We start from the raw sequence: 116,888 nt of genomic DNA, 5'->3' as shown, positions 1-116,888 counted from the left end.
AGGACAGTTTTGACAAAGAGAGAAGGACACAATTGAAGATAGAAGAAAAGACTTGAATATAAAGAATCTCTCCGGCTTGCTGTTTCAGTGACAAAAGTTGTCTAGGAGAGTATCTAAATCAAGAGTGCCATCTTGTGGCCGCTGGGATCCATTATAACAAGGCATTCGAGTTTTAATGTCTTCCTGGAGGCCAAGAGATCGGCCAGGAGACAGCCCAAGGGTATAGAACGTTTGGATCATGAGGATTCCATTTAGAGGGTGAGAAAGGGAACGGGCAGTCCTGGTAGAAGAAGAGTGCCAACAAAGAGTGTCCTCTTTGTTGTCTACCTTCTTTTTGAGAGAAAAGCCACAACCAGCTAATGAAGCATCCTCCAATAGCTAGGGGACATGAGAGGAGTTCCCCCAGCCAGGCACCTGGGCTTTGAGAACAAGAGAGAGTGTGAGTCAGCGGAAACCAAGGCAAGAGAAGACTGACCCACTGACTCACCCTGAATTGAGGCCAATGTTGGATTCATTGGTCTGAAACAGCAAAAGGAGAGAGTCCTGGAGGTACCCGATTCAGCAGGTCTAGGAAGGGTGGCCAAGGGCCAATCAACCCAGGTGGGGATTGTCCAACAACATCGGCCAAAACCCTTCCCAGGTTTCACCATCATAATGAAAGAAAGTGAGCCAAGATGCCGGGTACCGTTCAAGCTTTATTAAAGGAAAAGAACCTGCCAGGCTGTGCTCAAAGTGGAGGGCAGCCCCAGATGTCGGGGTGAGAGAGCTTATATGGGGTGCCAAGTGCTGGCTGATACCATCAAGGAGGGGCATTATGCTAATACTGAAGCTATGTGACCAGGGTGGAGAACTGTGCCCTTGCAGAAGCAAAAGGGTTTCTGTTTTGCAGAAGTCATGAGGCTTCTTGTAAAGGGAAGAGCGGAGGGGCTTGGTGCTGAAGTGGAAGACAAGGCCAGTGGCTATTTTGTGCTTATTTTGTGCACAATGGCACCAGTCATGTCCAAGATCCATCAAGTACAAATGAGAATGACTCAGGGCCCTGAACTTATGATATCTGGAATACTGTTTGAAATGAAAGACATAATTCATCATAAGGCTTTGTGTTGACACCCAAAGCACAGCAACAAAAGCAAAAATAAATAAGTGGGACTATGTCAGACTGAAATGCTTCTGCACAGCAAAGGAAACAAGAAACAAAATAAAAAGGCAACCTGTGGAACCTATTTACAGATCATATATCTGATAAGAGGTTAATATCCAAAATATATACAACTTAATAGCAAAAAAACAAAAAACAAGTAATCAGATTTATAAATGGGTAAAGGATCAGAATAAACATTTCTTTGAAGAACACATTCGAATGGCCAGCAGACACTTGAAAAGGTGCTCATGTTCACTAATCATCAGGGAAATGCAAATTAAAGTCACAAGAGATAGCACCTCACATCCCTTAAAATGTCTATTATCCAAAAGATGAGATTAATAGTGTTGGCCAAGATGTGGAGAAAAGGAAACTTCTGTACACTGTTGGTGAGAATGTAAATTACTATAGAAAACAGTACAGTGGTTCCTCAAAAATTAAAAATAGCTACATATGATCAAGTAATCCCACTTCTGGGCACATATAGGAATGAAATGAAACCAGTATGTCAAGAAGACATGTGCTCTCCCATATTCATGGCAGCATTATTCACAGTAAAAAGACAGGAAACAACCCAAGGGTATGTTAGTAGAAAACTGGAGATAAACGTATATATATAATGAAATATTATTCAGCCATAAATGAGAAGGATATCCTGCCATTTGCAATAACACGTATGAACACTGAGGGCATTATGCTAAGTGAAATAAGTCAGACAGGGAAAGATAAATACTGTGTGATCACACATATGTGAAATAATAAAAAAAAAAAATACCAGAGAAATGGAGAGTAGAAATAGAATGGTGGTTGCCAGGGGCTAGGGAGGAGCAAATTTGAAAACAAAACAAAACCCATAGCAGAACCTGAATGGTTGAATAAGTCCGTGGCTGAAATTCTATTCACCATCTCGCAATGTTTGCCAACTTCTGATTACATTCAAGAAAACCAAGATGATCGTTTCTTTAGCCTGCATTCTAAATATAAAGTCCTTCTTACTTCTCTCAGGGGAGAGAGCCAAACGTCCTCAATCACACGCAGTGTTGGCATGGAGTTGGACTCAGGCAAGACTTACTGAATTAAAAAATTACTCCATTCCCTGGACTTTGCTTTCTCACATCTGCCTTCTGTATAAATTTAAGAAGTAAAAATAAATTCTTTTAAGATTGAACTCACTTTTTTATTAGTAGGTTCTCTTCTGTTCTCCAGCTGCTTCCATGGACAGCTCAGTTCTGGAGTGAAATCCATGAACAAAGGGCTTTTATTGGAGGGGATTTCCCTATTACCTTACTGAAATCTTGCCTCTCTCCTTTAATCCAGTCAGATTTCGACTTAATTCTGGCACAAGTGAGATTATTACTGTGGGCCTGGAATGGTTACCGCAAACAGAGGAGATGATTGTAATTGAGAGTGTTATTTTTAAAATTAATATGGACAAAATATTGCCATGTTATCCTTCTAGAGTCTTGAATATTGTGCCTGTTGATAATATCTGAAATTAGCATTGACTGAATTTTTTTAAAAATTGGACATTATTAATCCTTCTAAAATGTGTAGGGCTATTTTGAATAGTTTTTGATCATGAAAGTAAAGTCTCCTCACATTTTGATCAAGGATATTAGTTCAGCCTACACGGAAACCTTTCTGAAAATCACACTCCCTAGACCACAGTCACATCTTCACAAGGGTATTTTCTCCAAAATGTGAAGATTCTCATTCAGAAGTTTGATAAAGAAATCCCAAACTGTCCTCTGACAATCAGTTAGCCAGTAAAGGTCCTGTTTTTTGTTAGTTATAGTATCCAAAATAAAAGATGAGAATCTTGTTTCATATATAAATCAAATACACAACACATATACACGTATTTCCTTTTTTAAAAAGTTGTTCAAAGAATGTTCCTCATTGTGTAAAATGAGTCATAGCTGATCAGGGTTTGAAGGGTAAGAATGAAAAATTGATAAATTGGAGGTAAAGGTAGAAGGGGGGTTCGATTACGTTTAGGTGATTAAGTTAAATTCTTACATTTAATCATTTTCACAGTACAGGAATCATCCGCTGGTGTCTGCTGAATAATCTCATTTCATATCCAAAGCCAAGGCACATGGCCAGCTTTCAATTTGTTTTGTCTCTTGAAGGCAAATTAAAAAGCACACAACTATAAATAGTAATCCATATTTTATTCCAAATCCCTTTCACATTGCATTTCTCTACTGGGAGCTGTAACAGTCTGTTGTATATGTATGTATACATGCACATGTACACACACACACACACACACACGTAAACACACATATATATGAAATATTTATTTTATCTTATTTTGCAAATCTTTTTAGAATGCCCTCACAATTGGGGGAGTAGTTTTTCTCGTTTTTGTAGTTTCATTGTCTGTTGCTCACATAGGATTGATCCCTAATTTGTTTTCCATTTATTCATTTTGATCCTATCACGAGAAGGGTTTGTGTTCTCTTTGGGATCAGGAACTGCTCCTGGTTGTGGAAAAGGCAAACTCCTGTGGTTTCATTTTCCTGTAATAGGTTCTCCTAAACTATCCTTCAGCCTGAAATCACATTCATGTTAATTTGCGGGGGGCGGGGAGGGACTGTGAATCTTCTATTAAGGATTAGATTACGGCAAATAAGGTTTCCCAGAACATGCACAGGGTTGACTTTGAATGTTAGTTACTAACAATATTTTTTCCAGTTGGAACTTTGGAAAGAGAGGAGCTGCCTGCCTTCCGCTGGGACAGTGGTGAAGCTCTCTTCATCCTCTCATTGGCAGTTTAGACTTTAAGAGTCTCCTGTGTTTGAGAGACCCTGTGTTTTAACATCACATATAACAGGAGACAAATTCTTCTATCTTCCGTGCCTGCAGACATATCATGGAATCCAAGGATCTGACGGCTGTAGCTGATATTCACTGACCTCTAGGCCCTTTCAGGGTCATGATAGCACTAGATTGCAAAGTTAATGCTCAACATTCAGCCCCATCAACATTCAGACACCATGTCTTTCTAACTTTACTGAAATTGCATCTTTAAATAGTTTAATATATATCATGGGTCTTGAGTAGTTTTATGGTTTTTTTTTTTTTTTTTTTGGCACCTGGCTGGTATGGGGATCTGAATCCTTGGCCTTGGTCTTATAATGCTGTGCTATAACCGACTGAGATAACTGGCCAGCCCTAGTTTTACACGACTATGTAAAGCAGGGCCCACATTGATGCTGGAACCAGGAGTCTCAAATCTCTACTTAAAAATAGGAATCTACGTTTTAAAAAATCTTGAGTTTTCTCAAAACTCTGAAGCTCTAATGAACATCAGATCTGAAGACAACTTTAAGTTCGCTCTATTGTGATGCAAGGTCATAGTTTGAAAAATGAGAATCAATAAATCACCCAAAAAAAACCTCTCAGAAGTAACCAGCTGTGTGACAAGAAATGTATAGGTGACTGCAGCAATGTGGAAGCTAAGATTGGAGTCTTAGAGGAGGAGGAATGATAACATCAAACGTAAGAACGAGTAGCCTTAAGGCCACTACATGCAATGTCTGCAGCACCTGGAGGGTCATTGTCACCCTCCATGAGCTCATATCCAGCTCCCGTCATTCTTGTCTCTTGCCTTCCACAGTGCGGCACTCATCATATTTTCTACTACAAAGCTGAATTACTCTTGGAGATAGCATTTGGTGTCAGTCACAGATACTCATTATCCAAGTCATTTTCTTTTGCTACAGATATGGTAAATTCAATGTAAAATTTACTCGAAAGTTTTCACGTAAGTTTAAATTCCTAGGAATTCTCGAGCACAGAAAATGCTGGAATTAGGCATTAACTAAGAAGATTCTCAAGGCTTATGGTTCCAGAAAAACTATGGACTGAATCAAGAGAGACCCTGCTGACCACAGTCAGATAAAAATGCTGTATCCTTACGACCTATTCTTAGATGTTCAAAGTGGCCCATTCAGTAGAGATAGGAAAGTGCACAGACACAGAGGAGGGTGAATAAAGTTGGGGCATTTTCTCCCCCAGCTGATGCCATCTTGGTCTTTGGATGAAAGGATGGCAGCACTGAAATGCACCCCCGTTGAAACAACTTTGAAGGCAGAAATCAGTGGATCCTTCAGGATGTAGTCAAATGAAAATGCCAGAGAAATAAAACAAATAGTTTAAAATAATTTTATTTTTCTATGATTGTTGCTAAATGGTAATATTTTAATTCTATTTTTTCTACATTTGCTATTGCAACCACACCCATCTATTTTTTAATCTGCCATTCTGACCGTGTGATCTTGAACTAGTCATAGAAAAGAAATAAAGTCAGCCCTAAATTTTTCATCCAGTGAAAAAGACCCTCAGAAGTCAGGGTAAGGGCTGACCCGTGGCTCACTTGGGAGAGTGCGGTGCTCATAACACCAAGGCCGCAGGTTCAGATCCCTGTATAGGGATGGCTGGTTAGCTCACTTCGGAGAGCGTGGTGCTGACAACACCAAGTCAAGGGTTAATATCCTCTTACCGGTCATCTTTTATGAAAAAAAAAAAAAAAAAGAAGTAAGGGTAACTCTTCAATCTTCCCTTTTTTCTTATTCCCCTCTTTGTCCCTTTCTTATTTCTGTCACTATTTTCAGCATTACAGAGTTGGCGTATTGTCAGAGGCTCTTTGGTAGTATGACTGGAGCACTTTAGTATGCAGGGCAGTAATAAAGCAGATGGGCCAGGAAGATGTGTTAGTTGTGTTTTAGAGAGAAGCCAAGAATGGGAAGGAACAGTAGCAATTAGCCTGGGAGTTCCTGAGTGCCTGGTATTGCTCAGGAGGATGGGAAAACAAAGGCAGAGGAGACGTTATGAGACTGAGACCCTTGAGCATATAAGGAATGGGACCGAGCAAGTAAGTGATATATTGAGATGAATGTAGCCCAGATTTCTCACTGTTGGAGGAAGTATTACAAACAGAGCAAGAGAAGACTAGAATTAACTCTGGAAGATGGTTTTGAATTGGAGGGACTGGGAATGTCTCATGGTTTATATGAGGGCACTTCAAAAAGCTCATGGAAAGGCTTATATTATCTTTCAATTCTATTTTTCCATGAACTTTTTGAAGTACCTTCGTTACGAGATATTTACATAGAGATAAATACAGAAGGATGTAAATGTATGTGTGTGTGTGCATGTAGAAAACCCATACAAGGACAGGCTCTGGTTGCTGAGGGAGCTCAAAGGCAACAACATCCTGGTTGCAATGAGTGCAGCTGATAGCAGAGTCTATTGAAAGGAATCAGCATTCCTTGATGAAATGGCTGACACCAGGGCTGCATTTGGGAGAATATAAGCAGAGCCTAGATCTTCATCTTGTGTAAATTATGAGAACTTAATGGGGTCGCTGCTGAACAAATCTGGGGCAACAGGAACACAAAAATTAATAATTGCTTCAGAATGCAGCCTGTTGAATTACGTAGAAATCCAGGCATCCTTTTGATAAGAGGGGAGGGAGGGGAGAGAGAGAAGAAGCAGAGAAAAGAAAGGAAGAAAGAGTAAATGCATGGAGAAGAAGGATAATTCTTTCCCTAGAGTAAACTACAACTAGCAAATGTTGAGGGCTGATATTAGATAACCAAAGTACTGTTGGTTGATTCAAATGGAAGTTGTGAAAAAAGGCTAAGGCGTGTTAGTGTATGTGTGATGAGGAACAGTTTATTAGGACATTCCCAGTATATTCCCACCATGAAATCCTAATCAACTACAAAGGTCAAGTGATAAACTTAAGGTGGAGAGTCTTGGCAGCTGCCAACCTGACCCAGGCATCAAGGTGAGCATCCCTAATGTTGGGAGAGGTAGACATGGCGTGGACCCTGGTTGGAGGCACTGAGAGGAGCAAAGCATTTTTCAGGGTCTTTGTGACAAGGAAGTTTAGCTCTCCACTAGAGTAGCATCATAAGTTGCTTCACAAACTCTTACTATTGTGGTAACTCCACACTCCTTAAGTTCCTCTATGAATTTGTTTAAGGTCGCATTGGTTGGATTGTGTGCAATAAGAAATCTCATATTCTTGTATGTGACTTCCACGGGAGCTGGGTGCTTCATTCGACCCATGTTAGTTTAGTTAAAAAAACATTCAATAGGGTTATAAAGTAATTTTAAAATTGAATTCAGAAATGATGCAAAGAAACTGAAGTTTCCTTCAATATACTCCGCTTGAAATTCTCAGCGCTTTGAGTAGGAAGTGGGGAGTAATGGTACATAAAATTAGTCTCCTAGCAAATCTTCAATCCAGAAATACCAAAGCAACAAAAGGGAAGTGCACTGAGGTTTTACCCAATCCAGGTCAGAAGTCTTGTAAAATGCTTTGTGGAATTCAATTCAACACTTCTGAGTCCAGATTAACCACTCTTATGAGGGCTTCCTGGTAGAGGAGAAATGAATTTCCACAGTTCACGTGTTTGCACAAGAGATCCTGCCGTGCCTGGCAGTAATCTCCACTGCCATCCAGAAACACTCTAAATGTGGGTCCAGGAACACCACAGAAAGCGCTGTGTTTCCTCACTGAAGATTATCACCTAATCACTCAGCTGGTCCCGAGGTGTCCACCACACAGGCACTGGCAGTGGCAGCAGCTACAGGACGGGGACAGCAGTGGTCCTTGCAGGGCGGCGGGGGACTTCACCAAGCAGTGAGAGAGTCAGAGGAGGAGACTGCATTGCCCAGACGGCCTGCAACAGAAACCAATATGCATGTGAGGCCCCTATTAAAATCAGATCTCTTCTATTTTATGTCATGTGGCTACAAGGAAACCAATTTATACATTTGTGATTGCATACATAGGTCACATTATAACTCTAATATGCATTGCTAGCCTAGATTCAGAGACCCTCCGACACCCTCAACTGTCCAACCTGGATGTGACCAAAAAAACCATAGGAGAACCTCAGAGGTTGAATAAGTCAATGGCAGAAACCACCAAGCTCAGATGTGACTCAGAAAAATGAAGACTCTGTCCCTGACTAGCCTGGATATTGAAAGTCTAAGTTCTGCTTACTCCTGTCATAGTAGAGTCCCAGTGTCCCCAAGAACATATAATGTGCCTGTCACGGGGCTGGCCTCAGACAACACTTGCTGAATTAAGAAATTACTCCATTCCACAGACCTTGATTTCACATATCTTCCCTTTGTAGAAATTTGAGAAGGAAAAACAAATTCAATTAAAATTGAACTCACCTTTTCTGTAGTAGATTCTCCTCTAGTCTCCAGCTGCATGCAGGGACAGCTCAGTTCTGGAGTGACATCCACCTACAAGGGACTTTTATTAGAGAGGATTTCCCCTCCCACCTTACTCATATCCTGCCTCTCCCCTTTAATCCAATCAGATTCTGATTTAATTCCCACACAAGTGTGATTTTTACTGCTGATGTGAGATGGTTACCAAAACAAAGGAGATTAGTTTATCTTGACAGTGTCATTTTAAAAATTCATATTAAAAAATATTGCCATATTATCATTCTAGATTAGATATTAAGTACTATGTTTGTTGATGATAAAATTTGAAATTAGAATTGAAATTTTTAAAACTTGACATTATTATTAATCATTCTAAAATGAATAGGGCTAGTTTTATTAGTTTTCATCATAAAAGTAAAATCTTACATTTCAATCAAGGAAGTCAATGAAACCTATTTTGAATTCCTTAATAAAAACACACGCAATACAACACACTCACCTCTTCAAAAGAGCTTTTTCTCTACAATGTGAAGAATCTCATTTAGATGTTGATGAATAAACCCCAATTGTTCCGTGACAATCAGTCAGCCAGTAAAGGTCCTGTGTTTTTGTTAGCTACAAGTGTCCCCCCTCTTTATTAGAAGTTTTTTTCACATTACACTTTTCCCATTAATTTGTACAACAATATGTGCACATACAGCTACGTACATATATATATATGAAATAATTGTTTCTTATCTGATTATTTTAATAAGTTTAAATTAATTAAATCAAACAGTCATCACACATTGTTATGAACAATTATATGCCAACAAATTGGAAAACCTTGAGGAAATCGATAAATTCTTGGACACGTACAATCTACCAAGATTAAACCAGGAAGATATGGAAAACCTAAACAAACCGATTATGAGTAATGAGATTGAATCAGTAATAAAATTTTCTCATTACAGAAAAGCCCAGGACTGGAAAGCTTCACAGTTGAATTCTACCAAACTTTTTTTTAAAATTTATTTTTTCAGTTGAAATATAAATGTTTATACATATTGACTATCAGTATTTGTGTACAGTATGTGATGATCAAATCAATATTACTAGCATGTTCATCATTAGAAATTATAATTATTCTTTGTGTCTCTGTAGTGGATTAAACTATGTGTCCCCCAAACTCACGGAGGCTTGAATTGTCTTCTAAGTTTTATGTATTAGAAACTTAGCTCCCACTGTGATTGTTAAGAGGGTGGGAAATCCTATTATGGTAATTGAAAGGTGGAGCCTTGAAGAGATGATTGGGTTGTAGGACCCTGCAGTAGTGAATGGATTAAAAATGGTGGTCAAGGGCATGGTTGTGAGGGCTTTAAAAGAAGAGGTGTCTGTCTCTCTGCCCTCTCTGCTTCCACCATCTTGCAATGTGAGACCCCCGAGTCACTGTTGCCACCACCAGATGGACTTTGGACTCCCCAGCCTCAGAAACTGTAAGCAATAATTTTGTTTTCTTTATAAATCACCCAGTTTCAGTTATTTTGTTACAAGCAGCAAAAATGGACTAATACAGAAAATTGGTACCAGAGAAGTGGGGTGTTGCTTATAACAGATACTTGAAAATGTGAAAGTGGCTTTGGAACTGGGTGTTAGGCAAAGGTTAGAGGAGTTTGGAAGACTCAGAAGAAGATAAGATAAGGGAAAGTTTGGAATGCCTTAGAGACTGGTTACGTGGTGGCAAGCAGAATGCTGATAGAAATAGGGACAGTAAAAGCCATTCTGAGAAAGTCACAGATCTAACTGAGAAGAGACTTATTGGAAACTGGGGCAAAGCTCACCCTTGATCTGAACTGGCAAGGGATTTGGCTACATTGTGTCAATGCCCTAGGACTTTGTGGAAGTTGGAACTTAGGAGTTGTGAATCAGAGTATTTGGCAGAAGAAATTTCTAAGCAGCAAAGCATTAAGGAAGCTGCATGGCTACTACTTTTTTTTTTTTTTTAAAGATGACCGGTAAGGGGATCTTAACCCTTGGCTTGGTGTTGTCAACACCACGCTCAACCAGTGAGCGAACCAGCCATCCCTATATAGGACCCGAACCCGTGGCCTTGGTGTTATCAGCACTGTACTCTCCCGAGTGAGCCACGGGCCGGCCCTTGCATAGCTACTTCTAACAGCCTATGCTGAGTTATGGTGGCAAAGGCATAAGAATAAAGCCAGAATTTTAAAGGAAAGCAGAGTGCAACGATTGGAAAATTTGCAACCTGGCCATGTGGTACAGAAGCAGAGAGCATCTTCAGAAGAAAAATCCAGTGATACTAAGAAGATTAAAACAAAAGAAATGGATTATCCAAGAGAAGGGGGAAAAGGCCCTGAAGGCATTGCAGAAGCCTGTGGGACTAACCCTTCCATTTCAGGCCCAAAGGCCTAGGGAGACGGAATGGTCTTGGGGAACAGGCCTGAGGTGCCCTCCACGAGCTCACTGCCCAAGGCCACCGCAGAATGTGCTCCCCACACCAGCACCCCAGCTGCCTTGGCTACTCCAGCCATGGCTAAATCGGCCCCAGGTGTGGCTGGACCCACAGCTTTGGAAAATACAAGCTGGAAGCCTTGGCAACATCCACATGGTGTTAGGTCTGCAGGCTTGCAGAATGCCAGAGCTGGGAAATCTTAGGAGCCTCCACCCCGATTTCAGAGGATGTATGGAAAATTCTAGGGGCCCAGGAAGAGATCTGTCACAGCGGTGGAGTCACCACAGATAATCTTCACTAGAGCAATGCCGAGCAGAAATGTGGGGTCAGAGTTGCAGCAGAGAAACGCCATCAGTGCCATGCCTAGTGGGGCTGCGAGAGTGGGACCACCGTGGAGACCCCAGACCTGTGGAATTACCAGGGTGCAACACCAGCCTGTGAGAGCTAAAGCATCACCTGAGACCAGGAAAGCCATAGGGACGGAGCTGCCTGAGCACTTGTGGACCCAACCCCACACCGGCATGCAGAGAACGTTGAACATGGAGTTGAAGTACCTGATTCACTAGTTTTGAGATTTAATGCCTGCTCGGCTGGGTTTTGGACTTGTTTCAGACTTGTTATACTTTTCTTTTGGCCAACTTCTCACTTTTGGAATGGGAATATGTACCTTATGTTTGTGCCACCATTGTATCTTGGAAGTAGATAACTTGTATTGATTTCACAGATGGAACTTTGAACTTTGGACTTTCGAGTTCGAACAAGTCAAGACTTGGATGAAATGAATGTATTTGCATGTGAAAAGGACATGAGTTTGGGGGGCCAGGTGCAGAATGTAGCAGATTGAATTATGTTCCCCCAAGACTCACTGAGGCTTGAATTGTCTTTTAAGTTTTATGTATTGGAAACTTAGTTCCCACTGTGATTGTTAAGAGGGTGGGAAATCCTGTTATAGTAATTGAAAGGTGGAGCCTTGAAGAGATGATTAGGTTGTAGGACCCTGCAGTAGTGAATGGATTAAAAATGGTGGTCAGGGGTGGGATTCCGAGGGCTTTAAAAGAAGAGGTGTCTGTCTCTCTGCTCTCTCTGCTTCCACCATCTTGCAGTGTGAGACCCGAGTCACTGTTGCCACCACCAGATGGACTTTGGACTTCCCAGCCTCAGAAACTGTAAGCAATAAATTCCATTTTTCTTTATAAATTACCCAGTTCCAAGTATTTTGTTATAAGCAATAAAAATGGACTAATACAGTCCCTTACCCAATAACTCCCTAACGCCCTTCCCCCTCCTCCTTTCCCACCTCTAGTAACTAGAGCTCTGTTTTCTCCTTCTGAAAGATGTTTTATTGCAGTCTTTCTTTTTTTCTTTCTTAGCTTTCACTTACAAGTGAGGACATGTGGTATTTCTCCTTTTGTGCCTGGCTTATTTCACTTAACATAATTTTCTCCAAGCTCATCCACGTTGCTGTGATGGCAGAATTTCATTCTTTTCTATGGCCTGATTAGTATTCCATTGCGTTTATATACCACATTTTCCTTATCCACTCATTTGTTGATGGACATTTATGTTGGTTCCATATCTTGGCTATTGTAAATAGAGCTGCGATGAACATGGGAGTGCAGGTATCCCTTCGACATGATAATTTCCTTTCCTTTGGGTACATACCAAGAAGTGGGATTGCTGGATCCTATGGCAGATCTATCTGTAGTTGAGAGACCTTCATACTGTTTTCCATAATGGCTGTATTAATTTACAGTCCCATCAACAGTGTAAGAGAGTTCCCTTCTCTCCACATTCTCACTGGCATTTGTTGTTCTCAGTCTTTTTGAGAATAGCCGGTCTAACTGGGGTGAGATGATCCCTCAGTGTGGTTTTGTTTTGCATCTCCCTGGTGACTAGTAATGTTGAGCATTTTTTCATGTACCTATTGGCCATTTGTATATCTTCCTTCGGGTAAAGGACAGCCTCTTCTACCAAACATTTAAAGAAGAACTAATACCAATTTTTCTCAAATTCTGCCAAAATTGAAAAGGAGGAAATTCCCCTAAACTTATTTACCAGGCTAGCATTATGCTGATACCAAAGCCAGACAAGGGCACAACGACAACCACCACCACAAAAACTTTACGAAAGTATCTCTGATAAACATACTTGCAAAAATTATCAATGAAATATAGCAAACCCAATCCAGCATAATAAAAAGATTATTCATCATGATCATGTGGGTTTTATCCCAGGAATGCAAGGTTGGTTTAACATAGGAAAATCAATAAACATAATACGTCACATCAACAGAATTAAGAACAGCCACCATATGGGCATCTCAGTTGATGCAGAAAAAGCATTAATAAAATTCAACGTACCTTTATAATAAAAACCCTCAACAAATTAGCCATTGAAGGAATGTACCTAAGCACAATAAAGGCCATATATGGCAAACCCACAGCTAATATCACATTGAACAGGATAAGAACTAAGAACTGGAACAGGACAAGGATGCCCACTCTCACCACTCTTATTCAACATAGTACTGGGAGTCCTAGCCAGAAAAATCAGGCACATGAAAGCAATAAAAAGCATCCAAATTGGCAAAAAGGAAGTTGAATTGTTCATATTTTCAAATGACATGATCTTACATATAGAAAACCCTAAAAACTCTACCAAAACCTTTAAAGGTTAAATTGATAAATTTAGTTAAGTCACAGGATACAAAATTGACATACAAAAACCAATAGTGTTTCTATACACCAATAATGAGCAAGATGAAAAATAAATTTTAAAAAACATCATTCACAATAGCCACAAAAAACCACAATCTAGTAATTAATTTAACCGAGAAGGAGAAAGATCTCTACAGAAAAAAACCATAAAATACTGATGAAAGAGGACATGAAAAAATGAAAAGACATTTCAAGTTCATGGATTGGCACAATTAATATTGTGAAATGATACTGCCAAAAGCAATCTACAGAGTTGATGCAGTCCCTATTAAAATATCAATGATGTTCTTCACAAAAGTATCAAAAAAAATCTTAAAATTTATATAAAACTGGAAAAGACACCAGATAGCTAAAGCAATCATCAAAAGAACAAGAAGAACAAAGCTGGAGATATCACACTACTTGACTTCAAAATGTACTGCAAAGCTATAGCGATCAAAGCAGTATGATACGGGCACAAAAGCAAATACACAGCATAATGGAACAGGAATAAAAAGCCCAGAAACAAGTTCGCATACTTACAGTCAATTGATTTCCAACAAAAGTGCCAAGAACACACAATGGGGAAAGGCATTTTCTTTAGTAAATTGTCTTTGGAAAACTGGATATTCATATGCTGAAGAATCTAATTAGACTTGTATGTCAGACCAGAAACAAAAATCACCTGGAAATCTATTAAGACTTAAGTATAAAACCTGAAACATAAAACTATTAGAAGAAAACATAGGGGAAAAGTTTCATGACATTGTTATGGACAATAATTTTGGGCACATGAACCCCAAAGCACAGACAACAAATGCTAAAATAGACAAATGGGATTACATTGAATTAAAAAGCTTCTGCACAGCCAAAACAATTAAATGAGTGAAGAGACAACCTATAGAATGGTAAAAAATACTTGGGCTCTGCCCTCACAAACAGGATTAGGTGCCCTTATCAGAGGCTTGATGGACGGAGTTTGTTTCTTTGCCCCTTTCATCCCTTCTGCTATGTGAGGACATCCTTTTGAAGGATGCGGCAACCAGGCATTATCTTGGAAGCAGAGATCAGCTTTCACCAGACACCAACTCTGCTGGTGCCTTGATCTTGGAATTCTCAACCTCTAGAACTGTAAAAATATGAATTTCTGTGTTCTATGAATTACCCAGTCTCAAGTATTTTGTTATAAGAGCAGAAACAAACTAAGATAGCTCCCTAGGTGCACACACTGTGCCTGGCATTAAGTTGGCCTCAGACAACGCTTTCTGAAAAATAAATTACTCCATTCCACAGATCTTGTTCTCTCATATTAGGTCTATGTGGAAATTTGAGAAAAGTAGAAAGAAATTTCATATGATTGAACTCAACACTCTTCTAGATTCTCTTTCAAATGGAACAACTATTTCTTCAGCTATTTCTCCAGAACAGCTCAGTTCCGGAGAAACATCCACCTATGTAGTGCTTTTATTGAAGAGCACTTTTCCTCCCATCTTACTCACATCCTACCACTTCTCTTTAATCCTATCAGATTTTAATTTAATTCTGGCATAAGTGAAATTTTTGTAGCTGTCATAGAGATTTCACCTCAAAGAAAAAAGATGATTGTATCTTGAGATCATTATCCTCAAAATTAATATAGACAAAATATTGACATATTATCATGTTAGATTAGATCTTAAATATTAGGTCTGTTCATAATGAGATTAAAATTAGGATTAAAGTTTTTAAAAGATTGGCATCATTATTAATCTTTCTAAAATAAATGGGGCTTGTTTATTTTGTTTTCATTTTACAAACATTTTAATTATAATTTCTGTTTTTAAAAAGATAAATTTGCGTTTTATTATCAGAAGACCTAAATATAGTCAAAAATAGTATGGAAAATATATATTCCATATATAATTAACATTAATTTACTGCATGTTATCAAATGACTAGAAGAGAGGAGATCGAATGTCCTCAGTGTAAAGAAATGATTACATTTTGTGATGTTGAATATGCTAATAATCCTGACTTGATCGTCACACATTGTACACAGGTAATGATATTCAACTCTGTACCCTACAATATGTGTAGTCAATAAGATTTCAATTATAAATTAAAAAATAAAACGGTACAACTAAAAAAGAGAGAAAGAAAATATATATTCCATTTATTTATTTTTAATTAATAGACTTTGTTTCTTAGGGCAGTATTAAGTTTACATAAAATTGAGCAAAAAGTACAGAGAATTTCTAAATACTCTCTCTCCATGTTCCCCCCCATCCATCCTCAGTTTCCCGTATTATTAACATCTTGCATTAGTGTGGTACATTTGTTACAATTGACAAACCGATATTGACACATTATTAACTAAAGTCCATCATTTATTTATTTTTATTTTACAGATATTCATGGGGCAAGAACTGTCATACTTACATACATAGTAAAATGGTTACTATAGTTAAGCAATTTGACATATTCTGTATATCTCAGTTACTTTTTATTGCAAGAGCAACTAATATTACTTATTTGACGAAAATTCCTAATGCAATTTTATTAATTATAGTTTTCATGTTGTATATTAGATCTCTAGACTTCTTTATCCTACATATCTGCTACATTGTATCCTTTGATCTATATGTTTCCATCTCCCCCCCCACACACACACACATAGCTCTGGTAACTACTGTTCTAATCTCTATCTCTGTGTACTTGACTCTTTTTTTTACTAATTTCTTTTTTAGATCCCACATATGAGATCCCACAACATTTTTCTTTCTGCTTCTGGCTTATTTCACATAGCATAATGTCCTCCAGTTTCATTCATGTTGTGGCACATGGCAGGATCTTCATTTTTAAGGCTGAGTAATATTCCATTGTATAAATATACCATATTTTCTTAATCCATTCATTCATTGAAATACAGGTTGTTTCTGTATCTTGGCTATTGTGAATTATGCTGCAATGAACACGGAAGTGCAGATATCTTTATGAGGCAGGACATAAAGAAAAGTTCTTTGACATTGATCTGGTGATGATGTTTTGGATGTCACACTGAAAGCTCAGGCTACAAAAACAAAAATAAAAAAGGTGCTACATAGCGCTAAAATGGGGCTACATAAAACTAAAAGATTCTTCACAGCAAAGGAAACAATAAACAAAATGAAAGGCACCCTACAGACTGAAAAAATGTTTGCTCACCACATATGTAATAAGGGGTTAGTTAATATTTAAAATTTATACAGAACTCTTACAACTCAACAGCAGAAAAACAACCCAATTAAAAATGGTCCAAGGTGCTGACTAGACATTTCTCTAAGAAGATGTAAAAATGGCAAACAAGTATATGAAAAACACCTGTTAGGATGACTCTTGTCCAAAAAAAAAAAAAATGATGAGAATGTGGAGGAAAAGTAACCTTTGTATACTGTGGGTGGGCATGTAGATTGGTCCAGCCATTATGAAAAATAGTATGAAGATTCCAAAAGAAATTTAAAATAAAACTACTATAGGGATCTCTCCTATGGATATATACCCAAAAAAGATAAATGGAGCGAGTTCCAAACATTTTTTTGTCCTAAAAATAAAATCTTATATTTCAATCAAGAAAATTAGTTAAACAAACAAAAATCATTCCCAAGACCACACTCAGCAGAGCACAGTCAGCTCTTCAAAAGGGTATTTCCTCCACAATTGTGAAAATCTTTGTCTAGAAGTTTGATAATTAAACCTCGAGACTCTATCTAGACTGCTAGACAGCCAGTGGGAATTTTGTTTTTTGGGTTTTTTTTCCTTAACTACACAGTCAAAAATAGGGAATATTAACAATACTCTCCACTAAAACAACAATTACATCGGCAAAACCTATCGGAATCAATGCCTTTGCACAGAAAGAGAAATACCACATGTTCTCACTTATTGGTGGGAGCTAAAAATTAATATATAAATTCACACACACTCACACACACACACACACACACACACACACAAAAAAAACCGGGGGGGGGGGAAGAAGATATAACAACCACAATTACTTGAAGTTGATACAACAAGCAAACAGAAAGGGCATTGTTGGGGGGAGGGAGGTTTTGGTAAAGGGCAACAATAATCAACCACAATGTATATTGACAAAATAAAAGTTAAAAAAAAAAAAAAAAGAATCAATGCCTTTGGAAGTCTGGAATCAAAGAAAAAATTTACAATCATTAGGAGAACAGTTGGTAGAGAAAGAAGTGGTTTAATTTCAGTAAGAGAGACTTGTGGTATTTATTCTTAGCATTATTACATGTAGAATATGCTTTCCATTCTTTTACATTTTTTATTAATTCATTGATAGTTGTATGTATTTATGGGGTACAACATGATATTATCATACATGTATATATTATGTAATGATCAAATCAAGATAATTAGCATGTCCATCATCTTAAACATTTAGTGTTTCTTTCAGATCAGAATTTTCAAAAACTTCTAGCTGTTTTGAAATTTACTAAATGGGGTGTTAACTCTAGTAATTCTACTATGCAATTGAACACCAACTCTTATTCTTTCCATGTAACCATGGCTTTGTATCTGTTGACAAATCTCTCACCATTGGTCCCCTTTCCTACCCCTCCTCATCCTCTGGTAACCAGCATTCTACTCTCTACTTCTATGAGAAAAATTTTTTTTAGATTGCACATGAGTGAGATCATGCAGCATTTGTCTTTCTGTGCCTGGCTTATTTGATTTAAAGTAATGTCCTCCAGGTTAATCCATGCTGCTGCAAATGATAGGATTTCATCCTTTCTATGACTGAATAGTATTCTTTTGTTTTATGTACTGCATTTTCTTTATCCACTCATATGTTGATGAACATTTAGGTTGATTTTATATCTAGGCTATTGTGAATACTGCTGTTATGAACATAGATGTGCAGATATCTCTCCCACATACTGATTTCCTTTCCTTTGAATAGATACTGATGGAGTTTGGATGTGTTGTTGCCTCCATAACTCATGTGGAAATTTCATCCCCAATGTGGCAGTGTTGGAAACTGATTGAGTCATGGGGGTGGATCCCTCATGAATGGATTAATGCTCTCCCTGGGGGAGGGGGGAGTAATGAGTGAATTCTCACTCTATTAGTTCCTGCAGAGCTGATTGTTTAAGGCACCTCCTCTCTCTCTCTCTTGCTTCCTCTCACCATGTGATTTGTTTGTACCAGATGGCTGCCTGCAGCTTTCCACCATGAGTAGAAGCAGCCTGAGGCCCATGCCAGATGCAGCTGTCCCAGAATCATAAGCCAAATAAACCTCTGTTCTTTATACATTACCCAGTCTTAGGTGTTTCTGTCATAGCAACACAAAACTGAATAATGCAGAAAATTGGTACCGAGGAGTGGGGTGTTGCTATACAGATACCTGAAAATGTGGATGCAGCTTTGGAACCGGTTAATGAGCAAAGGTTGGAGGAGTTTGGAGGACTTAGAAGAAGACAAAAAGATGAGAGAATGTTTGGAAGATTTTAGAGATTGGTTGTGATCAGAATGCTGATAGAAATGTGGACTGTAAAGACCATGTGGATGATGAGGTCTCAGATAGAAATGAGGAACTTATTGGGAATTGGACAAAAGATAACCCTTGCTACACCATAGCAAGGAACTTTGCTTCATTGTGTCCGTGCCCTTGGACTTTGTGGAAGGTGGGATTTAAGACTTGTGTACCAGAGTATGTGGCAGAAAAAATTTCTGAGCAGCAAAGCATTAAAGAAGCTGCATGTCTACTTGCAACAGCCTTAGCTGAGTTATGGTGGCAAAGGTATGACATAAAGCCAGAATTTGAAAGGGAAGCAGAGTGTAAAGATTTGGAAAATTTGCAGCTTGGACATGTGGTAGAGAAGCAGAGAGCATTTTCAGAAGAAAAATTCAATGGTACTAAGAAGATTTACACCAAAGAACGGAATTATCAAGAGAAGGGGGGAAAGGCCCTGAAGGCATTGCAGAACCTTCTGGGGCCAACCCTTCCATTTCAGGTCCAAAGGCCTAAGGAGACAGAATGGTCTTGGGGAAAAGGTCCAAGGCACCCTCCCAAGGCCACCTCGGGAAGCTGCTTCCAGCACCAGTACCTCAGCTACTTTGGCTACTCCAGCTGTGGCTAAATTGGCCCCAGGTGTGGCTGGACCCACAGCTTTGGAAAATACAAGCTGGAAGCCTTGGCACCATCCACACGGTGTTAAGTCTTTATGCTCACAGAATGCAAGAGCTCTGGAGGCTTGAGCCTCCACCCCAATTTCAAAGGATGTATGGAAAAGTCTGGGAGCCCAGGAAGAGATCTGTCACAGGGGTGGAGTCACTGCATAGAACCTTCACTACAGCAGTGTCAAGTGGAAGCATGGGGTTAGAGTTGCAGCAGAGGAACCCCATCAGTGCCGTGCTTAGTAGAGCCATGAGAGTGGGACCGCCATGGAGACTCAAGACCTGTGGAGCTACCAGAGTGGAACCCCCAGCCTGGGAGAGCTGAAGTGTGGCCTGCAACCAGGAAAGCCATAGAAGTGGAGCTGCACAAGGACTTGGGGATCCAACCCCCACACCAGCATGCAGAGGACATTGAACATGGAGTCAAGTTACAAGATTTGCCAGCTTTGAGATTCAATGCATGTCCTGGTGGGTTTCAGACTTGTTTGGGACCTGTTGCCCCTTGTGTTTGGCCTATTTCTCCCTTTTGGAATGGGAATACATACCCCATATTTGTCCCACCATTGTATCTTGAAAGTAGATAACTTGTATTGATTTCACAGATGGGACTTTGAACTCTGGACTTTTGAATTGAAACAAGTTAAGACTGGGGATAAAATGAATGTATTTGTACGTGAAAAGGACAAGAGTTTTGGGGGGCCAGGGGCAGAATGTAGTAGATTGAATTATGTCCCCTCAAAACTCATTAAAGCTTGAATTGTATCCCTCATATTTTATGTGTTAGAAACTTAGCCCCCACTGTGACTGCTAAGAGGGTGAGAAATCCTAATATGGTAATTGAAAGGTGGAGCCTTGAAGAGGTGATTGGATTGTAGGACCGTGCAGTAGTGAATGGATTAAAAATGGTGGTCAGGGGCGTGGTTCTGAGGGCTTTAAAAGAGGAGAGTCTGTCTTTCTCTCTCTGCTTCCACCATCTTGCAATGTGAGACCGCTGGGTCACTGTCATCACCACCAGGTGGACTTTGGACTTCCCAGCCTCAGAAACTGTAAGCAATAAATTTTGTTTTTCTTTATAAATTACCCAGTTTCAAGCAACAAAAAGGGACTAATACAGATACCTAGTACTAGAATTTCTGCATCATATGGTAATTCTATTTTTAACCTTTGAGTAACCACCATACTGCTTTCTATAATGGCTGTAGAACAGTATTATTATTCTACCTCCCACCAGCATTTGTTTTTTGGTCTTTTTGTTAATAGGCATTCTAACTGGGGTGAGGTGATATCTCATTGTGGTTCTTATTTGCTTTTCCCTGATTATTAGTGACGTTGAACATTTTTTCATATACCTGTTGGGCATTTGTATGTCTTCTTTTGCTAAATGTATACTTGGCTCATGTGCCCACGTTTAATCAAATTATTTGTTTCTTTGCTATTGATTTGTTTAAGTTCCATATATATTCTGAATACTAGCCCTTGTCAGATTCATAGCTTGAAAATATTTTCTTCCATTCTGTAGGTTGTCTCTTCTCCCTACCTTTTCCTTTGCCATACAGAAGCTCTTTAGTTTGAAGTAATCCCATTTGTCTACATTTGTTTTTGTTGCCTGTATTTTTGAAGTCGTATTCAAAATTTTTTTTGCCCAATTTAATGTCATGAAACCTTTCCCCTATATTTTCTTCTACTAGTTTCATAGCTTTGGGTCTTACATTTCAGTCGTTCATCCATTTTGAATTGACTTTTTTTATATGTTGAGAGATAGGGGTCTAGTTTCACTCTTTTGCATGTGCACATGCAGTTTTACCAGCACCATTTATTGAAGAGGCTGTCCTTTTCTTGTACAACTGTGTCAAAAATGAATTGGCTATAGATGTATGGGCTTATTTCTGGGCTTTCTATTCTGTTCACTGATCTTCGCATATGATTCTATGCCAGTGAAATACTGTTTTGGTTACTGTAACTTTGTAGTGTGTTTTGAAGTCAGGTAGTGTAATGCACTCACTTTGTTCTTTTTGCTCAAGATTACTATGGTGATTGGGGTTCTCTTTTGGTTCCAAATGAATGTTAGAATTTTTTTTTTCTGTGAAGAAAGTCACTGGTATAGTGACTGCATTGAATCTTTGCTTTGTAGATCACTTTGAGGAGTATGAACATTTTACTATTTATCCTTCCAACTCATGAACACAGGATATTTTTCAATTTATTTTTGTCATCTTCAATCTTATCAGTGTTCTATAATTTTTACCCTAGAGATCTTTCACCTTCTTGGTTAAATTTATTCCCAGATATTTTATTTTTCTGGCAGCTATTGTAGGAAGAATTGCTTTATTTACTTTTTCAGATAATTGGCTATTGACCTGTAAAATTGCTACTGGTATTTACGTTGATTTTGTATCCTGCAGCATTATTGAATTTGTTTATTAGTTCTAATAGTTTTTTGGTGGAGTTTTTGAAGTTTTCTTTGTATAAGATCATGTTGTCTTCAAAGAGGGAAATCTGATTTCCTCTTTTCCAGTTTGGATGTCCTTTATTTCTTTTTCTTTTGCTTGATTGCTCTTGCTAGGACTTCTGGTAGTATGTTGAACAAAAATGGTAAAAGTGGGCACCTTTATCTTGTTTCAGATCTTAGAAAGAAAGCTTTTTGTTTTTCCCTATTCAGTATAATGTTGGTTGGGGTTTTTTTACATATGGTCTTTATAGTGTTGAGGTATGTTCATTCTATGCCTAATTTTGTTGAGAGTTTTATCATAAAGTGATGCTGGATTTTATCAAATGCTTTTTTTGCATCTATTACAATGATCATATAATTTTTGTCTATCATTCTATTCATGTGATGTATCACATTTATTGATTTCCGTATCTTGACCCATCCTTGCATTCCTGGGGTGAATCTCACCACTTGATCATGGTGAATAATCTTTTCAATGTGCTCTCGGCTTCAGTTAGCTAGTATTTTGTTGAGGATTTGGACATGTATGTTTATCAGGGATATTTTCCTGTAGTTTTCTTTGTGTGTGTCTGTGTCTGTGCCTGGTTTTGGTATCAGAGTAATGCTGGCCTTGTAGAATGAGTTTGGTAAAATTTTCTCCCCTTCAGTTTTTTGGAACAATTTGATAATAATTGATATTAATTCTTCTTAAAAAGTTTGGTAGAATTTAGTGGTGAAGCCATGTGGTTCTGTTTTTTCTTAAGTTGGGAGACTTTTTATTTATTACTAATTCAATCTTGTCAAGTGTATGGCCTTTCCAGATTTTCTATTTCTTCATGATCAAATTTTGGTAAGTTTTAACTGTCCCAGAATTTATATATTTCTTCTAGGTTTTTTGATTTGTTGATGATAGTTGTTCATAACAGTCTCCAATGATCCTTAGTATTTCTGCAGTGTCAGTTATAACTTTTTTGTCTCTGATTTAATTAATTTGGCTCTTCTCTCTCTCTCTCTCTTTGTTAGTCTAGCTAAAGGTTTGTCAATTTTGTGTATTTTTTCAGAAAACCAACTCTTTGTTTTGTTGATTTTTCTATTTTCTTGTTAATCTCGAATTCATTTATTTCTGCTGTAATCTTTATTACTTTATTCCTCCTACTTCTGTTGGTCTTGGTTGTTTTTTTTTTTTTCTACTTCCTTGAACTGTAATATTAAGCATTTTATTTGTGATTTTTCTATTTTTTATGTAGGCCTTAATTTCTATAAACTTCCCTCTGAGTACTCTTTGGCTATATTCAGTAGGATCTGGTATATGGTGTTTTCATTGCCATTTGTCTATAGAAATTAAATTTTTTTTCTTAATTTCTTTCTTGACCCAATAGTTGTCTAGAAGCATGTTGTTTAATTTTCATGTGTTCGTAAAGGTTTCTAAATTCTTCATGTTATTGATTTCTAGTTTTATTGCATTGTGATTAGAAAAGATACTTGATATGTTTTCTATTTTTAAGATTTGTTGAGACTTGTTTGGTGGCCTACCATATGATCTGTCCTGGAGAATGTTCCAAATGCTGTTGAGAAGAATGTGTATCCTGCAGTTGTTAGGTGGAATGATCTGAAGATGTCTGTTAGTCAATTTGGTCTACAATGTGGTTTAACTCTGCCTTTTCTTTGCTAATGTTTCATCTGGAGGATCTGTCCGTTGCTGAAACTTGGGTGTTAGAGGTTTCTATTATTGTATTGAGTCTATTATTTTCTTAAGGTCTAATAATATTTGTTTTGTATATTTAGGCGTGCTGGTGTTGGATGCATACATCTTTACAATTGTTACACTGAATTGACCTCTTTATCGTTATATAATAGTTTCTCTTGTCTCTTCGTGCAGATTTTGATTGAGAGTGTGTTTTATCTGACCTGGGTATAGCTCCTCCTGCTCTCTTTTGGATTCCATTTGCGTGGAATGTTTTTTGTTTCTTGTTTTTTGCCCCTTCACTTTCAGTCTGTGGATGTTTTTACAGGTAAAGTAACTTTGTTGTAGGCAATATATAGTTGGGTCTTGTTTTATTTATTTATTTTTTAAAATCTATCCAGTCACTTTATGTCTATTAACTAAGAATTTAATCCGTTTACATTTTTACATTTATGGTAATTATTGATAAATAATGTCTAACTACTGCCATTTTGTTATTTGTTTTCCAGGGGTTTTGTGGGAGGGGGAAGGGAGTTTTTTCTTCTTTCCTTCCTTTCTTGCTGTCTTCCTTTGTGCTTAGGTAATATTCTCTAGTAGTGTGTTTTTATTTTTTGCTTTTTAATTTTGGGGCCATGTCTATTACAGGTTTTTGCATTGTGATTACCGTGAGTCTTACAAAAAGAGTCTTATTTTAGGCTGATAGCAACTTCACTTTGATTGTAAAGATGGGAAAAATAACAAAAACAATAAATAAAGAAATAACTCTGCACTTTATCTTCATTCTCCTCCTCCCCCCACACTGGACATTTTTGATGTCCAACATTACATTTTTGAAAAATTAGTGTAGTGATTATTATTTTAATCGTTTTTTGTTTTAGTCTTCATACTAAAGGTGTAAGTGGTTTTGCCTCATGTTGACAGTATGAGATAATTCTAAATTTATATAAACTTACTCCTACCAGTGACTTTTATACCTTCAGGGGTCCTCTGGTTGCATGTTAGCACCTCTCTCTCTTGGTCTGAAAAATTCCCCTTAGCATATTTTGTAAGATTGGTGTGTTGCTGTTAAGTTTTCTCAGGTTTTTGTTTGTCTAGAAAAGTCATTATAGCTCCCTTTTTTTCTAAAGAATAGCTTTGCAAGGTACAGTATTCTTGAGTAGCAGTTTATTTTTCAGCACATTTAATATATGAGCCTACTCCCTACTGGCCTGTAAGGTTTCTGCTAAGCTGTGTGCTCCCAGGCAAATTGGGACTCCCACATGTGTTATTTGCTTTTCTTCTCTTGCTTCTTTCAAAATCCTCTCTTTGTGTTTTACTTTTGACAGCTTGGTTATATGACTTGTGGTAGACTATTTGGCTTGAATCTGATTGGTTACCTTTGGCCTTCCTGTATCTGGATATACACGTCATCCTTTAGGTTTGGGGAGTTCTCTGTTATTATCTGTTTCTACTCCTTTGATATTCTCAGTTCCCTCTTATAACCCAGTGACCTGAACCTTTGGTTTTCTGAGGCTGTCCTATAGTTCTTTTTTGGCTTTTTTTGTTTCTTTTTATTTTTCTACTCTGCCCATGTATTTTTAAACAACCTATCTTTATGCTTACTCATTTTTTTAATTCTACTTAATCAATTCTGCGCTGATGCCCTCTATTGCATTTTTTATTTGGTTTAGTGTATTTTTTTTTCAGCTCCAGGTTTTCTGGGGCTTTTTAAATAAATTTATTTCAATATTTTTACTAAGTTTCTCTGATAAATTACTGAATTTCTTCTTTATTTTTCTAAAGTTCATTGAATTTCCATGGAAGGGATATTTTGAATTCTCTTTCTGGAAGTTAACACATCTCCATCACTGTAGGTTCAGTATTTGGTACCTTATTTTGTCTATTTGGTGAGGTCATAATTACCTAAATGTTCTTGATGTGTTTAGGCATGTGATGATGTCTGCACATTGAAGGTATAGGTATTGATTCCAGTCTTTGCAGAGTGGCTTGGTTTGTGCTCATTTTTACATATATTTTAAGCAGGTGGCCCATGTACTCTGAACTTTTGCTTCCTGTCACTGTTTCAGCAACTTAAGCCCAGGTTTGCCACAAGTCTGCAGTTGGTATGTTGCCATGTTTTCAACACTAGAGGGCACTCCAAGCCTAGTTTTGCCTCTTGTTTGCTGTCATTTAGTTCCAGATGAACTAGGGGAGGGCCTAAAGAGGGTAGTCCCTCCTGCAGGTTTATGAGTTTCTGCCTGGGCAAGATACTCATTCCCTAGTCACTGGCCTGGGGGCAAGTGATATCAAGCTCCTCCTGACACTGGGTCTCACAGTAGTGGGCCTCGTCCGTGGCTCCAAGGCAATGTCTAGTTTCTATTTCCCTCTCTTTCTGCAAAGTGGACAATGTCTCTCTGCATTTTACTGCCCTGGGTAAGGAAGGGATGCAGCAGGTTGTCCTGAAGTCATACCAGCTGTCATAATGCTGGGTCATAAAATCTGCAGCCACTGGGACCAGCACAGCAAAAGAGAACACTGAAGGCCCTCGTTCTTATGGCCTGCCTGTCTCTGAGCTTTATTTCTGGTTCAAGGCTGCTGTAGTTAGTGGACAATGATGCAGGCCAGAACACTAGACCATTGCACCAGGGCCACAGGTCTCTGCCTGGTGCTGGAGTAAGACCAGATGCCCTGTCCAGGAGCCTAGCCTGAGGTCGTTGGCTGTAAGGTTCTGCCTGGTACTGGATTTAACTGTGGGGGCTTGGTAGCACTGAGCTCCCTTTAAAATCCAGCACTCACTTCCCTCTCCCTCCCCCAGTGGGGCTTTGTTTCTCTCTACCCTGTGCTGCTTAGAGTTGGGAGAGGGGTGGAGCAGGCAGGCAGTACACTTCTGTTCTTTCTTCCCCCTTCAATGAGTTGCTCCTTATTATTATGCTAAAACCAGGCACTTTTATCTCTTATCTGGTTTCCTTAGCTCTTACAAGGTATTTACCTACATGTTCAAATTTAGTATCTGCGAGGAGACAACCACTGGGATCACTGGAGTGTTCTATTGGGCCATATAACTCCACTACTTTTTCCACCAATAACAATGATGACAGAAATCTGCTGTGTAGTGATTAAGATATTGTCAACTCTTTCAGTCAAGTGGGAGGACTTGACATCATACCAGTACTGACTGCTGCTATCCCTAATCATGGTATATGTCTCCACATATTTATAGCACTTTTTTTTTGAAAGATGACCAGTAAGGGGATCTTAACCCTTGACTTTGTGTCAGCACCACGCTCAGCCAGTGAGCTAGCTGGCCATCCCTATACAGGGATCCGAACTCGTGGCCTTGGTGTTATCAGCACCACACTCTCCCAAGTGAGCCATGGGCCGGCCCCTTTATGGCACTTATGGAAATCAATGAGTTCCGTAAAGTAAAAATACTACAAACAAGCCTCTCTGATCCCAATGCAATAAAACTCGGTCTTTACTCTACGTCTTTACTTAATCTTTTAAATAACAGTAACACATTCATTTCACCTACCCAGGACTCCCATTCTGCCTCATTACCTGTTTTCTAGAATTTTGTCTACCTAGTAGGAGCCCATCCTGACAGTCCTCCCTGCTACCACTCACTCTACTCCTTCTCATTCTGCAGACTGCACTGAAGGCAACCTCCACTATAACAAATGTTTAGGCAATAGAGATGTGGAGCAGCTAACATTGTTTTCAGCATTTTATCTGTCACAGGTATGGATAATAATTGATAGCAGAATGGTAACTGGACTTAACTAGCAGCCCTGTCACATGACATTACACAGCAACCAGCAACAAAGGAGGGTAGTACTGACAATGGTCAATTCCCCAGACCTGGGGGAACCCAGCTCATGAGAGCTACTCTCGGATCCCTATATAGGGATGGGCAGTTAGCTCACTTGGGAGAGCGTGGTGCTGACAACACCAAGTCAAGGGTTAAGATCCCCTTACTGGTCATCTTTTTTTTTTTTTTAAAGAGTTTTTGAGGGGCATTCATACCATGACACCTTTAAAAATTTGTACCTTAAACTCTAATCCCCAACGTGGTAGAATTGGGAGATGTGGCCTTTATGAGGTAATTAAGTCATGAAAGTAGAGCCCTTATGGACAAATTTTATTTTGACAGGTTTTTTTTTAATTGAAACATAATTGATTGCACATATTTGTGGGATACAGATTTGAATACCCACATCTGTGTATAATATGTGATGATTAAATCAGGATAATTAGTATACTCATGTTTACAAAACATAATCAATCTTTGCTACCCTTAATGAATTTCTCGCTAGCCCCCTTCCTCCTCCTTTCCCACCTCTAATAACGACAGTTCTCTTCCCCCTCCCTTTTTTTTTTTTTTTTTGTGACCTGTAAGGGGAACGCAACCCTTGGCTTGGTGTCGTCAGCACCACGCTCAGCCAGTGAGTGCACCGGCCATTCCTATATAGGGTCTGAATCCACAGCGGGAGCGCCGCTGCGCTCCCAGTGCTACACTCTCCTGAGTGAGCCACGGGGTCGGCCCTCTCTTCTCTTTTTTTAAAAATGTACAATGTATTATTGTGATTGTTCTTTCTTTCTTTCTTTCTCTCTTTCTGTTTATTTATTTACTTACTTATTTGTTCCCATTTGTGAGTGAGGACCTACAGTGTTTCTCTTTCTGTGCCTGGCTTTTCGCTTAACATAATTTTCTCTAAGTACATCCATGTTTTGAGAATGGCAGAATCTCATCCTTTTTTATGGCTGAATAGTATTCCACTGAGTATATATAGCACAATTTCCTATCCAGTGATCTGTTGATGGACATGTAGGTTGGTTCCAATTCTTGGTTATATAAATGAAGCTGTGATAAACATGGGAGTGCATGCATCACTTTGACGTGATGATTTCCCTTCCTTTCACTACATACGTCCTAGGGAGATTCCTGGATTGTATGGCAGTTCTATCTGTAGTTGTTTGAGGAACCTCCATACTGTTTTCCATAATGTCTGCACTACTTTCCAGTCCCGCCAACAGTGTAGGAGGGTCCCCTTTCTCCACATCCTCACCAGCATTTGTTATTCTCTTCGCTTTAGTCTTTCTGATAATAGCCAGTCTAACTGGAGTGAGATGATATCTCAATGTGGTTTTGATTTGCATTTCCCTGATGACTAATGATGTTGAATATTTTTTCATGTGCCTGTTGGCCATTTGGATATCTTCCTTTTTCAGCTTCTTAGTCCATTTTTTAATTGGGTTATTTGTTTTCTTACTGTTAAGTTGTTTGAGTTCCTTGTTTATTTTGAATATTAATCCCTTGTCAGATGCATACTTTGCAAATATTTCCTCTCATTCTGTAGGTTGTCCTTTTGCTCTGTTAATTGTTTTCTTTTGCTGTGTGGAAGCTTTTTAGTTTGATATAATCCCATTTGTTTATTTATTTATTTATTTGTTTTGCTGCCTGTGCTTCTGGGGTCATATTCATAAAGTCTTTGCACAGTACTACATCCTGAAGCATTTCCCCTATATTTTCTTTTAGGTGTTTTATAGTTTCAGGTCTTATATTTAAGTCTTTAATCCATTTTGAGTTGATTTTGTTATGTGGGAAAAGGTATGGATCTAGTTATATTCTTCTACATATGGATGTCCAGTTTTCTCAACCCCATTTATTGAAAAGGTGGTCTTTTCTCTAATGTGTGCTCTTGCTGCCTTTATCAGAGATCAGTTGGCTGTAAGTATGTGGGTTGATTTCTGGGTTCTCTGTTCTGTTCCATTGGTCCATGAATCTATTTTTATGACAGTACCATGCTGTTTTGGTTACTACAGCTTTGTAGGATAATTTGAAGCCAGGTAGTGTCATGCTTCCAGCTTTATTTTTGTTGCTCAGGATTGCTGTCACTATTCAGGGTCTTTTGTTGTTCCATATGAATGTTAGGATCATTTTTTTCTATTTCTGTGAAGAATATCATGGGTATTTTGATGAGGGTTGTGTTGAATCTGTAGATAGCTTTGGGTAGTAGGGACATTTTCTTTTTTAGCATATTCATTGTTACAGATCATACTTATTCTTTATATCCCTTATCCAATCTTTCCCCTTTCCTTTCCCCTCCCCCCCCACCCCTCTAATAACTATAGGTTTATTCTCTCCATCAGATAGATTAGCTGTTCCTCTGTTGGTTTGCTGCCTAGATGATCTGTCCAGTACTGAGACAGGTGTGATCAAGGCCTCCCCTATTATCATAAATCAGATGCTTCTTCTATTACTCTGGAGTGTGCTTTGTGGAGAGAGGGGACCTGTTCTCTTTTTTCTTTTTTTGATTTCCACTGGTGCCTCTTTGATGTGTTCATGTATCACAAAGTGTAAGGGGAGAATGAATGAGAAACTTTTTTCTGGATACGAACCATGAATTTAAATAATCAACAATAATTAAAAACAAACTCTACATTGAGTTTTAAAATTTGTTCAAAAGGCTTTATTTGAGACTTTTATTCAATTTTATTTTCTTGATCTCTTTTCTGAACTTTCAGATTAACTTCCAGACTTTTTTATTTAAACTGTTTCTCTTTATGATTTTAAATAATATTTTTATTTATTTAATTAATGTGTTTAAATGATATATTACAGAATCTTCAAACTAAACAAGAATGTGTTGATTTGATCTAATTGATGTTGAGGTTCATCAAAATGTTAGAGCTCTTGCAAAACAGAAAACAAGTTTTACATATCCAACAGAGAAAAGCCTAAAAGCATGGATAAGTTCTGGAATTAGAAAGACAACTTTTAATTATGAAGTGAAAATGTTCCTGACCTTTTTTATTTTATTTTTTTATTATGTATACGTGTGGGGTACAACGTTGATTTTCAATAATTGTGTAGAGTGTGTGGTGGTCAGGTCAGTATAGTTGGCTTATTCATCATTACAATGCGCAATCATTCTTTGTGTCCGTTGACCAGTTCCTCATTAGTCCCTCTCCCTTTCCCCCTCCCCTCCTCTTTTCCACCTCTAGTTTTCTAAAAGTTCAACGTATTACTGTGATTGTTGTTTCTTTCTTTCTTTCTCTCAATTGGACCTGTGCTTACCTAGGTCGACAATGCTTGAGGTGCTATAGACATTAACCTTTCAACCTATGACCATGGTCAGTCCTTCTGTCCACACTTAACAGTCTCTTCTTGACGGCCACAGTTCTGCAAATTGTTTTGATTAAACACGTATGCACAAAGCACACTTAAATCATATCTGCTATCAATAGCATTAAGCAGTGGGTGGAAAGTAGGAGATAAGGCTGAATTTGGAAACACACTCTTGCCTATCTGGACAGCTAAATTATCCTCTTTGCTTTATTGCCAAGAGATATATGTCAGAAAGTTAATGTACTGCCCATTTAAATCAAGTAAAAATAATTGTTTATTAAGAATCTGGAAAGATGTTTTTAGTAGCTATTAAAAGTAATAAAGATGGGTATCTCATAATGATAGCCCATGGTTATACTTATTTACATGTCTTTAGTTACTACTGCCCCAAGTGATATATTTTTCTTTTGTATTCTTAATGTGAATTCTAATCTTAATATGTAGGTTGCTGTATATAATTTAAAGAATGTGAAATATTACATGTAAGGGACGAAACACAAAATTGGTTTCTCTTTGTTGAGAAGTGTCAACATTTGGTTCACAATCCGATTAATGTCCCAGGTGATGGATATTCTACAATAGAGGATAAAGCCATCCTCATAAGGTTGGTACAGTAAAAACTGCTTAAATTCAAATATCAAGCAAAACTCTGCACTTCACAACCCTCATTGGTTCAATGAAAGAATTAAAGGACATTTCTGGGCCAGAACCTTATAATAAAATTAGGATTCATATAAACCAGAAATACGTTGTACTAAATTTGGCTTAGCAGTGGTCTAGTTCAATGTCTCTTCCTTCAGCCTACTCAAGTGAGAACAGTCTTCCAAGTAGCATAAAACAATCTGTGTGAATATTATAGGTAAGTGAGTAGTTCTGTCCACCCAAACACTTGAGTTGCATCCGCCAGCATTATGGGATCAGTCACCTGCACACACACAGGGAACAAGTTTCATTGCGCCCAGTTCATTGTCACCAATCCAAGTCACCGGTTCCTTGGAGCTGGGAGTCACTGGTTCATAGGTGTGTGCCACCCTGTGCCTAGTGCCACCCAGGCCATGGATGCCTCCTGCTGGAATTCCAGGCTTCCAACAGCAACCATCATCTGGGTCCCGCACTTTCCCCAGATGTTTTATTCTGCAGGGACACACCTGTGACCCAGTGTCGCCTCCCCCAGGAGTGAACGCTTCCCCAAATATCCACCGCAGTTTCTATGTAAGAAGCATCTGACGAGGGAAAATAACATTGGTTTGGTTAAGGCACTTAAAAACAGAGCTGAGATGCCACTTCAGCTTCAGGCACATCTTAGCCAGGAACACTTTAATTTTTGCTGAACTTTTACACTCAGCCAAATTTCTTTTGCACTTAATGACATTACTTTTGCACTCAGCCAGTCGTAACAGCCAAGCTGCAACCAATCACAGGCTGCCAAGTGATCACACCAGGTTGTTTCTGTATGTCACTTACTTTTCTCTGGCTGTAAATATAACCGATACATGTGGTGTGGTGAAGCATTCCAAACCCATCTTGGTCTAAACTGTTGACCAATTCTAGAATAACAATACAAGTTCTCAAATAAAGTTTATTCATTTAAATATCAAGCAGGTGGTTGTTTACTTTGGTTGACACATTCACCTCTGATCCTTGGAAAAGCATCAAACCTTAACTTGATCACTACACATCGTGTACATGTATTGAAATATAACTCTGTATACTGTAAATATATACAATCAAGATGTTCCAATTAAATAAAAATAAATAGAAAAGCCCATTGTGTGTGTGTGTAGATTATGTATATAGTAAAATGAGGTCGTATCACCGACCTCATTTCTGTTATCATTACCATCAGCAGCTGGGCAGCTTCATGATCATTATCATCTCTGTTTTATAGAGGAGGAAGATAAAATAAGTTAACATACTCGCTTATGGCCTCACAGTCTAGGTAGAGCCTGGTGTTTCAGCTCAAGTGCTTAACCACTTTTAACCTTCTATGTCAGATCCTGTGTCAATTATCAAAGAAATTTTTTAAAAAGAAATTTAAGACACAACTCTCTAATGTGAGCTATGGCCTACCTAAGGATGGTTTAGACAGTCAGCGTGAGAAGGTCAGATCAGAATTTTCATGGAAGTTGTCTTGGTTAAACAATAATCAAGATTTCAGAGAGAAAAGATTCATTAAGTCTCTTAGCTCAGTCTCACTAGGCAAAACAGCCACACCTGCCCACTGATCCAGCACAAACCTCCCTAAGCCCCACTGGGATTAATGCTTCCTGGGAGGCAGCAGAGTGTAAAATCCAGTCCAGTTAAAAATCTGGACTGACCAAGTAGGAATGATCTAATCTCAGGCCTCCATCCTGATGGCCTCAAGTATCTTTGAAAATGGGAGTCATAATACTACCTACTCCAGAGGGCTGTTAAGAGTAGCAGATGAGTTATTGTATGAAATGCCCTTAGCAGTAGGGCTCTTCCATGATTAGCATTTAATTAATGTCAGAGATTTGGGAGATAATTACAGTCAATGATGGGTGATGGCAATAAGAGAGAAGAGGGGAGAGATCTCACACAGGATTCAGTGATGAGAGTAATGAGGTGTTAATAGACACCTGCAGGTCCTAACTTCTTTTTACACTCAGAGCTAGTTCATAAAAATATTTCATTCTATGTCCTGCTATGAAAGTTGAGATTTTTTATAATTTTAACTGCTCAATATACATTGTAGTTGATTTTCGTGTCCCTTTACCTGTTCCTCTTCCCCCCTCCCTTTCCCCCTCGCCCCATCATATCTGTTCACTTGTCTTAACAAGTTCAAAGAATTGTTGTGATTGTTGTGTCTTCTTCCCCCCTACACCCTTTATTTGTTTGTATATTTATTCATTCATTTATTTATTTATTTATTTATTTTTAGCTCCCACAAATAAGTGAGAACATGTGGTATTTTTCTTTCTGTGCCTGACTTGTTTCACTTAATATTTTCTCTAAGTCCATCCGTTTTGTTGTCAATGGGAGTATTTCATTCTTTTCTATAGCAGAGTAGTATTCCATTGTGTAGATGTACCACAGTTTCCTTATCCTGATGATGGACATTTGGGCTGGTTCCAACTCTTGGCTATTGTAAATAGTGCTGCAATAAACATAGGAGTGCAGGTATCCCTTTGGCATGATGATTTCCATTCCTCTGGGTGTATACCCAGCAGTGGAATGGCTGCGTCATATGGTAGAAGATGCACAGAATAGCTTTGCTTAGGAAGCTTACAGTACAGAGGAAGACAGATATTCAGATTACAAGCAGAGTGGTTCTTATTACCAGTCTCCAAATTAGCCCTCATTTGTAGCTGGGAGGAGATTATTCACAAAAGCCTTGTGATCATATATTATATAGATAGATTATATTAATAGCATGATGGGAATATCCAGTAGTCAGCAGCTCCCAGCAATGCCTGAAGACAGATAATCCACACCTGAGGAGTTAAAGACAAACCTAAACCATTTTATATCATCCTCTGAATCTAGTCGTCAAAAACCACAATAGCCAATGAGAAGAGAGAGATTCTGTAACCAATCAAAGAGCAGGTGCAGCCTTTTATTCGAATTCCACAGATGTACTTTGATGAGTACCAGCCAGAAGGACCGGAGGCCAGATTGGGTGAGGATCTTTCTTTATTTTCCCCTTTCAATGCTAACTAAAGATCTGGAGTGAATAAAAAACAAAAAAGAGGGATACAGGAAATGATCGCTTCTGGCCTCTTTGTGTTTGCAAGGATGCACTCTAGTGAAAAGCGTCTAAATTTGCAGAGACTGTGCATTCAGCACATCCACTTTTTAAACCTCCGTGTTTCCCAACTCTAAAGTAGGTGGAAAAAATGAGACTTTTTCAGGAGGAATTAAGACTCCTTATTTTTTAAAAATTGAATCAGAGACGTACAAAATTGGAAGCTTTGGGTATCAGAGAACTAAGGAGAAATGATGAAAATACTGAAAGTCAGAGTTTCATCTTTTAGACTTGATGGGTCTGTTGGTTCTGAGTATGAAATTCATTAACTTGAGGAGGCAAATGAAAAATGAATCTTCAGCAAAGAGAAATTACAAAGGGCGAAGAAGGCAAATGGAGAGAATTGTTTGAGACCTGTTACTGTGGTGGTTTGACTGACTGACTTCAGAGTAATCTTTGATCATCCAGCAGTTCTAGGATGTCCTCATTTTATGCTAAATTATACAAAAATCACTTTGTTAGTAACGTTTGTTTTGTGTGACCACAGAGGTCGTGTTAGAGTGAGAGTGGGCCAGGTGTTCCCGCTGTGAGGAGTGAGGCAGGTTGCTCCTGGGACCATGGGTGGCTGCAACACGAAATGCCAATGGGAGTGGAGCCTGAAGTCTGCCTGATTAAAATCTGAGGTGTTAGCAAGCGACAGTGAAGATAGCTCCCCGTCATCTGCACCCTGCAGCATGAGGGCTGGGGCTGGTAGGTTTCAGCTAGAGCAGGAAGGAAAAAAAATATGTCTAGAGGACACATGAGGTTTCTTTGTTTAAAATTGTGGCGAAATATACATGATAAAAAAAATTACCTTTTTTTTTTTTTGTCTTTTTCGTGACCAGCACTCAGCCAGTGAGTGCACCGGCCATTCCTATATAGGATCCGAACCCGCGGCGGGAGCATCACTGCGCTCCCAGCGCCGCACTCTACCGAGTGCACCACGGGCTCGGCTCCAAAATTACCATTTTAACCATTTTTAAAAGTACACTTGAGTGGTATTAGGTACATCCACATTGCTGTGTAAGCATCACCACCACTCGTCTTCAGAAATTGTCCATTTCCCTGTCCTGAAACTCTGTACACATTAAAGAAAAATTCCTTTTTATTCCTCTCCCAGCCCCTCTGTCCTCTATTCTACTCTCTCTCTGTATAAATTGTACTGTTCTAGGTACATAAGTGGGGTCATACAATATCTGGGTTTTTGTGTGTCTGCCTTATTTCACTTTACATAATGTTTTCAAGTTTCATCTATGTGAAGCTGTGTCAAAATTTCATTCTCTCTGTGGCTGAATAAGATTTTATCGTATGGATACACCATCTTTTATTTGTTCATTTATTCACGGATAGACATTTGGGTTGCTTCCAACTTTGGGCTATTGTGAATAATTTCTACATAAATATTGGTGGTGTACAATTAAAAACAACTTGTTTTGACACATAGGTTTTTCTTTTGTTTTTTGATTTTTTATTTTAACATTTAATTGTACATATCTCCAAGGAGAGCATGTTCTTTCCATACATGCATATACTTCACAATGATTCACTTAGGGTAGGTAGTATAGCTTTGTAGCCATTAATCACGCACTTTCCCTCTCCCCTGCCTTCCCTCCTCTACCAACCTGTAGTAATCATTATTTTACTCTCTATGAGAATCACTTTTAACTTTTTTAGATTACACATATGAGTGAGATCATGCTGTATTTATATTTGTGTGCCTAGCTTACTCTGCTTAATATAATAGCCTCCAGTTGCACACATGTTGTTGCAAATGAGAAGATCTTTTTTTTTCTTTTTTATGGTTGAGTAATATTTTATTGTGTATATACATCACCTTTAAAAAAAATTTCATTCATCTGTTGCTGGGCATTTCCATCTCTTGGCTAATAGTGTTGCAATGAATATGGGAGTGCAGGTGTCTCTTTGATATATTAATTTCATTTTCTTTGAGTATATACCCACTAATGGGATTGCTGGGTCATTAGGAAGACTATTTTTAGTTTCCTGAGAAAGTTCCATACTGTTTTTAACAATAGCTGTACCAATGTACATTCAATGTAGAAGAGTTGCCTTTTCTCCACGTTCTCACCAGCATTTGTTATTTTCTGCCTTGTTTTAAACTTTTGTTTTAAATTGAAATATAATTGATTGTACATATCTGTGGGGAACTGCGTTGAATATCAATACCTGGGTGCAAGATGGGATGCTCAGATCAGGATAATTAGCATATTCAACATTACACAATGTAATCATATTTTTGTGGCCCTTTACCAATTTCTAGCTAAACTCCTCTCCCCTTTCTTACTTCTGATAACCCAAGTTCTGTTCTCTCCTTTTGAAAGTTCAACATATTACTGTGATTGTTGTATCTTTCTATTTTTTATTTTTATTTTTTTAGCTCCCACTTACTTTTTTTTTTAACTCGTGTCCTTTTTTAAAAACTTTTTAGGCTTATGTACATAGAAATATTCCACTGTGGTTTCAAATTTCACTCTCTTTTTATTAATATCTTAGAACACTTTGTGATTTCAGCATTCTCGATGCCCTCTTTTTCTTTTTCTTTTTTTAAAAATTTTATTTTGTCGATATACATTGTGATTGATTATTGTTTCCCCATCACCAAAACCTCCCTCCCTCCCCACTTCCCCCCAACAATGTCCTTTCTGTTTGCTTTTCGTATCAACTTCAAGTAATTGTGGTTGTTATATCTTCTTCCCCCCTCGCCGGTTTTTTTTTGTGTGTGTGTGTGTGTGTGTGTGTGTGTGAATTTATATATTAATTTTTAGCTCCCACCAATAAGTGAGAACATGTGGTATTTCTCTTTCTGTGCCTGACTTGTTTCACTTAATATAATTCTCTCAAGGTCCATCCATGTTGTTGCAAATGGCAGTATTTCATTCGTTTTTATAGCTGAGTAGTATTCCATTGTGTAGATGTACCACATTTTCCGTATCCACTCATCTGATGATTGACATTTGGGCTGGTTCCAACTCTTGGCTATTGTAAAGAGTGCTGCGATGAACATTGGGGAACAGGTATACTTTCGACTTGATGATTTCCATTCCTCTGGGTATATTCCCAACAGTGGGATAGCTGGGTCGTATGGTAGATCTATCTGCAATTGTTTGAGGAACCTCCATACCATTTTCCATAGAGGCTGCACCATTTTGCAGTCCCACCAACAATGTATGAGAGTTCCTTTTTCTCCGCAACCTCACCAGCATTTATCGTTCAGAGTCTTTTGGATTTTAGCCATCCTAATTGGGGTGAGATGGTATCTCACTGTGGTTTTGATTTGCATTTCCCAGATGCTGAGTGATGTTGAGCATTTTTTCATATGTCTGTAGGCCATTTGTATATCATCCTTAGAGAAATGCCTGCTTAGCTCTTTTGCCCACTTTTTAATTGGGTTGCTTGTTTTTTTCTTGTAAAGTTGTTTGAGTTCCTTATATATTCTGGATATTTATCCTTTGTCAAATGTATATTTTGCAAATATTTTCTCCCACTCTGTTGGTTGTCTTTTAACTCTGTTAATTGTTTCTTTTGCTGTGCAGAAGCTTTTTAGTTTGATATAATCCCATTTGTTTATTTTTCCTTTGGTTGCCTGTTCTTTTGGGGTCGCATTCATGAAGTCTGTGTCCAGTCCTATTTCCTGAAGTGTTTCTCCTATGTTTTCTTTAAGAAGTTTTATTGTTTCAGGGTGTATATTTAAATCCTTAATCCATTTTGAGTTGATTTTAGTATATGGTGAGAGGTATGGATCTAGTTTCATTCTCCTGCATATGGATATCCAGTTATCCCAGCATCATTTGCTGACGAGGCAGTCCCTTCCCCAGTGAATAGGTTTGGTGCCTTTCTCAAAGATCAGATGGAAGTAAGTGTGTGGGTTGATTTCTGGACTCTCTATTCTATTCCATTGATCAGTGTGTCTGTTTTTTTGCCAGTACCATACTGTTTTGGTTATTATAGCTTTGTAGTATAGCTTAAAGTCAGGTAGTGTTATGCCTCCAGCTTTATTTTTTTTGCTCAGCATTGCTTTGGCTATGTGTGGTCTTTTATTATTAAATATAAATGTCTTGATAGTACTTTCCATTTCTGAGAAAAATATCTTTGGAATTTTGATGGGGATTGCATTGAATTTGTATATCACTTTGGGTAGTATGGACATTTTCTCTATGTTGATTCTTCCAATCCAAGAGCATGGGATATCTTTCCATCTTCTTGTATCCTCTCTAATTTCTCTCAGCACTGGTTTGTAGTTCTCATTATAGAGATTTTTCACCTCCTTGGTTAACTCAATTCCTAAGTATTTTATTTTTTTGGTAGCTATTGTAAATGGGCAGGCTTTCTTGATTTCTCGTTCTGCATGTTCACTATTGGAGAAATGAAATGCTACTGATTTTTGTGTGTTGATTTTGTATCCTGCTACTGTGCTGAAATCATTTATCAATTCCAACAGTTTTTTTGTAGAGGTTTTAGGCTGTTCGATATATAGGATCATGTCATATGCAAACAGGGACAGTTTGACTTCATCTTTTCCAATCTGGATGCCCTTTATTTCCTTCTCTTCTCTGATTACTCTGGCTAGTACTTCCAACACTATGTTGAATAGGAGTGGTGAGAGTAGGCATCCTTGTCTAGTTCCTGTTCTTAAAGGGAAAGCTTTCAGCTTTTCCCCATTCAGGATGATATTGGCAGTAGGTTTGGCATATATGGCTTTAATTATGTTGAGATACTTTCCCTCTATACCTAACTTATAGAGGGTCTTTGTCATGAATGAGTGCTGAACTTTATCAAATGCTTTTTCAGCATCTATATAGTTGACCATATGGTCCTTGTGTTTGAATTTATTAATATGGTGTATCACATTTATTGATTTGCATATGTTGAACAAACCTTGCATCCCTGGGATGAATCCCACTTGATCGTGGTGAATAATTTTACGTATGTCTTGCTGTATTCTGTTTGCTAGTATTTTAGTGGGGATTTTTGCATCTATATTCATCAAGGATATCGGCCTGTAGTTTTCTTTTTTGGTTATATCTTTACCTGGTTTTGGTATCAGGATGATGTTTGCTTCATAGAATGAGTTTGGGAGATTTGCGTCTGTTTCAGTCTTTTGGAATAGTTTGTAAGAAATCAGTGTCAATTCCTCTTTGAATGTTTGGTAAAATTCTGCTGTGAATCCATCTGGTCCTGGGCTTTTCTTTGTTGGGAGCCTTCTGATAACAGCTTCAATCTCCTTTATTGTTATTGGTCTGTTCAAATTTTCTATGTCTTCATGGTTCAGTTTTGGGAGCTTGTGTGTGTCCAGAAATTTATCCATGTCCTCCAGATTTTCAAATTTGTTGGCGTATAGTTGTTTATAGTAGTCTCGAATGATTCCTTGTATTTCAGATGAATCAGTTGTAATATCGCCTTTTTCATTCCTAATTTTTGTTATTTGAGTCTTCTCTCTTCTTTTTTTCGTTAGCCATGCTAATGGTTTGTCAATTTTATTTATCTTTTCAAAAAACCAACTTCTTGATTCATTGATCTTTGAATTGATTTTTGGTTTCAATTTCATTCATTTCTGCTCTCATCTTAATTATTTCTTTCTGTCTGCTAACTTTAGGTTTGGATTGTTCTTGTTTTTCTAGTTCTTTTAGGTGAAGTGTTAGGTTGTTCACTTGCCATCTTTTCATTCTTCTGAGGTGAGCATTTAATGCAATAAATTTCCCCCTTAATACTGCTTTTGCAGTATCCCACATGTTTTGGTATGATGTATCATTATTTTCAATAAATTTTTTGATTTCTAGCTTGATTTCTTCTTGGACCCATATGTCATTAAGTAGAATGCTGTTTAATTTCCATGTGTTTGTATAGTTTCCAGAGTTTCATTTGTTATTAATTTCTAGTTTTAATCCATTGTGGTCTGAGAAGATACATGGGATAATTCCAATTTTTTTGAATTTATTGAGACTTGATTTGTGACCTAATATGTGATCTATCCTGGAGAATGATCCATTTGCTGCTGAGAAGAATGAATATTCTGAGGTTGTTGGGTGGAATGTTCTGTAGATATCTGCCAATTCCAATTGGTCTAGAGTCTTGTTTAGATTTTGTGTTTCTCTGCTGATTCTTTGCCTAGATGATCTGTCCAATTTTGACAGTGGGGTGTTCAGGTCCCCTGCTATTATGGTATTAGTGTCTCTTTCCTTCTTTAGGTCTAATAGAGTTTGTTTTATAAATCTGGCTGCTCCGACATTGGGTGCGTACATATTTATGATTGTTATGTCTTCTTGATGGATCAGTCCTTTTATCATTAAGTAGTGTCCCTCATTGTCTCTATTTATGGTTTTTAGTTTAAAGTCTATTTTGTCAGATATAAGAATAGCTACTCCAGCTCGCTTTTCTTTTCTGTTTGCATGGTAAATCTTTTTCCATCCTTTCACTCTTAGTCTGTGTGAATCTTTATGGGTGAGGTGGGTCTCTTGTAGCAGCATATAGTTGGGTCCTCCTTTTTGATCCAGTCAGCCAGTCTGTGTCTCTTGATTGGGGAATTTAAGCCTTTTACATTAAGTGTTGTTATTAAAAGGTATTGATTTATTCCTAGCATTTTATTGGTTGTTTGGTTGTCTTAGGTGTCTTTTGTTCCTTGCTTTCTGATTTACTATTTGGTTTCTGTGTTTGTTGTTTCCTTAGGTTGTCGATAGCATTTTTGTTTGATTGTTTTCTCTTCATGAATGCCATTTTTATTATACTAGTGGGTATTGATTTTTCTTTGGTTTTTATGGCAGTGGTAGTTATTTTTCAGGACCAAACCCAGAACTCCCTTGAGGATTTCTTGTAAGGGTGGTTGTGTCGTAGTGAACTCCTGCAGTTTATGTTTGTCTGAGAAATATACTATTTGCCCTTCATTTCGGAAGGATAGCCTTGCAGGGTAGAGTACTCTTGGCTGGCAATCTTTGTCTTTAGTATTTTGAACATATCATCCCATTCCTTTCTAGCTTTTAGGGTTTGTGATGAAAAGTCTGATGTTAGCCTGATTGTGGCTCCCTTATAGGTGATTTGACGCTTCTCTCTTGCAGCTTTTAAGATTCTCTCTTTGTCTCTGAGTTTTGGCAATTTGACTATAACATGTCTTGGTGAAGACCTTTTTGGGTTGAATACTTTTGGAGATCGTTGAGCTTCCTGGATCTGAAGATCTGTGATTTTTCCTATACCTGGGAAGTTTTCTGCCTCTATTTTGTTGAATAGGTTTTCAATGCAATCTCCTTTTTCCTCCCCTTCTGTAATCCCCATGACTCAGATATTTGAGCGCTTAAGGTTGTCTGATATCTCTCTCAGATTTTCTTCAATGTCTTTGATTCTTTTTTCTTTCTTTTTGTCTGCTTGTGTTACTTCAAACAGCCCATCTTCAAGTTCAGAGGTTCTCTCTTCAACTTCGACAAGGCTGCTGGTTAAACTCTCCGTTGTGTTTTTTATTTCGCTGAATAACTTTTTCAGTTCAGCAAGTTCTGCTACATCTTTGTTCAGGACATTGATTTCCTTGTACATTTCCTCTTTCAGATCCTGTATCCTTTTCCTCATTTCATCATAATGTCTATCTGAGTTTTCTTGTATCTCATTCAGTTTCCTTAGAATTATCACTCGAAATTCCTTGTCAGTCATTTCAAGGGCTTCTTGTTCTATAGGATCTAGAGTTTGAGATTTATTAACTTTTGGTGGTGTACTTTCTTGATTTTTTTTGTATTTCTGGTTTCTTTTTTTTGATGTGTTTTCATTGTGGCAGGGGGTTTCACAGTCCACCGGTCTGAGACTATTGACTAAGATGTTGCTGTGGTTGCCAATTTGGTATGGCTACCTCCGTGACTGCTCAGTTGGCCTCTCATGCCTTGTGTGTATGGTTGCTTCGGGTCTTGGGCCTCTCCGTGGAGCCACCTCTCTGGTCAGCTTGGACTCTGCTGGGCTGCTGGATCACGTACCACAGGGTGTGTGATCACTGCTGAGCTTTTACTTCCCGTGCAGGAATTCTCCCTGTTCCATGTGCTCTGGCCCAGGCTGTTGGATCGTGCAGTGGAGACCCCACAGGGTGTGTGGTTTCTGTCGAGTCTCCGCCTCCCTGGCCGGACTTTTCCCCGCTCTATGCACACTGGGCTGGGCTGGGACGTGTCTTCTGCAGCCCTTGTCTGTCAGCTGGGCCTTCAAGACCCTGCTCAGCACTGCCTCACCCAGGAAGTCTACCAGGTTTCTGCTAGGCACAGATGACCGGTCGCTCTGGGTGCCTTTGTAGCCCTGTGTAGATCTTTCTCGGGACTTATCACCTTCCTCCTGGTATCGTGGTTATTTGTGTACTTGTCTTATCTCCCACACCAGAGCATGAGCTCCTCGGGGAAGGAGCCCACAGCACACTGTTCACCTTTGTATCCCCCCGGCACCCACCGAGTCCGGTGCCCATCTGCAGTCAGCTCTCCGGCAGGTTCAAGCGGACTTGGGACCTCTCCTACCACACTATTCCTAACCAGAAATTGGTTAGGCGTTTTTCCAAACTGGTGGCCACGTGGATGGTATCTGCCTCCCAGTAACAGGAAGTTTACCGGGGGCCGGAGTCCAGAATGTGGTGGAGTGACAGTCGGCCCTGACTGTACTTCCTTGCCCTCCCAATGCTGGCCGGGGATGCCCCATGCCACCAGCCCCGCCAGAGAACCATGGAGGGAGTGGGAGGGGAGGCCAGCCTGCAGGCCCCAGGAAGCCCTGCGCTGGGGCAAGCAAGTGGGAAGGCTCAGTGAGGAGCCGAGCTGGGTGAGGAGGACAGGCTTGGCTGAGCCCCGCCGGAGCTGCCACACCTGAGAAAATGGAGGCAACCCCAGGCCAGTGAGTGGCCTGGTGATGCAGGCGGAAGCCGGGTGGGCGTCAGTCCCCCATGCAGGGCCAGGCCAGGGGTCACTCATAGGGCTGTGCCAGGTCATGCTCTCACTCTCTGCCTCTGGTTTGTCGCCTTCCCCGTTCTCGGTTCCCGCCGCCTCGGGCTGCTTGCTCAGGCCCTCCCAGGAATCTTCTTTTATGCCGGCCTGAAACCTTGAATCATGAATAGGGCAGCTGGCTGCCTTCAGCGCGGCCCCGGCCTCCAGGATCCTGTCTGCATCCACAGCAGCCCTGGCGCCGTGTTCCCTGTTTAGAGACTCGCTTTTGCAGCTAAGAAACAGTTCTTTTCCTGCTCCACACTTCAAAGCTGTTGCCTGTAAATGAGGCAGCCTCTCCTGCCAAGGGCAAAGTGGCAGTCAGCCCCCACAACCGGCCACCAGCAGCGGTCCTCCCTTAAGAGATGGCAAGAGGAAGGTCCACAAGTTTCCCAGCTGCCTAAGGCCCAGTGGCCACCTTTTCCACCTCAGCTACTCCGCGCCAACTGCCGCAGCCACCGCCATCTTGAAAACCACCCTCCTTAGCTCCCACTTATGAGTGAGCACATTTGGTGTTTTTCTTTCTGTGCCTGGCTTATTTCACTTAACATAATTTTCTCTAAGTTCATTCATCCAGTTGTGACTGGCAGAATTTCATTCTTTTTAAAAATTTTTTTTATCTATTTTTTATTTTAACATTTACTTGTATATATTTGTGGGGTACAGTATAGTGTTTCAATACATGCATATGCTGCAAAATTATTCACTTACGGTAGATAGCATAGTTTTAAATAGTATAATTTCTTATGTTATTATTTTCTCCTTTTCTTAGGTTTTCTTTCTTACAGGACATCATATTGAATTTTCATGCTCAATATCTTTTTGTCTTCTTTCTTCCAACTTTATCAAAATCTTAAATTGTTGAACATGCTGAAATTTTCATAACTTAGTTTCATAAACATAATCTTGGTTAGCTATGGATAAGTAGTGAATTTAATATCATAGTGTTTGGCATAGTTGTAATCATGGAATTTTCTTACTGTATTAACATCAGAAAAATGCATTTTAGATAGCTATGTTCTTTATGAACTAAAGCTTCTTTTTAATAAATGTTTAAAGGAGAACTCAGTTGAAAAAATTATTTTTGGTGATATTTTGAATTTGGAACTATGTGTCCCTCACTAATTTCTGTCTTAAAATTAAATTATGGGTGACCTCCAAAATAACCTCTAACAAATTTAGTTTACTTTGTCACATCAAAATTTGTCCTTGGCTTTTAAAATTTCTACTACCTCATTTATTAGGCATAAATCCAAAGTGTGCTTGATTTCTAAGTCCAGAAAGAGATTATGGGCAATAAAATTGGTTTTATAAAAACAATATTGTCCTTTTTGAAATTTAAACATAATTGATTATATCTATTTGTAGGGTAAAGTGTTGACTATCAGTACTTGTGTACAATATGTGATGATCACATCAGGCTCGTTAGCATGTTCATCTTTACAAAACGTACTCATTCTTCGTGTCCACTAATCAATTAATCAATTTCGTCCTAATCCTCCTCCTTTCCCCTCTCTAGTGACCACGGTTCTGTTCTCTTCTTCTGAAAGTTCAACATATTATGGTTTTATGGTTCTCTCTCCCTCCATCCTTCTCTCTCTCTCTCTCTCTCTCTCTCTCTCTCTTCTCACGACCAATTATGAGTGAGGACATGTAGTATTTCTCTTTCTGTGCCTGGCTTATTTCACTTTTTAAATTTAATTTTAATTTTTTTACTGAAACATAGTTGATTGTACATATGTTGAATATCAATACCTGTGTGCAATATAAGATGCTCAAATCAGGATAGTGTATTCAACATTATACAATGTAATTGATTTTTGTGGCCCTTTACCACCCTCCCTTCCCACCTGTGGTAAGCTCACTCCTGCTCCCTCCTTTTGAAAGTTCAGTGTACATTGTGATTGTTGTATCTTTATTTTGTTGTTGTTGTTGTTGTTGTTTATTTATTTTCTTAGCTCTCACTTATGAGTGAAGATACATAGTATTTCTTTCTGTGCCTGGCTTATTTCACTTAACATAATTTTTTCTTGAGTTCATACATGTTGCTGCGAATGGCAGAGTTCCATTTTTTTATGGCAGAGTAGTATTCCACTGAATGTATGCAACACATTTTTCAAATCCAGTCATCTTTAAATAAATATTTAGGCTGGTTCCAACTCTTGGCTATTGTAAATAGAGCTGTAACGAACATGGGAGTGCAGATATCTCTTTGATATGGTGATTTCCATTCGTTTGAGTATACACCCAGCAGTGGAATTGCTGGATTATATGGTAGTTCTATCTGTAGTTTTTTGAGGAAACTCCATACTGTTTTCCATGATGGTTGCATTACTTTACAGTCCCACCAGTGGTGCAGGAGGATTCCCTTTTCTCTGCGTCCTTACCAGCACTTGTTATTCTCTGTCTTTTTGATAACAGCCAATCTACTGGGGTGAGATGATATCTCAATTTGGTTTTGATTTGCATTTCCCTGATGCTTGGTAATGTTGAACATTGTTTCATGTGTCTGTTGGCCATATCTTCCTTGAGAAATGCCTATTCATCTCTTTTGTTCATTTTTTAATTTATTTGTTTTTTTTTTACTGTGAAGTTGTTTGAGTTCCTTGTATATTTGGACATTAATCCCTCGTAGGATGCATAGTTAGCAAATATTTTTTCCATTCTGTAGATTGTCTTTCTGCTCTGTTAATTGTTTCTTTTGTTGTGCAGAAGCTTTTTAGTTTGATATAATCTCATTTTTTAATTTATTCTCTTGTTCTCTCTGTTTTGGGGGTCTTATTCATAAAGTCTTTGCCCTGTCCTACCTCATGAAGTGTTTCCCCTATGTATTCTTTTAGGGACTTTATAGTCTCAGGTATTCTATTTAAATCTTTAATCCATTTTGAATTTATTTGGGCATGTGGTGAGAAGTACTGGTCTAGTTTCATTATTTTACATATGAATGTCCAGTTTACCTAGTATTATTTATTAAAGAGACAATGTTTTCCCCAATGTATGTTCTTGGTGCTTTTGTGAAATATCAGATGATTTCTGTGGGTTGATTTCTGGGGTTCTCTATTCTGTTCCACTGGTTCAAGTGTGTTTTTAGCTAGTAACATGATTTTTTGGTTACTATAGCTTTGTAATATAATTCAAAGTCAGGAAATGTAATGCTCTGGCTTTGTTTGTTTATTTGATCAGGATTGCTTTGGCTATTTGGGGTCTTTTGTTGTTCCATATACTGTTAGAATTGTTCTATCTATTTCTGTGAAGAATGTCATTGGTATTTTGATGGGGTTTGTGTTAAAGCTGTAAATTGCTTTGGGTAGTATGGACATTTTCACAATGTTAATTCTTCCAATCCAAAAGCATGGAATGTCTTACCATCTTTTTGTCCTCTTTGATTTCTTTCCATAATCTCTTGTAGTTCTTATTGTAGAGATCTTTCACCTCCTTGGTTAAATTGATTCCTAGGTATTTAATTCTTTTGGTGACTATTGCAAATGGGCTTGCTTTTTTATTCCTTTTCTACTAGTTCATTGTTGGCGTATAATAATACTACTGATTTTCACGTGTTGATTTTGTATCCTGCAACTTTACTGAAATCGTTTATCAGCTCTAAAAATTTTTTGATAGTCTTTAGGTTTTCTCATATAGGATCATGTCATCTTCAAACAGGGAAAGTTTGACTTCATCTTTTCCAATCTGGATGCCTTTTATTTTTTTCTCTCGCCTGATTGCTCTGGTGAGTAGTCCAATAATATGTTAAATAGGAGTGGTGAGAGTGGGAATCCTTGTCTTGTTCTGGTTCTTAAGGGAAGGGCTTTCAGCTTTTCCCCATTCAGGATCATATTGATAGTGGGCTTGTTGTATATGGCTTCAATTGTGTTGAGATATTTTCCTTTTATACCTAATTTGATGATACCCTTTATCATGAAGGGATGTTGAATTTTGTCAAATGCTTTTTCTGTGTCATTGGGATAATCATATTGTTTTCATTCTTGATTTTGTCAATGTGGTATATTACATTTGTTGCCTGTGTATATCAAACCACCCTTGCATCCCTGGGATGAATCCCACTTGATCGTGACATATAATTTTTTTGATGTTTTGCTGTATTCTGGTTGCTAATAATTTGTTAAGGATTTTTGTGTTTATGTTCATTAGAAATATTGGCCTGTAGTTTTCTTTTTCTGTTGTTTCCTTGTCTGATTGTGGTATCAAGGTGATGCTGACCTGATACTTTTTTGTTGTTGTGTTCTTGTCCAGTTTTGTAATCAGAATGTTGCTGGCATGATAGAATGAGTTTGGGACAACGGCTTTGTTTAATTTTAGAATAATTTTAATAGAATTGATACTAGTTCCCTTTTAAAGGTTTTGTAGAATTCATCAATAAAGTCATCCTTTCCTGGGCTTTTATTTGTTGGGAAACTGCTGATTACTGCTTCAATCTTGTGTGTTATTGGTTTGTCCAGGTTTTCTATGTCTTCTTGGTTCAGTCTTGATAGTTTGTATGTGTCCAAAAATTTATCCATTTCCTCTAGTTTTCAAGTGTGGTGGCATATAGTGGTTCATAATGGTCTCTAATGATTCTTTGTATTTCTGTGGTATCAGTTGTAATGTCTCCTTTTTCACTTATTTTCACTTATTATTATTTCCTTCCATCTGCTAACTTTGGTATTAGATCGTTCTTGATTTTCTAATTCTTTGAGATGTTGCATTAGGTTGTTTGTTTGAAATCATGCTATCTCTTTTTCTTTGTCTTTTTTTCCCCACGTGTTTATATATTTTTTTAATTTTATTTTATTTTGTCAATATACAATGTGGTTGATTATTGTAGCCCATTATCAAAACTTCCCTCCCTCCCAACAACCTCCTTTCTGTTTGCTTGTCGTATCAACTTCAAGGAATTGTAATTGTTGTGTCTTCTTCCCCCTCCCCCCAGGTTATTTGTGTATTTTTAGCTTCCACAAATAAGTGAGAACATGTGATATTTCTATTTCCGTGACTGACTTGTTTCACTTAATATAATTCTCTTTAGGTCCATCCATGTTCTTGCAAATAACAGTGATAAATGCTGGCGAGGTTGCAGAGAGAAAGGAACTCTCATACATTGTTGGTGGGACTGCAAAATGGTGCAGCCTCTATGGAAATGGTATGGAGGTTCCTCAAACAATTGCAGATAGATCTGCCATATGACCCAGCTATCCCACTGCTGGGAATATACCCAGAGGAATGGAAATCATCAAGCCAAAGGTATACCTGTTCTCCAATGTTCATTGCAGCACTCTTTACAATAGCCAAGAGTTGGAACCAGCCCAAATGTCCATCATCAGATGAGTGGATACGGAAAATGTGGTATATCTAAACAATGGACTCTTTGTCTTTTTTAAAAATTGAACTTTTTTATGTTTTACAAAAGAGTCAAAACTGGTCCATCCTCACAGATAATTCCGGAAGCCATGGACTAGATCTTTGAACTCAGTAGGAACTAAGAGGACTAATGACCACCTCTACTTTTTTTACAAGTAGTGGTAATTTTCATGTAAGTGTTTATTGCAATAAACTTCCCTCTTAATACTGCTTTTGCTGTATCCCACTGGTTTTAGTATGTTGGATCTTTATTTGATCAGTTTCGAGACATTTTTTGATATCCTGTTTAATTTTTCTTGGACTCACAGGTTGTTCAGAAGCATGTTGTTTAATTGCCAAGTGTTTTTATAGTTTCCAGAGGTTTTCTCGTTATTGATTTCTAGTTTTAATCCATTGTGGTCCAAAAAGATACAAAAAATAACTTCAATTTATTTTACTTGTTGAGACCTGATTTGTGACCTAACATGTGGTCTATCCTGGAGAATGTTTCATGTGCTGATGAAAAGAATTGTATATTCTGTAGTTGTTGGGTGAAATGATTTGTAAATATCTAACAGGTCCAACTGGTCTGAAGTGTAGTTTAAATCCTGTGTTTCTATGTTGACTTGTTGTTTGGATGATCTGTCTTATTTTGAGAGAGGTGTGTTCATATCCCCAACTATTATTATACTTGGGGTCTTTCTTTAGGTCTAATTGTGTTTGATTTATATGGTTGGGTGTTCCGATGTTGAGTGCATATATATTTATGATTGTTATGTCTTCTTGCTGGATAGATCCCTTTATCTTTATATAATGACTTTTTTGTCTCTTTATGGTTTTGGTTTAAAGTCTATTTTATCTGATATAAGAATAGATTGCTACTCTTGCTCATTTTTGGTTTCTACTTGCTTGGTGTATCTTTTTCCATCCCTTCACTATTAGTCTGTGTTTGTCCTTAAAAGTGATGAGTCTCTTGTAGACAACATATAGTTGGGTCTACATTTTTAATCCAATCAGTGAGTCTTTTTCTTTTGAGTGGAGAGTTTGATCCATTTATATTTGGGCTTGTTATTGAAAGATATTGTCTTACTCCTGACATTTAATTGCTTTTCATATGGTTGATTTAAACATGTTCTGTGATTTTCTTTCCCTTTTATTGTCTTCAATATTTGTTTTTTTGAGTTGCTATGGTATAGTTTCTTTCTCTTTCTCATTTGCATATCTTCTCTAGCAGTGGTTCTCTTGTATTCATGGTGGTAATTGTTGGTTTTGGGGTTCCAGGTACATGACTCCCTTAAGGATTTCTTGCAGAGCTGGTTGTGTGGTGGTAAACTCCCACAGCTTTTGTCTGGGAAATACATTATTTCTCCTTCATTTCTGAAGGATAGCTTTGCTGGGTATAGTATTGTCAGCTGGCAGGTTTTTTTCTTTTAGTGCTTTGAATATATCACCCCACTCTTCTCTGGCCTGTAGGGTTTCTGCTGAGAAATCTGCTGTCATCTAATGGGGACTCCCTTGTAGGTGACTTGACACCTTCTCATACTGTTTTCAGGATTCTCTCTTTGTCTTTGACTTCTGACAGTTTGACTACATTTGTGTCTCAGAGGACCTTTTAAGATTCAATCTGTTCATGGGGATCTTTGAACCTACTGGATCTGCGAGTCCATATCGCTAACAATACCTGGGATGTTTTCCACTATTTTTCATTGAATATGTTTTCAAAGCCCTTTCTTTTCTCCCCCTCTTTTAAGATTTGGATGTTTGTGCACTTAAGATTGTCTGCTTGCTCTCTTAGATTTTCTTCATTTTTAAAATTCTTTTTTCTTGTCTGCTTGGATTATTTCAAAGAGACTGTCTTTGAGATCAGATAACCTACAGAATGAAAATGTTTGCAAACTACAGATCAAATAAGAGGCTAATATCCAGAATATATAAACAACTCAACAGCAGAAAAACAAATAATCCAAATAAAAAATGGGCAAAGAACTTGAACAGACATTTCCCGTAAAAGGACATACAAATGGCCAACAGACACATGAAAAAATGCTCATCACTAACATCAGGGAAATGCAAATTAAAACCACATTGAGATATCATTTCACTCCAGTTAGAATGCCTTTTATGAAAAAGACAGAAAATAGAAGGGCAGAGCAAGATAGAAGACTAGTGGTGCCCAACATGCAATCCTTCCACAGAAAGTGACCACACAGAGGAAAGGACAGATAATATGAGGGAGAACATGAGTGGGAGAGTGTGGGAGGGCAGCAGGAGCCTGGCCAGGACCCTGTGTAGCACAATAAATGAGCGTGGTGGTATATAGGAGAAAGACACACACAGCTGCAGCCAATGCCATGTCTCTGACACCAGGATCAGCCATACTGGAGTTGTGTTCAATGTTATAGTAGTTTCTTTTTTATTGATGCTTTAATTATTCTTTCTTTGTCTTTGGTTCTTGATAATGTGATTACAATGTGTCTTTGGGTGTTCATCTTTGGATTGAAATTGACTAGTGATCTCTGTGCTTTCTGTATCTGTATGTTGTCATCTTTCTTCATAGTTGGGAAATTTTCAGCCATTATTCCTTTAAATATGCCGGCTAGGTCTCTTCCTTTTTTGTCTCCTTCAGGTACTCTAATTTTGAGGAGAAGGAGATTATTTCACTTGAAGGAGTCCCATAAATGCTTCAATTCTGTTTTATTTATTTTCTTTTTCTTGTTTCTTTTTGTTCCTCTGATTGAATAATGTTGTATGTTCTGTCTTCGAGCTTACGGATCCTTTCCTCTGTTTAGTCAAGTCTGCTGTTAGAGTTTTCCATCAAGTTCTTGAGTTCAGATAATATATTCTCTATTCCTCCAATTTTTGAGGGTTTTTTCCTTTAATTTTTTAGTTTCTCATCTGCTTCTGGAAGGTTTTCCGAATATCATTTAATTTGCTATCTATATTTTGTGTGTGTGTGTGTGACTCTCTGAACATCTTTAAGAGGATTATTCTAAGTTCCGTCAAATATTTAATAAACCTTCTGTTATTCTGGGTCCAATGCTGGAACTTTGTTTGTTTCCTTTGGTCTTGTCATATTTCTCTGTTCTTGATCATTGTGTCTTTACATTGGTATCTGTGCATTTTAGGATATGGCTACCTCTTCTAGGTTTTATAGGTGGTTTTTGGTGGTGTTAGACCTTTACTACTCAATATCTGAACTTTGTCTCTGGTCTGTGTTTTATATTCTATCTGTGGTGGGTTAATAGCAACCAACACCACTTTAAAACTGCAGTGTAACTAATTTGCTGTCCTATGGTTAATTCCCAAATTGAGGAAAACTTCCTGTGGGGACTGGAATTTGAACTTTATGCCTGAGCTAAATTGTTGGCTTGCTGTTGTTTCTCAGACTGGGGAAAACTTTTTGTGATGGCTGGATTTTAGTTGTCAGACTTTTAGTCATTTGGGGATATGTTCGTTCTCCACCAATGCAATTGAGCTTGTGGAAATTTTGACATGGGACTGAATCTTTCCTGCAAACAGTGACCCTGCAGTTTTATTGCACTGACTGGTCTCCACTGTGTGGTGGCCATGCTGATTGGAATGCAGATCAGCTGCCAGTGCTGTGCCCCTGTAGATCAGTCCCTTCTCCCGGCACTGCAAATGTTTTCCTTGAGGCAGGCCTTGCACAAGTCCTCCACAAAGAGTCAATGACCTGTGAGTGATTTTTTTCCTCCCATTGGCTGCAGCCCCTTCCTCGTATGTGGGCACATGGAATGCTTGTGAGTAGCTTTGCTGGCCTGGGAAATTGAATGGTGCACTCCAAAGTGATATTTAATTTTTTCTCTGTTGGCCACAGCACCCTTCTTCCCTGTAGACTTCACATAGCTTCCCATAAATGGTGCCATTGCAGCACTGCCTTCTCCAGGTAGCTGCTCTGTGTGCTGTGCCATGCTGGCCCAGGGAGTGGCAGAGATTGGGTCTAATCAGAATGATCCCTCATCCTGCTTGTCATGGCTTACCACATCATCACAAACTCAGTGAGTCTCTCCTCCCTCATTTTCCAAGTTCCAGTGATTTCAGGATGGCAGTGTTAGTGTTTTAATAGTCACAAGTTGATCTCTTGTGGGAAAAGTGGTGCCAGGGATTATCTATTTTGCCATGTTGGTGATGTCTCAGAATATTTCAACAAATAAGGTTTTATTGATGATAGTGGACTATGTTTTCAAGAGGGTGCAATGGAAAGATCTCAGCTGTTGTGTAAAGGGAAGATATAAAAACAAAAACAGAGATGCTGAATGTCACTTGTGAACTAGAATATGCATGTTAAGGAGTGGTTTGAGTCTTGACTATGGTGTCTATGTTATAGACATGGACAAAGTGCACACAGGCACAAGGTGCCATGAGATTAACCCCAGTTAATCAAGTAGCCATAGTAAGACTTTGGGCACTCATATGGAGGGCAAGAGTATCTGATAGATATTCTACTGGAGTATTCAGGGCTTCCTCTTGGTCTCTACTGGAGAAGGGATGGTCTGTCTTCCAGCAGGAAGGACCTCCTGTGGATCCTACTTAATATGGAATCTATTGTCTGTATAACGTTCCATGTGGGTCTGTATAATGGATTGTACCATATAATTGTACCATTATTCAACTGTTCCTTTACTTACTAATATTTAGGTTTTTGTCTCTTAAGAAATTATTTAAAACTCTGCAGTGATCATTTGTGCACACAAAACTCTGGGAACGTGTGCAATGCTACATTGGAATAAACACCAAGAAGTGAAATTGTGGGGTTGAAGAAAATTTTTATTTTTTATTTCAGTAGAGGCTGCCAGATTTTCATCCCAAACTACGAACATCTGTATTTCTACCTCCTGCATTTAATAACTATTTTCCCATACATTATAATGTAAATTATACATCTTCTATGTGTTATATATTTATTCAAATATGGATGGAAAAATAAGCTCCTAAGAAGTTTTTCCTATATTTAACAGCCATTTAAATTTATTTTGTGAAGTCTGTTTATTCGTTTCTAAATAAGTTAGTTTCTCCTTATTTGTGAGTGTATTAAAATGCACATTTAAAAATTAACTATGGCTTTCTATGCTATTATGGACATTAATCCTTTATCAGATACATGATTTGCAATATTTTCTCCCTTTCTGTAGTTGCCTTGTAACTATTTTAATATTTTGATGTAAAATTTTAAAAAATTTTTATGAGGTTCTTTTTTTTTTTTAATGTTGCCTTTGTCTTTGGTGTTATATCAAGAAATCACTACCAAATCCAATGTCTTGAAGCTTTTGCCCTATGGTTTCTTTTAGGAGTTTTATAGTTTCAGGTTATGTTTAGTCCTTTGATCCATTTTGAGTTGAATTTTGTGTATGGTATTAAGTAAGTATTCAGCTTCATTCTTTAGCACGTGGCTGTAAATGGTATATAATATTATACTCATGGTTTGTAATTGCCAGAGAGATATATTGGTCTAAACTATGATTGTGTATTTGTCATTATTTCTTTGTGTGTGATGCAATGCTGCCATGTACATATGTTCTTAAATTCTATAACTTGGGAGACTGAACTTTGGCGTGCAAAGATTCTTTTTTTTTTTTTTTTTTTTTTTTTTGTCTTTTCTGTGACTGGTACTCAGCCAGTGAGCACACCGGCCATTCCTATATAGGATCCAAACCCGCGGCGGGAGCGTGGCTGCACTCCCAGCTCTGCACTCTCCCGAGTGCGCCACGGGGTCGGCCCCAAAGATTCTTAATTAGACCATTTTGTGCGTTCTAGCTTGAGTGCTTTTAAATGTTTATATTTTATACTTATTTGTTGGGTTAGAATTTACCAGGCTTATTATTTCCCCATTTTACTTTACTTTCTAGGATTCTCTTATAAACAACATATGGTAGGATGTTGATTTACCCAATGTCAGCGTTATTTAATTAGTAAATTTACCTTATTCAATGTGCTGAAGTCATAATTACATCTACAATTATTTTTGCTACGTGTGTTATTTTTGTCTAACATATATTTCTGCTTCATTTCCTGCCTTTTGTTAAATTGTAATTATTATCTGGAGGGTTTCATATGGTGAGAAAATTAAATACTCTGTTTCTGTTCTTCTTGTTACTCTTCAGACATTAATACCTTTAGTAAATCTAACTTTATTCTTATGTACTATAATAAAAAAAAACTCCCCTCCAAACAAGACAAAAAAACTAAATCTTTCACATTTCCTTCCCACCTCTTTATATTCATCTCCCAGAATGAGATTATCTACAATTTTAATGTCAGTTGAATTTTTTCATTATTAAAATTGTATTAGACTGTACTAAGTATGGGCAGGATTGTGGAAAAAAGAAATTCAGGATGCTGGTGGAAATGTAAATTAGTATATCACAAGGGAAAATTGTTGGGCTTTATGTAGTAAACATGCTATCCATATAAACCTAGAGAAATGTGTGCTTACGTATTTACCGAGATACATCTGAAAGCTTGTTCATAGAGGTACCATTTACGTTAGCCAAAAAAAAAAAAAACAAGTGCGTGCCAGTCAACCATAGCATTAATAAACTGTGGAATATTAATAGTGAAATACTATATACTGATGTGGAGATAGGGTCCAGGGGGCCTGACAGTTGGCTTCAACCCACGCTTTCCTCTTTCTAGGTTCATGATGCCCCACAGGAAAGAATTCAAGGGCAGAGTCATGGTAAAAAGTAAGAACAAGTTTAATATAATAGATAAGAAATACAGGTCCCATAGACAGGGTGCGGCATAGCTCCACAGATTGAGCAGGGCTCACACTAGGTTTAACACAAAAGCAAGAAATACCTAAAGTTCAGTACAGAGTGCAGGATGGCTCAAGAGAGTGAGCAGCCACTTTCTGGAAGTAAGCTTGGTATAATGTAAAGTATACATACCTCAGCCAGCAAAGTGTCTGTGGCCTCCAGGAAAGTGAGCAACAAGCCTGCCTTCTGGTGGGATCCGGCTTTTATAGCTTCTCTACCTAATGAATATTCAGCTAAGGGAGTGGTTCCCAGTATGTAGCATTTAGTCTTGCACATGTTCAGTTGGTCTCTTCTTAGAGGACGTTTATTGATCAGATCCTGTCACATGCACCAGACATAGTCAAGAATATTCTGTGCTCTCTAGCACTTCTAGTGGAAGGTCATTCAGCTACCAGGGTTATGCGACCCTTCTCTACTGAACATGCTAGGCCAATGGATTTGCATAAACCAGCCCCTTTTGGTCTCACTGTCCCCATTTTAGTGCTGAAAATAGGTCTAACTGGCAACAGTAACTTTCCTCTAGCAGAAGGCCTAGAGGAGGGGGCCTGAGACCTCAGGGAGTGGCTGGAAACCCAGAGGCACGTCCTGAAACCTGAGCCCAGGGAAACTGAGCACCTGCTACGTCGATACCAATGTAAATGAACCATTTATAGCTACATGAAACAACATGAACTAATCTTACAAATAAAATGCCAACCAAAGGAGGCCAGGTAAAAAAGACTTTATCATTCTATGTACTAAAAATTATTGTATGATATCAAATTATATTGTTTAGAATGCATATCTAAATGGTAAGATTATATAACAAAATTCACTAAGTATCAGGGTAGTGGTAATCTCTTGGGAGGAGGGTGTTGCTATGAAGCAAAGGACACATGGATTGTGATTTCTTTCTTGATCGTGTTGTGGTTACGTTGAATTTGCATTAAATTCAATAAACTATGCTTCGTATTATGTGCTTTTTAATTTATGAAGTTTTATAACTACAAGTTAAGTAAAGCTATTCTAATTGTTTTTGTTCCTTTGTGGGGATTTTTTGTTTGTTTGTTTCCCACCATTTGTTGTTTTCCATGTGAACCTTTTGGATTAATATTTTGGTCAACAATTATTTACTCTAAATTATTTGTGGAGTTTTTCTTTGCATTGCCAACTTATATTCAGTGTTGGCCATAAAAATTCTCAAAAAATAACATCTTCTCATAGACAAAGAATGATATTAAGTACATTATCTGGGAACGGTGCTGTGGCAGTTATTAAATAATTTGAAAATCACACCTTTTGTTAGTAAACTACTTATATATTTCTGACATCTAGTCCTGCAGTGTCTAAATGCTAGCTACTAGTCACGTGTGGTTTTGTAGCACTTAAAATGTGGCTAATGAGACTGAGAAATTTAATTTTAGTTAATGCAGATTTTAATTTTAAAACCAACACTTGATTCATTTGGAAAACTTATGTATATATAAAAGAACTTAGGTATGAGAATTTACTTTTCCCAACTGCATATTTTATGCTATTTAAACAGAAATCAAGTATTAACAAACCTAAATGTCTATCAATAGATGACTGGATAAGTAAAATGTGGGAATATATACACAATGGAATACTACTCAGCCATAAAAAAAAAAAAAAAGAAAGAAATTCTGCCATTCACAGCAACATGGATGAGCTTGGAGGAAATTACATTAAGTGAAATAACATAATTTCACTTAACATGAAACACGTGAAAAGCACAGAAATAGAAAAACCGTATGTCCTCACTCATAAGGAGGAGGGAAGGAAGAAAGGAAGGAAGAATTACAAAAATATGTTGAACTTTCAAAAGGGGAGAACAGAACTGTTGTTATTAGAGGTGGGAAAGGGGGTGTGGGAGTGAGGTTAGTGAGAAATTGGTTAAGGGTCAGAAAGAATGATTATGTTTTGTAAAGATAAGTATACTAATTATCCTGATTTGGTCATCATATGTTGTACAAAGATATTGATATTCAATTCCATACCCCAGAATTACGTGTCTCAATTGTTTCAATTGATTGTTTCAAATCAATTGTTTCAATAAAAAAAAGAAAATTTAGCACCTAAACTTGATATTCTGTAATTGTAAAATACACAAGATTTTGAAGACTTAGTATAAAAAGCATGTAAAACATTTTACTGATGTTTAAAAAAGGTGGTTTATGTTTTGAAATGATATTTTAGACATACTAAATTAAATAATATATTACTCAAGTGTATGAATATTTTCCCTTTTTGTTTAAACTCTTTTTAAATGTGACTAAAAATTTTTAAATTACAAACATGTCTTAGAGAATGCAACTGGACCGTAGTCATCTAGACTGTAGACTTTATCTCTGAAACTGTGAAAGTTAAATATGATGTGATCTTTTACCTCTCATACTCCTTAAAACACGGCAAGCAGGAGCTTTTACACTGAAGATGGCAGGTCTTTTTTGCAGATCTGGAATGCTTTCTTTCACGAATTGTTTCTTTCTCTTCTATCTGTTCTTTCTTCCTAGAACTTCAATTACATCGAATGATGGGATTTCTGGAGCTATTGTCCTTCCTCCATACAGTATGTGCTGACCTGCAGTGCTATGTGGAATGTACCTCCTTGATCCATCACTGAGATGATTGCCCAGAGATTCCTCTTTCTATCCAGGACCACAGTGCCTAAGCTAGAGTATCCTTGGACTAGTTTTCTCTTGGTTTTATTTTGAAATTTGGATTTTCATTCAGCCGCAGCTGTCTAACTTCTATCTTTCAGGAATTCATTAAAATTTCATGCACCAAAGACACACTTTTAGGTTTGTTTGGCTTTTTAAAAATATTTAATACTTAGTCAAGCTAGACCAGAAACTGTTCTCCTTCAAGGAATGTTCAGTATAACATGGTCTTTCTTTTTTTAATTTATTTTTATTGTGAATATTCATGAGATACAAAGCTGATTGTCACCCCTCATGCCCATGATGTGAGGGCCAGATTCATACTGGCAGTATGTCCATTACCACAAATTGCATTTGTACCCCGTGTCTACCACCGAGTTATTCCCAACCCTCCTCCTCCTCCCCCACTCCACTTTGGAGCCCAAAGAATGTTCCCTCCTTCTACAAGACCAACTCACTACTGTGGTCTTTCTTTCCTTCCGTTTTGCTCCCTTATCTCCAACATATGAGTGAACACATGCAGTATTTATCCCTCTGTGTTTGCTTATTTCACTCAACATAAGTTTCTCCAGGTATATTCATGTTGTTGCAAATGGGACTATTTAATTTTTTTTATGGCAGAGTAGTATTCCATAGTGTGGAATATACCACAGTTTCCTTATCCAGACATCCATCGATGGACATTTAGGTTGGTTTCATGTCTTGGTTATTGTAAACAGAGCTGCAATGAGCATGAGAGTGCAGGTATCCCTTTGACATGATGATCTCCATTCCTCTGGGTATATACCCAGAAGTGGGATTGCTGGATCATATGGAAGATATATCTGTAGCTGTTTTTAGATACCTCCATACTGTTTTCCATAGTGGTTGTACTAATTTACATGATCTTTTTTTTTTTGACTTCTCAATATACATTCTGGTTGATTTTCATGACCCTTTACCCATTCCTCTTTCCCCCTTCCCTCTCTCCCATCTCCCCACCACTACATCATATCTATTCACTTGTTTTAACAAGTTCAAGGAATTGTTGTGATTGTTGTGTCTTGTTCCCCACCCCACCCTTTATTTGTTTGTGTGTTTATTAATTTTTAGCTCTCACAAATAAGTGAGAACATGTGGTATTTCTCTTTCTGTGCCTGACTTGTTTCACTTAATATAATTTTCTCTAAGTCCATCCATGTTGTTGCAAATGGTAGTATTTCATTTTTTTTTTTGTATAACAGTAGAACTCCATTGTGTAGATATTCCACAGTTTCCTTATCCACTCATCTGATGATAGACATTTGAGCTGGTTCCAACTCTTGGCAGTGTCTTCTGCAACCCTCGTCTACCAACTCTTGGCTATTGTAAACAGTGCTGCAATAAACACTGGAGTATAGGTATCCCTTTCGCATGATGATTTCCATTCCTCTGGGTAGATTCCCCGCAGTGGAATAGCTGGGTCATATGGTAGATCAATCTATAATTGTTTGAGGAACCTCCATACCATTTTCTATAGAGGCTGTATCATTTTGCAGTCCCACCAACTGTGTATGAGAGTTCCTTTTTCTCTGCAACCTCACCAGCATTTATCATTCTCAGTCTTTTAGATATTAGTGATCCTAACTGGAGTGAGATGGTATCTCAAAGTGGTTTTAATTTGCATTTCCAGAATGCTGAGTGATGTTAAGCATTTTGTCATGTGTCTGTTGGCCATTCATATATATTCCTTTGAAAAATGCCTATTCAGCTCCTTTGCCCATTTTTTAATTGAGTTATTTGTATTTTTGCTGTGTAAAGTTCTTTGAGTTCCTTGTATATTCTGAATATTAATCCTTTGCCAAATGTATATTTTGCAAATATTTTCTCCCACTCTGTTGGTTCTTTTCCTTCTGATTGTTTCTTTTGTTGTGCAGAAGATTTTTAGTTTGACATAAGCCCATTTATTTTTCCGTTAGTTTCTTCCTAGCGTGTTTCCCATATGTGTTCTTTAAGGAGTTTTATCATTTCAGGATGTAAATTTAATTCTTTAATCCATTTTGAGTTGATTTTGGTATATGATGAGAGGTACGGGTCTAGTTTCATTCTCTTACATTTAAATATCCAGTTTTCCCAGCACCATTTGCTGAAGATGCAGTCTCTTCACCAGTGTGTAGACTTCGGGCCTTTGTCAAAGATCAGATGGCTGTAGGTGTGTGGGTTGATTTCTGGGTTTTCTATTCTATTCCATTCATCCGTGTCTATTTTTATGCCAGTACCATGCTGTTTTGGCTATTATAGCTTTGTAATAAAGTTTAAAGTCAGGTAGTGTTATGCCTCCAGCTTTATTTTTTTTTTTTGCTCAGGATTGCTTTGGCTATGTGTGGTCTTTTGTTATTCCATATAAATGTCTGGATAGCTTTTTCCATCTCTGAGAAAAATGACATTGGAACTTTCATGGGGATTGCATTAAATCTTTAGATCACTTGGGTAATATGGACATTTTCACAACGTTAATTCTTTTTGGAACTTTGGGGATTGCATTGAATCTGTATATCACTTTGGGTAATATGGACATTTTCACAATGTTAATTCTTCCAATCCAAGAGCATGGGATATCTTTCCATCTTCTTGTGTCCTCTCTAATTTCTCTCAACAGTGTTTTGTAGCTCTCTTCATAGAGATTTTTCACATCCTTGGTTAATTTTATTCCTATTTTATTTTTATTTTTTTTGATGGCTATTGTAAATGGGCAGGCTTTCTTGATTTCTTTTTCTGCATGTTCACTGGTGGAGTATAGAAGTGCTACTGATTTTTGTGTGTTGATTTTGTATCCTGAAACTGCTGAAAACATTTATCAACTCTAAGAATTTTTTTGTAGAGGCTTTAGGCTGTTTAATATACAGGATCATATCATCCAGAAACAGGGACAGTTTGACTTCATCTTTTCCAATCTGGATTCCCTTTATTTCCTTCTCTTCTCTGATTGCTCTGGCTAGTACTTCCAACACTGTGTTGAATAGGAGTGGTGAGAGTGGGCATCCTCGTCTAGTTCCTGTTCTTAAAGGAAAAGCTTTCAGCTTTTCCCCCTTCAGGATGATATTGGCAGTGGGTTTATCATACATGGCTTTAATTATGTTGAGATACTTTCCATCTATACCTAACTTATAGAGGGTCTTTGTCATGAACAAATGTTGATTTTGTCAGATGCTTTTTCAGCGTCTATGGAGAAGATCATATGGTTTTTGTCTCTGATTTTATTGGTGTGGTGTATCACATTTATTGATTTGCATATGTCGAACCAACCTTCCATCCCTGGGATGAATCCCACTTGATCATGGTGTATCATTTTCTGTATGTGTTGCTGTATTCTGTTAGTAAGTATTTTATTAAGGATTTTTGCATCTAAATTCATCAAGGATATTGGCCTGTAGTTTTCTATTTTTGATGTATCTTTGTCTGGTTTTGGTATTAGAGTGATGTTCGCCTCATAGAATGAGTTTGGGAGAATGGACTCTGTTTCAGTCTTTTGGAATACCTTGAAGAGATCAGTTCCTCTTTGAAGGTTTGGTAGAATTCTGCAGTGAACCCATCCAGTGCTGGGCTTTTCTTTCTTGGGAGCCTTCTGATAACAGTTTCAATCTCTTTTATTGTTATTGGTCTGTTCAGATTTTCTACATCTTCTTGGCTCAATTTTGGTAGTTTGTATGTGTTTAGAAATTTATCCATATCCTCCAGATTTTCAAATTTGTTGGCATATAGTTGTTTACAGTAGTCTCTAGTGATTCCTTGTATTTCTGCGGTATCAGTTGTAATATCACCTTTTTCATTTCTAATTTTGTTATTTGGGTCTTCGCTCTTCTTTCCTTAGTTAGCTATGCTAGAGGGTTATCAAAAAACCAACTTTTTGTTTCATCTTTTCTATCATTTTTGGGGTTTCTATTACATTTAGTTCTGCTCAGATCTTATTTCTTTCTGTCTACTAACTTTGGGTTTGGATTGTTCTTGTTTTTCTAGATCTTTAAACTGAAGTGTTAGGTTGTTTATTTGCCATCTTTCCATTCTTCTGAAGTAAGCATTTAATGAGATAAATTTCCCCCTTAGTACTGTTTTTGCAGTATCCCACAGGTTTTGGTATGATGTGCCATTATTTTCATTAGTTTCAAGAAATTTTTTGATTTCCTGTTTAATTTCTTCTTATGTCATTAAGTAGAATGTTGTTTAATTTCTATGTGTTTGTATAGTTTATAGAGTTTTGTTTGTTATTGATTTCTAATCTTAATCCATTGTGATCTGAAACAATACATGCAATAATTCCAATTTTTTTGAATTTGTTGAGACTTGCTTTGTGACCTAACATGTGGTCTATCCTGGTGAATGTTCCATGTGCTGATGAGAAGAATGAATATTCTGAGGTTGTTGGATGGAATGTTCTATAGATATCTGCCAAGTCCAATTGGTCTAAAGTGTTGTTTAGATCTTGTGTTTCTCTATTGAATTTTTTGCCTAGATGATCTGTCCAATGATGAGAGTGGGGTGTTCAGGTCCCCCACTATTATGGTGTTAGTGTCCATTTCATTCTTTGGATCTGATAGTGTTTGCTTTATAAATCTGGCTGCTCTGACATTGGGTGCATGTATATTTATGACTGTTATGTCTTCTCGATGGATAGATCCTTTTATCGTTATATAGTGGCCTTCTTTATCTCTTTTTATGGTTTTTGTTTTAATATCTGTTTTATCTGATATAACAATAGCTACTCTGGCTCATTTTTCATTTCTATTTGCCTGGTATATCTTTTTCTGTTCTTTCACTTTCAGTCTATGTGTGTCTTTACAGGTGAGGTGAGTCGCTTGAAGGCAGCATATAGTTGGGTCCATCTTTTTAATCTGATCAATCAGTCTGTGTCTTTTGAGTGAGGAATTTAATCCCTTTAAATTTAGAGTTATTATTGAAAGATGTTGATTTACTCCTAGCATTTTACTGATTTTTGTTAAGATGTCTTAAGCATCTTTTGCTCCTTTCTTTCTGATTTTTTTTGTTTGTCTTCTGTGTTTGTTGGTTTCTTGGGGTGTTAGATAAACTATTTTTTCTCTTTATTGTTAGCATTTTTGTTTTACTGGTAGGGTTTGTTCTTTCTTGGGTATTCATGGCAGTGATGGTTGTTTTTCAGGTATCAAACCCAGTACTCCCTTGAGAATTTCTTGTTAGGATGGTCGTGTGGAAGTGAACTCCCACAGTTTTTGTTTTTCTGAGAAATATACTATTTGTCCTTCATTTTGAAAGGATAGCCTTGCAGGGTAGAGTATTCTTGGCTGGCAATTTTTGTCCTTTAGTATTTTGAATATATCATCCCATTCTTTTCTGGCTTTTAGGGTTTCTGATGAAAAGTCTGATCTTAGTCTGATTGGGTCTCCCTTATAGGTGACTTGCTGCTTCTCTTGCAGCTTTTAAGATTCTCTCTTTGTCTTTGAGTTTTGCCAGTCTGACTATAACATGTCTTGGAGAGGACCTTTTTGGGTTGAATATGTTTGGGGATCTTTGGGCCTCCTGAATCTGAAGATCTGTGTTCTTTCCCTATACCTGTGAAGTTTTCTGCTATTATTTCATTGAATATATTTTCAATGCCATTTCTTTTTTCCTCCCCTTCTGGATTTGGATATTTGAGCTCTTAAGGTTGTCTGTTCTCTCTCTTATATTTTCTTCAATTTTTAAAATTCTTTTCTTTTTTCTGTTCTGCCTGTGTTAATTCAAAAAGCCTGTCTTCAAGGTCAGAAATTCTCTCTTCTGTTTGTTCTAACCTGCTGGTTAAACTCTGTTGTGTTTTTTATTTTATTGGATGAATCCTTCAGCTCCACAATCTCTGCTGCATTGTTTTTCAGGGCATTGATTTCTTTGTACCTTTCTCTGTCAGATCCTGTATATTTTTCTCATTTCATTGTGTTGTCTGAGTTTCCTTGTATCTCATTTCGTTTCGTTAGAATTGTTGCTGTAAATTCCTTGTCAGTCATTTCAAAGACTTCCTGTTCTATAGGATCTAGAGCTTGAAAGTTATTATTTTCCTTTGGTGGTGATGTACTTTCTTGATTTTTTTATCTCTGGTATCTTTCCTTTGGTGTTTAGTCATTGTGGCAGAGGGTATCATGGTCCACTCCTTCCACCCTGATGTCTGGCCTGGATCCTGAAGGGACTACCAATTCTGGGCAGCAGGAACTAGCCTGGGCTGGGGGTCCTGCAGCACCTGCCTGTTCTTGCATGGCTTGCTCAGGGCATGTGGGCCTGGTAGCTCTCAGGCCTCTCTGTGCAGCAGGGACTGACCTGGGCTGGTGGTCCCACAGTTCCTGCCTGATCTGGCACAGCTGACTCAGGGCATGTGGGCCCGGCAGCTCTCGGGCCTCTCTGGGCAGCAGGGACTGGCCTGGGCTAGGGATCCCATGGTGCCTGCCTGTTCTGATGTGGCTGACTCAGGGTGTGTGGGTCTGGTGGTTCTCAGGCCTCTCCGGGTGGTGGGTGCTGGCCTGGGCTGGGGATCCCATGGTGCATGGCTCCTGCCTGTTCCGGCACAGCTCTCAGGCCTCCTGTTGTTGCTTTTTAATAGTTGCAAATTGGTTGATTTGTGGGAGAGAGCAATGCGAGGAACTGTCTACTCCACCGTCTTGACTGGAAGCCCCCTAATTTACATGGTCTTTTGACCCTTAGATAGAAGTTCCCAAAATCACAGAAAGCCAATATTCAACTCTTCTCTGAATTGTCCTGAGAGATACACTGTGAAGTAAGGATAGAAATATCCTAACTTTTCCTTCTTTGGCCCCACTGACAAACTTCAAAGTTTTATTATGGTTTTAGCTAGTTACAATTCTCTCTGACGTACAATTTAACATGAACTGAATTTTTAGTTGCTAGCATTGAATTCACATGCATTATTGTGGAAAGTTGAAGGATGGAGGTTCTTCCTCAGAAAAATCTGGCCATATACATTTGAAGCAAGAAATGCATAAAATCAATAATTTTGAACCACTTTATGCTGCTGAGTCTGAACTCTGTAATCATATCCTTTCCCCCAGATGTCATTTATTCCTTGTTCTTGATGGTTTTTTCCTCTAGAGAAGTCTAAGCTTACACTCCTGGGACAAGATGGCTGAATCTTTTTTTTCTGACTTTGGCTTGTTTTGGTACCTGGAGGAGCTTAGAAAGGATCAGTTTTGGAAATTTAAGGAGCTCCTCAAGCAAGAACCTCTGAAATTTGGACTCAAGCCAATCCCATGGGCTGAACTAAAGAAGGCTTCAAAAGAAGATCTAGCAAAGCTGTTGGACAAGCATTACCCAGGAAAGCAGGCTTGGGAGGTGACACTGTGCCTGTTTCTGCAGATCAACCGGAGAGATCTCTGGACCAAGGCTCAGGAAGAGATTAGAAGTAAGTACTGGATGGACGGGCGGGAACCAGAGGGGAGGCTTGGTTTACTGAAGGTTCTAACCATGAAGATGATGTCATTGGTGAGTGGCCACCCCCTACATCAGTTGAGAATGTGTTGTGGGTGAGTGTGAGCCTTGGAGGTAATAGAAGAGTTGCAAGCCTACACTGCTCATACATTGGCCAGCAATTAACTGAAAGTGAATAGTTTCTGCTAAATACTATTTATCTGAGAGTTGTCTCCTCATTTGTTCTGCCCCAAGTCGAGTCACCTCTATTAAGAGAGGTGACCTGGGAGTTAGTGTCTGCATTACTGGGTCTTCTGAAATGGAGTTCTATTATGATAGTTGCCCACTGTTTTGACCAGACATGTGCAAAGGACTCGGCAGAATCCTAATATTACAGAGTTTATGTTCTGGTACAGTAGGAAGTAATTTTTCTGCATAATGTTCTTTCATTCTTACCACAACTCAGCAAAGGTTTACAAATAATAAAACCATGGACCAAACAGTGCTTTCTTTTTTCTTTTTTTTTTTTCAATGTGGAAATATTTATTTATTTATTTATTTATTTTATTTATTTTTTTTTTTAATTTTATTTTGTCAATATACATTGTGGCTGATTATTGCTCCCCATCACCAAAACCTCCCTCCCCCCAAACAATGTCCTTTCTGTTTGCTTGTCGTATCAACTTCAAGTAATTGTGGTTGTTATATCTTCTCCCCCCCCCCCCCGGTTTTGTGTGTGTGGTGTGTGTGTGTGTGTGTGTGAATTTATATATTAATTTTTAGCTCCCTCCAATAAGTGAGAACATGTGGTATTTCTCTTTCTGTGCCTGACTTGTTTCACTTAATATAATTCTCTCAAGGTCCATCCATGTTGTTGCAAATGGCAGTATTTCATTCGTTTTTATAGCTGAGTAGTATTCCATTGTGTAGATGTACCACATTTTCCGTATCCACTCATCTGATGATGGACATTTGGACTGGTTCCAACTCTTGGCTATTGTAAAGAGTGCTGCGATGAACATTGGGGAACAGGTATACCTTCGACTTGATGATTTCCATTCCTCTGGGTATATTCCCAGCAGTGGGATAGCTGGGTCGTATGGTAGATCTATCTGCAATTCAAACAGTGCTTTCTTATTTTAGGTAGCTTTCCAAAAGTGACAGATCTGACTCCCAACCAGTTCTGATTGACTGATTAGTTAAATTTATGTCCTCCTCTGGGATAATACTCATCTACCTACCTATTTTGAAACTAGGAACATAAGCTGAGAATAAGTACTAGAAAACAAAGACAAAATATAAGATTATTGTTCATTTCACCTTTAATAGAGTAATTGAAAGCTGCAGGTGTTTTTAAAGCCAATTTGTACATGGTATTCCCTCATTAATTTTATCTATTCATAGGAGTTGACTTTCTGTTCTGATAAGTAAAGTGAGCTTCAGATGGATTATAACAGTTCTAAAATTTCATAGTGAGTGCCGATGTAGTTAAACCAGCACAAAACTCTTGTTTATAGACTTCTGGCTTAGTGCTTAGGAGCGTCAATTGGTAAGAGTTTCTAAGCAGCAAGTGGCTCTTTGGTCAGCTTGCCACACCACCATAGATTTGTTCTGTAAGGACATAAGAAGCCCAAATGGATTTAGACAGTTTATTGCTCACAGAACAACTGGCAACTTGCTCTTCATGCTCACCCCAGTTCCCCCTGCCCACTAAGTCCCATGGGGGTGCTATGGAGGTAGGCTCAGGTAGATACTGTGCACACAATGCATATGTGTCATAGCGGAGGAACCCAGAGATTAAGAGATCCTGATATTACACAGCAGCTGATGACAAGTCTGTTGCTCCTTTCAGAGAGATACATTAGCTCTATTACTCTGCGAGATCTCTAGGAAGGGGAGTGAGACTCTAGCTTCATTACTTTGGAGTGTCCCGTAGAGTTGTCTCTAAATCTCTCCATAGAGAATCACTGTTTTTGTAAACAAATATGTCTCTTTCCCAGAGACAGAAAGACTCTCTTTACATTTCAAAGGTGTTTGCTATTTATATGTCCTTGAACAAAGCTACTAATATCTTGCTTAGAAGACACACAGAAATGCCAGAATTGCTAGAATTTTCTTCTACAAGGATCACAAGTCTGGAGCCAGGTGCCTGGTTTGAATACAAGTCATGCCAGTTACTATCTAGTGGGCTATAGCAAGTTGCTTTATTTTACAATGCCTCAGTTTCCTCATTTGTAAAATCGGGGTAATAATGATACCAATCTTTTGTCAAGGATCAAATAGGCGAATGTATATAAAACTCTGAGAACAGTGTCTGGCAAACACTGGCTAAGGGGGTTTAGATTTTGTTCCCTTTCAGCTTCTATTCCAGAACTCTCAGAGGATGATAGCATCTGTCTAGATTATAACTGGAGTCATTTTCTGGAGCATCTGTCATCCACAGATGCCTCCTTGGCCTGAATAATCTGGATATCTTCTTGGTACTGTTCCTCTCCCTGATATGCCACTGGTTTTCAAGCAGGGATAATTTTTCCTTCCAGGGGACAATAGACAATATCTGCAGACAGTTTTATAGTTGCCATAACTATGAGAGATAACACTGCTACTTTATGGGTACAGACCATGGATGCTTCTAAAAACTCAGGACTACCCCTTACAACAAAGAATTATCCAGCCCAAAATGTTAATAGTGCCTTAATTGAAAAATTTTGTTATACATATATGTATGTATGTGTATATATATATATATATATGTGTGTGTGTGTGTATATGTATGTATGTATATATGCCAGAAAAGCTGCATAGACCCATGAACCAAATAAGTTTAATTCAATAATAGAATCATTTGCTATTTGCCATGTACTGTAATAATCTCTGGGGTTTGTGTGGCCCCAAAGCTTAATTTGTAATGGAATGAAACTTGCCAAGCACATGAATAACACTTCTTGAAAAAAGCACTTGTGCAAACATTTAGTAAAATAAATACTTAAGAAAAAGTGTAGTTACATTGCTCTGTATGGCAAGGCAACCAGACGTCATGTCAGCACTAGATTTCTGAAGCACAGCAGACCCGAGTCTGCCAAATTCCATGGAGGAACACTTAGACAGTGGCTCAGCTGAAGAGTAGTTCTCACGAGCTGGGTTCCCCCAGGTCTGGGGAATTGACCATTGTCAGCACTACCCTCCTTTGTTGCTGGTTGCTGTGTAATGTCATGTGACAGGGCTGCTAGTTAAGTCCAGTTACCATTCTGCTATCAATTATTATCCATACCTGTGACAGATAAAATGCTGAAAACAATGTTAGCTGCTCCACATCTCTATTGCCTAAACATTTGTTATAGTGGAGGTTGCCTTCAGTGCAGTCTGCAGAATGAGAAGGAGTAGAGTGAGTGGTAGCAGGGAGGACTGTCAGGATGGGCTCCTATTAGGTAGACAAAATTCTAGAAAACAGGTAATGAGGCAGAATGGGAGTCCTGGGTAGGTGATATGAATGTGTTACTGTTATTTAAAAGATTAAGTAAAGACATAGAGTAAAGATTGAGTTTTATTGCATTGGGATCAGAGAGGCTTGTTTGTAGTATTTTCACTTTATGGAACTCACTGATTTTGTGTATGTGTGTGTGTGTGTGTGCGTGCGCGCACCCTAGTACATGAACAACTTTTGAACATGCTGTGTATGCTTAAGAAAGATGCATATTCTCTATCAGTGTGTTGCATTCGATTTATAGCCGAAATGTCTACCTTATTGTACTTTAGGCTGCTTCTATTGCTTATAACTGAGTACTTGAGAGTAGGTAATTTATAAGGAATTAAAATTTATTTCTTACAGTTTGGGAGATAGGGAAGTCCATGGTCCAGGGCACATCTGCCGAGGGCCTTCTTCTACAGCAATGCAGGATATCAGGTGGTGAGAGTGGGCTGAGCAAGAGTGAGTTAACCTCACTCACTCTCATTATAAAGCCATCAGAACCACACCCATTACTCCATGAGTGGATCAATCACCTCCTAAAGGCCCCACCTTTCAATTACTGCAATAGAATTTCCTACCCTCCTAACAATGTTACAATGGAGATTTGAGTTTCCAATACATGAACTACTGGGGGACACATTTAACCTATAGCACTTACTGATTCTGTTATTTTAATCTTTTTTGTTCTTATTTTTTTCCCACTTGATCTGTCTCATATTGAGAGTTTTGGAGTATAATATTTTTGTGCTTCTTTCTACTTCTCCTTCATCTTTTGTGATTGCTGTGTTATTTATTGCCTATATATTTGTAGCTATAATAGCTTTATTGTGGAATGTGTCTTTTAACATTATAAGGTGTCTTTTTTTCTCACTTAATACTTTTTATTTCAAATCTACTTCATCTGGTACAGGATTGCAACCCTTGCTTTCTTATAGTTTCCATTTGTCCAGTAAATCTTTGTCCATCCTTTTATATTTAGCCATTTGTAAATCACCACATTTAAAATTTGCCCAGGCAAAAGGGAAAGGCATGAGAATATTCAAGGAAGCTAGAAATAATGTGGCATTTTTTAGGTGACAGGTGTCTTTTTAGAGAGTAACTGGGAAGTGTTTTGAAGACCCTTCAGTACTGTGTTGAGAAGGAAAGTAAGGTGTAAGAATTGGGGAGTCATTGGTGGTAGCCAAGCAGATCTTGGCATCACAAAATCTGCCTTTTAGGAAGAACTCTAATAATCCTCATATGGAATAAACGAGAAATAGGCTTTTAGAAAAATAAGGAATTGAGCCTCAGCTCCTTAAAATTTACTTCCTCATCTGAAGTTTACCAAATTCCAATTTGCATGAAGGCCACATGAAGTGCCCTTTTCCATAGAGAATACTTATCAAATACTTCATTTGAGTGATTTGGCCATTCTGTCTTAGAGGCGTCTTTGGATTCTGGTTGCAGTATGCCTTGTATTTTAGTTATTGGTAAATCTATCTTAGCTCACCTACTGAGGGGCTTATTTGTTTAATGTGAGTTATGGTTCTTGTCTATATTTGTAAGTTTTTTTAACTTCCCCTAATTTGTTGCCTTAAAATAGAAGATATGCAATAAAGGCAAGTTGAAAGAATGAAAGTTCAGGGGTGCATTTCTGAAATTAAATACAGTCAGTATGTTGTAATATAAATAACCTAGACTTATAGTTTCAAGTCAGACAGATATGGATAGACACCTGACTTTAATATTTATTCATTAGCCCAAATTAGTCAAGTCAAATAAACTCCCTCAAAACTTTTGTGTAAAGTGGAGATGGAATAAATCTTAATGGGTTTTTGAGAAAATGCAATATACAGAGTCAATAGCAACACTCTCAGCTCTGACTCCTGGCAGACCATTGGTAAATAGTAATGCTTGTAAATTTTCTGCTGGGGAGACACATCCTCTCTTCCAGATTGGAATGTAATTTCCAAGTATTTAAGATTTGTATAGCCTATAATTCTGAGGCAGACTTCTAGTTTTGGTCATGTGATTCCATGAACATGATTTCTGATAGATTATGATCCTAACAAAACAAAGTTAACCAACCTGGTTATCCAAAGATGTACATCACTGTTTACACACATGTTCAAGTGAATCAGTGGCAATTGTTCCAAGGAACATGAAAGAATGAGTGCATTTTTAACTGTCTTCTCTTTTGTTCTCTCTAACTTAGATAAGCAAAACCCATACAGAAAGCACATGAAGGAAAAATTCCATCTCATATGGGAGAAGGAAACCTGTCTTCAAGTCCCTGAGTATTTCTACAAAGAAACCACGAAGAATGAGTATAAAGAATTGAAGGACACATATACTGCTGAGGAGGCTAGACCTCTCACTGTGGTTTTGAAAGGTCCTGAAGGAATTGGAAAAACAACCCTTTTAAGAAAAGTGATGTTGGAATGGGCTGATGGAAACTTCTGGAAGGACAGGTTCACTTTTGTTTTTTTCTTCAATGTCTATGAAATGAACTGCGTTACAGAGACAAGCTTAGTGGAACTCATCTCCAGGGACTGGCCTGAGTCTTCAGAGACAATTGAAGACATTTTTTCTCAGCCAGAGAGAATCCTGTTCATAATGGATGGCTTTGAGAAACTGAAGTTTGACTTGAAACTCAATACTAATTTGTGCAATGACTGGAGACAGAGACAGCCAACACAAATCATTCTGAGCAGTTTGCTGCAGAAAAAATTGCTTCCAGAGTCTTCTCTACTTATTGCATTAGGAACGGTGTCTATGCAAAAAAAAGATTTCTTGTTGCAGCATCCAAAATACATAACTGTCCTAGGATTCTCTGAACATGAAAGGAAGTTGTATTTCTCCCACTTCTTCTGTGAGAAAAATAATGCCTTGAAAGCCTTCAGATTTATAAGTGATATTGGACCCTTGTTTACCTTGTGCCAGAATCCCCTTGTGTGTTGGTTGGTCTGTACTTGTATAAAATGGCAGCTAGAGAGGGGAGAAGACCTTGATATTGCCTACCACAGCACCACCTCTTTGTATTTGTCCTTTTTAACAAATGCATTCAAGGCAGTAAGCGAGAATTGTCCACCTAAGCAGAAGAGAACCCGAATGAAAAGCCTGTGTGCCTTGGCCGCAGAGGGAATATGGACTCAGACGTTTGTATTTTGCCATGAGGATCTTAGGAGGAATGAAGTGACTGAATCTGATGTCTTGATGTGGGTGGGCATAAGACTTCTTCAAAAGAGAGGTGACTGCTTTACCTTCCACCATGTGTATATTCAAGAGTTTTGCGGTGCTATGTTCTATTTGCTCAAACAACCCAAAGACAACCCCAACCCAGCCATTGGAAGTGTAACCCAACTTGTAACGGCAAGTATGGTTCATGTTCAGACCCACTTGACCCAGATGGGGGTGTTCGTGTTTGGAATATCAAATGAAGAAACAATCAACATGCTGGAGAAATCCTTTGGTTTTCTGTTGTCCAAAGATATAAAAAAGGAAATAACCGAATGTCTTAAAAGTTTAAGTCACTGTGAAGTCAATAAGAAAATGGTGAATTTCCAGGAATTGTTTGGCAGTTTATTTGAAACCCAGGAAAAAGAATTTGTAACACAAGTGATGGATTTATTTGAAGAGATTTCCATTTATATTGGTAATATGGAAGAATTGGTAATATCTTCATTCTGCCTAAAGCATTGCCAAAATTTGAAGAAACTTCACCTGTGTTTAGACAATGTCTTTCAAGATCACTCTGAATCCAACTCACAGTGAGTCCATCTATTAATCCCATCCCCCCAACGCCCACAAACATGCTGTACTTGTAGTTTGCTCCAGTGGCCAATGGGTATTTTATAGATTCTTATATTTTGTGCTTAAAAGCATGGACGTGGTAGTCAGAAATGCTTCCTTTTGAGCCCTGGCACTGACATTTGCTAGCTGTGTGACTGAGCAGCAGCGTCTTGAAGTTTATCCGTCTGTATAAGAACAAAATTTTTATCTACTTCATAAGGGCAACATGAGTTTGGCTCAGTTGGTTAGAGAGCAACCTTGCAACACCAAAGCCAAGCAGTTCTTATTGTTGCCATGGCTGTGCTTTTTTTTCCCTCCCCATGACACGTTTAGCATGTTCTGATGACTCTGCTGGGAAGGGATTCTTGGAAGCTTGTGCCTGGTTTCCTCTCAATTCTGCCTATGTGCCTTCTTCCTCTGCTTATTTTGCCTTACATCTTTTCATCAGGTTCAGATTACCAGTTCATGCTTCAGCTCTCAAAATCATACCACCCTTCACAATAATCTTTTTGGATACAGTTTCCTGTTCACAGAGGGGTCACCAAATAACCCATGTTCACATAAAAATCAGTTCCTTTCATGTAAAGGAAGAGGAAATGAAGGCAGAATAAGGTCAAATAGCTTGTTCAGGGTCACATGGCTAATGAGCGGCTCAACCTGTAACTGATCCCAATTACTTTTGACTCAGGGTCCACTTACTTAACCATTATGCCATGTTGACTCAGTTTACCTGGCTTAACATTTTCCTGATAAGGCCTGGATGTCCATCAGCTTTCAAGGACTTTGGGAATGGTGTTCTGCTTATTTTGAGAATGTCTTGAACTGAATTTAAACATTTTAGAGTCACAGTCTTTCTTCTCCCATAGTCACAATGTGAAGCTCATCTATTGGCAAGAACTGTGCTCAGTGTTCAGCACCAGCAAAAGCTTCCAGATGTTAGATATGGAAAACTGTAGTCTCAATGATGCCTCCATGATGATTCTTTGCAATGCACTGGCTCAGCCCACTTGTAAGCTCCAAAGATTCACGTAAGTGTTATATTAACCTGTTCTTTAGTAAATAGCAGATTTTTCTTCTCTCTACGTTTGTCTTTTTGGGGAATACCAATGCATAAACGGAGATCTGCAATCCAATGTGTTAAGTATAGTGATACATAAAATAAAATGTAATTGGCGAACTGAAGAGGGAACTTTCCTGGTAGGAGGTGACATTTTCTTGGATGTTAATGGGTCCAAGAATAGATGTTTCCCAGGTAAAGAAGGAGGAAGAATGCTGAGAACAGACGGGAAAATAGCCTTAAACTTGTAAAAGAGAAATATAATAAAAATAAGCATAGAGAATAGGTAGCATTTATAAAACATTTATTTAGCACAGAGCTAGTGTCTATATGGGCATTATTTCCCTCATTTTTTAACATTCTCATAACAATATTATTATTTTCTTTATGCAGATAATGTACCAGAAGCATAGGAAGGCACACAGTCATTCCCCGATAGTTTGATAACCTTGATTTGCCTGGGCCATGCAATTTTTTTTCACCTCCACTACCTTATCACTTTCTGGCCAGATCCAATTCTTTTCTCAGTTTGAAGGTCACTTCTTCATGGAAAGCACCTTATTTTGGCAGGGGGGTGGTAATAGTTATCACATGTTTAATTATTGACCAATGTATTTGTGCAGAAAAGAGTCGACATAGGAAACTTGAGACTGCTGTCCCTAGAAAGGGCTGCTTGGTAGGCTGGCTCTTGGCTGGTGTCTTGGAACTTGGATTTGGGGAGAATTTCCACCACATTGACAGTGGTTCACTTTTTCTAAACTGTTCAAAGTGGTTTATGCTGGACACTTGGTTTTCTTTTTCAAGTTTGGAATTTTGGCACATTGCTAGGCAAAGGGTGCCTATGTGATAAACCCCGCAGTAAAAATCCTGGACACTGACTCTTTAATGAGCTTCCCTGGTAGGCAGCATTTCACACGTCACGATTCGTTGCTGGAGGGATTTATCTGGTGACTCGACTGGAAGAGGACTCTTGGAGATTTGTGCCTGGTTTCCTCTAGATTTTTTCTATATGTCTTTTCCCTTGACTGATTTTGCTTTGTATCCTTTCACTGTAAAAAAAAAATCACAGCCGTAGTATGACTATATGCAAAGTTTTGTAAGACTTCCCAGCAAGTCACCAAACCTAGAGGTGATCTTGGGGGATACAATGTTTCTCTGCTGACTAACCTGCCATAATGTAAGAAGTTACACCTCTCCTGTTTACCCTCATACCCCCATCATCTAGCAAAATACAGAGTTCTATAAAGGCTCATTAAATATCTGTTGAATGAATGCATTCTGGAAATAATTTCTTCATTTCATATAATGAAACTGACTCAGAAATGAACTGCTAATGATGCCACAAAAGTGGCCTCCATTGAACTGTTTTTCATTCTAGAAAATATGTTAAAGTAGGGGACTGGCTTGATTACAATGCATTTTCAATATATGAATTTAAGTGCAGGATGTGAGAGTTTGCTTATTTCTCTTTGAAAGTACCTAGCCATATGTCTTGAAATTGAGAAACGTTTTTTCTTCTCTTTTCTGCATATGAGAAACACACAAAAAACGCAATTATTGAGATGAATAAAGAACCAGAAGCCTGGGCTCATTTCTCCAACTTTAATTTCAATGCTTTTCTAAGTTCAGGGTTTAGGGAATGTTGGAGGCAGAGTACTTTGAATATACTGATTCATGTGTGATACCTTAAATAAACCAAAGAATCAAGCTACTTCTCTCAATCACCACTGCCACAACTCTACCTCCAGAAACTCTCTTCACTCAGCTGGATTGGTTACAGCAGGTCCTGTTTCTATTTGCTTTGTTACCTTTTTTTTTTTTTCTTTATAGTTAAGGGAAAACTTATACTTAAGGAAAAAGAGTTAACAAAGCAAATAGACAATAAATTGTTGTAGTCAACTTTTCCATCTTAGTTTGTCTTCTTCCCACAAGGTCAATGATCCTTAATTGGTGATGATTCTTGATTCCATGTTTATCTTCATGATGATTTTCCCACCGTATTGTCTGCTTACTCAATATTTACTGCCAGCCTGGGGTTGGAGTCCATTGCAGCTCCCTGGGTCATGAATCACAATGTTTTCAGTGATTTGGTAGCTTGGGCCCCTTCCTGTCCTTTTTGCCACCCTTATGTTTCATAGGTGTCTCCAGATATCAATGGGTTTCCATTTTGGGTTTTTTTTTTTTTTTTTTTTTTTTTTTTTTGTGTGTGTGTGTGTGTGTGTGTGTGTGTGTGTGTGTGTGTGTGTGTTAGCACTTTTACCTGTTAGTTACGTCAGCCTATCTTATCTTGACTATGATAACCCTCCTCTCATAAAACCCTTTACATCCCACCTTGCTGACACCAGCTCCTAGCTCCCTCCATCTCTGCACAGGAAGCACTCCGGGAATCACTCATCCATTTAGGGCATCCCTCTGCCAGTAATTTATACAATTCTTCCAACCTGCCATTTTCCTCTTCAATACGTTTTTTCTTTTGTTTCTAGCCTGACTGTAATTTCCATTCTAGCTTGAATATGGCAGAATGTTTACTTTTTAAATTCTCTATTATTTCCAAAAGTTGATTAGGAGAGGAGAAGCCAGGATGTATTCGATTTGCTATTATGATACCAGGAGTCATATATATATATATATATATATATATGATTAACAGACACATATATGATTAATAAATACACAAATATCTAATTACATATATATGCATTTATAAGCCAGATATGTATGTGTTTAATAGTTTATAAATAGTTGTCCTTTGGTATCTGTGGAAAATTGGTTCCTGGACCTACCACAGATGCCAAAATCTGTAGATGCTCGAGTCCTTGATATAAAATAGCATAATATTTGCACGTAATCTATGCACATCTTCCTGTATACTTTGGATCATATCTGGATTACTTATAATGCCTAATACAATAAAAATGCTGTGTAAATCATCATTATTCTGTATTGCTTAGGGAATAATGACAAGAAAAATAGTCTGTTCATGTTCAATACAGATGCAATTAACTTTTAAAATATTTTAAATCCGTGATTGGTTGGATCCAGGGATGCAGAACCCACAGATATGGAGAGCTGACTGTGCATTTATGTCTAGTTTATAAATACACATGTGTGTTTATACGGACATATGTATATATTAATATATTTAATATACACATATGAATAAACACACATATGTATATATTAAAATCAAAACCAATATGAGTTGACCATGTTTCAGGCACTGCAATAAATGTTTATTAATTATCATGACAATATCTATTTGTTTCATGAAGAAACTAGACCCCAAAGAAGTTAGGTAATTTGCCCAACCTTGCAAAAGTAACAGGGAGAAAAGCAAAAATTTGAATCTAGTCTTTTTAAACTCTGGAGCCTGAGTCTTTAGACACTACATACATTACCTCTTTTAGGGAAAAAAAAAACTCTTAATTTTTAAACAGAAATGGCTCATTTTCTTGAAACACAGTCTTGCTTGGAGTATTAATTCAAATATGTGCATCTCTATTTTATGTGAAACAATGTGCTAGATCTAGAAACACTAAGAATTACATACATAGTTTGTTTCTGTCTTCATGGGACTTAAAGTTCAGTATTGAATAAGTCTGACTCATTTTTCTAATAATACGTATGGTATCTTGAAGAAGTGGAGATACTGTGAGGAAACAGGAGCGATCTAAGCAGCTTGAGCCTCTGTGCTCATCTGGTGTCTGAAGATCCCAGCGTGAAATAATCCGTGAGCAGGAGTAACCAGTATTCCAGAAACAGTGTTGTTATGCTAAGCAGGGAAGGCAGGAAGAATCATAAGGGGTATCTTGTTTTGTGCTGAAATCTCATTGCATGACTATTACTATTTTCTTATTTTTTGCAGGTTTAATTGTATGCCTAACTTTGGAAATTATTCAGACTTTTTTAAGGCAATTATTCATAACTCTCATCTGAAATACCTGAACCTGTATGCCACTAGTCTCTCCTATACTAATGTCAGGCACCTGTGTGAGACGCTGAAGGACTCAATGTGCAACCTAGAAGAGCTGATGTAAGTCTCTGCATTGCCTGTGCTGAATTTTTTCCCCCCAGTGTGAACTTTGCAATTTGAATATGCCCATTTTCTTTACTGGCGGTCATTGCATCACCTTCATATTTTAGGGTTTTTTTTTTTCTTTTCGATCTCAGTCTCTCCAAACCTCCTGGTAAGGTGAGAATGGATTCTAAAGAGCAGGGCTTCCTCTCAGAAGATTTGTCTCACCTTTCGTATCATTTTAATTACTTCTCATGGACACCTTACTTGACACTTCTTGGTTCTGCCCTCAACCAACCATATGAAAATTAGAAGTCCATTTTTATTTTCTAAAGATATTCATAGAAACTTAAAGCTGAAAAGCACATTAATGATCACAAATGTGATCTTCTACTCTGGCAGATGACAACATTGAACCAGAGGGAAAGTGACTTGCCCAAAATAATTTCTTCCCCTTGAAAGCTATCTGTGATGCTCCACTTTAAATTGGTGATTTCTAGGCAGCACCAGTCAACTTTTCAGGAGAAAGAAAAAAGGATGTCATTGATATAGCAATAAACAAAGCCATCTCATTTGTCCAATCAAAAGCACGTGTTCTTCTGTCTAGCATTCATTGTCCATTCTTTGCAGTGACCATCATAAACGTGACTGACAGATTCACATACCCTAGGTTAATTTCATGCATCAGGACTCATCAGGAGAAAGAGGCAGATTACACATAAGAGCTGTTTGGGCATATAGAACTGCTATAGATCTTGTTCATTATTCAAGCTGTTTCCATGGCATTTTCATGGCAAACTTTTTCTTCTATTCTCTCTCTACTCAGGAAAGTTACAAATCTCCTTAATATTTTGCCCTATTTCATAGTTATGCCATTTGCATGGTATTTTATGCATTATATATTAATGTAAGAACTGGGTAACAGATCTAAATAAAGCAGGAGTTGATTGTAGACATTTTGCAGCTGGAGATGTTGTCTTTTAGAGGTAAACCAACTGTACCTTTAATGGACTTCAGTTTGGTATTTTAGGGGTGGGATGTCATCAAAATCACTTTCTCTGTATGTCAGTAGTTCTCATCAGGGGGCAATTTTGTCCCTTAGGAAATGTCAATGTCTGGACACATTTTGATTGTCACAATGGCAGGGGGAAGATGCTACTGGCATCTAGAGAGTAGAGGCAAGGGATGCTGCAAAACATTCTACAAAGCACAGGACAGCCCCGTACAACAAAGAATTATCTATCCCTGAACATCAGTAGTGCTGAGATTGAGAAACCTGCTTAAGCCCATGAAGGGCTGTAAGTTAAATTAGAATGATGCTTCTCTTCTTGTGGGTGGGAAGCAGTCATATTGGCTAAGACAGGGTGGGCTAGATATTTGCTTAAATCAACCCAGGGGACCTTATAGTAGGCAAAAACCATTCAGTAGTATGCAGTGGCCCTGGACAAACATTTCTATAGATACCACAGCCTTATTTCATGTGTGTCTTAATATCTTTATGACAAAAACCTGTTTTTTTATGTCAGCCATTCTACTTTGTTGTTCACTTTCTATTTTAAAATTATTAGACTCACAAGAAGTTATAAAAATAGTACAGAGAAGTCTATGTACCAATTGCCAAGCTTCCACTAACGTCTTACATAACGATAGCACATTATTAAAACAAGAAAATTTGACTAATGTAATTCACATTCTATTTTTTTTCTATCTCTCTGTATTAATGGTACATCAATCAAGGGCAGGATTCTTGGGTTCTGTTTTTTATTTGTTCTTTCTTTCATTAAACATTTCTTCAGCAGCAAAGCTATTTTTAAAATATGCTTTTATAAAACTTCCAGTGAAACTAGACTTAATCACATTTTTAAAAACTTAGGAAAGTACAATTTAATATCAAATATTACATTTCCTTCTGCCTTCAAATTTGCTATATATAAAGAAGTCCTCCTTTGCATTTTCTGTATTCTGTATTTAATGTTTTTCATCAATATTCTTGTCTGTGTTGTAATTTTAGGAGAAATCTAATTTTTCCAGCAAATGCTATTTTTCTTTAATTCAAAGACAAATGCAGTTGACAACATATGGCAATTGTCCCATTTCACCTTATTTCTACCCCATTCTTCCTCATACCCTCAAAATAAAATAACTTTCAGTATAATCCCTGATTCTTACCTAATAATATTTTTTAAACTAAACATTGGCTAAAGGATTCAAAACAACTTTACTGGCATAGAAAATCCTATTTAAACTCTTTTAGCAATTAAATAAAATTGGAAGCAAAGTTGAAGACCTCTTGTTTAAAAAAAATCTCATCTGGTTTAGAGATTTCTTTATGCAGAACAAGAACATGGCATGATTATAAAATAAGATTAAATGGGGTAAACAATAGAGGTCATAGCATCCTTAGTTCAGTTAGGTAAGTAGATACAAATAGGAAAATTTGAATGAATGTCTTGCCTCCCTTCTGTTTTAGTGGGTATTAGTAAATACTATACACTTAAAAAACATTTTAGGTAACTGAGGCAGGAGAACTTTCCTACTAAATTTTGTTTGCTATCACATAAGGATATTATAATTGATTTTTTAAATCAAATGTACTTTTAAACACAACACAGCTAATGGCAGAAGACATAGAAGAGGGGTGGGCTCCTGAAAATGAGTCAAAATATCTCGAAGTAAGACCAGCTGGAGAAATACGGCAGTACCTTTTGGAAGGATAAAGTTTTGCATTTCTGCTTATCATGCAAACTAGACAAAGGGGAATTCTGCCACCTTGCTTGTCCTCACGGGAGGTGGTGGGGCTAGTCTAAATCACAATTTCTTTTCTTTTTTTTTTTTTTTAAAAGATGACTGGTAAGGGGATCTTAACCCTTGGCTTGGTGTTGTCAGCACCACACTCAGCCAGTGAGCGAACCGGTCATCCCTATATAGGATCCAAACCCGTGGCCTTGGTGTTATCAGCACCACACTCTCCTGAGTGAGCCACGGGCCGGCCCCCTAAATCACAATTTCTAAGTAGAAGCAGGTCAGTGTGTTAGATATTGATCAGGGATCAAGTGTGGTGTGATTTCTGCACTCTCTTGACTACTTCTTTGCGACTTAGCCAAATCGATTCCCTGGGGGCCGGGCCATGTACCTGTCTCTGCTACTTGCTATTTCTTGAGTCTGCAGGCCAAAATCAATTTCACTTGAAGGATGAGAGAAAACTCATGGAGGGATTATACTGGCACGTTAAAGGGTGTTGGAAGGTTAGCAGTAAGTAGGCAGAAAGAGATCAGATAGGCAGGCAAGGCTGGATTATACAGAGCCTCCTAGCTCTCTGTAAAGAAATCAAATAATCTCCCGAGAGAAATAGGAAGTTATTCGTAAATTATAAACTGATGAGCAGCATATGGCCTCTTTTGGTTTTCCCTAAATTTTACATTCACGAAGAATTTATTTTTTCTAATTTAAGATAATAAAAAGAATACATGAAGTGTACCATTGGGAAAAAATTCAAAATGAGCTATTTCTGTAAAATCTATCTGGACCATCATTTCAATCCACAATAGGCTACTCCCAGATGTAACTGTTGCTTGAATATGGGTTTCCTTGTAAGCCTTGTTTTGTAGGAGTTAGGTACTTGTAGCCCATTTATTATTTCTACAAGGTAACTTAGCATTAATAAAAAAAATTGTTTGGGCTAGGACAAATAATACCTGATAGTAGATACCATTTTCCCCCCACATTTACAATATCTATTCTGCTGGGCTTCATGCTACATTTCTCCTTGGGGATGTTTCCAGAATGTGTATATCTAAAATCAAAATCTTACTATGTAACAAAACAGAGCATAAATTTTACAAATATCCATTATTAAACATTTTTTTCTGTATCAGGCCAAAGAATTCAGCACCACCATTATCATAACAATGTACTTTATTAACCATGGATTACTAGCAGGTTTTCTGTTAATAGATTGCCTCTCATACAGTTGTAAATATAAATAAACCCAGAGTTTTTCTGAAAATAGGACCAAAACCAACCATAATTTCTCTTTCCAAATAAGTATAAATGGATTTAGCTCTTCATATCCACATGTTCCTCAATCAGATACAACCAACTGTGGATAGAAAATATTCAGGAAGAAAAACAACAAAAATAACAATGCAACAATAAAAAAATACAAATTAAAAATGATACAGTATAACAACTATTTACACAGCGTTATTAAGTATTATGATTAATCTAGAGATGATTTAATGTATATGGGAGAATATGCATAGGTTATATACAAATATATAATTTTATATAAGGCACTTGAACATTCATGGATTTTGTACCTGGTGGGGTTTGGGAAACAAATCTCTATAAATACTGAGGGAGAACTGTACAAATTATTTATGTTGCTAAATTTTTGGATTACTCCTGGTAGTAGATAAAAAGTAAACACTATTTGAAATCCATCAGTGCAATTACATCAGTGACAAAATATGCATCTGAGAAGATAGAATATACAACAGTTAATATCACATTGGGACCATAGAACAGAATAGAGAATCCAGAAATCAACCCATACACCTACAACCATCTGTTCTTTGAGAAAGGCACCAAGACAACACACTGAGGAAGAGACTGCCTCTTCAGTGAATGGTGCTTGAAAACTTGGACATTCATATGTAGAAGGATGAAACTAGACCTATACCTCTCACCATTTACCAAAATCAACTCAAAATGGATTAAAGAATTAAATATATGTCCTGAAACAATAAAACTCCTTAAAGAAAACATAGGAGAAACACTTCAGGAAGTAGGATTGGGCATAGACTTTATGAATACAACCCCAAAAGAACAGGCAACAAAAGGAAAAATAGAGGATTATATCAAACTAAAAAGCTTGTGCACAACCAAAGAAACAATTAACAGCGGGAAAAGACAACCAACAGAGTGTGAGAAAATATTTACAAACTATACATCCGACAAAGGATTAATATCCAGAACATACAAAGAACTCAAACAACTTAACAGCAAAAATACAAGTAACCCAATTTAAAAATGGGCAAAGGAGTTGAATAGACTTTTCTCAAAGGAAGATATACAAATGGCCAACAGACACATGAAAAAATGCTCAACATCACTCAACCCTCAGGAAATGCAAATCCAAACCACTTTGAGATATCATCTCATTCCAGTTAGGATGGCTTATATCCAAAAGACTGAGAATGGTAAGTGCTGGTGATGATGTGGAAAAAAAGAACCCTCCTGCACTGTTGGTGGGACTGCAAAATGGTGCAGCCTTTATGGAAAATGGTACGGAGCTTCCTCAAACAATTACAGATAGAACTACCATATGACCCAGCTATCCCACTCCTGGGAATAAACCCAAAGGAATGGAAATCATTATGCTGAAGGTATACCTGTACTCTCATGTCTATTGCAGCACTATTTACAATAGCTAAGAGTTGGAACAAGCCTAAATGCCCATCTTTGGACGAGTGGATATGGAAAATGTGGTATATCTACACAATGGAATTCTACTCTGCTGTAAAAAAAGAATGAAATACTACCATTGCAGCAACATGGATGGACTTAGAGAAAATTATATTAAGTGAAATAAGCCAGGTACAGAAAAAGAAATACTGCATATTCTCACTTATTTGTGGAAGCTTATAAAAATAAATATACAAACAAAGAAATGGGGGAGACACAACAATCACAATAATTCCTTGGACTTGCTAAGTGAACAGATATGATGTTGATGGCAGGGAGAGGGAGGGAGGTAAAGGAGGAATTGGTAAAGGAACATGAAAATCAACTACATTGTATATCGATAAAAAAAAAAAAGTCAAAAAGTATATGTCTTGTATTAGTCTGTTTTGTGTTGCTATAACAGAATACCTGAAATTAGGTGAAAGTTATTGCTTACAGTTTCTGAGGCTGGGAAGTCCAAAGTCCATCTGGTGGTGGCAGTGGTGACCCAGGGGTCTCACATTGCAAGATGGTGGAAGCAGAGAGAGAGAGAGGCAGACTCTCCTCTTTTAAAGCCCTCAGAACCACAACCCTCACCACCATTTTTGATCTATTCACTACTGCATGGTCCTACAATCCAATCATCTCAAGGCCCCACCTTTTCAATTATAATAGGATTTCCCACCCTCTTAACAGTCACAGTGGGGGCTAAGTTTCTCATACATAAAACTTGGGGGACACAATTCAAGTTTCATTGAGTTTGGGGGGGGACATAATTCGATCCACTACATATCCCATTGGGAATAGAAGATTGATTAGTTTTACTGTTGTCCAGCAGGTATTTTGATTTCCTACATTATAAACATCTAGTTCTTAATTTTATATGTTTAGACATTAATTTTATTTTCATCAAATAACGGGTGCACGTAATTAAAAACAAAGGCCATCACGAAGCTCATATTTAAAATGGAAGCACCTTGTGCTAATTCTTCCTACTACTTAATCTTCCTTCTCACAAGTAATAACTTTTAACTGTTTTAACTTTTATCTGGTACTTTCTATATTTTAAAATGTGTTTATTACTGCTTTCTGACTTATCTCTTTGAAGTTTTCTGTTGATTACCTGTTTTGGTAGATGTGATATGGGTTTTTTCCTAGAAATTGACAAAGAAGTTACTTTAACTTTAGATTAAAGTAATATTCATTACTTTTATTATCATTATCATGATTTATTAGAAATGTTCATTGTTAAGCCAATCATTGTATTATATATTTTCTCGAACAACTATTTGTATTTCCTTTAATTATTTGCCCAATTTTCTACTATTAGATTTACATATTTATTGTGATATCTCCCCAAACCTTCCAACGATCCTCATATTTTATAAATATGGTAAAATAATCTTCTGCTTTCATATTTTCTTCTGGAAATAGTGCCAGAGCCCTCCATCTTCAGTAGAATGTGCTCTCTAGACGTGCTTCATAGCTGTTATCTCAGACTTCCCTGGACAATAAATTTCATTGTCAAGGGCATCTTCTTTGTAGAATCCTGTTTCCTAGGTATCCTGCCTCCGTCCTTCTTGATTTACTTACGTTTTTCTGTTCTTGAACTTTACGTATATGGAATTATACAGGATATATGCTTTTCCCCCAGTTTTATTTATATTTATTTTTATGGGGAATGGTGTGTTGTTTCAACACATGCGTATACTGTGCAATGATTCACTTAGGGTAGATAGCATAATTTCGTACTGGTTCGTCCATCCCTTCCCATTCTCCCCCCGAGTAGGCCTCCCCATGATTTTTATCTGGCTTATTTGCTTAACATTCTTTTTATTTATTGATTGATTGATTTTATTATGAATATTCATGAGATACAAAGCTGATTGTCACCCCTCATGGCATGATGTGAGGGCCAGATTCATACTGGCAGCATGTCCATTACCAGAAATTGCTTTTGTACCCCGTGTCCCCCACCCAATTATCCCCACCTCTCTCCCCCACCCCTTTCCCCTCCCACACTCCCCACCAACTCCAGTTTGTAGCCCAAGTAATGTTCTCTCCCTCTGCAAGACCAATGCAATACTGTGGTCTTTCTTTCCTTCCTCTTTTCTCTCTCAGCTCCCATATATGAGTGAGTACACATGGTATTTATTCTTCTCTGCTTTGCTTATTTCACTCAACATAAGCTTCTCCAGGCTCAACCATGTTGTTGAAATGTTCTGTGTATATCTGCCAAGTCCAGTTGGTCTAAGGTGTAGATTAAATCCTGTGTCTCTTTGTTGACTTGTTGCCTGGAAGATCTGTCCCATACTGAGAGAGGGGTGTTCAGGTCGCCCACTATTAATGTATTAAGTCCTATTTCTTTCTTTAGGTCTGAGAGTGTTTGCTTTATATGTCTCGGTGCTCCAGTATTGGGTGCATATATATTTATGATCATTATGTCTTCTAGCTGGATTGATCCTTTTATCATTAAATAGTAGCCTTCTTTGTCTCTTTTTATGTTTTTTGGTTTAAAGTCTATTTTGTCTGATAGAAGAATAGCTACTCCTGCTCGTTTTCGGTTTCCATTTGCATGGTATATCTTTTTCTATCCTTTCACTTTTAGTCTGTGTGTGTCTCTACAGGTGACGTGGGTCTCCTGAAGACAGTATATACTTGGGTCTAGCTTTTTAGTCCAATCAGTCAGTCTGTGTCTTTTGAATGGGGTGTTTAGTCCATTCATATTTAGGGTGGTTATTGACAAGTGTTGCTTAATTCCTGTCATTTAATTGCTTCTTGTTTAGATGGTTTAAATATCTTTTGATCATTATTTCCCCTTTTACTTCTCTTCTTCAATGTTAGCTCGAAATTTAAGGTGAGATGATTTAGCTTCTTTCTCTTTCTTGCTGGCATTTTTGTTTTAACAGTGGGTTTTGCTCTTTGTTGTGTATTTGTGATGGTGGTCACAGTTATTCAGATTCCAGATTAATGACTCCCTTGAGAATTTCTTGCCGGGGTGGTCATGTGGTGATGAACTCACAACTTTTGTTTGTCTGGGAAATACACTATTTCTCCCTCATATCTGAAGGAGAGCCTTGCTGGGTAAAGAATTCTTGGCTGGCAATTTTTTTTCTTTTAGTATTTTGAATATATCACTCCACTTTCTTGCCTGTAGGATTTCATTTGAGAAGTCTGCTATTAGTTTGATGTGGGTTCTCCTATAAGTGACCTGATGCTTTTCTCTTGCTGCTTATTCTCACTTTGTCTTTGAGCTTTGCAAATTTAACTATGTGTCTTGGGGAGTATCTTTTTGGATTGAACCTGTTTGGGGACCTTTGAGTTTCCTGGATCTGAAGGTCTGTATCTCACCCTACATCTGGTAAGATTTCATTTACTGTTTCCTTGAATAGATTTTCAATACCTTATCCTTTCTCCTCCCCTTCAGGAATACTCATGATTCGGATGTTAGAGTCCTTAAGATTGTCTGCTATCTCTCTTAGATTTTCCTCATTATTTTAAATTATTTTTTCCTTTGTTTTTTTGTCTGCCTGAGTTATTTCAAAAAGACCATCTTCAAACTCTGAAATTCTTTCTTCTGCTTGCTCTACTGAGCTATTCAAGCTCTCAGTTGTGTTTTTTATTTCATCAAGTGAATCTTTCATTTCTAGAAGTTCTGCTGCACTCTTTTTAAAGGTATTAATCTCTTTGTAGATTTCCTCCTTCATATTCTGGATATTTTTTCTTGTTTCATTGTGTTCTCTAATTGAGTCTTCCCTTATTTCTTCAAGTTTTTAAAGATCATTGCTTGGAATTCTTTTTCAGACATTTCAATGATTCCCTGTTCTATGGAGTCTGACTTTGGAGTATCATTGTATTCTTTTTGTGGTGTCATTTCTTTTTGTTTATTTGTAGTTCTTATATTTTTTGTTGATTTTTGGTCACTTGGTAGAGGGTTTGCTTCTTCTGTTATACTGAGGTTAGCTGTGGAGTGGCCCTGGATGCGACTGTGGTGGTGAATTGTCTTTGCTTGACGGTAGGTGTGGTGGTGATGTTAAACCACCTTGGGTCCTGTTCCAGAATCTGTGGTCATAGAATGAGCCCCCAGTGACATGCAGTAATGTTGGGCTCACCTAGGCAAATCAGACCTCATGCACTGGTGCTCCCCTCTGGGTCCAAGGGGAGGTGAGGGGGCACTCCTGCCATGGGGTTTTGCTGGGCTCACCTCAGTGGGCTGGGGCGCATGGGCTGGTGCTACCTTATGGGTCCAAGGAGTGTGGAGGGGTCACCTCTGCTATGGGGTACTGCTGGGATCACCTCCACAGGCCAGGGCCTGCTTAACATTTCTAACGTTCATATTGTTTTGTGTAATAGGGGTTTTTTTAGTGCCCCTTTCCTTTTTTTAATTAATTATTTTTTGCTGAATGTACTCCATTGTATAAATGTATCACTGTTGAATTAACCATTTTGCTGCTGAATACTTGGGCTGTTTCCATTGGTTGGCTATTATGAATAAAACTGCTATAATCACACACTTTTTGGAAGATAAACATAAGCATGCATTTCTCTTGAATATGTACTGAGAAGTGGAATTTCTGGGTTATCAGGGAAAAAAGTTTCCTAGTGGCTTTATTAATTTATACTCCTATGAAATGTACAAGTATTCTACTTGTACTCATTCTTGCCAGCACCTGATGTTTATCTTTTAAATTGTAGCCATTCTGGTTAGGGAGCAATATCTGGGAGGATTCAATTTTTATTTCCCTAAGGACTAATAATTCGGACACCTTTCATGTGTTTGACTGTTTCGTCTTCCTATTGTGATGTGCAGGTTTGATGCACTGGTTAAGCTCATTGCTTTATTGGGTTATTTGTCTTTATCTAATAAAACTTAGTGGTTGCTGTTTCTATAGTCTTAAGTGAATTCCATGTCAAATATGTGCATTGCAAATATCTTTTCTCTGTGTGGCTTTCTTTTTCACATTTTTAGTATTGTCTTTCGATGAAGAGAGGTTCTTTACCAAAACTAAATTCATGAATTTTTTTTAATGTTTAATGCCTTGTGTTTCTTTTTAAAAAATTGTTTCCAAGCCCAAGGTTATAATGATAACTTCCCATACGTGCTTCTAAAAATCTTCTTTTACTGTGCAAAATTTGGACTATGAACTACTTTAAATAAATGTTTTTGTGTAGTTTTAAAGTTGAGTTTTTTCCTTACATGAACTTTTTTTTAATAATTTTCTTTTTTAGTTTCTTAAAAATTTTTATTATTTATTATTAACATCATTATTACAATTTTTGATTTTTCTTTATGCCCTTTACCCAACCTATCACTTCCCAAACCCCCTCCCTTTGTCTGCACCATCTCTAGTATCCTTAGGTTTGTTCTCTACTTCAGACAATTCAATGGATTATTATGGTCTTTTCTTTCTTTCTTTCCTTCATTCCTCCCTCCCTCTCTCCCTCCCTCCTTCCCTTCCTTCCTTCCTAGCAGCCAGTTGTAAGTGAGAACATGCAGTATGTCTCTTTATGTGTCTGGCTTATTTCACTTAACATAATTTTCTCCAGATTCATCCATGTTGCTGTGAATGGCAGTATTTCATTCTTTTTTATGGCTGAGTAGTATTCCATTGTATATATATACCACATTTTCCTTATCCAGTCATATGCTGATGGACACTTAGGTTGGTTCCATATTTTGGCTATTGTAAATAGAGCTGTAGTGAACATGGGAGTGCAGGTATCCCTTCAACATGATGATTTCCATTCCTTTGGATATATGCCCACTAGTGGGATTGCTGGATCATATGGTAGCTCTATCTGTAGTTGTTTGAGGAACCTCTGTACTGCTTTCCATAATGGTTGTGCTAATTTACAGTCCCACCAACAGTATAGAAGAGTTCTCCTTTCCCAGTATCCTCACCAGCATTTGTTATTCTTAGTCTTTTTAATAATGACCGTCTAACTGGGGTGAGATCATATCTCAATGTGGTTTTCAATGACATTTCTCAGATGACTAATGATGCTGAACACTTTTTAAGGTACTGTTGGCCATTTGTATGTCTTCTTTTGAAAAATGTCTATTCATCTGTTTTTTTACTGTATAGTTGATTGAGTTCTTTGCATATTCTGGATATTGATCCCTTGTTGGCTGTATAGTTTGCAAATATTTTCTCCTATTCTGTAGGTTGACTTTCCACTCTGTTGATTGTTTCTTTTGCTGTGCAGAAACTCTTCGGTTTGATATAATCCCATTTATTTATTTTTTCTTTTGCTGCTTGTGCTTTTGGGGTCTTATTCATAAAGATTATGCCCAGTCCTACTTCCCGGAGTGTTTCCCCTATGTTTTCCTTTAGTAGTTTTATGGTTTTAGATCTTACAGTTAAGTCTTTAGTCCATTTTGAGTTGATTTTAGAATATGGTGAGATGTACAGGTCCAGTTTCATTCTTCTGCATATGGATGTCCAATTTTCCAAGCACCATTTATTGAAGAGGCAGTCTTTTCCCCAGTGTATGGTCTTGCTGCCTTTGTCAAAGAACAGTTGGCTGTAAGTATGTGGGTTGATTCCCAGGTTTTCCATTATGATCCATTGATCCAAGTGGTCTTGATTATTTCTTTCTATCTACTACTTTTTATGCCAGTACCATGCTGTTTTGATTATAATAGCTTTGTAATATAATTTGAAGTCAGGTACTGCTATGCCTCAGGCTTTATTTTTTTGCTCAGGATTGCTTTGGCTATTTGGGGTTTGGTTGTTCCATATGAATATTAGGATTGATTTTTCTATTTCTTTGAAAATTGTCGTTGGTATTTTGACAGGGATTGCATTGAATCTGTAGATTGCTTTGTATAGAATGGACATTTTCATGATGTTAATTCTTCCCATCCAAGAGCATGGTATGTCTTTCCACCTTTTTGTGTCCTCTTTAATTTCTTTCAATAGTGTTTTGTAGTTCTCATTCTAGAGATCTTTCACCTCCTTGGTTAAACTGATGCCTAGGTATTTTATTTTTTGGTTACTTGTAAGTGGGCTTGCTTTCTTGATTTAATTTCCTGCTAGTTTGTTACTGGAGTATAAAAATGCTACTGATTTTTGCATGCTGATTTTGTATCCTGCAACATTACTGAAATTGTTAATCAGCTCTAAGAGTTTTTTGGTAGAGTCTATAGGTTTTTCTATATAGAAAGTTATGTCATCTGCAAACAAGGATAGTTTGACTTTGTCCTCTCCAATCCAGATGCTCTTTATGTCTTTCTCTTTCCTGATTACTCTAGCTAGTGCTTCCAAACTTTGTCAAATATGAGTAGTGAGAGTGGACATCCTTGTCTTGTTTCTGTTCTTAACAAAATAGCTTTCAGCTTTTCCCCATTCAGGATAATATTGGCAATTGGTTTGTCGTAAGTGACTTTTATTGTATTGAGATAACTTCCTTCTATACATAATTTGCTGAGAGTCTTTATCATGAAGTGATGTTGAATTTTGTCGAATGCCTTTTATGCATCAATTGAGATAATCATATAGTTTTTGTCTTTGGTTTTGCTGATGTGGTGTACCACATTTATTGACTTGCAAAAGTTGAACCAACCTTGCATCTCTGGGATGAATCTCACTAGATCATGGTATATAATATTTTTTGATGTGTTGCTGTATTCTGTTTGCTAATATTTTGTTGACGATTTTTGTATCTATGTTCATCAAGGATATTGGCTTATAGTTTTCTTTTCTTTTTTCCTTTTTTTTTGGTATCTCTATCTGGTTCTAGTATCAGGGTGATGCTGGCCTCATAGAATGAATTTTAAGGTCTAAGAGAGTTTGCTTTACATATCTGGGTGCTCCAGTGTTGAGTACATACATATTTATGATTGTTATGTCTTCTAACTGGATAGATCCCTTTATCATTATATAATGGCCTTCTTTGTCTCTTTTTATGGCTTTTGGTTTGAAGTCTATTTTATCTGATATAAGAATAGCTACCCCTGCTCATTTTTTGTTTCCATTTTTATGGTATATAATTTTCCATCCCTTCACTTTTCTTTTTTTTTTTTTTTTCTTTTTTTGTCGTTTTTCCGTGACCGGCACTCAGCCAGTGAGTGCACCAGTCATTCCTATATAGGATCCGAACCCTCGGCGGGAGCGTCGCCACGCTCCCAGTGCAGCACTCTACCGAGTGCACCACGGGCTCGGCCCCCTTCACTTTTCTTATTTCTTCAGATTTTCAAGATTTATTGTTACCAAGATGGGAATACAGTTGAATAATAGAATAAGTGGTGATTTATCAATAATATTATTAGGATCACTTCAACCAAGGTCCAAAAAATTACATTGAGATTCATATGAGACAGATGTTGCCTGAGATAATTTCTGCCAATGAACACAGATGTGGTCTTAATCCAAAGAGCATCCATAAACAGACTCAAAATTAGATAAATGAAACTGGGGACAATGGGAGGATTATGAATATTTTGGTGTATCATCTTTTTTTTTTGCAGCATACCTAAAAATGGTTATTATTGATAATATACAGAAAGCTCCTATAAATCAGTAAGAAAAGAACAAATAAAACCAAGAAAATTATACTAACAAAAATCAGAGCAAAAGAAATAAAACAATTTTTAAAACTTCCATTAAATCATACTAACAATGTAGAGAAAGAACTTGAAATTAAAACATATTGACATAGTTAACAGAATGACAAAAGCATAAATGGTTGATACTATTATTTTGGTGAAAATGTGGGAAACTATTCTCTTTCTTATACTGGTTTGTGTGTGTGTGCACTTATTTTATTTTTTTATTGGTTATGACTATTCATGAGATACAAAGCTGATTGTCACCTTCACTTTTAGTCTGTATTTGTAGATGAGGTGGGTCTCATGAAGACAGCATATAGTTGGGTCTAGCTTTTTAATCCAATTAGTCAATCTGTGTCTTTTGAACGGAGAGTTTAATCCACTTACATTTAGGAGTGTTATTGATAAGTATTGCTTTACTCCTGTCATTATATTGCTTTTTGTTTAAATGTTTTAAATATCTTTTGTTCCTTTCTTCCCCCTTGATTTTTGATCTTAAATTTTAGGTGTATTTTTGAGGTGACAAATCAATTTAGGTTCTTTCTCCTTCTCCTTTGCATTTTTGTTTTAACAGCGGATTTTGTTCTTTCTTGTAAATCCATGATATTGATTATCATTTTTCAGATTCTGGATGCAGGACACTTTGACTATTTCTTGCAGGGCTGGTTGTGTGGTAATGAACTCCCACAATTTTTGTTTCTCTGGGACATACACTATTTCTACCTCATTTCTGAAGGATAACCATGCTAGGTAGAGAATTCTTTGCTGGAAATTTTTAGCTTTTAGTATTTTGAATATATCATCCCATTTTCTTCTGGCTTATAAGGTTTTTGTTGATAAGTCTGCTGTTAGGGGTTCCCCTATAGTTGTCTTGATGCTTTTTCTTGCTGCTTTTAGAATTTTCTCTTTGTCTTTGAGTTTTGCATGTCTTGGAGAGGATCATTTTGGATTGAATCTGTTTGGGGATCTTTGGGCTTCCTGGATCTGAAGGTCTGCACCCCTGCATATGCCTGGGAAGTTTTCTGTTGTTACTGCCTTGAATAAGTTTTCAATGCCTTTTCCTTTCCCCTCCCTTTATTTATTTATTTATTTATTTTATTACACATACATGTGGGGACAGTGTTGATTTTCAATAATTGTGTATAATGTGTAGCGGTTAGATCAGTATAGTTAGCTTATTCATCATTACAATATGGAGTCATTCATTGTGTCTATTGACCAATTCCATATTAGCCCCCATCCCTCTGCCCCCCTCCCCTCTTCCACCTCTAGTTTTCTAAAGTTCAGTGTATTACTGTGATTGTTGTTTCTTTCTTTCTTTCTCTGTCTCTCTTTATTGTTAATTTGTTTATTTATGGTTTCAGCTCCCAGTTATGAGTGAGAACATGTGGTATTTCTCTTTCTGTCCCTGGGTTGTTTCCCTTAGGATAATTGTCTCCAAGCTCATCCATGTTGCTGCAAATGGTAGAATTTCATTCTTTTTTATACCTGAGTAGTATTCCATTGTGTATATATACCACAATTTCCTTATCCAGTCATCCATCCCTTCTGTATTACCTATGATTTGGATATTTGTGCACTCAAAGATGCTTGCCAACTACTTAGATTTTCATCATTTTTTTTAAATTCCTTTTTCCTTTTTTCCCTCTGCCTGGGTTATTTGAAAAAGACCATCTTCGAGTGCTGAAATTATTTCTTCTGCTTGCTCTATCCAGCTGGTCAAGCTTTCTGTTGTGTTTTTTATCTCATTGAGAGAATCCTTCATTTCTAACAGTTCTGTTACATTATTTTTTAAGTTATTAATCTGTTTGTAAATTTCCATCTTCATATCCTGAATATTTTCTCTTGTTTCATTGTGTTCTCTAATTGATTCTTCTCTTATTTCTTGGAGTTTTCTTAAAATCAGTGCTTGGAATTCCTTTTCAGACATCTCAAGGGTTTCTTGCTCTATGGGGTTGTTACTTGAAAATTACCATGTTCCTTTGGTAGTGTTATATTTTCTTGTTTATTTATAGTTATAGTATTTCTATGCTGATGTTTGGTCATCTGATAGAACACTTGTTTCTTCTATCACTCTTCAGTGAGCTATGAGGGGAAAGACTTCCTCCTCTATTTGTAGGTTTTGCTGCTGACTCTTCTTGTATTAGTGCAGTTGAGTATGTGGTGGGCTGCCTTGGCTCCTGTTCAGTCAGTGGGCAGGCCCCTCTGGTGCTCAGATGTGGGCATGCCAGTGTCTGCATCAGGCCCTGGGGGTGGTGGCACAGGTCCAGCACGTGCTGACCTGGGAACCCACTCCTATGGTCAGCCAGTGGGCCCCTCTGGTGCTCAGTTGTGGGTGGGCTAGCATCTGGGTCAGGTACAGGATGTGGCAGCATGGGTTTGGCACTCGTTCACCTTGGCGCCCACTCCTCCACTTTGGCGCCCACTCCTTCAGTGGGCTGGGGGCCCCCTCCCATGCTTGGGTGTGGGTAGGCCCCCTTATATGAACTTTTTCTTAACTAAATATTAGTAGCTATCTTCATAAACTAGATGACTACTGTGTATGTGTGGTTATAAAAATATCACTCTATTGACTTTATTTTTTAAGATTTTTTCACACATCAGAAAATTGTAGTCTTCCAGTATTATTTTTTTCATTTTACACTTTAAATATGTAATTCTATTATATGCTGGCTTCCATACTTTTTTCTAAATTTAGTTATAAGTATTTTGTTCCATCGAAGGTACTGTGTCTAATGTATCTTATTTTAGGCAACCTTTAAGATTTTTAAAGTTAGAAAAAACTTTTTATGGGTGGTTTTGTATTTCTCTTTATTAATCCTACTTAAAATTTACCCAGCTTTCTACATTTGTGGATTAACGTTTGTGCAGGTTTCCAAGAACCCTTTACTATTATGACTTTAAATATTGCTTCTACTGCATTTTTCTCTTTAATTTCCTTTTGGTCTAAGAGAATAGATTCCTACTATACTTTCAATCAAAACAGGCTTTAAAGGAACAGAAACTTTTAAAAATTATCAGAATTTGAAAATAAACAATCCATAGGTAAAACTTTCATATGTATCAAACTTTGGGAAGGATGGAGAAAAATAACTGGAAGGCAGCAATGTAAGTAGGCTATTTGGACATGGTGTGAGACTGATTTGAATGAATTGTCAGGGGCCTGATTACCTGTCACTTTTAATCTACATAAAGGATCAGACCAGGGTTTATTAATCTTGACACTTGTGATATTGTGACTTATAATAAGAAATACAGTTGATCCTTGAACAAAATGGATTCAAACTACGCAGGTCCACTTATACACTGGTTCTGCATTCAAAGACTTAACTATTTTTCTCTTTTAAATGTATTTCTTAAATTTTTATTTATACATATTTTATGGGGTACAGAGTTGACTGTCAGTATTTATGTACAGTATGTGATGATCAAATCATTATTTTAATGTTCATCATGACAAATCATGATTACATTTTGTGTCCCTTACCCGATTATTCCCTGTCCCTCCACCCTTTCCACCTCTAGTAACTATAGGTCTGTTCTCTCCTTCTGAAAGTTCAACATTTTATTATGGTCTTTCTTTCCTTGTATTGTGTCTCCTGCTTATGAGTGAAGACATGTGGTCTTTCTCTTTCTGTGTCTGGCTTATTTCACTTAACATAATTTTCTCCAAGCTCATCCATGTTGTTGAAAATGACAGAATTTCATTCTTTTGTATGAATGAGTGCTATCCCATTGTGTATATATATCACATTTTCCTTATCTAGTATCCATTGATAGACATTTAGGTTGGTTCCCTATCTTGGCTATTGTAAATAGAGCTGTGATGAACATGGGAGTGTAAGGATCCCTTTGACATGATGACTTCCATTCCTTTGGACATATACCCAGAAGTGGAATTGCTGGATCGTATAGTAGTTCTGTCTGCAGTTGTTTGAGAAAGCTCTGTACTATTTTCCATAATGGCTGTACTAATTTGCAATCCTACCAACAGTGTACAAGAGTTCTCATTTCTCCACATCTTTGCCAGCGTTTGTTATTCTCAGTCTTTTTTACCTCAATATGGTAATAATTGGGGACTTCAACATGCTGCTCTTAGCATTGGACAGATCATCCAGACAAAGAACCAGCAGAGAAATATTGGATTTCTTAGACCAAATGGACTTGACATGTAAACAACACCTTAGACCAAATGGACTTGACATGTAAACAACACCTTAGACCAAATGGACTCGACATGTAAACAACACCTTAGACCAAATGGACTTGACATGTAAACAACACCTTAGACCAAATGGACTTGACATGTAAACAACACCTTAGACCAAATGGACTTGACAGACATATACAGAACATTTCACTCAACAGCAAGAGGATGTACATTCTTCACATCAGGACACAGATCATTCTCCAGGATAGACCACATGGTAGGACACAAATTAAGCCTCAACAAATTTTAAAAGATTGAAATCATTTCAAGTATATTTTCAAACCACAATGGAATAAAATTCGAAATTAACAACAAATTAAACTATGGAAACTGTACACATTCATGGAAATTAACATGATCCTGAAGAACCAGTGAGTCAAGAAAAAATAAAGCAGGAATTCAAAAAATTCCTTGAAATGAATGAAAATACAAGTACAACTTACCAAAACCTATGGGATACTGCAAAAGCAGTACTAAGAGTTTATTGCAATAAGTGCTTTTATCATAAGAATAGAAAGACTTCAAATAAACAACCTAACATTACATCCCAAAGAACTAGAAAAACAAGAACAATCTAATCCCAAACCTAGTAGACAGAAAGAAATAATTAAGATCAGAGCAGAAATAAATACAATAGAGACCAAGAGAATGACACAAAAAATCAATAAAACAAAAAATTAGTTTTTTTGAAGATAAACAAAATAGACAATCCATTGGCCAGACTACCTAAAAAGAAAATAAAAAATAAAGACCCAAATAACAAAACTCAGAAATGAAAAAGGTGACATTACAACTGATACCACAGAAATACAAAGAATCATTAGAGACTATCATGAATAACTATATGCCAACAAACTTGAGAACTTGAAGGAAATGGATAAATTTCTGGATGCAAACTACCAAGACTGAACCAAGAAGAAATATAAAACCTGAACAGACTGATAACAAGCAATGAGATTGAAGCAGTAATCAGCAGTCTCCCAACAAAGAAAAGCCCAGGACCAGATGGCTTCACAGCTGAATTATACCAAAGCTTTAAAGAATTAACACCAATCCTCCTCAAACTATTCCAAAAAATTGACACAGAGGCCATTCTTCCAAATTCATACTACGAGGCCAACATTACCCTGATACCAAAACCAAAGACACAGCAAGAAAAAGAAAGCTACAGGCCCATATCCTTGATGACACAGATGCAAAAAACCTGAACAAGACATTAACAGAATACAACAGCACATGAAAAAGATTATACACCACGATCAAGCAGAATTTATCCCAGGGGTGCAAGGATGGTTCAACATAGGGAAATCAATAAATGTGATACATCACATCAACAAAACCAAGGACAAAAATCATACGATTATCTCAATAGATGCAGAAAAATCATTTGACAAAATTCAGCATCCCTTCATGATAAAAACCCGCAACAAATTAGGTATAGAAGGAAAATATCTCAACACAGTAAAAGCCATATATGACACACCTATTGTCAACATCATCCTGAATGGGGAAAAACTGAAAGCTTTTCCCTTAAGAACAGGAACAAGAGAAGGATGCCTACTCTCACCATTTCTTTTTTTTTTTTTTTTTTAATTTTCTTTTGTCGGTATACATTGTGGCTGATTATTGCTCCCCATCACCAAAACCTCCCTCCCTCCTCCCTACCCCCCCCATCAATGTCCTTTCTGTTTGCTTGTCGTATCAACTTCAAGTAATTATGGTTGTTATATCTTCTTCCCCCCCAGGTTTTATTTTGTGTGTGTGTGTGTGTGTGTGTGTGTGTGTGTGTGTGTGTGAATTTATATATTAATTTTTAGCTCCCACCAATAAGTGAGAACATGTGATATTTCTCTTTCTGTGCCTGACTTGTTTCACTTAATATAATTCTTTCAAGGTCCATCCATGTTGTTGCAAATGACAGTATTTCATTCGTTTTTATAGCTGAGTAGTATTCCATTGTGTAGATGTACCACATTTTCCGTATCCACTCATCTGATGATGGACATTTGGACTGGTTCCAACTCTTGGCTATTGTAAAGAGTGCTGCGATGAACATTGGGGAACAGGTATCCCTTCGACTTGATGATTTCCATTCCTCTGGGTATATTCCCAACAGTGGGATAGCTGGGTCGTATGGTAGATCTATCTGCAATTGTTTGAGGAACCTCCATACCATTTTGCAGTCCCACCAACAATGTATGAGAGTTCCTTTTTCTCCACAACCTTGCCAGCATTTATTGTTCAGGGTCTTTTGGATTTTAGCCATCCTAACTGGGGTTAGATGGTATCTCAGTGTGGTTTCTATTCAACATAATAGTGGAAGTATTTTTCTTAGTTGACCCATGATAATTATATATATTTATGGAACACTATATGGTATTTGGGTACCATATACCCACTGTGTGTAATGATCATATCAGAATGCTTAGTGTACCCATCACCTCAAACATTTGTCATTTCTTTGCATTAGAAACATTCAACATCATTTGGCTAGCTATTCAAAGATACATGAACATCTTTGTTGTTAACTCTAATCTCGCTATATTACTATAGAACCCTAGATCCCATTCTTCTTATCTCTCTACTATTTTGTATCCACTGACCACCTTCTTCCCATCCACAAGCCTTCCCCCTACCAGTTTCTAGTAACCACTATTCTACTCTCTACTTCTATGAGATCAACTTTTTTAGCCTCTACATATGAATGAGAACATGCAGTATTTCTCTCTCTGCACCTGACTTATTTCACTTAACATAATTTTCTCCAATCTTATCCGTGTTGCTACAAATGGCAGAATTTCATCCTTTTTTATGGCTAATATTCCATTGTGTATATGTACCACATTTTCTTTATCCAATCATTCATTGAAGGACATTTAGGTTGGTTCCAACTCGGCTTTCATGAATAATTAAAAAGAGGAAAAAAGAGAAAAATAGAGAATATAATAGTGGTTACCAGAGGCAGGGAAAGCTTGGTAGACCAGTACAAAGTTACAGATTTACAGTTAGCTAAGGAGAAATAAGTTCTGTTGCCTTAGGGTGACAATAGCTAATAATATTGTGTATTTCCAGATAGCCAGAAAAGAGGATCTTGAAAATTATAACCACAAAGAAATGATAAATGTTTAGGTGATGGATATGCTAACTATTCTGATTGTATCATTATACAATATATGCATTTATTGAAAGAACAAACTGTACCCCATAAACATGTACAATGAACAAAATGATTACAATTTTAAAGAAGATTTAACTAACCACAGATTTAAAATATCACGTATTTGTGGGATGCAAAATCCGAGTATATTCAGAGCCAACTTTTTATGGCTGTGGGTTCTACAGGGCCAACTGTGAGACTTGAGCACCCAGTAATTTTGGTATCTACAAGATGTCCTGGAATCAATCTTATGCATATACAGGGGATCAACTATACATATTTTAGTCTTTGGCTCTGGTTCCTGGCACAGAGCTTTTAAGCTCTAGTAATTTACTGAACAATAGCAGTGTTAGAAGAAACTTTTTTCTAATATTTGGTCTTTGACCCTAGTTTCTAACAGAAAGCTCCTAAATCCCTTGGAATCTCCTGGGTGATAGAAGCATTTTTTGTTTTAATGATATGACTGTTGGGCTTTTGGATGGGGACTGGTCACCAGAAGAACGAAGCCATGATTAAAAGCTTGGAACTTTCAGCCCCACCCCCCACTTTCAGGTAGGGGAGAGCAGCTGGAAATGAAGTTAATAATTGATTATACCTATGTGATAAAGCCTTCACAAAAATTCGTAAAGTACGAAGCTCAGAGAGCTTCCAGGTTGGCAGACACATCCGCACAGTGCACCCCAATTCCATGAAGGGACAGAAGCTTTTGCACTTGGTATCCTTCTAGACCTCACCCTATGTATCTCGTCATCTGGCTGTTCATCTGTACCCTTTATAATATAAATAATATTATATTAATGGACTGGTAAATGTGGTTCCCTGAGGTCTGTGATCTGTTCTAGCAGTTAATCAAATCCAAGGAGGGGATTGTGGGAGCCCCCAATTTGTAGACAGTCAGAAGCACAGGTAAAACAACCTAGGGCTTGCAACTGGCATCTAAGGAGGTGGGCATTCTGATGGTACTAAACTCTTAAACTGCAGGACCTGACTAAGTCTAGCTAGACAGTGTCGGGATTAGGTTAAATTGTAGAATACCCAGTTGGTGTCCTCCAGAGAAGTGCTTGATGTGTAAGAGAAAACTGGTTACAGAAAAGCGTTGTATTGAGTGTGTGAGATTAGGGGAAATAGTTTGGTTTTTCTTATCTTTTACAGTTCTAGTGACAAATAATTAGATTATTGAGTTCCAGATAATCCTTTGGTAGGAGTGTCTATCCTGTGCATTGTAGGATTTTGAGCAGCATCCCTAGTCTCTACCACTCGATGCCAGTAGCACCCCTCTCCCTAGCTGTGACAGCCAACAGTATCTTCAGACATTTCCAAGTGTCTCCAGGAAGTCAAAAATTACCCCTTGTTAAGAACCATTGTCTTAGAGTTTCTAACTTGCGTGGAAAGCCTTAATGCATTAATGAGGAGAGTCATGTAATTACATTTGCACTTTTACAAAATCTGGAATGTAGACAATGGATTTGCAGTTGCAAGATTAGAAGCATGGGTATCTTTGGGGCCATGGCTGATCCTGGGTAAGCCATCTAAAGTCTTTGGTCACATCCCACAATGTGTGTTTCACATGTAGGTTGGGAAAGTGTAACATCACACAAGAAGCTTGTAAGGATATTGCCTCTGTCCTCATACTCAACAACAAGTTGAAGCGTCTCTCTTTGGTAGAAAATCCTGTGAAGAACGAGGGAGCGATGGTGTTGTGTGAAGCCCTGAAGCACCCAAGCTGTGCCCTAGAGACACTGATGTAAGTTGGTCTGGGGGAAGCATGTTCAGCGGGAGATTTCGGAAGCGTGCACGTGAATCCATCCATTATCACAGCAACCAAATGCTCATTGAGGGATGCGGCAGAACATAGAATCAGTAGTTAGGCTTGAGTTACTTCTTAATGTCCCAGTTTCCTCAACGATAAAATGGAGCTAATTCAAACATAAAAATGCCGTAAGGTTGAGATGCAAGACTAGCCTTTAGATGCCTTGAATCTAATTTGGAGCTCAGTAAATCTTTATCATACACAGGGATGATGTTCCTGTAAGTATATTGGCTGCTGGGGTAGGGGAGAGTATACATAATTTTTAAAAAGGAGTTTGTATACATACACACGCACAAGGATGTTTCAAGAAATTTGTGGGAAAATAGAATTAAAAGACAATACAAATATTTCCATGAACTCTTTGAAATTTATATATATATATGTATATACACATACACACATATATATATAGTAGAAGAGGGCTAAAATATTAACTATTACTGAGATGACTGTTTAGATTGTAAAAGAAAGCTAATAGTAAAATAAATTCCAGGAACATTAAACATTCAAACTAAACTATTAAAAGGGAAAAAAACTCTAAACTATAAAAATCAAAATAATATACCATCCAAGGTAGTAAGGAAATATTAGAAGACAAAAAGATTTGGCTATTAAATAACTGACTGATATTACACAGTAAATAGAACTAAAGTACACACTCAATGCCTGGTAATTAAAATGGGCTACCCTTATCTAAAGGGCTTTTAAAAATACATAACTTAGCATTCTGTTTTTTTATACTTGAATCTTTGTTCCACAAAGATAAAAGCCTACTAAAGATGAAAAAAGTTACTATTACTTTAAGAAGATAAAAATATTCAACAAAATAATACCATTTTTAACAAATCAACAAAATTTTATAATGTACTCCACCAGGATTCTGCAAAATGGCCAAAAGTGTAAAGAAAACGTGTAGATATTCAGGGAGTGTATAATCATTAAGTAGTGTAGCCATTGACGACTATGATGTGCAATCATCAAGTATTAACATATTTTCAAAATATTGGAAAATGCTTATTTAATTGAAAAAGATTTGAATTATGTGTCTATTGTTTGATCTTAAAAATGAGAAGACTGGAAAGAAAAATCCACCAAAAATGAGTACTGTTTGCTCATCAAGTACTGGTGTTTTCGTTTTGCCAGGCAGAGATCAAACTCTCAGATCCTGAGATAACGTGGATGAGTGACTGGGCTGGATGGGGCTAGAGGTTAGGACAGTGCCTGCCCCATCCAAGGGAGAAGTTGCGATTCTCTTCCACCTGTCTCTGCCATGTGATCATCTGGGGCAGGGTTCCATGTGTCTGTCTTTTCTTATTCTATGTGAATTCTTTCAGATGTTAAATGTTGACTACTAATTTTAAAAAAAAATTAAACCTTGTCAGTACAACAAATAATAACCAGGGCTTTATATTCAGTCATTAGCTACCCGGTTGTGACTTGTATCTTATGCTTTCTCCATTACTTTCCAAATTTCCAGCACTGAGTAGGAAAGACTCATTATCACAAAATTAATTTTTAAGTAATGTTTTCTCTTCTTGAAATTCCCACTTGTCTTATTTATTTTCCTGGTTTTATTGAGGTATAATTGACAAAAATTGTATATGTTTAAGGTGTACTACATGTTTGATACACATATACATTGTTAAGTGATTGCCACAATCAAGCTAATTAACATATTCATCACTTCACATAGTTACCTTTTTGTGAGTGTGGCAAGAGTACCTAAAACCTACTCTTTTAGCAAAACCTTAAAGACGTACGATAAATAAAAAACAAAAACTTTTAAAAATTATTTTACGTAGGATCCCATCCAGGACGTTTCATTAAACCAGAAGTACACTCTGTGCAAAGAATGGGTGCTTTTGTCTGAGGTCATACAGCCAGTGGTGATCTGACTTGGAACTAGAATCTGATGTTCTGTTTTGGGGGGTGGTGTATTCCACACTTTTTTTGTTTTTCTGCAGCTGCTGTAAGATTTAATTCTTCTGTTTTCTCAAGTGACGGCAGAGCGCAAAGAACCACTAGAAAGGTTTTGCATTTGGTGTTATGAGAATATTACCATGTAAATCTTAAGCGTGCTGACAGATCAACTGTGTGTGTCTTTGCAGGTTAATGCACTGTGGTCTCACCTCTGTTTCCTGTGACTACATCTCCCAAGCTCTTTTGTGCAACAAATCTCTGACTCTCCTCGATCTGGGGTCAAATTTCCTGGAAGATAATGGGATGGTTTCTTTATGTGAAGCACTGAAGCACCCAAACTGCAACATACAGGAATTGTGGTAAGATTGGCTGTGACTTGCTTCAATGTCATGGTTTCTTTTCTGGATATTGGCATTCTGAGAAAGAAATAGGAAGTTGGAAGTGTTGTTGTCTCAATGTCTGTATTTCCCCTAAATTTATATGTTGAATTTTAACTCCCAAGTTGGAGGCATTAGGAGGGGGGACATTTGGGAAGTGATTAGGTCATGAGGGTGAAGACTCTGTGAATAGGATTAGTGCTCTTATAAAAGAGGCCCTAGGGACTTCCTCATTCTTTATATCATGTGTGGACACAGTAGAAAGATGCCATCTATGAACCAGGAATCAGGCTGTCACCAGACACGGAATCTGCCATCTGCCAGCACCTTGACCTTGAACTTCCCAGACTACAGAACTGTGAGAAGCGATTGTCTGTTGTTCATAAGCCACCCATTTCAGTCTGTGGAATTTTACTGTAGCAGCCTGAACGGACTAAGAAAGGAAGAGAATGGTGTCTGTTGAAAAAAATGATGCTAAATGTTTACCCACCTGATTCTTCTGGGAATATTCAGTGGCATGCTGTCATGGGTCCTGACTGAAAGGAGTTGTCAGGACAGAGGTAGTACAATGTGCTGCTCTGGAGCTAGATCTCTGGCTTAAGAAGGGCTTGAAATAGAGTGCCAGGTGCCCTCGACTGGCCGTGTGAACTTGTGCAAGTGACCCACCTCCCCCCAGGTGTAATGTGGGGATGACCATAGGCCCTACCCTGAAGAATTCATATGACCAACTGGAATCATGCACATGAACTATTAGTAATGACTAGCTCATAATATGCATTCAGTAAATAATAGTAAAAGACATAGCATGAGAATCATTAATTTATTCTACTAGAAACTGGAGAAACTGGCTGTGTAAGTTAAATTAGTAAATAAAACATTCCAACATCACCGTTCCCATGGACTCCTATTTTACGGAGTGTTTCACACACACATGCACACATGTGCTTATGAGGCTTCAAGTATGTGTGTGTATGTGTATATATTATGGTTTCCAAATTGCGAAACTATTGAATTTTGGCCCAGACCATTATTTGTTGTGGGGGGCTGTCCTGTGCTTTGTGCGCTGTTGAGCAGAATCCCTGATTTCTATCCACTATTTTTTTGGGGGGGGGACTTTTAAAAATTGTAACATAGTTGATTGTACATATCTGTGGGCTGCAGAGTTGAATATCATTACCTGTGTGCAATATGTGATGCTTAAATCGGGATAGTTAGTATATCCTACATTATACAATGTAATCATTTTCCATGGTCCTTTACCAATCCTCTTTGGCCCCCACCCCTTCTCGCCTCTGGCATCCTCAGTTCTGTTCTCTCCTTTTGAAAGTTCAACATGTTACTGTGATTGTTGTATCTTTCCTTTTTTTATTTATTTTACAGCTCCCACTGATGAGTGAGGACATGCGGGATTTCTTTCTGTGCCTGACTTATGTCACGTAACATGATTTTCTCTAAGTTTATCCTATGTTGCTGCAAATGGCAGTATTTCATTCTTTTTTACGGGAGAGTAGTATTCCATTGTGTAGCTGTACCACGTTTTCCTTATCCAGTCATCTGACAATGGACGTTCAGGTTGATTTCAACTCTTGGCTAGTGTAAATAGAGCTGCAATAAACATGGGGGTACCAGTAACAGCTTCTCTTCCAGTGTGGCAAATCAAAAATGTCTCCAGTTGCTGCCCAATGTCCCCTAGAAGACAAAAATCATGTCTGCCTGGGAGCCACTGACATACACACAAATATATCATACATATATGTGTACATATGTGTGTATATATATACATGTATATACACATCTGTCATCTATCATCCATATATCATCTCTCTGTGTCTATCATCTATCTATATTTATAATTTGTCTATTATGTATCTATCCATCCTCTACCTATTCTTTTCTCTACCTAACATCTCTCTATCTATATATTTGTATGTAATTAATACTGTGGAAAATCATAAGCTTGGGGGTTGGAGAGAGTTTGGGGACAAAATGTTACATAAAATAGGGTAGACCTCACTGAGAAGGGATATTTGAGCAGAAATTTGAAGGAAGTGAGGGGGTAGCCCTACTGATATTTTGGGCATGAGCACTTCAACCATGGAGAGCAACAAAAGCAGAGACCCCAGAAGGAAGCTAGCCAAGCAGGGCAAAAGAATTTCAGAAAGCCCAGGGTGTTGGAGCAGAGTGGGGAATGTGGAGGAACTGAGAAGTCAATGCAGCAGCAGCATCGTCATCTCAGAAGTAATTGGGTATTTCTGGCTTCATATGAGTAAATGAAAATAAGCTAAGTCATTAAGATTGGATCTCATTAGTATATGTATTTTGTGTATCTGTGTGTTTATGCATGTATTTTTTTCCTTCTCCAGGTTGGTGGGTTGTTACCTTACTCCCGTTTGCTGTAAGGACATTTCTGCTGTTCTCATTTGCAATGAAAAACTAAAGACCCTGAAACTTGGGAACAATGAAATACAAGATGTTGGTGTAAAACAGTTATGTGAAGCATTGAAGCACCCTAACTGTAAATTACACAGTCTTGGGTGTGTATCTACGGATTATCATTGTGAGAAAGGTCCCCTATTCCAAGAGTAGAATAAGCTTGAGGAGTAATAAAATTAAAGGAAGCAGGTTTAAAAACAAGTCTGGGACAATCTGATAAGTAAACTGCTGTCCCATGAAACCAGGGTTTGCTCAGTTTTGGTACTATTGACGTTTGGGACTGGATAGTTCTTTGCTGTAGGGGGCTATACTGTGCATTGTAGGACGTTCAGCAGCATCCCTGGCCACTATCCACCAGGTGCCAGTAGCACTTCTCAGTTGGGATAAATGTCACCAGACACTGCCACATGTCCTCCAGGGGACCCAATAGCCCTGGTTGAGAACCACTGGTCTAGACTGTAAAGTCTCCTACTCAAGAGGCATGGAACTGGCATGTAATCATTGACTACTTTCCAGCCTTCCCAAAGCCAAGGTCATTTCTCTGCTGTGTTTCTCTTTTGCAGGCTGCAAATGTGTCAGCTCACCACTGCCTGTTGTGAAGACCTCGCCTCAGCTCTCACCATCTGCAAAACACTAAGGAGCCTGAACCTCGATTGGATCACTCTGGACCACGATGGGATGGTGGTACTGTGTGCAGCCTTGAGCCACCTGGACTGTGCCCTGCGGGTGCTTGGGTGAGTGCATGCTATTTCCCTTGGTGGTGAGTGACTTCAGAGTGACTCTTGATTTGTTCAGCCTTGGTACTATTGACATTGGGCTGGAGAGTTCTTTGTTGTGGGGGGATATCGTGTGCATTTTAGAATGCTAAGCAACATCACTGAACTCTATCCTCTCATGAGATGCTGCTAGCACCTCCGTCCAGTTGTGACAATCAAAAATATCTCCAGAGATTGTCAAATGTCCCCTGGTACTCTAGTATAAACACCATCTCCTACTTAAATTGCTTATATGTGTGAAACTCCAGCCCAGCGTTGGGAGGGGGTTTTATAAAGGGCTGAATAGAGCCTTGATTCAAATACATACACTTAAACAGCTATTATCAACAAGACAAAATAACAAATGCCGGCAAGGATGTGGAGAAAAGGGAACTCTCCTACATTGTTGGTGGGAGTGTAAATTGATATAGCCATTGTGGAAAACAGTATGGAAGTTGCTCAGAGAACTAAAAATAGATCTGCTTTGTGACCCACATATCCCACTACTTGGTATATAGCCAAAGAAAATGAATTAAATATATCAAAAATACACCTGTACTCCCATATTTATCACGACACTATTCTCAATAGCTAAGAGATGGAATCAACCTAAATGCCATCAGTGGATAAATGGATTTCAAAAACGTGTGGTATACACAATGGAACACTATTCACCTATAAAAAATGATATTCTATCATTTGCAGCAATGTGGATGGAACTGAAAACGATCATGTTAAGTGAAGTAAGTCAGGCACGGAAAGACAAATGCCGCCTGATATCACTCATATGTGAAACCTAAAAAGAATGAAAACATTCTCATAGATGTAGAGAATAGAATAAGGGATACTAGAGGCTGGGCAGGGAGGAGGGATATGGGGGATAACAGGTGAAATAATGGTACGAAACTTTGCTACCTACCCTAAGTGGATCATTGTACAGTACATGCATGTATTGAAACCACACATTGTACCCCACAAATATGTACAAGTAAATGTTAAAATACAAAAAAATAACTTAGGAGAAAGTAAGTAAATCTGATAAGTAAATTGCTGTCCCATGAAACCAGTGGTTAATGTTGTTCTGAACATCCAGTAAATGAAAGTTGTAATCTTTACTTCAACATTTTTTGACATAAATCTTAACCTCTTTATACATGCTATGGATGAACGTTCACTGTGCCATGTAAATCAGAGGGTTCCTGTTACATAGACAAGATTCATACTTTTTCTCTAAATTCAATACAATTCCCCCAGTCATTTGCAGACAAGGATGAAGAGGAGTGGTAGATATCAACATGTAGAGAGGCAAGTAATCGTGTGTAAAGTAAATTTTACTTCATTTCTGTTTTCCCAGCCTGGACAAATCTGCATTTGCTGAGAAAACACAGATGCTGCTGACAGCTGTGGAAGAGAAAAATCCCCACTTGACCATTGTACATCAGCCTTGGACTGAAGAGGAGTACAAGACCAAGGGTGTGCTCATCTGATGGGAAACATCCTGAAGTAATCTTCCCACAGAGGCTTTTCCTCGGCCCCAATGGCATTTCTCCTCCTGGCACACCCTGTCCCATAACTGTACATCATGGCAGCAGGGGCTGATTTCAGGACTACTTTCTTGCACTGTTCGAGCAATATGATTGTGGAATTTGATTCAGTGTGTATGTACTGTTTGTCTTTGCCTTATCCTCTATTCCTCTATCTTTAGAATTCCCATTCTACCTCACATATTTAGGTGAACAAATACATTGAATGCTAGACACTTAGCAAAGCATGGCTTATTTTCTCAGTGGATCTGTTAGAGTGTAGGGGCTTGAATTTAAAGGAACCTTGGTCCTCTGATACATCTGACTTGGAAGTGGTGCTAGAATGTGTCTATAGATTTTGTTTGTGCTATTACATCTAACATCCATCCAAACTTTTTATTTCTAATTTTTCCAAATTTAGATTTAATCAACTTGTGGGCCTAATTTAAAAAAGCATTTACAAATCTCTATTTATCCTTTAGTATAAGCCACTCCAATAGAATTTTTTAAAAATAAATCAGTACTTTTTCAAATGCATCTACACTGCTTAAATAAGTCTTTCTGAAATATAAACAAACACCTAACTGTTACTATTAAATATTCCCTGGGTCTCTATTGCCTCCTTAATAAATTATGCATGCTTTATTGGACTGATATATGCTTTTTATTACAATATTATTGCTATAAAATATAAAATCAAAGTGATACAGAAGCTGGTTATATAAAATCAATTTCAATTACACGGGAATATTTCAAGTTCCTCTACAAATGAGGAATTGTAGTGCTGGGACTGTTCAGATATTTGGGAAACCTTGGTAATCATTACTTAGATTTTAAGAAATAAAAAAATAGGCATAGTGGCTCTATGTGGCTCAAATGCAGAAATTTTGGAAAATGTAAAGATATGGGATCTATTACTCATGTTGAAAAAGGAAAGGTTTTCAATGTTTATTTCCAAGAAAATCGCTAATTGGTGTAATTCAGGTCACACACAAGGCCATCACAGGCATAATGGTGAAAATTTTTCTTCAGCTCTTGAACTCAGTGTCCAGAATCCAAGTTCTGAAGAGGGTAAGATCATCCCTTGTCAATTAACAGATTCTTTGCAAACACCTGGATTCCAACTTTGCATTGTCTCATGTTCATCTCCCCATACTGGAAGCCAGAGGTGAACCAAGGAGAGCCCAGGACACAAAGTGCATAACTGAATTTTTTGGCATGATTTTGACTTGTTTGAAGTACCCACATTGCACATTTCTCAGGTCATAAGGAATGACGGGGAGTTTGCTTACTGTGTCAACATCTATGGTCATATCCACTGGAGGGAAAAGCCAGCTCAGCCAATGAGCCGACTATATGGCTGACTGTACTACTTTTTTTTAATGTATATAATTGGTATCTGTACTTAAATGCAAAGCAGCCATTATTGAGCACATGGCACATTGCATCAGAACCCTATGAAAAGGAAGTGAGGTGAATACATTGCAATGATTTTCGGTTCTGCAATCAGATCTTACAAGGCTTGGTTCTCAGCTTTAGTAGTATTTATGCATGCTGTGAGGTTCAGAGATGGTTATCTATTCTCAATTTTTCCCTGAAAGTTCTCACTACAGTTTAAATTCCAAGGAACTCCCAAGTTCAGAAACTGCAAGAATGAGGCATTAACTAAGACTTTCAAGGCTTTTAGCTACAGCAAAATTGTAGACTGAACCAAGAGACCTTGCCTGCCAGTCACATGAAAATGTTGCAGATCTATGACCTGTTCTTAAATGGTTTAAAGTGGCTCAGTTGAGGCACTCAGTTGAGATGAGGAAGTGTGAGAACTGAGCAGGGTGAAAAAAAGTCAGGGTGTCATCTCTGCCAGCTGATTCCATTGTGGCCTTTGGAAGGCTGATGTCAGGACTGAAAGGAACTCCCATCTAAAGCAACCTTGTGGGCTAAAGTGAATCATTCTGGATGTTGTCAAATGGAAATGTCTACAAAATAAAAAATGCTATAAAACAGTTTTATTTTTCTATGGTGATTGCCACACAATGATATTCTAAATCCATCATTCTCTGCATTTACTACTTGTAACCAGATGCATTTTTTAAAAAATCCTATCTCTGCCATTATGGCTGTGTGATCTTGAATAAGTCATAGAAATAAAGGATCAGCTCTGATTTTTGAATCCAGTGAAAAAGACCTTTGGAAATTAGGATAACTCTTCTATTTTTCCCTTTCTCCTCTTTCTTATTTCCTTTCCTCTCTCCAGCCATGGCCAAGTTGGCAGAGCTACAGAGGCACATTGGTAGTGGGGCTGAGCACCCTAGAATGCAGGGCAGTGAGGGAGGAAATGGGCAAAGGAGACATGTGTTAGTCGTGTTTCAGAGAGGACTCTAGGATGCAGGTGGGAGGAGTAGGTGAAGCCATGTAAAGAAATGAAAGCAACAAGCCTCCTAGGGCCTGAGTGCCTGAGGGTGCTGGGGGGATTTGAAGATGGAGGCGGAGCAGACAGTGTGGTTATGTGGGTTTGAGGCTGAGATCACTGAGCATTTAAGAAATTGGTTTGAGCAAATAAGGTGAGGTGAATGTAGCCCAGGTTTTCCACTATTGGAGGAAAACTTACAAACACGGAACAGGAAAAATCTAGAATAAATCCTAGAAGTTGGTTTTGAAATGAAGGGACTGGGACTATCTCACGTTATGTATGAGATAGTTGCGCACACACACACACATACATCGATAAATATAAAAGGATGTAAATGTGTATGTGTGTGTTTGTGCCTGTGAAAACCCATAAGGACAGGATCTGTCGACTGAGTGTGCCCAAAAGCAACAATATACTGGCAGCAATGAGCACAGCTGATAGCAAGTTCTATTAAAAGGAATCAGTATTTTTTGGTGAAATTGCTGACACTAGGAATGAACCTGGAACAATATAAGCAGAGCCTGGATTACCAACTTGTGTAAAATTACAGAAACTTTGTGAATCTACCACCAATCAAATCTGGAGAAACATGAGCCTGGAAATAAATAATGATTGCATTAGAATGCAGTTCATTGAATTAGATAGAATCCAGCAGTACTTTTGAAAAGAGAAAAAGAAAGAAAAGAAAAGAAGGAAGGAAAGAAAGAACTTAGAAAAAAAAGAAGGAAGGAAAGTAGAAAAAGTTTAGTCAGGCTCTCTCGCCTCACATCTTTTACCAATGGACAAGATTCAGCACATTCACTAGAAACAAGTTATAAAAGTAGTGTAACAGTGCATGTGTGGCCATTTACTGATTCAGCATGATTGTCATAATTATGTAATGCTTGGCTTGTGGCCATTATTGTGTACTAAGAGTATAAATGTAGCTGCTCTGAACCGCTGGTCGGCAGAGCATGGAGGGTCAGTGGAGTAGAGCTAGAGCTCATGTCTGAGGATAAAGCATGTCTGTGAAGCTCACATTTGAAGAATAAAGTATGTCTACCTTGCATAAAGCTGCCAGAATCTTCTTTCAGTTACCTGACTCATGGCCTGCACAGGAAGGGGCAGAAGGATCTGAGATCCAGCCTGACAGAAGGTAAAAAGAAAGAGAATCAACGCATCCTCACCTACATTTGTTATTCTCGGTCTTGAACTCTTCTACACTTTTTGTAGGACTGTAAATCAGTACAGCCATCCTGTAAAACAGTATGGAGGTTTCTCAAACAACTACAGATAGAATTACCATATGATCCAACAATCCCACTGCTGGGTATATACCCAAAGGAATGGAAATCCTCATGTCAAATGGATACCTGCGCTCCCATGTTCATCACAGCTCTGTTCACAATAGCCAAGATGTGGAACCAACCTAAATGTCCATCAATGGATGATTGGTTAAGGAAACTGTGGCATATATACACCATGGAATACTACTCAACCATAAAAAAGAATGAAATTCTGCCATTGGCAGCAACATGGATGAGCTTGGAGAAAATTGTGTTAAGTGAAATAAGCCAGGCACAGAAAGAGAAATACTGCATGTCCTCACTCATAAGTGGGAGGAAAGAAAGAAAGAAAGAAAGAAAAAAGACCACAATAAAACATTGAACTGAAGAGTAGTTACTGGAGACTGGTGGGGAGAGGGTAGTCAGTCAATAAAAAATATTAGATAGGAAGAATGGGATCTAGGGTTCTATGGTAATACAGGGAGACTACAGTTAACAACAAAGTGCTGTGTATCTTTGAATAGCTCGTCAAGATGATGTTGAATGTTCCTAATGCAAAGAAATGACAAATATCATTATTTTCTAAACAATAAAGTATACCAAACATTTACATAGCATTTATATTGTATAAGGTTTTATAAGTAATCTAGAGATAATTTAATATGTATGGGGAGATGAGCACAAGTTATTTAAAAACACTAAGCCATTTTACATAAAGGAATTGAGCGTCCATGAATTTTGGTAACACAGAAGGTTCTGCAATCAATCCCCCACACATACCGACGGGTGACTTTATTTATGACTATTACTGAACCTGTGTTTTATACGTTTACCTTCTCTACAGCAATTTTTAGCAATTCAGTAGCAGAAACTAAGAGCCCTAGGATCTCTAAGGATCAAAAATAGAGAGGATACAGTGGGAAAACATGAGGTCAAAATTTCAGACACATGCATCAAGCACAGATAAGAGTTCAAAGAAGCAGTGCTATAAAAGTCATAAATAGAATGCAGAATGTAAAATTGGACCATGACGTGACCATCAGCATCAATACGGTGTGGGTGGCTCTGGTTTCTGAAGGACAATTGTAGTAATGAATTTGGGTGAGATTATGCTGCACTCTCTTCTGGTGTCTCTGCAGGAGAAGCACCATGGAGACACTGGCCCATACCATGAGGCCAATAAACATGGCATTGTGGGCTGACGGTAGGAAGACTATGCCTCTCCTGGAACTCGAGGATGAGCAGATCCACTTGCCTACAGAATCAGTACCATTGTGTGTGTCATGTGTACCCGTGATTTTCATGGTCATATAGATATTATATAAGATACTGAACAGCCAGCAGGTGCAGCAGGAAGGTCCAATGGCCTCGGAAGCTCTTACTCTGAGCGTCATCCTCCCTGGCCTCCCAGGGATGAAAGTGAGAAACTGATAGGTGCTCAGGACACAGGTGGAGCACGGGGTGGTGCTGCAAGCCACTAGACAGATGCTGTAGATAAGTTTGCACCCACACTGGAAAGGGGGTTTCTTAGAACAAAAGCTGTCATTGTACATGAATCCCAGTGAAGACTCATGACTATGGGGGTGAGAATCACATGTGTGTGCCTCAGTCTAAAGCCAAAGAAGATTGGAGAAACATTATGAGAGAAGAGAATAAAATTCACCAGAGTTTTAACCCCAGCCTGGAAAAGCAATATGGTTGTCAGAGACACTTCCTCAGTGGTTCTTAGGACATTGTTCTGAGAAGACACAGAGAGACTTCAGAGTGACCTGCAGTGAAGACCAGGCTGTGCCACTCCTCGTGTCAGGATTCTTCTGTTTTCGGACTTTGTAAAAGGTTTCTGGGCTCTTTGTTCTCCTGACGAAAGTATTTCACTATCATATTCTAAAGGAGGGAATAGACTTGGCGAACGTACCAGTGACACCAATAGCTTTTTACAGTTATAATTTTGCATTTCTTTCTATTTTCTTTCATATTCTAACTCTCCACCAGAATGTAATGTCCCTGAAGTTAAAAACCATGTCTGTTTTATTCAACAATATGGTGATATAAATCTTAAATGAATGTGCACTCTGTAAATGAATAAGTGAAAAAGACAAAGAAAAGAATGCACTGTTTCATTGCTAAAATTCATAATGAGTCTGCCTGTCATAATAATGCATTAAGAAGATAAAATGCAGGACCAGAGTTTTCAAGATGGCGGTGGCTGCGGCGGTTGGCGTGGAGTAGCTGAGGTGGAAAAGGCGGCCACTGGGCCTCAGGCAGCCGGGAAACTTGTGGACCTTCCTCTCGCCATCTCTTAAGGGAGGAACGCTGCTGGTGGCCGGTCGTGGGGGGTGACCGCAACTTTGCCCCCGGCAGGAGAGGCTGCCTCACTTACAGACAACAGCTTTGAAGTGTGGAGCAGGAAAAGAACTGTTTCTTAGCTGCAAAAGCGAGTCTCTAAACAGGGAACACGGCGCCAGGGCTGCTGTGGATGCAGACAGGATCCTGGAGGCCAGGGCCACACTGAAGGCGGCCAGCTGCCCTATTCAGGATTCGAGGTTTCAGGCCGGCATTAAAGAAGATTCCTGGGAGCGCCCGAGCCGCGCCGCGACTGAACAGCCCGAGGCGGCAGCGGCCGAGAACGGGGAAGGCGGCAAAACAGAGGCAGAGAGTGAACGCCCGACCTGGCACAGCCCTGTGAGTGACCCCTGGACTAGACCTGTTTGAGGGGCCACTCACCGCCCGATGCTGCCTCCATTTTCCCAGGTGCTGGCAGCTCCGCCCGGCTCGACCTTCACTGAGCCTTCCCACTTGCTTGGCCCGGCGCGGGGCTTCCTGGAGCCTGCAGGCCGGCCTCCCCTCCCACTCCCTCCGTGGTTCTCTGGCGGGTTGGTGGCGTGGGGTGTCCCCGGCCAGAGTCGGGAGGGCAAGGAAGTACGGGCGGGCCGACTGTCACTCCACCACACCCTGGACCCCGGCCCCCAGTAAACTTCCTGTTACTGGGAGGCAGTTACCATCTCTATGGCCACCAGTTCGGAAAAAAGCCTAACCAATTTCTGGTTGGGAATAGTGTGGTAGGAGAGCTCCCAGGTCCGCTTGAACCTGCCGGAGAGCTGGCTGCAGGCGGGCACTAGACTCGGTTTATACTGGGGGGATACAAAGGTGAACAAGACCCGAGAAAGATCTACACAGTGCTACAAAGGCACCCAGAGCGACCGGTCATCTATGCCTAGCAAAAACATGGTAGACTTCCTGGGCGAGGCGGTGCCAAGCAGGGTCTTGAAGGCCCAGCTGATAGACGAGGGGTGCAGAAGACACGCCCCAGCCCAGCACAGTGCGCACAGAGTGGGGAGACATGCGGCTAGGGAGGCGGAGACTTGACAGAAACCACACACCCTGTGGGGTCGCCACTGCACGATCCAACAGCCTGGGCCAGAGCACACGGAACAGGGAGAAATCCTGCACAGGAAGTGAAAGCTCAACAGAGATCACACACCCTGTGGTACGTGATCCACCAGCCCAGCAGAGTCCAAGCTGACCAGAAAGGTGGCTCCCCAGAGAAGCCCAAGTCCCGAGGCAATCACACACACAAGGCACTAGAGGCCAACTGAGCAGTCACACAGGGAGCCATACAAAATTGGCAACCACAGCAACATCCTAGTTAGTCATTAGTCTCAAACCGGTGGACTGTGAAACCCCCTGCCACAATGAATAAACACCAAAAAAAAGATACCACAAATACAAAAAATCAAGAAAGTACACCACCAAAAGTTAATAAATCTCAAACTCTAGATCCTATAGAACAAGAAGCCCTTGAAATGACTGACAAGAAATTTCGAGTGATAATTCTAAGGAAACTGAATGAGATACAAGAAAACACAGCTAGACATCATGATGAAATGAGGAAAAGTATACAGGACCTGAAAGAGGAAATGTACAAGGAAATCAATGTCCTGAAAAAAAATGTAGCAGAACTTGCTGAACTGAAGAAGTTATTCAGCGAAATAAAAAACACAACGGAGAGTTTAACCAGCAGGCTTGTGGAAGTTGAAGAGAGAACCTCTGAACTTGAAGATAGGCTGTTTGAAATAACACAAGCAGACAAAAAGAAAGAAAAAAAGAATCAAGGACATCGAAGAAAATCTGAGAGAGATATCAGACAACCTTAAGCGCTCAAATATCTGAGTCATGGGTATTCCAGAAGGGGAGGAAAATGGAGATTCCATTGAAAACATATTCAAAAAACTAGTGGCAGAAAACTTCCCAGGTATAGGAAAAATCCCAGATCTTCAGATCCAGGAAGCTCAACGATCTCCAAATGTATTCAACCCAAAAAGGCCTTCTCCAAGACATGTTATAGTCAAATTGGCAAAACTCAGAGACAAAGAGAGAATCTTAAAAGCTGCAAGAGAGAAGCGTCAAATCACCTATAAGGGAGCCGCAATCAGGCTAACATCAGACTTCTCATCACAAACCCTAAAAGCTAGAAAGGAATGGGATGATATATTCAAAATACTAAAAGACAAAGATTGCCAGCCAAGAATACTCTACCCTGCAAGGCTATCCTTCCGAAATGAAGGGCAAATAGTATTTTTCTCAGACAAACAAAAACTGCGGGAGTTCACTACAACACGACCACCCTTACAAGAAATTCTCAAGGGAGTACTGGGTTTGGTTCCTGAAAAATAACTACCAGTGCCATAAAAAACCCAAGAAAAATCAATACCCACTAAATGGCATTCATGAAGAGAAAACAATCAAACAAAAAGGCTATCTACAACCTAAGGAACCAACAAACACAGAAACCAAACAGTAAATCAGAAAGCAAGGAACAAAAGACACGTAAGACAACCAAACAACCAATAAAATGCTAGGAATAAATCAACACCTTTCAATAACAACTCTTAATGTAAAAGGCTTAAATTCCCCAATCAAAAGACACAGACTGGCTGACTGGATCAAAAAGCAGGACCCAACTATATGCTGCCTTTAAGAGACCCACCTCACCCATGAAGATTCACACAGACTAAGAG

At 38.1% G+C, this 116,888-nt stretch overlaps 1 protein-coding gene across 1 annotated transcript; it reads left to right on the top strand.

The window, feature by feature from the left end:
* The first annotated feature begins 65,417 nt into the window (after positions 1 to 65,417).
* Positions 65,418 to 108,159, top strand: LOC134371605 (NACHT, LRR and PYD domains-containing protein 9-like). The gene is made up of 9 exons (XM_063088443.1): positions 65,418 to 65,697; positions 71,366 to 72,920; positions 73,809 to 73,970; positions 77,865 to 78,032; positions 100,951 to 101,121; positions 103,296 to 103,466; positions 105,848 to 106,018; positions 106,481 to 106,651; positions 108,027 to 108,159. Exons 1-9 carry the CDS (start codon positions 65,418 to 65,420, stop codon positions 108,157 to 108,159), a joined length of 2,982 nt encoding a protein of 993 aa, XP_062944513.1.
* The last annotated feature ends 8,729 nt before the right edge of the window (positions 108,160 to 116,888 follow it).

The sequence above is a fragment of the Cynocephalus volans genome, chromosome 3 (genome assembly GCF_027409185.1).
Source record: "Cynocephalus volans isolate mCynVol1 chromosome 3, mCynVol1.pri, whole genome shotgun sequence".
Classification (NCBI taxonomy): domain Eukaryota; kingdom Metazoa; phylum Chordata; class Mammalia; order Dermoptera; family Cynocephalidae; genus Cynocephalus; species Cynocephalus volans.
The sequence above is the reverse complement of the archived record's forward strand: the minus strand, read 5'-3'. Positions and strand labels throughout refer to the sequence as shown.

What these genes read in the sequence shown, in the direction of transcription:
- LOC134371605 (XM_063088443.1), top strand. Translation starts at nt 65,418, where the DNA reads ATGGCTGAATCTTTTTTTTCTGACTTTGGCTTGTTTTGGTACCTGGAG. An exon ending in TGTGCCCTAGAGACACTGAT is followed by an intron (nt 101,122 to 103,295) that starts GTAAGTTGGTCT and finishes GTGTCTTTGCAG; the next exon opens with GTTAATGCACTGTGGTCTCA. An exon ending in TGCAACATACAGGAATTGTG is followed by an intron (nt 103,467 to 105,847) that starts GTAAGATTGGCT and finishes TTCCTTCTCCAG; the next exon opens with GTTGGTGGGTTGTTACCTTA.